Raw genomic sequence first — 144,179 nt, forward strand, 5'->3', positions numbered from 1 at the left:
GGGCCTTGGGGGCCAGACTTTGTTTGTCTGTTGCAGGCAGGGACTGTCCGGATCCATGTTGGTGGCAGACACGTGCCGATCCACGGGGCTTCGTCAGCATGGTGGCAGCAGAAAGAGCAGTGGAGAAGGAACTGCTGCAGCTCGGAAAGCTGCAGCATCTGAGGAGCTGCCTGGTGGTTCGCCACTGCATCAGAGTCCAGAAGGGAAAGATGGCAGAGAACCGAAAGTCCCTCCCTGATGCAGGCAAGGGATTGGACGGAGTGTGTTATGTGCCGGTTGGTTGGAGGCAGGACCAAAGAATGTCTGTCCTGAGCCGGGGAAGGACCCGATTGGGCCATGGAGACGGCCCCACGACACGCAGCAGGCAGGTAGGGCTGAAAGAAAGGTAAGTCCTCCACCGGCTGGCAGCTCTGCATGAGCTGGAGGATTGCCTTCAGCCTGCAGAGTCGCTACTGCAGGTGATACGTGTCCTCCGTGAGTTGTTGGAGAAGCTGGAGAGGGAGGCAATCGCGTCTGTGAAGACGCTACAAGAGTGGGCAGAACGACGCAGCGCAGGATCCTCTGGCCAGAGCGGTGTGATGGTGCAGGTGAGTGGAACCAGCACCAAACAAGAAAATGGAGACCCAACAGAAAAGAACCATGATATTGCTGATCGGATTCAGATAGCAGGGGCTCCAGTAGTGGATGTGACGGTGATGACCAATCGCGTGGTGAGGGCGGAGAGAGCGAGAGGGCAGTCAGGACACTGGCTCATGTGTGCCAGGTTTCCAAGGGCCCTATGCCCTGAGCCAGCATTGGTCTCATGGCGCTCTACAAGCACGCAGACGACACAGGGTCTACTTTCCCTTAGGGAGACCCAAACCATCATGGCGTCCCAGAGAAAGAGGAGGACCCAGAGGAAGAGAGCTGGCTCCTCCAATAAAAAGGGACGTGAGGCTGGGAGCTCACGTCTGGTGATGGGCCACTCTCTGCCGAGACAGAGAGAAGCCCCGAAGTTGGCTGAGAAGATGGGGGAGAGAGCGGTCCCATCTGATGTCCCAATCTGGGGGGCACGGAAACCTCGGAAGGGGTGCCGATCAGAGGGGGAAGCATTGCCTGTGTGCGACACGGACGGATGCCAGGTGGTGGTGTCCAGGCATCGTCTCCACCCCTGTTTCTGCTTTCTGTGTTGCAGGACCAGACCTTGGAGGTACACGAGTAGGACTCGCTTCGTGGGAGACCTGCCATCGCGGGATGGGCCGCTGGCCCCTATGGGTCTCAGCTGGCGAGGGGGCAGTGTGGCGAGCGGCTGGGGGTGGTACCCAGCCGGGACGCCCGGAAGGACTGGGAGAGGGACTACGCCTCCTCTGGACGACTAGAGGGCAGCTGCCCTGGTTGGTATGGGGGACACAGGAACGGAGCATGGAAGCTCAACCCTATAGGGGCCCCTGGTCACTGCCAGGGGGCACTCAAACAGCTGAAAAGCCCTGGACGTCAGCACTTCCGCCACTCCCAGAGGTGCTGGGGGAAGGAAAACCAGGGACACCCGGAGTGCTTCCGGGTGCTCATGCGGCACTTCTGCCACACCAGGAAGTACTGCAGGAAGCTCATCTGGAGGCACCTGGAGCATGTCCGGGTTGACATAAAAGGGGCCACCTCCATCTATTCGGCAGCTAGAGTCGGGTGGAAGAAGATGAAGCCTGGAGGAGAGGAGTGGAGATGGTGAAGAAAGGCATTGTTGAAAGAGGCCTGGACTGAGGGTGCATGGTGCAGAGACACTAGATTGTGTGTAGAACACTTTACTGTAAATAATGTATAATAAACGTGTGTGTGGTTTTGAACCATCGGTGTTTGCCTGTCTTTGTCTGGGTTTACTCTCCACAATATATATATATATATATATATATATATATATATATATAAATATACATATATCTACTCTATATATATAAAATTCTAAGCCTAAAAGTGCAAAGATTTTGTGCAATGATTTTATGTCATGTTTTTTGTCATGCTTTAAATCAGGCTTATTTTAAAACCAATATACAGTATATATATATATATATATACAGTATATATATACAGTATATATATATATATGTATATATATATATATATATGTTTGGTATCATTCTTTTCAAAACTTATCAAACTTTAATGTGATGTTATTAGAGGGGGTTTTGGAGGAACAACAGCGTCTACTTGGAGAGCATTCAGCCCCCCTCTTCACAATATAAGCAGCAGAGACGTGAAGTGGCTTTTGCATCACAGAAAAGGGGGCTTGGCAAGCAAAGCGAGCAGGGGATAACCCCCCTAGTATATATAGTATAGGATGTCCCCTACTCGCTTTGCTTGACCACCCTCCCAACCCCTTTCTCCGGGGGCGCACTTCATGCTCGCCACTTCCAGTATCTGCTGCTCACGTTATGAGGGGGCTAATCTGAACGCACGCAAAGGAGATTCGGACGAATCAGCTGCTGGCTTGCAGCTGCTGCTAACAAGCTGCGTGATCTGCATGTCACGCTGTGCGACAATCATTTAAAAGCCTGTACAGCAGCTACTGTTACCGCGCTGTGTGTTCTGCATGTTGCACTGCATGATGATCATTTAAAAGCCTGTACAGCAGCCGTCCTTTTGTCTCACTTCCTTGTATCCTAGGATGTTAAAGTGTCTCTGAGAAATTGTTTGTAAGTAGGGCGTGATGTGCAAGTAGTCCTGAGGGACTTCAAAGTGTCTCCCCAAGATGATCACATATCGATCCAAATTTTTTTTATATAATAGATAGATATATTTTAGTACAGATTAAGCTTAGGTCAAGTAGAGGACAAACTACTTGGAGAATGAGGCTGGACCTGGCCAGACTCCAAGATCTGGCTGTTTCTAATGAATTTGAATTCCATTTGTGTGAGGAACTTGCAGATTTGGGTGTGGCTGCTATTCCTAATGTGATGTGGGAGACCTTCCGTGACAAGACCATTGCAGACAAGATCTCACTGGGCTTCCTGGATATTATTGACAGGAGGTGTAGTAAACGGCTTGATGGCAACTCCAGTCTGTACCGGGAACTGAGAAGGATGGCTGTGAGGGCAGATAAGGAGGTGTTTGTTAGAGGAATCTGTGAACAAGTGACATACCATGTATGGTCTAGCAAACCAAGTGCACCTTACAGAGGAATTGAAGCATTACGCACATCTAAATCTGTTCCTCAGAGAGCCGCAGTCAGGGTGGCTGATGGAACGGTCTTTACAGATGATTCTCCAATTGTGACCTTCTGGGCTGGCTACTTTGAGCAGCTGTTTAAAGCTGATCCTCCATCTAGGATGCTGGACATTTCTGGGTCCACGGTTCTTGAGGCTGATCCTCCAATTTTCTGTGAAGCACCCAGTCTCGCTGAGATTGCATAGCTGGTGAACCAGATGAGGGTAGGGAAGACTGCAGGTATCTTTGGTATGCAGGCTGGTGGTAAGGCAAACTTTGCTTCTATTTGGAAGACGGGCATCATCCCAACTGACTTGAAAATGGGTCTTCTTGTCCCTATCTGGAAAAGGAAGGGTAATCTCCTGGGGCCTCATGTATAAATGGTGCGTACGCACAGAAATGTTGCGTAAGAACTTTTCCACGTTCAAATCGCGATGTATAAAACCTACACTTGGCATAAAGCCACGCACTTTTCCACGGTACCTCATACACTGACGTACGCAAGTTCTCCGCTTGGTTTTGCGGACTGGCGGCACCCAGCGTCAAAACAATGCTACTGTTCCTGTGTGGTTACTCCTTATTTTCCTGACGCGGCTTTATAAATACACTGCAACTAACCACATATTGTTTATTAGTGTAATGCATCTGATTGTAATTAACCTGTAACAATATAATGGTCCAGGGATTCCAAATACCATAACTGCTTTAGCGTTGTTACTCTCACTGCACCTTCTTCTTCTTCTTTCAGCTCCTCCCGTTAGGAGTTGCCACAGCGAATCATCTTTTTCCATATTACTCTCACTGCACCACTCGGAGTATTTATATCACTGTATCGGAGTGTGAATCACAGCAGCAGCTGATCGGAAAGAGAATTATCGGGATACAGCTTCAAGCACACACTGCCTCAGCCATGGCAAAACGTTTCAAAGCCTTTCCTGTACGGACGCGTATTTGCATAATATGTTGATGTAATTTTTAAGGTGAAATGCAGCAAAATATGTTTATAATATTATACAGATAAAACTTTAACTTCATTTAAATAATCTATATTCTTCACTGGGAGTGTCGTGAAGGATAGAATAATTAAACATGTACTACGAAGATATTTCAATGTTCCTTAAACGTTTTGAAGACTAGGCGCTCTAAGCTTACAGATGGCTTAACTTCTATTACAGAGCTGATTGTGTGGTGATTGGGTATTTGGGGAAAGAAAAGCAAGGACTGCAGTGGCGGCTACGCCAATATATATTAAATATAAAACAGAAAGAGAAAATAACAATACAGCTAAAAACGCAGCGACAAATTTCGGCAAAAGTTAAATGCTTGTGTCATTAGCACGAGGCGGCTATGCAGTGTCTGCAACGGACGTGGCTATCCACCGTGCATAAGCTACCTTACTGACATTGGTGGGCGAAGGAGCCACCGATTCTTCCTGTGCCCAGTGCCACCACAAGCCTAGAGCCGCCCCTGAGTACTGCTGCAATAAATTATTTCATCGAAGGTCGCACACAATCACTGTGCCGTGAAAGCCATGTTTAATAACGTGCTTTAACTCCTATTATCATAAAAATTATATCACGTATACTTCTCAGTATTTTAGTTATTCAGATAGCTGTAATATCACGAATGTAATGGATTCTGTGTCCAGTTGGAGGAAGAGAGCCGGTTTAAGAAGCAAGTAGTAACTCACACACATAGAGTACATAGAAGATCAAATACAAAACAAAGCATTTAATGTGCTACTTTAATTACGATGTGATTTGAGAAACTGATTAATTAAACAATTTTAAGATGAAGTTTATGATGTTCTACTTTAATGACAAAATAAACTACGTGATTAAAGTGGAAATGTCGAGATTGAAGTTGACATTTCGGGCTTTTTCCCCCACTGTGTGCCTTTTTTTCTCTGTATCCTAATAAGCTTTCATATGACACTCAGACAGTGGGCTACAATTCACCTTTTCACGGCGAGTTTGATATGTGACTTCTTTTTTATTTCTGGCACTGTGCAATTTTGTGAACGTGAGCTTTCAAGTTTCTCCAACACGCTATGTCACTCGATCAACTTCCTTTTGTTGATTATACCACGGTTTATTTGAACAAATAATATGTTTTTGCTTTGCCTCCACTTGGTATTCGCTGAAATTCTTATATTTTCCCCCGTGCTTTTCCCATTCACAGAAGGCTGAGCTTAAGGGCGATTTATATTCATTTGCATATTCAAAGAGCTTACATAAAGCGCATGCACAAGCATTTCTTTTCACGCTGATCGGGATTTATGTAGCGGAAGAACGTGGAAGTTGGAGTACGCACAGATTCCTGCATCTGGAGTTTTCTGTGCATAAGCACATTTCGGCTTTTTTCCTTATGCCATGTTATAGTGCGAGTTCTACGCACGGCCTTATACATGAGGCCCCTGGACTGTGGCAACTACAGGGCGATAACAGTGCTCTCAGTGCTGGGTAAGGTCTTTGCTATGGTCATCCTAAATAGGATCCATAATCACTTGCTCACCTATCAGTGACCGGAGCATTCTGGTTTAACACCTAAGAGGTCTACCATCAACTACATCCTGGTATTGAGGGCTCTCATCGAGCACAAATGCAAATATTGGCAGTTTCTTTGCAACCTTTGTTGATTTTCGTAAAGTGTTTGATTTGGTTGATCGAGTTACCCTGTGGGACATCCTGAGACTTCGTAGGATCCCCCTGAAGTTGGTGGATGTTATGGCCAGCCTTTACATTGGTACTGTGATTGCTGTACAGAGTAGAAGCAGAACATCTGTGTTTTCCCAGTTGATTCTGGGGTTCATCAGGGGTGTGCTCTTGTTCCTACCCTGTTCAGTACTTGCATGGACAGAGTGTTTAGTAGGGTTATGAAGTCCAGCAGGTGTGGGGCATCTGTTGGTGAAGAGAGATTCACTGATCTTGACTTCACCGACGATACTGTGATCTTCGCAGAGTTAATGGATGCTCTGATCAAGGCTCCCAAGAGACTGAGTGAGGAATCGGAGTGTCTGTGCTCATGAGTGTCCTGGATAAAAACCAGGATCCAGACCTTTAATGATCTCTTGGGCACAGCCATCAGAAGTTTGTCTGTTTGCAAATAGATTGTCAACCGCCTCGAGAGGTTTATTTACCTCAGCAACAACAATCATGTCTCTGGTGATTCTTTCTATGAAGTCAGAAGACAGATTGGAGGAGCATGGGGAGACATGGGGTTGCTGGAAAGGGGTTTGTGGCACTCCTGATATCTTTACAAGAGGATGAAGGTCCAAGTCTTTAGAGTCCTGGTGCTTCCTGTTTTGCTATATGGTTGGGAGACTTGGACTCTATCCAGAGACCTTAGACAAAGACTGGACTCCTTCGGTACAGTGTCTCTTGCAGAATCCTTTGGGTATCATTGGTTTGACTTTGTATGAAACGAGCCGTTGCTCACAGAGTCCCAAATGAGGCACATTACCTGCATTAAGAGGAAGCATCAGTTATGAATGCCATGTGGCGCAATTCCCTGAGGGCTCACAGGATCCTCATTGTTGAGCACCCAAGTGGCTGCACCAGGCCAAGAGGACACTCACCTAACACCTGGCTGCAGCCGATAGATGGCCATTTCCAGAAGGTGGGACTGGACTGTGCTTGCCTCAGGGGTTGCTAACTGGGAGCCTAAGCTGTTTCGTCGTGTAGTGGGTGTGGCAACACACTGTATCAGTGCATGCTCCCTGAATAGACCTGACCTGACCTGTAATGGTGTATTTTACTTTTGATGTAGTAGGCCATGCACACATTAATGAGTAATGTTGTAACTTCTACTCTAGTTCAATTCCTGTTTAGTGTGCCTAAATGTGGAGTTTTCATGTTGTTTTGGTATTCTTGCAGCTTTTTTAATGACTTTTCTTTCTTCCATTGGCCCTTGGAGAATTAGTCAAGTGGATTGTCAGAATGAGTAAATCTGGGCTTGTGTTTGAAGTGTACACTTTGATGGACTAGGATCTCATCTGAGTTTAGTTCCTGCCTTATGCCCGAGAAAAGAATGAATGAATGCATACACAATTTTAAACAGGAAAAATAAATTGGGATACAGTTTTCCAGAAACATCTTAAAAAACAAGACCCTGTAATTTCAAAATTAGTTAAGTCTAATGAAGTATAACATTCATTGCAAAAAACTTCGAACTAGTAAAAACGTAATAAAATAAGTTATTAAAGTAATGAACAAGACTAAAGAAAACTTTTCACAAGCCAGTGTTTAATCTGAAGATGACCCATGTTATCTGTTGCCAAAAATAAGTCAGTGATTTTGAACATGGGAGATGTTTTTTATTAAATCCTAATTTAAAAAATGCTCTGTAAGCTTACAGAACATTTTCTCTGTTGATCTAAATTGCTTAAAATCAACCTACTGTAACTTTGGGCACAAGAAAAAAAGAATTTACCGGTCTCATGCCTGAGTGTGATGCAGGCAGAAAGCCTCCCTTTTTACATCCACATTTACAGTATGCACATGTTTTATATCACACTTCATAAATCAGATCCTCTTGGATCGACACCTCTAAACATCTGGAAGGGAGCAGGTTTGATTTAATTAACCGAGTAATTATTCTTTTCTTATGGCAAACTGGATTCTCACAGCAGTAAATGGTTTTCTTGTTTTGTATCTATTCTGATTTCTGCTCATTAAAGGTTTGTGTTATTATCTAGATTGTATCATTTGTAGTGTATCGTTAATGAGTAATATAGATATGTACTCTATCTCAGCACCTGCACCACTACAGAGACTACTGTATTCCATCAAATATAACACTGCAAAATCACTTGCAGCAGCTGGATAGAGTAGCTAGTGGTGTTGAGGCAAAGCTGGATGTGTAAAATCAGTGATGTCTTTTAAGGACGAAAAATATCTTGACTGCTTGGGTGTAAAAATAGCACAATGAAGGGTTCCAACCTTTTGAAATGGCTTTCTGTGCAAAGATATGTAATTGAAGGAAAACGGGATGTGCATTCTCTACATTTTATTCATCCTTCAAGCAATACATGATTTAACAATTGCAATTTTTTTTGTAGTTTGGAAAATTCTTAGTTAATGACTTCTTGGTTACAATACAAATAAATTAAGTGTTAATGTTTGTAGATGGGAGATTTGTGGTAGTATTTTAGACACAAACTGTTTTTTAACATTGACATTAAACTCGAAAAGTTGTTTGAAAAATCTATTTTAAAAATACTCATTCTTGTTCACCACAAATACAACACGTTTCTTTACCCACGTACACGCATATTTTCACTATGCTTGTTTGCATTCAACACAGCTGCAGTATATCATTTATCTCACAGTAACAGGCCAGTCCCCAACACAGTTCCTTTAGTCAGCTATCCTGCACTATGACAACGCCACCTTCTCTGAGTGGCCCATTCCTGTATGTTCTGGCTTTAATTAGATGCTGTCTCATCTGGTTCTTTCTCTGCCTTTAATTCACTGGCATGTCTAGGCCGTGTACTGACACAAGCATCTTGAAATAGTCCTTACATTGATTAATGTGTGTGAGAAGTCTTGAAATTTTTTCTCTGCAATTTACAATTGAAACATTACAGACATACAAGTTTAATAGTTAGGGAACAGACTAATACTTCCCACATTGCCATCCGTGGCTGGCAGAAAAATATCACAAAAGCATATATTTTAAAAGTAATAAGGTGTATATTACCAATAATAATTAACTTATTTTTTCAACAAAGGGTGTTCTTTTGTGTTAACAGGATTTAAGCCTTTTGCCTAGACGTTAAAAATAATATTTCATCAAAAGGTGTTGTTGAGAACAATAATAAAATATGAGATCACTTAGCATTTTTTTTCCTTGTTGTATTTATCCACACTCATGGAGGCCACAGATAAATCAATGAACTTCATCAATCCTCTGTTGTTAGGGGACTTTAAGGACCACACCAAGATCACTCCAGGAGTAAGGACACCCTTTATTTGGCTATAGGGATAACAGGTAAGAACTGAATTGGTATGTCGTCACTCTTACATGGCTGAGATTCTAAGCAGTTGTCAGCAGCTCTGTACGTACTTCATACTCAAATACAAATAAAACAAGAGAGTATTCTTTCCTGTTGTGTTAACCTTTTACAGTATAGCCCATATTTACGAAATAATAATTTGTAAAATTTTCAAACAATGATAAACTTATTTCAATCGATATAATAAATTCAAATGTATATATTTACAACAGATACAAATTCATACTTATAATGTATTACCATAAAATGTCTGGGATAATAAACATCATTAGCACAAATGATTGCACATTTCTATGATAAAGGGCTTTCCTATATGCTGACTCTTAATAAAAACTACTGAAGAATAAATCCATCAGTTACTTAAGACTGTTGCGCATAATTATTATTTTTAGGATTTTTTTTTGCACAGGACAATTTTCAAATTAGGAAAGGTGCAACATATAACATGGCTGACAAAACATTTCAGAGTCCAAGGTCAAACTCAAAATTCCATCCATCCTTTCATTTTATTAACTTACTTTGTGCATTGAAATGACATTAGTAAATTAATTTTTGTGGAATTGTATGGTGAAATAGATTGCAGTGTGGAGGGAGGGAATAAACATGATTCCCACACTTCTTGAAGTTTTGTCTGGACCACAGTTACAACTGAAGTTAAACTAATAAACACCCTGATATAGCTGTGATTGAATAACCTGAAATTTCCATAAAAAAAATTACAGTAATTTTATTTATTCTGGGAATATGAAGAAGTTCTGCATCCTATAACTGCAGTTTATGATCTGAAGTATAGGCTGGAGCACTACAGCCTCGCAATAAGGAGATCATGGGTTTGCATCCCAGGTCCTCCCTGCGTGGAGCACTTTGAATAGTGAGAAAAGCACTATATAAATGTGAATAATTATTTATCATTATTAAATGAGAGTCAAAAACTAAACAAAAACAGTTAATGACCCAGTCAGAGTTCCCATTTATTTATGGTATTCTTTAACAAAATAAACCAAACTATGATAGCTCAAAAGCAGTCTGGCGGTCGCCACTGAGACATGATAAACATTCCACTGCAATATATGGCCTGCTTCATTCCTACTCTCGCTCTCTCAATCTCTTTCTAACCCAGGAAGCCTGCCTCTTTCCTTTTTTGGTTAGGTGGCCCCAGAACTCAACATTTACTGCCATAGAGACGATCATGTACAAATGGAATGGAGGGTAGCCTGATGCTGACCGCCTACACTTCTGTTCTGGAACAGAGAATCATTTTAAAAAAAAGTTGAACTGAATCGAATTATCAAGAAATAAAATTTAAAAAAATCATTGTCCTCATGGTTATGTTTTCTTGCATTTGTTCCCCACAAAGGCAATGACTTTTTATATCAAAATGAAGACTTCGCATCAGTTTTAATTTAGTTGGAAGTCAGAGTAAAGGCATAACAACAGATGTGGTATGGTTATATTTCCTACTTTTCTTTATAACCCTTGTTTTAGCATTATTAATAAAGTGAATGCTATAAATATTATAAACATCAGCATCATGCAATATGAAAAAATAGAGAACCACTTAAATCTAACAGACAACAAAAATAAACAGAAGAATTGTGTCTTTGAGATTACAGGGTCCCTAAGTTATTTTCTTACAGTAACAGACATGAGGAAAATGAATACACCAAGAAAGACATCTTAGCCATTAAACAGGCAAGATTAAAATTAAGGAAATTAGAAGCAATGGGAAGTTCTAAAAAAACAGAATGGCTACATTATATATAGAAGGACAATGCAAAAAAATGAACAAACAAACAACACTCAAATCAAGCACTAGAAAAAAAAAAAGATTCCTTCACTAGAAAATTGTAAAGTTTCTTCTCATATTTATATTCAATTCACAGAGAAGCTCATAGGTCCCTTTCTCTAAATGTAAAAACAGTACATGAATATATCTTTCTTTCCCTTATTTTTCCTACATTTTTGGACACACTGGAATTTAGTTATATAACCTTCTTTTTTTCATGGAATACTTTTGCACTGTTCAAAACCATACAGTATATTTACTAATTTATTCAGCTATTTAATCCCCTCATCTTTACTGTTCATAAGGAGTTGATCTGGTTGACTTCTTTTACAAAGAAAAAGAAAAGTGTAAAAGTTAGAAAGTAAGCTAATCTAGATGAAATGTAAAATGTTATGCCCTTTTGTGTAACAAATATAAATACTCAACTGTTGGGTATATTTATGCACTTCTCAGGAGTTATAAGTTATTAGTTAAGATATGTTATCAAAAAATGTAGACAAAATTTAAAAATTAAACAGAAAGCATATCTTTTTCTGTTAATGTTTTTCAGCACTACAAGATGATCATAGAACTTGAAATTCTTTAAAGATGAAATGTCTCTCCCTTTAGCACCCCCGTTGCATTGCATGTGTTTCATATGGACTTAGGCATAATTCAGCTCTTTAAATAACCTCTATCATCACATCCAACTTACTTTAATTTTTGTTTCTATATGTACGGTATCTCTTAAGAAAGACTTATATATTAATAACCAGTTGTACCATATATATGAGGCCTGTATTCAGTGAATTTAACTGATCTGAAATGGATTTATGAGCCACAAAATCCTTGATTGTTCTGCCTGGAACCATTTTTTTTATTTGCAGAAGGGTACTTTTCTATTATCAAATAGCAAATCGGTAGGCTGCCGCTCCGGTTACCTCATTTTTTGATTTTAAATTATTTGACTGGACTACCCCAACCACAAATACTAACCTTAAAAAGTTAGTGGGAGTCGAGCATAGTTACCTATAGGTCCCTAATGTTAATGTCCCCTTCAGGGTGCCTAAGCTTAAAAATGATAATATAATTTGCGTGATGATAATAGAAAAGTACCTACAGAAGAATCATTTGGTAATCCTGAGTAGATGAAATGCATAGCCATATTAAAAATGTGAGAGAACACCAAGTGAGCAGTGCTACTGTGGAACTTTAACTTGACATAGTTTCAGGGAACCCCTTTATTTGGGCAGCAAACAAAGTACAAGGCCAATTAATTTATTCTATGCAGATTCAAAACCTGACAACTAAGACCAAAAATAGAAGCAATTTCTTACACATCAAAGTTCAGTAACAATAAGATGGACATTGAGATTCAAAGAATCAAGCATGCTTGAGGTTTAAAAGCAATGCAAAGTTCAGGGATATTGAAATTTAGAAAAATGAAATGTCACTTAAACTACTTACATGTTTTTATAGCCTTTTCTGCATTTGTTGTACTGTCTTTTCCTTCTTTCCATCTACTGCCTTTTCTTTTACATTTTTGCAGAGTGTCTTGGTCTTTGTGGTACTGTGGGAACAGGCTAAACATTCACTGGCTCTGACACTGCAGCAGTGGTGTGAGCACAAGCTGCTGCCAATTAAACAGAGACTGAGAACATAACATTTAGAACACACAAATACATAGATAAGCACCCTTCCCTAGAAAAATGTCTTTGCACGTTTTATTTATTTATTTTAATCTGCTAACAGAAAGCACTGGAGAACATAGTCAAGGAATGGGGACATTAAGAACATTTTTAATGACACTATGATTTGCTGTTAATCCATACTATGTTGGCAAGCACTGAGACAATCCCCAAAGATAATGGACAAATTTGTGTGGACTTCACCTACAGGCTTGAAAGTTAGCATCCCAAAAAACAAAAGTAATGGTGCTGAGAAAAACAGGCAAGATTAAAACAATAATGTTAATGGCAAAAACGCTCAACAGATCAAACACTTGTACTGTGTGGGAGGTCTAATTGAAAAAGATTCAAAATACGTATACTGTTTTTGTTTTTCAAATCAGCACATTTAACTACAGGACTGTAGAAAACTGACACAAAAAGAAGTCAACCTTTACTGGGATGCCAGGCCACTGCACATTGTACATTTAAACTCTGGGCGTAAGGCCCAATGTCTAAGCCTACCTTTGGGATTTAGTAGGAAAGTCAGAGTTCCCAGGAAAACCACACAAACAATGCAAACTCCAGGCAAACAGGGAATGGTCTAGGATTCACACTTCAGTCACACTGACTGTACCACTGATCAAAACTCAAAACAGAACCAAGAGGTGATGAAGGTTGTGCGCTATTATTTACTCCAAAAAAGTGATCTGAGAAGACAAGTCACAAAATGAAACCATTTAAATGCTAAATTTGATTATGGGATTCTTTAGTAAACCTTAACAACTGACCTGATCTATAAATATCCCGCATGGAATGTTTCCTTTGCAGGATCATAGAAAAAAAAATAAAATAACTTGTGCTCGTTCTTATTGCATCAGCACCAAAATACATAAATATAATTTATCCTTAGAATAATGATGGTTAGTTATAGTTTTCCAATTTATGTACCCTATCGTGGAACTCCACCTGAAGAGGGCATAAGAAATGGAGTTCTCGAATACAAAGAATGCAATACATTTTATGAAGGTTTTTGCGTTTGTAGTGGGACGCCATTTATAGAAAGAGCTGGATTTTTTTTCAATTCGAGAATATAAGCAATGCGATTTTAAATGTAATAAAAAAATAGCAGGAACTAAAAAAATAATCACCAAAAAAACTTAAATATGACTACAGAATTCAGAAAAACAATGTTAACCGTACGTAAATACTGGGCAAGTGCTCTATCGCTATTGCTATCGTCTGTTCCGCCTCTATATGTCGTCTGTCCTGTTTCCGGTCCGTGTATCTAGGAAACACGTGGCACAATTTAAATACTGTGCGCGGGTTTTTAAGTAAGTCCGTTTGGGCGTGCGCGAGTAGGTAGAAACGGGGAGTGGCTCAAATGCAGAAGACGAAGAGAGGAACCTTAACAGAAAGAGTCACATGTTAAATTTAAGAAATCTGTTAGCATCTGGGATGGATTCATAAGACCGGTTTTCATTAAATTATCTCCGCATTCAGTCGTCTACGGTTTTAGCAAGTCCTGTCAAAAACGTGCTCAAAGTGATCCCATAATTTTTCACATGAACAGAGTCATTCGCAACACTTTCCATTGTAAACTGGTATCCTACTGCTTAACAATAAATATATATGCTATAAAAGTGCACTTGCCATTCTTTCGCGGTAGTCAGCAAGTGGTTAATAGAATATATAACGTTTTTCACATTCTAAATGATTTTTTAAAAGTTAGATACTAAGATGCCTTCAGAGGATTAAAGCTCTGAGCTCAGATCCTGGTTCCGGCATTGCTAATTTTCCAGGCTGTTTCTGTGTTTGCATATGGTTACTGCGGTTTGTGTCCCCCAAACACGTATTTTCATATACGATAGTTTAATTTTGAATGATACCTTTGTGGCCTACCATTTAAGTTTTTCAAAATAATGTTAAAATCTTTATTAAATTTTGAACATAGTAAAAGTTTTATTTTAAAATATAGCGCACAGACTGGAGTAGAAAAGCATATTTTTACCTGAGAAACGAAACTACAAATCCCATCGTGCATTGCAAAATGGATGGGGCTTGCGTGAAACTCCGCGCCTGCGTAGAATTTAGCTGATGAAAGATTGTGGCAAGGCCGGCGAACACGAAGAATTTGACTCGTGAATTTACTTGATAATAGGAGTCTCAATCATGTCTGGAGACGAGGTATGTCTAAAATACACCCCAGACTATACTGTCGTGGACTTTCTTTGGTCACTTGGGTTTCATTAGTCTTGTATTACCTTTTAAAGTAAATCGGTCTGGTGGGCCTCAGCGAGTTGAGAGTCATGCTGCCAGAGGTACGCGTGAGATACATCAGCCTAGCTAGGCCTTTACAGTGCAGCTCACTGTGAGTCTGATGTCCGGCCTTGGTTGACGCGTGGCTTGGACATAAGAGCTACGGCGAGGTCTACATATTGATGCCATATAAGTAATGCCAGTAAAGAATGTTAAAATGGCCTGTTGGCGTGAAGCAAGTAGCCCCTGAGAAAGTCTTTCTCGGCCGTTTTATCAATGAGATACTGCATGGCTGGGCCTTCTCGTGGACGAGGTTTCGGAATTTCATGTCAAATTGGCTGGACATATGTTACCCAAAGAGAGAGGCTTTAATGTACTACTGGCCTTCATTTGCTATCGAACGCCATTTAACCTTTTACAGTGCCTGAAGTATAATCGTGAATCCCATTCATTACGAATGACGGAGTGCCAACGCTGCCTGCCGATTTGACCCATGTATCCGTGTTGAATCGGGGGAAAATATAACTGCAATTTAACGGAGGCATTTGTCTTGTCATCATACTGTGAAAAATGAACGTGGTCCGCCATGATGTAACCCATTTGTACCCGTGCAGTTCCAAAATGTGTAACTTTGTCTTTCCTTTAAATCGTGGATCCGTTTTAATGACGCAAATTAATATATATGTTCCAGAATATTTTGTTCTTCTGTTAAGCCGAAAAAGTAACTGGCACAATTTACGCGAATAAGAAACTGACTGCAAGCGAATAAATAGCCAGCAGAACGGGTAGCTATCTAATTTGAGTCTTGTGGTGTAATTTACTGGTTATGCTTTACCGTTCTATGCATATCTTGGAATACCTAGTTAAGCGTTATAACATCTGGGTGTTTTACAATCGCCTTCCTCAATCCAGGGGTGGTGTTTTATAAATACTTTTAAACTTGCTTTATAAATTTATCTGGTTATGTTTGATGGGCAAGATGATATAGAAAAACAAATGTTTTGAAACTCACAGGTGCAATACATTATTAATACACTATGTATAATTTTATATTCTGACATATGTCCACTAAATCTGTTAAATTATATTACGCTGCTCTGGATGTTTGACAAAAAGCCTTTACAATTTTTTTAAGCCGATTAGTTTGTAATGGCCAGTTTCTGCTTAACAGTTGTATTGCTGAAATATGTGGTATAATTAATTGGACAGGTTATTTTAAAGTACAACATTCTCTGATCAGGCTAATTCGTTTCAGGGATGGTGTGGGGATGGAGTTTTATCCCAGCAACACATGGGTGCAGGACAGGAAGCAGCCCAAGAGGGGGCAGTAGTCCATGGCCATGCAGGCACTAATTTAAAATCAAATGTTACCCAGTTTGGCACATTAGTGGACATGAATGGAAAATCCACACAGACCTACATAGAATGTGCAAACTACATGTACAACCACCATGCATTCAAACCCAGGATGCTGTAGGTCATGAATCAGTACCACTAGCTACTTTGCTACCCATTTTGAAATACTTAGTTTGTCTTGATAGCATGTAATCAGGTACATATAGCTAATGTTTAAAATTTGTTGAAGTGATGTAGGCTGCTGTTGTCTGGCCAGTGGTTTTGGAGTGGTAAATGTGCATCAGTCTCACAGAAGTCAGTGCAGGGTATATTTCGTCTCCCTCCTGTAAAAGTTACTTTTTTATTGGATGCCATGCACACTGTTGGTTTTTTCTATACAAACCAGTATAAGTGAGAAGAGTGTAACTGTGGCCACAAAGCAGAAAAGAATACAGCCATCAAAGAAATTTCTTCAGAAACGAGTAAAAAGAAAATAAATTGCAATTAAGCAGTGCCTTTTTAGCAGTTTCATAAGAGTCAAATCAATTTCAATATAGTAATGATATTTGATGGATGTTTCTTTTTATAATTATGTACATCAGGCATAGCACAGAAGACTAACAGCTAGTGTTACTAGTGACTTTTCTGTACACTTTGTAGGAGAGATGGGCATTCTAAATTTTAACAATAATATTAAAGTATTACACCTTCCATTTAATATTCAAGTGACACTTTATTTATTAACAGGTTTTGAAAGATCCATTTACAAGTGTAAAATAATGAAACTTAATTGTTTCATTGAGCTATCTGAAAACCGGTTACAGCTACAGTGCAGTCAAAAAATATTTATAGAAGGTGAAAAAATGGTCAACAATGGCAATTAAATTGAGGATATTGAAGAGCACACTTTAAAAACAGTCTAAAATGTAACAATTACTTGTGTGTTATGTATAGAAATAGGAAAAACTTATTCAAAACATATTCAGGAAATGTTTTCAAATTGTCATTTTTATTGCCTTCAAACAATTATTTGCACACCTGGCCATTCATAAAGTTAAATGAATATGTCACAATGGGAGGAGTTCCCAGTGACAGTTGAGATAATTTAACATAACACAGCAGCAGATGTTCCAAATAGGCAGGTAATTGGGTGCCCTTAGTATCTACATGCAGACTTAGTGGTCATTCTCCAAACAAGCATTTGTAGGGTTGGTTGTGTTTCCCAACATTACTTAAACAGCTGAAAAACCCAATGTTTTGAGGGAAAGACGCATACAATTACACAGAGTCTTTTTGTTCGAAAAATTGCCATCAGACTTAATATGAGGCACACTTCCGTGCATTAAATCATTCAGAATTTTAAGAAGTCTGGTGAAATCGTTAATCTGGAGGGGAAAGGCAGAAAAAGTCCATTTCAAGGATAGACAGGTACAGAAGAGCTTGCCTTGAAAAACGGAACGTTGTCTGCTCCCAAATTGCAAAGCAAGTCAAGGAGGCTACTAGAATTCAGATTTGCACGCAAACAATAAAGAATAGGCTGAACGAATGTAGGTTGCATGGAAGGGTTCCTCTTAAGAAGCTATTTATAAGTAAAAAGAAAAAACTGAAACGTCTTAAATTTTCCAAAGAACATGTTGACAAAGCCTATCTGCTTTTAGAAATCAATTTTATGGTCTGATGATTCCAAATTCAACATGTTTAAATCAGGTAGTTGTCAGAGTGTAGGAGGAGGAGTATAGCCCCCAGTAACTAAATTCAACCCTCAAGCATGGTGGGGTTTCATGCCGACTTCCGGTGTCAGCAATTTGCATTTTGCTGCAGCCAAATTGCTTGGGCGTCGCTACATTTTCCAGCAAGATAACCCTGAGCACACTGAAAAGCATGTGAAAGCCTTCCTTGCCAAAAGGAAAAAAAAACAAAAAAACGGTAAAAGTGCTTGAGTGGCCCCTACAAAGTCCGAATCTCAGTCCTATTGAGCACCTCTGTAATATGATGAAAAGGTAATGCCCAGCAGACCCACCAAGCAATAAACAGAATTTGAAAGACATGCTGAGGTGCACATGGGAGAGCCTTAACCCAGCCTTTTGCAACACCTTTGTTGAAAGCATGCCCAGGTAGCTGCATGCTGTTATTGCTGCCAAAGGATGGCTTTCCAGATGCTGAGCAGGACTTTGAGAAAACTCTAATGGCCAGGTGTAAAAATAATTTTGTCTGAAGGCAAAAATTACATAATTTGAAAACCATTTCAGAAAAAATTTTGAATAAATGATTTTATTCTTTCTTTACATAACACACAAATGTAACATTTGAGACCATTTTTAAGTTTGTTCTTCAATATCCTCAATTTTATTTTATTTTTGACCATTTTTTCACCATGTACAAATAATTTTTGGCTGTACTGTACGGTAGACATAGGCTATGCAAATCTACGTTTTATGCTAACAACATTTTAATAAGACTTTTAACAAATTAGTCTGCATTGCAGATTGTGTGCAGCTGCTGATGAATTTACCTCTTAACCTATAATGAATTTACCTCTAACCTAACCATTTTATTTAGCAAAATAAACATGTCAAGAAGGTCTGGATGAACACAAGAGAGCAGCTAGTATAGGAGACTGGATGTGGATAATTCCCACATAAGGTGCTTAGTTTAGTAAACGGAGACTTTTTCAAAACTCAGGAACTTTTTTTTTTATCACACCCACCACAGGAACTCGGGCCGTTTTGTGCTCCTGGTACTTTTTTTTTTTTAAGCTGTTACTCCCTGGTTGAACAAAAATACATACCCAGAACTATCATGTGTGGGCCTCAAGTAATGAATTGTTGCCGATTGGTTGACCATGAGCACCAACACCATCTATTTTTACATCTGAGTTTCATTGTTGTATTCATGAATGTATTTTTAATGAGTAATATTACCTTTATTTGTTGAATTTTATTTCTGCCTCTGAATTTTACATCTTTGCAATCCAATGTGAAAGTCACCTCCTCTTTTGTTCTCCTTTGTTTTCCTTTGTGTTTTGTGTTTTTTTAGCCCTTTTCCACTAATTCTTGAAGTCAGTTCTCTAAAACAGCATTAAATACATTTATAATAACATGCAGTGCAAGAACTAACAACACTTCCTTCTCCTTTGTCTTGGCAGTTCAGATTCGTATTGAAATTATGCTAATAGTTTAACCTACAACCTTTGCACATCACATTTTGCATAAAGGTTGCAGTTCATATTGTGTGGTGGGATCATAACACATTAAAGTGGCCAGGAACCACAAGCGACCCAGGGTCAACATCATACAGAAACTGTATGAAAAGCAAAGTTCCTGTGGTGGGAAAGCATCTATAGATGGCAGACATACAGCATTTATCCAAGTATGCTCATGCCAGTTGCACCTGCTGTACGCTATATAGTATCATTCATCTTCTCCCAGTGCAGGGGATTCATATGAAGTTGTATTCACTTTGTCTCACAGTAGTAGTGAAATTCTTTTTAAGGTGGTTGTGTTCTTTCTGTGTGGTATCATCAACAAACGGTGACAAACTCTGTCATTTCATGGTTCCTGGTCCACTATGTCAGTTATTTCATTAGCACCACAGGTTAAATTTGAAAGGAAGATGTCACACACTTTCACTTTTCTGCATGTTTAACTACATCTGTCATGAAACCTATGATTAGATGGTGTGAATGTGTAGAACAAGACCTTATTGCTGGCATTGTCTCATATAAATGCTGTGACTTTTGCCATTTAGTCCTCATTACTCAGTGAACGTTCACAGCCTGTTAGGTGTGTTTTCAATGGTATGCCTTTTTGACATTGCTCTTGTTTGTAAAACTGTTCTTCATTTTTAAGTCAAGAATGAATTTGCAAATGATGGTGACAAAGGATCCAGTAGTAGGTGATGTCCATTAATTTGTCGTCCCGCAACTTTTTAAGTATTGAGGTTATTGGCTTCATTAAGGGACCGTAAACTTACTTTGTGTTTTATAAAATGCCAGCTTTACTTGACAAAGTGTGCATTGTCCTTTCATTTATCTTTTAGAAATTTCGCACAGAACTCTCTCAACAGCAGTGTTTCTATTTTTTACTTTATTGATCCAACCTGTCCGGTGCAAGCTGTTAAAGGATCATTTCAATCTTTTTAAAGTCTGTTATTTTTGTCACAATCATTTTATAAATTAATTTTACATCTGTAATTGTGCTATTTAGTGAAGCTTTTTTCATCAATTTAAAAAATAATTATCTGCCTCTTGGCAGTTTACAATGGTGTTATTGGAGCAAAACACAAGCCTTAGAACTTGCCTAAATATGTGCATTACCAGCATGGTCACGTTTATGACCAAGTACATAATTTGTGCTTCTTTCTTGTATATGACATAAGCAGAAGGAAAATGCCTGCAAGGCCATAATTGCAGCAGCAAGAGTCCTATTTCAACTGTTGTGTTTGGTATAGGATTGACATAGAACTTTCAGACATAAGAAAAGAAAAAAAAGTACCCACTAGATACCCAACTCTTAAGTATTGACTCCAGCTCCCTTTCTAATCTTGCTGTGAATTATTTTTCATTTTCACAAAGATAGATCAAAGTGCATTTATTGTATAGAAGGTGTCATTTCTGTGTTGAGGATAAAATGTAATGTATCGCCCTGCTGTTAAAATAGTCGCACTTGTAGCTTTGTGTTTTTTAAAGAAATGCTTCATCCAAAAAAGATTTTATTTTTTCTGTTTCTTACCTTGCTTTGTTGTTTGTAATGATGGCGGGGAAAAACTTACTTATGTTTTCATCGAGAACGAATTCCTGATACGGTACACTGCAATAAAGACCCAGCTTGAACATTTGCAAACAACATCAAAATACCCTTGAAAAAAATCAGATTTCACAATCCAGATATTACTTATCAAGATATATAGACTTTGGCTAAAATACTGTCAAATCACTTACAAAAAATGCAGTCATGTACAAGAGTGAAATGTATTCAAATGGAATTGAGGTTTTGAATTGAAGACTTGCCTCTTCATTTATTCTGTGTTTGTCATGCTATTCAGTTTTTTAACTTTGCCTATCCCTTGTAAGTAATTGCACCCACTATAACTCCCTCATCTTAATAGAACATAATCATTGACAGCTTTTCCCACATTCTGATTCTGAAATGTTAATTTAAAAGTGCTCATCTGAATTAGTGATCTTCCATTATGACAAGGTTAATAACATAGAGATGGTTAAAGTGTTGAAAGAAGCACGCAAATTAGCATTGTTCAGAGTTGTTTTACTTTGGTCAGTTTTGTATTAAAACTTAATTCAAAAGAAAAAATAAATGTGCACAGTGCCTTCCAAGGATCTACCAGTAGACATTTTTTTTCCATAAATAATTCTGTTTTTGCATTACAGATGATATTTGACCCTACAATGACAAAGAAAAAAAAGAAAAAGAAGAAGCCTTTCATGTTGGATGAAGAGGCTGGGGAGCAGCAGAGTGAAGAGACACAGCCACAAGAGCCCAAAGAGGTGGATCATGAAACAGTAGAAGAGAAGGAGTTTGATCTGGATGAAGATGACAGCAGGAAAAAAGGTACAGTAACTGGTTATTTAGGTCCTAACCTAATGAATCCTGCCACATTCACTCATCATGTGCAGTATAAGTTCAGATTTTAAATCTTATTTTTCAGAAGTGCCAGATGATCTGGATGATTTGAACTTTTTCAATCAGAAAAAAAAGAAAAAGAAACCAAAAAAGATATTTGAAGATGATATAGAGGAAGGTTTTAAGGTTAGTAATAACTTTTTCATTCCTAAAAAATGTATTGTGAAATATGATTCCTCCATAACTGAGGTTAGGAGCTGGAATTTTTTTGGTGATGTTAAGAGTGAATTCAACCAATTACAAAATATAAGAGGTTTGTCTAAAAGGAAACATTCAGGTAAACTCTCTTATAGCGCGCCTGCATATGTAAAGCTATTGAAGGTAAACCACTGGATTACCATTGCTTGCTGTGCCTAAACTACAGCCGCTGAAACCAACCCATTTTCACTGAAAGAATCACTTTTCTGAAGCTGGTAGAGATTTACCAATTTCTACTTTGTGTGTGTGTGTGTGTGTGTGTGTGTGTGTATGTACATATATATGTGTGTGTGTGTGTGTTTCTTCACCCAACACACGTTTTATTTACAAATATATTTACAATATTTTAAGTGCACACCCAGTGCCTCCAACACCGATCCCCCAAAGTCCAGGCCTCACAGTCACAAATTGCCTTCCTTTTGGCCGCCTCCACTCCTCTCTCGAGCTCTGTCCTCTTCCACCCGACTCTTGCTGTCGACGGAAGGGAGGCGGCCCCTTAAATAGCAACCTAGATGGGCTCCAGCTGCTTTCCCGGCAATCCCCTGCGGAAACACTCCCGTGTGGCGGAAGTGCCAGCTGCGCATCCGGAAGCCCTCTGAGTGTCTCCAATCTTCTTCCCCCCAGCACTTCCTGGTGTGGTGGAAGTGCTGGGCTCCAGGTTTCTTCAGGCACCTGAGCGCTGCCTGCTGGTGGACTCGGGCCCCTACAGGGTTGGGTTTCCAAGTCCTCCTGGGCGTCCCGGCTGGGCTCCACCCCCAGCCGCATGCAACTATATATATATATATATATATATAAATAAAAAAATGTAAATATGTAAATATTTTGCTGAAAGTGGTGTCAATCCGTACTTGTGCTGGTCCCTAGATGAGGTAAATGTGTATATACAGTGCATCTGGAAAGTATTCATAGTGCATCACTTTTTCCACATTTTGTTATATTACAGTCTTATTCCAAAATGACAACGTGAAAAAAGTTTACTTGAGGTTTTTGCAAATTTTTTTAAAAATAAAAAAACAAGAACAAACTAACTGTGATTGCATTCACTACACTTTTGGCACGCAGACTTATTTTGCTAAACTGGAAGAATCCTAACTCTCCTCTTTTAAGTCCGTGGGAAACCGATGTTTTACACTATTTGAAATTGGAAAAAATCAAATACTCAGTTAGGATCTGTACAGATTTTTTTCAAAACATGGCAGGATCTAATCAGTAATATTTTAGAATAAGCTCTTAAAGCACAGAGGAAGCAATTATTTCTGTATTTCTTTTTCTTCTCCATTCATTCTGTTGGCTTATCAAACTTATCAATTTAGGTATTTTTACAAGCCTTAAGTTTTTTACTCTGTTGGCCATGCTCTCTCTCTCAGGGGTGGGGGTCAACTTGTTCTCAATCCTACTTTTTGTAAAAATTGATTGATTTGTATTAATGATTGCAGTAAAATTAAAAAAATTTCAAAAAAATAAAACTGAGAAATCGCATGTACATAAGTATTCACAGCCTTTGCTCAATACTTTGTCAATGCACCTTTGGCAGCAATTACAACCTCAAGTCTTTTTGAATATGATGCCACAAGCTTGGCACACCTATCCTTGGCCAGTTTCGCCCATTCCTCTTTGCAGCACCTCTCAAGCTCCATCAGGTTGGATGGGAAGCGTCGTTGCACTGCCATTTTAAGATCTCTCCAGAGATGTTCAATCGGATTCAAGTCTGGGCACTGGCTGGGCCACTCAAGGACTTTCTCAGAGTTGTCCTGAAGCCACTCTTTTGATATCTTGGCTGTGTGCTTAGGGTCGTTGCCCTGCTGAAAGATGAACCGTTGCCCCAGTCTAAGGTCAAGAGCGCTCTGGAGCAGGTTTTCATCCAGGATGTCTCTGTACGTTGCTGCAGTCCTCTTTCCCTTTATACTGACTAGACTCCCAGTTCCTGCCGCTGAAAAACATCCCCACAGCATGATGCTGCCACCACCATGCTTCACTGTAGGGATGGTATTGGCCTGGTGATGATCGGTGCCTGGTTTCCTCCAAACGTGACTCCTGGCATTCACACCAAAGAGTTCAACCTTTGTCTCATCAGACCAGAGAATTTTGTTTCTCATGGTCTGAGAGTTCTTCAGGTGCCTTTTGGCAAACTCCAGGCAGGCTGCCATGTGCCTTTTACTAAGGAGTGGCTTCCGTCTGGCCACTCTAACATACAGGTCTGATTGGTGGATTGCTGCAGAGATGGTTGTCCTTCTGGAAGATTCTCCTCTCTCCACAGAGGACCTCTGGAACTCTAACAGAGTGACCATTGAGTTCTTGGTCACCTCCCTGACTGAGGCCCTTCTCCCCCGATCGCTCAGTCTAGATGGCCGGCCAGCTCTAGGAAGAGTCCTGGTGGTTTCGAACTTCTTCCACTTACGGATGATGGAGGCCACTGTGCTCATTGGGACCTTCAAAGCAGCAGAAATTTTTCTGTAACCTTCCCCAGATTTGTTTCTCGAGACAATCCCGTCTTGGAGGTCTACAGACAATTCCTTTGACTTCATGCTTGGTTTGTGCTCTGATATGAACTGTCAACTGTGGGACCTTCTATAGACAGGTGTGTGCCTTTCCAAATCATGTTCAATCAACTGAAGTTTCCACAGGTGGAATCCAATTAAGCTGCAGAAACATCTCAAGGATGATCAGGGGAAACAGGATGCACCTGAGCTCAGTTTTGAGCTTCATGGCAAAGGCTGTGAATACTTATGCACATGTGCTTTCTCAATTTTTTTTATTTTGAATAAATTTGCAAAAACCTCAAGTAAACTTTTCATGTTGTCATTATGGGGTGTTGTGTATAGAATTCTGAGGAAAAAAACGAATTTAATCCATTTTGGAATAAGGCTTTAACATAACAAAATGTGGAAAAAGTAATGCGCTGTGAATACTTTCCGGATGTACTGTATGTGTATGTATATATAATTCTAATATTAAAAAAATGATCATTGATCTTATAATCGATATGGCTTCACTGTAAAATCTCATAAAAACTGGAAACGTTAGTATGCATTCGTCTGTTGTGCCATGCTTTTTTCTTTTTTTTTTCTTTTTTTTTTTTAAACTTTTTTTTTTTTTGTAATGAATCGTTGAAGGCATATAGTAGCTTGTAGGTAAGGTGCATGATAGTAATTGCTGATTGCAGCACTTTATTTTATTTTTTTATTTATTTTATATCTGTACAGACGTACATTTGTGTGTAGAGGTTAGCAACGTGGTCTCCTATGCTGAGATCAGCTTGCATCTTGCGGGTGTGTGTGTGTGTAAATTGCACATATTTAAATGCTTGTGTTCGTGGTACCCATGCCAAACAAGTATCTTATTTATCTATCAGGGTAGTCCATTTTATAAAAGTGGCAAGGATGTAATGAAAACTTGACACATGTTTCATATACCTTGGATCTTTATTTTTTTCCTAATTAAACAATTCAGATGTCATAGTTTATATTCAGTTACTTTGTAAAACGCTTATGGACTTGCGGGGTCCTTGAAGTTAAGATTTTTTTGTTTAAGCTTACATCTGAAAGAGAAATGAAAACTGCCACATGCATTTTAACCTAGGATAAGTCCTCACTCATTTTTAAAAATTATCAGTTTTTTGAAGTTAGGCTAAGTGTGAATATTTTAACCTGTTTTAATCGTGATTGCTTTGAACGGGGTCGCAAAAAGCACCCTTGACACAAGATTGTAGTTCTCGTTAATGTAATGGATGGTAGCAGATATGATTGAGGTTTTCTCAAAGTGTTCGGTCCAAACATCAGTTGTTCCAGCACACCTATAAATTATTGATGGTCTCTAGCATGTCATGTGCAGTATCCCTTCTCAGTTTTTGGCCTTTTTCTGCCACATGCCGCAGTACAAACATCAGATAGGGCAGTATCTCTCGCTCTCTCAACCACTAACGCTAGACACTGTGTCGTAAGGCATCATATCGTTGTAAACAAAATCCTCACATTTATCAAGTGCTTTGCTTTAAGCGGTAGTTTTTACTTTTGACAGGTTTGGCAAGAATGTTAGTTTATTTTGACCCTTCACCACTGCACATGTGTTGTGCTTTAAACCTGTGGTGCTTGACTTGTATCCACTTTAAGATAGCACACTTAACGCAGCAAGCAAATGGCAGTTGGTTGCCATCGGCGTCGATAACAGCTGAAAATTAATGCCAAATGTCAGACTTCCCTTTACTGAGATTTGTAGCTTTGTACATATATAATTAGATATAGAATGACTGTATTGTACGTTCTGTTTTAAGTTTCATTTTAATTTCCCAGGCTCTAGCTCCCACTCTCACAGGTGGCAACCACCCACATTACTGAATATCAGTCCCACGTCGCAGGCAGTTGCATTGACTCCCACGGTAATCTTGTGGGAGTGCAGACCTCTACTGCTGTTGTTGGCATTATCCTGTAACTTTTATTTGTACAGTAAAAAAAATTGTTTTATAAAGTAGCCTGCTAATTTGTAAATTTTGTTACATACAAAAGGAATTGAAAATAGAGGGAGACCAGTCTGAACCTCCTGAGGAAGATGATTTGGACTTGATGCTTCCTACAAAAAAGAAGAAGAACCGAAAAGTGGCATTTACAGATGAAAGTGAAACATTGGACAAAGATGAAGGTAAGTCATTTGATTACACATACGGAGAAGACAGGTTGCATTTTCCCTTTTTTTTTTTTTTTACTGGATTCAAGATTATCAACTTAAAAATGTGCAGCATAAAATGCAGGAACTTTTTTTTTCTCATTTATTTTGATTAACATGAAATATTTTGCATTGCTTCATATTTATAAATTCTATTCTTTGGCAGTACCAGAAGATGAAGACAGTAAAAACAATGATGGGATTACATTCAGTTCACAGACAGGACCAGCATGGGCTGGAACAGAGAGGGACTACACCTATGATGAGGTCAGAGGAATAAGGGTGCAGGTTATTGGTGCCTCATTTGGAGGTATTTAAGATGTATATTGTTTAGTTCAAAGTTGAAACAGTTCTTGGGATGCACATTCTTTAAAAGTAAAATGGGAAGTGCGGGTTAAGATGATTTCTTAAGCTTCTTGTTGATTAAACCTGCTTCTCATTTTTCAGCTACTTGCAAGGGTGTTTAATATCATGAGAGAAAAAAATCCCGACATGGTTGCTGGTGAGAAAAGAAAGTTTGTTATGAAACCCCCCCAGGTGGTCAGAGTGGGAACAAAGAAAACTTCATTTGTCAACTTCACAGATATTTGCAAACTGTAAGTATTTTAACAGCTTGTGCCAAATTATATTTTTTAGCTTCATGACTAAATGAGTATGTCATCATGAAAAATTACATTTATAATTACATTTTTGAGTTCATTACAGCACCACAGTGAATAACTTTACCAGCTTTGTACTAATTGAGATCTAAGTTGGCTTCACAGGATTATTGTACGTGGCACAAGTAATATCAAGAAGCCTAAATGGCATGAAATAGTTTGTGTATGTAGGCTTATTTATGTAAATTATGCATGGTTATGGATAAGAAGCAATATGTTGTGTGTGTGTGTTAATTTTATCTGTGTTGTTAGTTCTTGAAAATCTTTCTGATTTCAGTCAACATCCTAAGCACTGCTGGCACATCTCATGCTGTGTTATAGCAGATAACGTACTGCATGAATAGGGGAAAGTGCAGCTGATGGTAGATAAATCTATTTTCTACAAAGAAGGAACCTTTTTTGTGTTTATGGCATTGCTGTTAATCTGTCCATGGAAAATTTTTCTAGTAGAAAATTGTGGCTGCAGAAGGAATGTATAGTCTTTTTTAGGTGCTTACTGTGCTCTTTGTATATTATTTATTTCAATTTTTGTTTATAATTTAAAACCACGTCGAGCTGATGTACTGTATTTTTAATAACCTCGAAGTGTTGATTAATGCAAACTTCATCAATCAACAATAATGTTACTCATTTCTCAGTGTGGTGGAAACTGATTATGTAAATAATGTGGTGGGTCAAACACCAAAGAACTGAAAAGTGTGGAGTCCTTGGAACTTCACATCTAATAAGAAATCTGTGTCTTGCGGAGTTCATAAATATTAGCTTACTTGAAAAGGGAGCACAACCGTGATGTGGGAGCACCTAAAAACAACACCTATCAGAGTAATGGTGATCTCTCCTTCATTTGTACAGCACTGTCCACATCATTTCCTGTTGTTTTTATTTATGCCAGCTCAAAATCTGTAATCTGACAGGACAGAGTCCTCACAAATATGCAAAACATTTTTGTAGAAAATGTTTTGATGATAGCAATGGCCTGTACTTAATACCATAATGCTAAGAAAAGGAAGGCTTTGGGTATTGGTCTTTGCTGCCATCTTTTGGACAAAGTAAAAACCATGTACTCTAGGAAACTTTGGTTGATGTGTAATAGTTGTTTCAGCCTTCTTCCTCTTGTTGGCGATGGGCTTGAAAATGTTAAGTTGGACCTTTAAAAATTAATAAGAGTTGTTCCGATGGACTTTTGGCAGATGTAAGTTTAGAATCACATTAACTGTTATGAAGGAGGACATTGTGTAAGGAATAAAGCTCTCATGTTGACATAAGTGATTGCAGTTTTACACAATGTATTAAAAAATAAAAAGCTCTGGATATATTGATTGATTAAATAATCAACCAACTAATCAAATAACTAGTAGCTACAGCACTAGCATATAACTGAAATACCTGCTGTGCAGGATCACAGCGCTTAAATTGTACAAAAACTGAAAACATCAAGTTTTGTTTGATGGGACAGTGTATATATTGGAGCAAATCTGGATGTGAGAGTATCTTGCAACTGAACAATTTGTTTCTATACCCAATCCTTCAGCTTTGTAGCTTGGTTAAGTGGTCACATTTTATTAAGTTAATTTGTTTGTTAATGTTTGAGTATATCTTCATATATAAGCAACAAACAAATTAAATGTCATTTGTGTTGTGTGCCTGATTCTACACTAAGATTGTCTTGCCATGACACTAACCTTGAGTGAATGAGAGAAATATATAAAAACATGAATGGATTATCTTCTCAGCTGATTAATTGACCTAGTCATTAACAATTGGAGGTTTTCAGTTAAAAATCAATACAGTAGAGATTTTTTGTTGGCAAGAATTAGAATTTGTTTTGTTTGCTTATTTGCATTTTTAAGCCATGTATTATTAAGGTAACATATGTAACATTGTAGTGCAAAAATAGTGCATTTTATTGTTGCATGCGTAACAATGCATTGTTATAGATAGTGCCTCGGGAATGTTAGCACTGCTGCAGAGATTCCTAGAACCACAAACACTTGTCTGTTTTTAAGTGAAGTGTTTGGAGTCATTTTAGTTTCCATATTGCTACAGTGTATAAAGAGACGAATATGAAACATGCAGTTTGCAAGCCCTAGCATATTATAAGGAGGTCTCTGGCATATATAAAACTATGATGAAGCTGATGGGAGGTTCTTGATAAAGCTGATTTACTTAGAAATTAGAATTCTTGGAGTACACAAACTGACGTTTTCAAAGAGATTGCAGAGAAACAAGGCACTGAAATTATATTCTCCTGAAGTGTTTACAAACTTTTTCGGATGCTTTTTTTGTTCCTAGTTAAATTTATCTTTGTGTGAGGTGCAGTAGAGCTTTATGAGCAAAAGAAAAGGCTAATATCCTTAAAATTTAAAAGAAGGTACACAACATCCCTGGCTGTCTCCCCATTTTGGTAAATTGACATGAAACTTGTTTCTCTGTTTGAAATCTGAATAGACTTTAGCACATATTTGCTTATGTATGAAAACATATAGCCTCATGGTGAAGAACATTTGTTACCCCAAGAAACTGAAGCTCCCATTTGTATATATTAAAACAACAAATATTCTAATCTCCGTTCAGAAATCCACCAGAACTAAATTTAGTCCTTGTGCATGTACAAGTATTATGTGCTATAATTTAGTTTTCTTAGTCTCATTGTAGAAACTCTGAAATAAATTATTTTAATTGTGGTAACATATTACATGTTAGTCTCCTCCATAATTATTGCTTCCCTAGTAAAAATGAATAAAAAAATATTTTGGTCATTTACCTTAATCTCAAAATATTAGAAAAATCCAGTGTTTAATTGAAGTAAACCTATTCTGAGAAAAAGTAATTCCTCATCAAGAAATAATTATTTTTAACAAAACATGCTGCAGTTAGTTGCACCCCCATATTTATTACTTTTTAATACCTTCCTTTTCTAGGTTTCTCCTATAACATCTTATAAGGCTGGAGAATATATAGCAGGGAATCTGAGACCATTTCTCTTTACAGAATTGCTCTAGATCATCCAGGGTCCTAAGTCCATGTGCACTCTCCTTTACAGCTCACCTCGCAGGTTTTCAGTATGTTCTAAGTGCAGGGACTGCGGGCTGCCATCACAGAAGCAGATTCTGTGGCTCTTTAAGCTATTGTGTGCTGACTTGGACATATTGTATGTTTTAGATCAGCAGTTTTCAAACTCCTTTCTGGGGCCCCACTGTGGCTACATGTTTTTGTTATAACCAGCTTCTATTTTCAATTGGAGATAGTTATATGGCAGTAATATATATATTTTTTAACAATATTTTCTTCTTGATTTTCATTTTACTTTTCCAGGTGTTCTAATTGTTTAATCAATTATTTACTAAATGATTCTGACACTAAAGTAGTTGCAGCCTTTCACGATTCAGTGTTGTTTCCCTGGGTGTCTGCTCTGCTAGTTTTTAATTGTCATTATTAATATGCAATGAAGGGAGCAAACTGCACAGAGAAAAGGCATGTGTTACGTGGGCGTCCCCTCGTCTGGTCCAGCCACTCGGGTCCTGAACAATGAGGATCCTGCAAGCCGGATTACCCTTGAGAAATCACGTCACATGGCTATGGTGCCGTAATTGATGATCCCTCACAATGCAAGTAATCTGCCTCATTCGAGACTCCAAGAGCAACCACTCATTCGATTCAAAGTCAAACCAACAGTACCCAAGGATTCTCAGAAGACAGACACTACCAAAGGAGTCCAGTCTTCATCTCAGGTCATTGGATAGCGTCCTTGTCTCGCAATCATATAGCAAGACGGGAAGCACCAGGATGCTAAAGACTTGGACCTTCATCCTTTTGCAAAAATATTAGGAGTGCCACACACCCCTTTCCAGTGACCTCATGACCCCCCATGCTCTCCCAATCCATCTACTGACTTCATAGGAAGAATCACCAGGGACATTAATGTCACTGCTGAGGTAAATAACCTCTCGACAAGGTCAACACTTTCTCCACAGACAAACACAGTGCTGATGGCTGTGCCTAAGTGGTCATTAAAGGTTGTTGTTTGTTTTTCCAGGACACTCATGAGCATAGACACTTGGACTCCTTGCTCAGTCCCTTGAGAGCCCCGATCAAAGCTTCCATTAACTCCATAAAGATGCTGGACCCCATGACCTTGCCCAACACCCAGTCCATGTAAGCATTGAACAGAGTAGGAGCAAGAACACACCCCTGATGAATCCCAGAATCAACTGGGAAAAACACACAGAGATTCTCCCTCCAAACTGGACAGCACTCACAGTAACAGTCTAAAGGTTGACCATGATATCCAGCCACCTTGAGGGGATCCCACGGAGTCGGGGCAGCTTGATCAACCGAGTTGAACGCTTTATGAAATTCAACAAAGGCTGCAAAGAAACTTTGCAGATATTCACATTTGTGTTCCATGAGAACCTTCGGTGCCAGGATGTGGTTGATGGTAGACGACTTAGGTGTAAAACCAGACTGCTTCAGTTGCTGGTAGGTGAGGAAGTGATCATGGATCCTATTGAGGATGACCCTAGCAAGGACCTTACCCAGCACCGAGAGCAGGATTATCCCCCTGTAGTTGGTGCGATCCAGGCGATCACCCTTCCCTTTCCAGATAGGGACGACAAGTCCCATTTTTCAGTCAGTTGGGATGACGTCCATCTCCCAAATGGAAGCAAAGATTGCTTGCAAATCCAGGAGGACAGCCTTACCTCCAGCCTGGAGAACTTAATTCCGGATACCACTGATCCCTGCCTCCTTCCCTCCTTCAGCTGGTTAACCACCTGTGCAATCTCAGTGAGATTGGGTGGTTCACAGCTAATTGGAGGATTAGCCTCAAGAACAGTTGACACAGATATCCAACATCCTAGTCGGTGGATCAGCTTTAAACAGCTGCTTAAAAGTATCCAGCCCAGTGGGTCACAACTGCAGCGTCATCTGTAAGAACTGGTCCATCAGCCGCCCTGACTGCGATTCTTCGAGGAACAGATTTGGATGCGCATAATGCTTCGATTCCTCTTTAAAGCAGGATGTGGGTCACTAGACCATAGATGGTGTGTCACTTGCTCACAGATTCCTCTAACAAATGCCTCCTTATCTGCCCACTGAGCCCTTGCAGACATCCTTCTCATTTCCCAGTACAGACTGGAGATGCCATCAAGCTGTTCACTGTGACTCCTCTTGATGATATCAGAGTACCCTGCAAGATGAAACTGTTCCTTCTGGGAATATCAGTAACACCAACCTAACCCTCAGGAACCTAAAGGGTCTTGTCAAGGAAGGTCTCCCACATCACATTAGGAGTGGCAGTCACACCCAAATCCTTAAGTTCCTCACACAAACTGTGTGCAAACTTGTCAGAAACAGCCTGATCTTGGAGTCTTGTTGGGTCCAGCCTTATTTTCCTAGTAGGTCGTAGCCTACTGGACCGAAGTTGGATCTGCAGAGTAGCAAAAGATCTCTGTCAGAATTCACAAACTTGGCACTTCTGTACACCCTGCAGTTTTATAAGAGCCTCCAGTGTCTGCCCACAAGGAAGTGATCGATCTCCTTCACACCACCCCACCAGTATTGGGAGTACCAAGTTCAACGATGCGGCTCAGGGCGCTGGAACCAGGATCCAGCAATTCGCAGCCCTTGACCTTTTGCAAAGTCAAGGAATGTGAAGTCATTTCTCACCACTGTCACCAGACCCATGGGGATGAGACAATCCTCATAGCCTGCCTTGTAAGTACCAGTGGCTGTATTGAAGTCACCCATAACCAGAGGAGTCTCACCTCGTGGGCAGCCATCAAGCACCGAGCAAAGTTGCAAATAAAATGTCTCCCTCACCAAGACATCGCTCATCGCGGTCAGAGCATATACTGAGTCAACAGACAAGGCACCAAGAGAGTGCCTTAATCTAAGTATCTTATTACTCACGTTGAAAGGAGTGACATCGGACACCATTGGAAGAAGCCAATCCACTTACAGCTACAGCTACTCCCTGAGTATGTCGGCCGTGGGAGCAACCATACCTATAAGAGGTGTACCCACCTACAGAGCTATGGCCAGTCCCAGGTCAGTGCACCTCAGGGAGTGCCGCCATTGATATGCAGAGTTTATGCAGTTTCTCATGTTAGCAGAGGAAGACGATCATTGCTCTGGAGTGACAAGATGTTCCATGCGCCTACCTGGATGGGCCGCCTTAAATTGGGACCCGAGTGCTGCTGTACAGCAGGTGACGCCTCGGTATCGCACCAGTTTTGATCCCGGTTTTGTCTCTTCTAGGATGGGGCTCCCTAGGGCTTTTTCCCCCATCCACTTCATAATGCAAGCAGCCTTCCTATGGGCGGCTGCAGCAGAGCTACTCCCGTGGAGAGCAGGAAAGAGTCCTTTCTGTTGTCTCAGAGCTGTGTGGAGTTTTTTTTTATGATGACTATGAGTGCCAATCTTGTCACCAACCCCCATGATTTCCCAGGAAGTTGGAGGACCGATTGCAGGGATGGATGCAATTTAACATCATACCCAGGACACAATCAATCAATAGTAAAAATAGAAATATTTGTAAAGATCTTTTAAATGTAAAAAAAACATGCTGCTGTGCTTTTCTGAATGTAGAATAAGAGGAAAAATACCAGCTAATTAAACAAGATCAATGTTATCAGTTGTCACTGATTATGAATTTGGCTATATAACCATGCATGTTTAATTACCTGCTTTAATGCATTTCATCATGAAAATGATATCAAGTATTTATCTTAGCATTCTGAATGTTCAAGGAGCAGGAATATCATGGAATTAATGTATTCTGTGTGGTGATCACTGCCTGTGCCTCCTCTTAGTGCCAGAGGAAGTCGGTTTAAGAATCACGTAGCGATTTACATGGCTTGGGGAACACTTAACAACACAAAGAATTTAATGTGCTACATAACTTATGACGGGGTTTGAGAAAAATCTAGTAAATATTCATTTTACGATGAAGCTTAGTTTACGATGTTCTACTTTAATGACCAATTAGGAGAATAGAGTGAACATGTCGACTTTATTCTCGACATTTCTACTTTATTCTCACAGTTTTATGTCGAGATTAAAGTCAACATGTCGACTTTATTCTCATCGTAAGCGCCGAGATTAAAGTGGAAATGTCGAGAATAAATTTAACATCTTGTCACACTATTACACAGTACCCAAGTACATTACACAGTATTGAAAAAAAAATAATAAAACAAGTACAACTTGGCTTGCAGTATTATCCAGTAGTATAGAAACATTATTCACACATTTGAACATAATGGTCCACATCCGACCTTTCAAAACCAAAGTATCTCCAGACTTCAGACATGGCTCCTTTTTTCGGCAAAAGTTCTTCTGTGTCATCATGTTCAACTTTATCGTCTGCTACAGCTTCAGTTTCGGAATGTTCTCTGTCCATTTTCACCATTCAGTACCTGCACTAACGCATGTACTCCGGTGCAGCAGTGATAAAGGTCCCCCCTTAAACAGATTCCTGCTGCGCCACGTTCCAAACATTGTTTAGGCTATTTAAACCGGTGTTGCAGTATAAGAAAAATCCATATCATAACAAAAATAAAAAACGTTTTTTGGTATGAACCGGTATACCGCCCAGCACTAATTGCAAGTTTATAGCCATTCTCTGATTTATGAAGGTCAACACAATTTTCTATCATTTGAATTGTGTTCGGTTATATTTCACATGTTGATAAATGAAGTCATGGATTACTACTTGGAAGTTTTTTTTACATGCTGTGATCAACTTAAAGTCAGATATAAATGGAAACAAGGCTTCATTTATAAATTGTTCATAAGAATTTCTAGTCGTGTAACATATGGTTTTGCTAAAAATCATTTTTTCTTGATGAGGGATTATTTATTTTTTTTAATTCACTTCAGTGAAAGATTGGCTTTCTCATTTTCTGCAGTGTGAGATTAAGGTAGTTCACCAAAGCAATTTTTTTCCCACCAGCTGTTTTTTACTCATCTTTACAGCACAGCCAATAACAATTGGATGCAATTGTATGTGAAATAACTGAGTAAAAAGCTTCTTTTATTGGGCAGCACATTTTGAATATATGGAATAGTGTCGTCAATGTCAGTCAAATAAGAAAGGGATTTGTAAGCTGCAAAATTAAATAACAGTACTTTCCACAGAAAAATCACAATTGTTTCATATTGTGATGCAAGTCTAGGGGTATTTTTGTGTGGTCCCAGGTAATTCCCATTCTTAACAATAAATATGATTTCTTCAGGGTAGTTAATGCCTTACAATTTAAAGATCCAGTTGGTCGTCCATTTTAGTATCCAAGAATTCTACAGTAACATTTTGATACATAGTTTTTGAATATCCTATGAATCGATTCCTGTGCTGAGCCCCTCACTATTGGGTTAGGTTCTGACTTCTGTGACGTTGAATCAAGATGTGTGAGTAAGAACATTCTAGGAACAATGAAGATCAAATGTAGTATCAGCCATTAATTAGAAAGAATACTGTATTTGAAAGTTTTAGTTAGAAATACTGTGTACAGCCTTGCATCCCATCTTTAGCAATAAATATTTGGTACTGCAAATTTGAAAAAAATGTATATCTACCAATAAATCGTTTGGGAAGTAATCAACTTGCTCATAAATGTTTAAATGGTGTCTACGTTTCTCTGCATTTGTAATGTATTTTTTGTTTTTTTTTCACCTTGTTGCTTGATTTTGTTTTTTTTTATATTTTTTTTTTAAGTAAGTCTGTGCTCTTGTTTCTTAACCACAGGTTACATCGTCAGCCAAAACATCTGCTGGCCTTTCTATTGGCAGAGTTGGGTACAAGGTAGGCATCTTGGTGGCATATAAAACTTTCTGAAATAGTTAACATTTAGGGAAAAAATGAGCAGATGATCAGGTTATTTAAAAAAGGAAAGTTTCAGTGTTGTGTGTATTCAACGCCTACGAGCATTACAAAATAACTGAAATATTTTGCATTATATACCCCTTTTCTTGGCCACTCATCACTAAAGCAGTTGGCATTGGTCAAACGGATAATGGAATAGCCTGTCTTTGGCATCTGAGCTCTACCTTATGGAACACTGGTACCATTGTCAACTTATAAGGGGATGGGCACTGAGGCTGCTGGGACCTCATACTGTCAGTTTAGTTTTTATATTTGGCGCTTTTTAAAATGAGGATATGTATAATTCCAGCATAGGCACTGTGCAGTTCTCATTCTTACTGCTAGAGCCTAATGTATTTATTAAAAACACCTATACTTTTTCTTACCACAGTAGTAAAATTTGATTCTGTCCTGCATGTGCTGTTAAGTTGATAATGTGTCCACAGCCTTTGATGAGCAAAATCACTTCTTGTTCACTTTACAGTGCTGTCAAGTGTGGCTATTACAAAGAAAAATTAAAATCCTAAAATAAGCAAAAGGCTACAAGAATAGTCAAAATAAGTGCTAGTGCTTTCAAGTGGACCCTGCTGCGGCTGTTGCCGATTTATTTTTGTAAAATTCCAGCATGTATTGTATTCTACAGATTCCTTAAAGTATAAATATATTCTAAAACCAAATTTACTTCATGAGTTGCTTTATGTGTTTGTGATGGCATCTTCTCCAAAGTTCCTTGCGTAAATGCATTTTGAAAGCCATTATATTGACAGTATGTTTGTTACTGAAATATTACTGGCTATACTGTTTAATGAATATTCATTTATATTTCGGATGAGTTTTGGGTTCTATACAGTCAGTGGCTTCTTGATTCTGTGTTTTAGATTGCTTTCCTCTGTGTAAATGCTTCATTTAAAATGAGGCCCACATTAGGCTTTGGTTTAAGGATGTATAGTCCAGTATTAACACCTCCTCATAAGCAAAAATACCATGGTATAGTTTTGATTCCCTTCATTACAAAAGAAGAAGAAATAGCAAATGCTATCTGCAAAAAAAAAATACCTTCAGAACATTATTTGGTAATTTTTTATTAGTTCAATGCATGGCTGTCTTTTTGATTTAAAAAAAATCTTTGCAGGTAATTGCATAAAAATGTACATTATAATGTTGCCCAATAAAATGCACATTAAACTAACATACAATGTATTATCTTTTGTACTGTACACATTTTAATATCTTAGCAGTTTCAGCTTTCTTTTATGTAACAATGAGTGGCTTATATTCTGCATCTTAAGTTTCTGTTCTTGTGTTCTAACACAGTGGCTCTATTGATGGCAACAACCAGCTTGTTATCAAAGGAAGATTCCAACAGAAACAGATTGAAAATGTCCTGAGGCGATACATAAGTGAGTATTTAATGGGGGGAGCAGTACTGAATGACTTTAATATTGGGCATGCTAGAGCTAGAATGGCCCTTAATGCATGCATACTTGAAAAATGTGGTACCAGAGAAGCTGGATGTGGAAATAGACGTACTGTATAGGAGAAGTGAGCACAACATTTCTAGATATTTGTGATACAAGTGACAGTCTTTGCGTCAGTGTGGACTTGTATTCACCCTGACAGTTGCTTTGGCTCTTTACAGCAGACGTAAGTGTATCAGTTCAGTGGCTGCTGGTTTTCTTTGCAAGCAGCACCTTAAGCAAAGACTTCGTGAATGTTCTCCTCCTTTAGGTGTTGCATTTTGTTCTTGGGTCTGTTTTATGCTACAGTATTCTTGAAAGTACACATTTTTTCTAATTTTCTTTCTGAGAGCAGACAATTTATAAAATCGGGTCCTTGTTATGAATGACAGTGATGCACACCCACTTTTCTCCTCAGAATTGTCTACATTTTAAGAATAATTTGAATAAACAAGCAGGCTGAAGACTCTTGATTCTGCTGTAAAGTAAAAGTGTGTTTGACTTGTCAGATAAGCTACACTTACAGTGTGACATTCAAAGATGAAGGAGAAATGCAATTTGGCAATGTGTACAAGAGCAGGAAGACAACTGCTTTGCAGGCTTGAACTGCAGCTATCCCAGGGTTACCCAGCTCTACATGCTAAGTAGCATTAATTTATTGTAATTTAAAAAACATGTATACTTGTTGGTGTCAGGGTAAATCATGGACTACTTAGCTGTTATAGAACTCGTTTATAGAATCATTCATATCGTAGTTGTGTTCATCATAAAATTTGTTTGAAAAAGATAAGATTTTACTTGCCTATTATTTGCTTTTAGTGATGCAACACCAAATACCCTGGGAAGTACCATTAAAACACTCCTGCATGCAGTACAGGTTGAGCTTCCTTATTTAAACCACAAAAAATTATAAAGGTTGCAGTTTTTATGCCCACACTCTTCTTCTGTATTGTTTCTGTCACGTCTGTTTGTTTTTGTTTTGTTTTTTTTTTTATTAAACTAAACAGCACTGCATTTAACTGTCCAGACCACAGATAATCCGTGTAGTAGCCCTTTTCTCTTTGACTTTTGCCGTCCTGTCATGAGTTAATGAACTTATCATTTGCTAGTGACAGACATGAAAGAATTATTTGAAAATTTTCAAATACTCCTTTTCTGAAAATGTGGTTTGTGGCTTGACATTGTCCCTTTAGCCTGCTACTTTGACTCGGCGTTTTCACTCACCATCCTGTGGAAGCCATAGTATTTAATATGTGGCAGTGGTAGACATTTGGCCTTTAAGCTTTGGCATTTCATTATTTAAAAACCTCGTGCATCGCCATTATTCATATGGTGGGTGCAATTCACCTTCCCTATCTGCATTACTTCTTTTATGTGCTCGTTTAAAGCCTCCCATTTATTTTATAAGTGTTTTCAGTTCTGTTAATATATGAGTAAGTTTGAGTTTAGGTGAGAATGTATACTTTGTCCACCCATATTTTATACTGTAAATTACCAGGCACACACAGTTAGATTTTTATGTGCACACGGTGATCAAGAATCTGTCTGAGCTTCATATTGACAAAGCTGGTTCAGCCCATTGTAACAACATCTTTTGAAATCCCATGTCAGACATCCCTTTTGTCTTCTGCCTGTTTATTATTAGAAGTGGGCTTTAGGAAAGTGTCGACATGTACAACACATAACAGTGACTGCAGGTTTGTAGAGGATCTGTTCAAAAGGGACTGGAAGTGCCCACTTGATTCCCAAGCAGTCTGTCACCTTGCTTCATAAAAGCTTAGTGCCAATATTTAATTTTAACTTTTGTTGATTCCCTTCCTTTATAGGTCCCTGTCATATTTACATTTTACTGTTTATATTCAGTTTGACATAAGATTTGTTTAAAATGATTTCCATTGCTTCCTTGAGCTGCTGACTGTTTTTTAAGTTTGTTTCATTAAGCTGTATTGAACAGTCAGCACTTCTTTGTCAGGTAGGATGCATGATACAGCTTGGCACGTCTAGGTTTTTATTTTCTGTAAATTTTAATATGATACATAACCCTAAAGCTACTCTGATATTCTTTCTGCAGATGTTTGGTGGTTGCCAAAAATCAAAAATAAATGACATTGTTTTACTGTGTGTTTATTTCTGATTTGGTGTCAACCGCTATAGGGACATCTGAACTGTGAATGATGCTGTGTTCAGATAGTGAAACTTTTAATTATCTTAAAGGTGCTGTTTTGCTTTCTTACAGTGTCTTAAGTGCTGGGGCACAGTGCATGTTAGATGATTCCTGTTGAAATAAGCGATTTTAGAGAAGTTGGTGAACTTTATACCAATGCATGTTATCTGCAGTAAGACATTAAGCAAAACAGTCGTACAGCAGACCTACAAGAATGATGGGTTCTGGTCAGTGGCCAGGACGTAAGGCTTACTTTTATAGTTCTCGGTTATTCTATAAGCAGACATTTTTGTATTCCAAAACGGAAATTAAACTAAATGTTGAGTTACCTTGTAAAAAAAAAATTAGCAGAGTGGTCACTGAATATTAACTACTTGTCCAGTCAGCTGTGCATTAAAGAACAGGACTTTGGTTCAACTTCAAAATGTAAAACTGCTTAAATTAGTACAAAGGGATGAGTTTTATTTGAAATTGTTTGCCTGTAGAATGTAGAATTTGGTCTCCTTTTAGGAGGAGAGGATTGTAGTTTTTGTGCACCTAAAAAAATCCTTTGTTTATAAAATACACTGTCCACATGCAGCATTGAGATTAATTTTCCTCTGTACTCTGTCCAGTTGCTAGTGTAATTTCATATAAAGTCCACATTTGGTAGCTGCTCGGTCCTGCTGTTTTGTGTTTTCATCTTTGTATCTCAGATAGCGCTACGCTGTTGTTCTTCAAAGTCAACACTGCTCAAGTCTGTTGTCCATGTCTTGTGTTTCAGAGGAGTATGTGACTTGCCATACCTGCCGATCACCCGACACCATTCTCCAGAAGGACACCCGCCTCTATTTCCTGCAGTGTGAGACATGCCACTCGCGCTGCTCAGTTGCCAGCATCAAGACCGGTTTCCAGGCTGTCACAGGCAAGAGAGCGCAGCTCCGTGCCAAAGCGAACTAGTGCACTGGGCTGCTGGCATCCTGGAAGGAGAGAACTGTGGCAGAATTGGACTTGATTTTTTTTTTTGTTAACATAGCAGCCTTTGGGATAAGAAAATAAAAGGGAGTGATCATCCAAAAGGGTCTTGTAGTGTACAGTAAATGTTATACACAAGCAGGCCTTGCTATTTATTATTGCTGCTTCATTTGCCCTTTTGACTTGTGTGTAACTTAACTGTGTGTGTCCACATGATTTGATTCTGGTTTAAATTGGCTTCTCCTGTCTTATCTGTTGGGAGTCAAATATCACCATTGGAGTAGGGGTGCAGCTTATGCTGGCAAGCTTGTTTTTAGTAATAGTGAAGGTGTGAAAGTATGGACTTGTGGAGCATTCAGAAGGTATGCATAAAACAATGAGAAATACAGTACTTGGCACATCACACAAAATTACTGGTATTCTCTTCTTGGGGGAAACGGCACTGATGCTATCTGAGCTGATTGTACTGATTAGCATGGGGCCAAAAATGTGCTTTACAGTGGTTTATAGGATTGGGCCACCGGGGTTTAATGAAGCTCATTTGAACAAACACTACCAAGAACAGCAACTACAGAGCCAGTTAGGCCACAAACATATCAATTTATTTAAAGATGGTTCAAAGAGAAGTTGCAGCCTAGAAAGTGCAAACTGGAAATGCACACCAGTAGTTAAAAGTAAGAAATGTGTGTCTGTAGAAGATCATTGTATATAAATAAAACATGGCATCAAACAGGGTAACACTTCTGAGACTGAAATGCACTCCTAAAGTTTGCCATCCCGTGGCTAGAAGGTGCACCAGACTTCCACAAATCAGTAAGTATTGTCCTGGAAAGCAGCAGTATGGTTGGAGTCCAGTGGTTCATCAAGGTCTCATTCGGTCAGTGGTTTTCCTGGAGGTGCTCCACCTCATACTCAAGCACAGCATCAGTTCTGCAGCCAACCAATCCCTTCTTCTGTAGTAACAATCGATGGTTTCAGCAGTATTGTAACCTGTATAGGAAAACAGTATATGAGAAATTATTAGTGGGTGCCAAGTTCAGAAGACACAAGCAGATGAGCTAGGACTTCTGCTGCCCAGTTCAGGACTTTGTTTACTCAAGAAGGTGTTCTTTAGAATAATCAGGAAACCTTGTGATATTAGATTAGCAAATTGCATTTGTGTTGTAAACTAGCTAGTCACCTTTATGGATTGCCAGAGGTAAGGCCAGTCCTAGCTCGGGCTGCCAGTTAATTAAACACATCTGGATTACGAGTCGTATTAATTGCTTGGACCAAACCCCTCCACAGACACTGCCCTGGAGGTTTTGATGGTGATTTTTTTCCTTCTCTCTTACTCCTGTGCTATGAGAGTATGCCGTGCTTAAGAGTAAATTACAGTACTATCTACAGACCCAGCTTAAACAGCACAATGTGATCACTCCGTGTGTGCCCACCTTGAATTTTCTCTAAGGAGACAGATGAGATGTTTAATGTAGAAGGGGACAAAGGCTGTTGCACTTCTCCATTTTAATTAGAATACCTTTGGTGATTAATTTTTTTTTTTTCTTAATGGACAATTTTTATTTTAGCGGTTTTTACTAACCAAGACTTAATGCAAAGTTGCATATGAAAAACCACAGCAGAAGTCCATTATGTGACATGAGTTGTAAGTTGTGATCAGGACACTCAGTCTAAGAAGTGGACCCCCAGTTTAGAGGACATGCCACCTAGTGAGCTGTTGGAGCCCAAGTGCGCATTCTGTAGTAGGAGAGTTTCACTGCTGTTAAAACTGTCATCTATTGAGTCGTAAAATCGAGTCCGAACATTTCAGTTTTAATCTGCCAGTCCATAACCTAGTTTGTTGTGCATTTACAAGTGATAAAAGAGTGTAATGTTTTATCATTTGAAACCAAATCAGTTAAATATACTACTTGGAATTAAATGTTTTACTCCTTTATAATAAAAATGTTCTAATTCCTTTATATATCTTGCAGTCTCTTAAAGTTACACTGTAGTTTTTTTTTTTCTTCTTCATTTTTAAGGCAAATTTCAAGATTGGTCACATCATTTACACACAACAACACTCATTTTTAATTTTTTTTTATGCACGTGATTAGGTGTGGGGTGCCAGATGTTATTTTATGTAAGATGATGCACCCTCACCCTGATTTTTATTTTTTTTTAATACAGATGGCTGTCAGGTTACAAACCAGATTCATTCCAAACAACATTCGTAACCAGATTTTCAGGACTTGCATTGAACATGTCTATGCATAATGTTACTTTACAGAAAAGTTCCACATTTATTAATAAAACATTTAAAAACGTATTACATACTGAATGTCAGCCTTCTGCTTAAACGTTTTTGACTCAGTACCTTATAAGATCTGGAAAAAGCATAACAACGGATGGTCCCTCGACAGAGACATGCCGTCGTCGCTGAGGGATTACCAAAGTGTTGGACAGTATGAGTGCAACGCATGCATAGGATGCAGGGAATTACAAACGGCAGGTTGCAGCTGTACTCCACAAAACTGGACAGTTTGCCTACCTATGACAGAGCTTCTTACTGTGTTGCTGCCAGTTATATTTGGGGATGTGTGTGGTCTTTGTAGAGGGATCAAAGATTGTCACCTGACCCTTTTGTAAATACTCCTCAAGGTGACACAGCTGTACTTAGGTCAGTAAGAATTATGTGTCATGGTTCCAACTCTCCGCTAAACAGCCAGTTTCGTTCTGTGAGACATGCACACAAAATGCTGCAGTACTATTATTCTCACCATTAATGATGGATGCCACATAAAATGGAAGTTATTGTTTCATTTTTAGGCTGACAGTAAAATATATTTTTGAATGCCCACAGTTGAGGTAAAGCTGAAGTGTCATATTGAACGTCACAGTATTGCATGGAGCAAAGTTGTCACTCTGGTCATTTAAACACTATAATGTGGCATGCTTATAATAGCAGCTAAGCCGATAAAGTGGTGTTGTAGTGTGGTGGGCTTCAGTCCTTTGCACAGAATCACAAGACACACCTTTCACTGTAGCAGCTCCTCAATCTCTGGCAGGGGCTGGTTTTCCTAGGGGGGGAATACAAAAAAATATATAATTACATATCACACACGTTTACCCAAGAATTAGATGCTGGTACTGCTATTGTTTTTATGCGCTTCCCTCAATAGTCGCCAATAAATATAACAAAAGGCAATAATTTGACGGGCAAAACTATCAGTTTTGCTTTATGTAGGTAGTTGGTTAGCTTCATTTGTCCTCTAAACATTTAGCATTTTTGTAACAACAGGCACCTCTTATGATTCAGCTCATCTCCTTTATAAACTTGCATCCTGGTCTTGAACAGAGTTAATTTAAACCCCATGTCACCAACCCCCAGGGAACACAGAAGGCATTCATCTGAAGGTGAAATTTTTTTTTTCACGATTCAATTATTTTTAGCTCATATTAATAAAAAATTTAACATGGAATGAGTTAATTATATAACCTAATTTTAAACCCCAGAAAGTCACCCATCACCTTCCCTTCCCTTAACCCTCCCTCCACTACACCTAAACTGGTGGATATACTAGCAGGAAAAGCAACAATAGCATCTCATCACACCACCACACCTAGAGACCACACCTACACAAGCAAGTCACTTCACAACAAATTATTGGTCATAGAGGATTTCAACAGAGAAACAGAAAAATGCCAGTTTTGGAGGGCCTCACTGGGTGTAACTCGCCAGGACAGCATCACAGTGATGAGGGTCTTCCATCCGGAAGTTTGGAGTAATTTAGCAGTTACCGTGTTGAAACAGATAATAAACTCACATTGAGCACATTTACACACACGCACAAACACAACTGGGACAAAGTGGGTAAAGGCAGAAATTGGTTTTCTTAAAAACTCGTGTTTACATGCACAAGTCCCCTCCTTTGGAAAAACACCCTGATGTCATAAAGGTACCCAAAAATAAGATTAAACATCAACTGCCACCTTTAATCTAAAAATGAGAGCCTCCCAAGCAGTTTTGGGAATGTATCTATATTATAACTAGCAAAATACCTGTGTTTTGCAGCGGAGAAGTAGTGTGTTAAAGAAGTAATGAAAAAGAACAGGAAACATTTTAGTAACGTAACATGATTGACATTGTCATTGTCATGAATATATATATATATATATATATATATATATATATATATATATATATATATATATACTAGTAAAATACCAGCCAGCGAGAAGTAGTGTGTTAAAGAAGCAATGAAAAAGAAAAGGAAACATTTTGAAAATAACGTAACATGATTGTCAATGTAATTGTTTTGTCACTGTTGTGAGTGATGAGTGTTGTCATATATATATATATATATATATTTACACACACACACAAACATATATATATATACATATCTATACATACATATATATCTACATATATACACATACATATACACACACACAAATATAAACATATATACATATACATACATATCTACATATATACACACAGAGCTATTTCGGATCAGTGCAATACGCTGCATTTGTTAAAACGGATGACTCCTCTTACGTGCAAGTCTGCGTGGATATTATGAACTATCGTATTTGTTCAAGTTCTATTTAAATTTTAAATAGAAGGAATTTTTATTTAGTCGACAGAAATATCTTTGGTAGGAATGGTAAAAACAGACAGGAATATTATTCGTGAATAAATCAACTCAAACCTTAAACAACTTATAATATTTTATTCTCCATAAAAATATATCCTGTCTAAATTATACAAGTTAGAAATAAAGTAAACGTTAAAAGAACAAACATTCAAATTTCTTTACTCTTATGTAATTTTATATAAAAATAAACTTAGATTTTAAATATCCCAAAAGATTTTGCTCTCCATAAAAATATATCCTGTCAAAATTATACAAATTCAAATATGAACATGCTGCATAACAAAACCTGGAAATATAAATAAAATGTGTTCCTTTCAGCAATAACAAATCAAATCATTCAGTTGTCTTTGCTCATATGTCATTTTAGAGCTGGACACCTGGCATCTTTTTTTGGCCACAGGTTCGTTTCTGTTTGCTGTGAGGTTCTGTGTTGTGGAGATTCTCAGGATGGATTGCAGGTGCTCATCAGTGAGGCGACTCCTGTGTGCTGTTTTGTTAGTCTTTATCACTGAGAAGAGCTTCTCACACAGATATGTGCTACCAAACATGCACAAGGTTCGAGCCGCATGTAGACGGACTTTTTTTGTTCTTCAAAGTCACCAAAGCGCCGTGCAAACTCAGTGCGCAGTGTGCTCAGTTTATCAGCAAAGTGCGTATTTGGGAACACCGTAGTGACGACTTGGTTTAACATTACTTGGCAACAGGGAAAGTGGGGCAAGGTGCACTGGTGCATTTGTGTCTCCCATAAAAGCAGCTTCACTTGAAATCACTTTGTGATTGTGCATGGGTTAAAACGTCCGCTGAAGTGTCAGATTCTTATTTAATTATGCTGCTTTCTGTATCTTCTGCATTGCATTCAGGTTACCCTGATGTTTTATCTCATAGTGCCGTCTTAGATTAAATTCTGTAATTACAGCCACATTAGCTCCACAAATGAGACACACGGGTTCAGTAAACATATACTCAGCCTCCCATCGGTTTTTAAAGGCTCTATTTTCAGAATCAACTTTTCTCTTCAGCATCGTGTGAGCTAGCTTCGCAATAACTTGTTCGGCAAGGCGGCTGAAGCGCTGCATTATGGGATCTGTAGTTTATTGTGTTACCAGCGCTTCATATACCGGGCTTTAATAACAATAATACAGTATATAAAATGATCTCGGGCGGATATAATTACATGCCGGGCGGATGTGGCCCGCCCTTGAGTTTGACACATATGGACTAAATAGAACTTGAAAAGATATATTTTTCAAATGTGATCGCGCAATTCAGATAGAGTTGACGCGCACTACAGCCTGCATGCCTCAATGAGTCATCCTCCCTCGCTCTTACTTTTTTACCGTTCATCTAATGAATACACTGAGTATGGCTTTACCAAAACAATCATTGATGGCGAATAAAGTATCCATTATTCGAGTATGTAGATCGGGATATATATATATACATATATATATACCCGCGTATCGCAGCGGAGAAGTAGTGTGTTAAAAAAGCTAGAAAAGAAAAGGGAACATTTTAAAAATAACGTAACATGACTGTCAATATACAGTATTTGTTTTGTGAGTGTTACTGAGTGTTGCTGTCATCAAGGATTTGATTATCATTATTTCTTTCAATCAGGTTCGTATTTGTAGGATGTGTTGTGTTCAAGTTACATTCCGTGTTTGTCAATCGTTGTAAAGATGACAGGTTTCATTCATCGATTCGTTTCTTACTGCATCAATAAACAGCTCGTCTTCTTCTTTATCTGAGACCTGACACACTGCATGCACGGGTTTTTTACACTGTCTTCCTTTAGCGGGACATTGACTTTTTCCACCGTGTGCTTTGTTTCCACAGTAGCTGCATTTATGAATATGCTTATCAGGCGCTTCATATTTTTGCTGCCTTTTCAATTGTGTAATTCGGTTTTGTTCAGCTCTTTGGAACTGTTGCTTTTATCTGTGCACTGCGTCAGTTCACGTGAGCCACTCGGTGTACATGCATCGAAGGTTCCCAGCTGTGCTGGTGCCATCTCGTGCTATGTCCATGGCTGTATTTAATGTTACCTTAGTCCTGGCACTTAAAACTTTCTCTCGCAGTTTCGCTGAGTTTGTGCCAAACACCACCCTGACCATCTCATCTTCCTCTCCATAAGCACAGTCCTTAACCCGTGAATATTTAGTGGAGTTTGCTATTGGATTGCCGCTGACGGACGGCCTTATATGGGCAGGCACTAAATTACAAACGCCAGCGCAGCCTGTCTATGAACTTAATTTAAAGTGTAGGTTTACATCGTGCTTTGTTTCAAGTAGCAGAACTCATGAATATGGTTGTATATGTCACTCGCTTGCTTCTTATTGTTTCGCTGCCTTCTCAATATATATGTTTTCTTCAGCGCTTTTTGAGGTCTTCCTGGTTTTCTATGTACTGCGTGATTACGTGGGAGGCGTGATGATGTCACACGAAACTCCCCCCGGCGTTGAAGCTCATCTCCATTACAGTAAATGGAGAAAAACTGCTTCCAGTTATGACCATTACGCGTAGAATTTCGATATAAAACCTGCCCAACTTTTGTAAGGAAGCTGTAAGGAATGAACCTGCCAAATTTCAGCCTTCCACCCACACGGGAAGTTGGAGAATTAGTGATGAGTCAGTGAGTGAGTGAGTGAGTGAGTGAGGGCTTTGCCTTTTATTAGTATATATATATATATATATATATATATATATATATATATATATATATATATATACACACATATACACACACACATAAACAAACATTTATATACATATACACACATGTATACAGTATACAGTCATGTGAAAACATTAGGACACCCTTTGAAAGCATGTGGTTTTTTGTAACATTTTTAATAAATGGTTATTTCATCTCCGTTTCAACAATACAGAGAGATTAAAGTAATCCAACTAAACAAAGAAAACTGAAGAAAAGTCTTTTCAAGATCTTCTGTAAATGTCATTCTACAAAATGCCTATTCTAACTGAGGAAAAGATAGGACACCCTTGCCCCTAATAGCGAGTGTTACCTCCTTTGGCTGAAATAACTGCAGTGAGGCGGTTCTTGTAGCCATCTACCAGTCTTCGACATCGGTCTGAGGAAATTTTACCCCACTCCTCAATGCAGAACTTTTTCAGCTGTGAGATGTTTGAGGGGTTTCTTGCACGTGCAGCCCTTTTCAAGTCACCCCACAGCATCTCAATGGGATTCAAATCTGGACTTTGACTTGGCCATTCCAGGACTCTCCATTTCTTCTTTTTCAGCCAATCTTTGGTTGATTTACTAGTATGTTTTGGGTCATTGTCATGTTGCATGGTCCAGTTCCGCTTCAGCTTTAATTTTCTAACTGATGGTCTCACATGTTCTTCAAGCACCTTCTGATACACAGTAGAATTCATCGTGGATTCTATGATGGTGAGCTGACCAGGTCCTGCTGCAGCAAAGCAGCCCCAAACCATGACACTTCCACCTCCATGCTTCACAGTTGGTATGAGGTTCTTTTCTTGGAATGCTGTGTTTGGTTTACGCCAAACATGTCCTCTGCTGTTGTGTCCAAATAATTCAATTTTGGACTCATCTGTCCAAAGAACATTATTCCAGAAGTCCTGGTCTTTGTCAACTTTATCTCTGGCAAATGTCAGTCTGGCCTCGATGTTTCTCTTGGAAAGCAAAGGTTTCCTCCTTGCACACCTCCCATGCAAGTTAAACTTGTACAGTCTCTTTCTGATTGTAGAGGCATGTACTTCTACATCAACAGTAGCCAGAGCCTGCTGTAGTTCTCGAGATGACACTTTAGGGTTTTTGGAGACCTCTTTTAGCATCTTGCGGTCTGCTCTTGGGGTGAACTTGCTGGGGCGACCAGTCCTGGGCATGTTGGCAGTTGTTTTGAAAGCCCTCCACTTGTAGACTATCTTCCGGACAGTGGAATGGCTGATTTCAAAATCTTTGAGATCTTTTAAATCCTTCCCAGACTCATAGGCTGCTACAATCTTTTCTGAAGTCCTCTGACAGCTCTTTTGTTCTCACCATGGTGCTCACTCTCACTTCAACAGTCAGGAGCACACCAAACTAAATGTCTGAGGTTTAAATAGGGCAAGCCTCATTCAACATGCAGAGTAACGATCTACTAATTATGTGCACCTGGTGTGATATACCTGTGTGAGATCTGAGCCAATTTAAGAGGGAATACATGTGAGGGTGTCCTATCTTTTCCTCAGTTAGAATAGGCATTTTTGTAGAATGACATTTACAGAAGATCTTGAAAAGACTTTTCTTCAGTTTTCTTTGTTTAGTTGGATTACTTTAATCTCTCTGTATTGTTGAAACGGAGATGAAATAACCATTTATTAAAAATGTTACAAAAAACCACATGCTTTCAAAGGGTGTCCTAATGTTTTCACATGACTGTATATACATATACATCCACATATATATACATATATATAAATGTGCGCAAAACCACGCTTTTATCAAGGCTTCCGTCGGGTAGTCTTTTGAAATGAAATTTTCCTCCAATCAGTCCTAGCTACGCGCTTTCTTCCGACTGTTACAGTTTTGTAGCTCTGATGTGTGCATCAATGTAATTGGTGTACCAGCAAATAATGCATTGACAGAAGTTCCCCTTTGCTTGGAATGCAAAGTGTGATTAAATGCGTTATTTTTTAACGCGTTATGGAGCATATGCATCAAAGCTTCTCAGCTGTGCTTGTGCTAAGAAAAGGAAACATTTTAAAAATAACATAACACGATTGTCAATGTAACCTTTTGTAAGTAGTGCCTGGAGGATTCAGAGTGTGGAGAAACTCTAGAGACAGCATGTGTATTAACTTGTGGATTTTTCTGTGAGTATTTGGTGGCAGCGTCACAAAGTTGCTTCCGCAAGACTGTGTTAGCTGCGGAGCTCAGCTCAGAGCGAAATGAAGTGAATGGGAGGGGAGATGATGACGTGACTCCCCCACCCACCTTAACTGTCAATCCCCCCACAAACACAGTCTCTCGGAATTTGCATAAGCACAGTCCTTCACCAGCAATTTTAACTTAGTAACAAAGTGATCAAAACTCTCGTTTATATCCTGCGTCCTCTCATTAAACGTATCCCGCATTAGCCGTGGGCATGACAAACGCCAGCAGCAGCCTGTCTATGAACTTAATTTAAACTTTAGGTTTACACCGTGCTTTGTTTCCGAAGTAGTTGCACTCATGAATATGCTTGTATGTGTCACTCGTTCGCTTCTTATTGTTTCGCTCTCTTCTCAATTGTGTAATGCATGTTTTCTTCAGCGCTTTTTGGAGCTCTTCATTGTTTTCTACATACTGCGTTGACAGTCAGTTCACCTGATTACGTGGGAGGCGTGATGATGTCACACGAAACTCTGCCCCCCACGGCCATCGAGCTCAACTCCATTGCAGAATAATGGAGAAAATTAGGTTCCAGTTATGACCGCTACGTGTAGAATTTCGAAATGAAACCCGCCCAACTTTTGTAAGTAAGCTGTAAGGAATGAGCCTGCCAAATTTCAGCCTTCCACCTACACAGGAAGTTGGAGAATTAGTGATGAGTGAGTCAGTGAGGGCTTTGCCTTTCATTAGCATAGATAAAAAATCTTGGGAAGAGAGACGAGACGTGACTTTCTCAGAGAGACACTTTCACGTCCTGTAGATGAGACTTTGTGACCAGAGATTTAACCACGCCAGAGGCCAGAAATAAACGACAAAGAGTAGATGACAAAGTAGAACGTCAAAAAGAATTCAAAAATGTTGGTGTGATACACATGCAAAACAGGTTAGAGATAATGGAAGTACGAAAATTTGAAAGTCTCAAAAAAATGACAGTAAAAATCACATTAGCGTAAACAAACGGAAATTATTACTCGGTGAAGTAAAAGAATAACGAAAATAGATCGAATATATTGTTCGGATTTAAACTTTAAGTCGGGACTTGTAGATTGTCTAATTTGTGTTGTCATCACAGAAAAGTAATGTTTCTTCCCAATGAAGAGGCTTATCCATGAGAATTAAAAGATTTGTTGTTTGGTGAAAGTGAAATCCCACGAGAGAAAATTTAAAGCCCCACGACACAAGACTTTATGCAAAGAGATTTGGAAAAGTCCTGCCCACATCTAAATCATTTACAACCACGCACACGGTTCAGTCATTTCTCATTTGTGTGAATGCTATTGTCAGACACAATTCGGGTAGAGAGAAAGAAATTATATTCACTCACCGGCAGTTATATGTTGTGTTGTCACGATGTAATTACAAACACGGAATCAAAATTCAATGTGATACTGACGAAAAGGTAAAAGCAAAAAGAGATTGAATATATGGACATAGACAATATCTGAATACTTCTGTCATATCACCTAAGTCGGAGATTTGTAGATCGTCTAATTCGTGTTGCCATCAGGGAAAAGTAGTGTTTCTTCCCAATGAAGAGGCCTATCCACGAGAATTAAAAGTTTTGTTGTTTGGTGAAAGTGAAATCCACATACGTGAGCATCAGAGACGCAAAGTTGCTGCCGCGTAGCGCAGGCAGGGGGCAAAGCCCCCTAGTTACTTTTAAAAGAAATTTAGTTACATTACTTATTACAAAAAAATAACTAAATACAGTATATGATATAATTAGTATAAAATGTAATGCATTATGATTTGTGCGTTATTTTTGCATTATTTCTTCATCTTTCATATAAAAAACTGCACATTTGAATGGCCATACCCATGAAGGAACCTTCTGCCCATAAAGACCCCTTCATGAAATGAACAGTCAAACACAATCATTTTGTCTTTTTGAAACATGTTTAGTCCTTCATGTGCTCTGAAGTAAAGAGCATCCATCCACTTTTCACATCTCAGCCTGAGCCTCTGGTGATTTGTGGTATGAACACTGGCCGCTGTATCACTCCATCACACTGTTTCATCATGTCGATAGAAAATAGCTAGATTAAAACTAGACTGGCACTTTACTAATATGTTTTTGGTAGTTCACTGCAGACAACATAGTTTTCTGCATGGCTGTATGACTGAGCCCAACAAAGGACTGGCAAACTAGCACTTGTGCGACTTGCTTAACATCCAGTGCTGCTGTGATAATTAAAACACGGGGATTTTTCACTTCACTAAAATAAGTTTTGCATTAGGTTACTCATCACTTTAAAAATTAATCTTAACAACATAACACGTTTCTTTTAATGCATTACCTGTAACACTGTTACAGAGGTCGTGATCCTAAATATAGCACAGCACCGTTATGTTCTTGTTTCGTTTTGTTCCTATCTTCGTGTTTTTTAGGGTTTAATAAATGCATCCTTCATATTATTCTCTGTCAACAGATGTTAAGTGAGTCTTCCTAATGTCTGCCCACATAATGACTTATTAAAATAGGTAAACGTAAATACTTTCATATTAAAGACACATGCATTGATACTTATTCAACCTAAAGATCTTAGTGTAGATTAAATCGGACTATGCTGCCAATTGTGATAAGCAGCAGGCTTGAAACATGAACGTGCAGAATTGTAAAGAAGAAGGGCCCGCAAACCCCTGTAGAGGGCAGCAACTCCTCATTTCAAGAATGACAAAATGGGGTCTGGTTTGGTGCTGGTGCTTTTCAGAAGGAGACTCTTCAGGATATGGACTAACTGGGGATTACCACACCAAATTCCAAAGTTTAATCATTTGTACTTTTCTTCCAACTACTCATTTTCAAAGTGATCTAAAATGAGCTAAAATCCTCAATGATTTAATGCAATATTAACAGTGCATAAAATGTTAAGTGTAACATTTCCAAAAAAATTTTTTAAAAACAAGTCTAAAGATGCAAAAAAAAAACAAACACAAAATATAGCTTAAGTTGATGAAAAAAAAAATCACACTGACAAGTAGATAAAAAGAAAAAATAATAATCACGCTGACCTTGAATAGACCATGGTTACCACAATTATGAAAGGTACAGATGGTAAGCTTGACGGATTTTCACATTAAATACTTTTAGCGAGGAGCAGAAAATTAATTCATTTTATTAAAGTATAGCTCTTTGTACAAGCAATGGATTTAAAACAAACAGTCTACAGTATCAGTTGTGGGCCCAGTGATGTAAAAAGCCAAAATGGGTAAACTCCTCCTACAACACTCCATTAAAATTTAATGAGCTTACCACATCATCTTCATTCTCATCATGCATACCATCCTCTCCATCATCCCCATTCAGTTGTTCTTCTGTGGAGTCTTCTATGTCTGAGGCAGAATCATCATGAGATACTTCACTTCTACAGTCTTCTGACTTTCTGATGGCTGCAGATACAAATTGGAATGTCAGTACCAGGAAGCCAACAGGCTGATAGAGAATTTTAACTTTTTTCTAATGCAGCTTAATCTTGTTACATAATGGATGGAAACTGCAGGCCCTTTAAGAATGGAAGGCGCTCAACTGAGTACAGATGCTGGGTTAATTGTATTCAGCTTGATGAACCAGTATTTAGGATGCTTGGTGTTTGTTGTAAGGGAGTCCTTCATGATCTTAACTGCAGTCAGTAAAGTCCAACAGTGCTGGTGCCCATATCTAGCTCATCTTCATGTATGCCTGAGATAAGAGAGACTGAAGCACAGAGTATCAGCCGGTATTCTGATAATGAGTGGTAATGAGCAGAGAGATGCTAATGGATAGATAAGTGGATCGCTATTTCCTCATCTACTTCATCTCCTAGGTTAAACTATGCTGAATCAATGACAGTATTAAAAAAATGAGAAAATTCTTCTATGCTGTCTCAGCATGTTTTATGCTCTTGTTAGACTAACAGTTACTTACATTGATGGCATTTGAAAAGACTGACACATGTGCTTGGGGAAATTGAAGTATTTGTTTATTGAAGGATGGTCTGTTTCAGTATTTTTATCTTTTCTTCTGTTTAACTTTTCATTTTGGGGAAAATGCAATGAGCTGAGTGGGGCTTTATGTAAATAATGTGTTCAGTACGCTGGAAATAATCTGATTGCTGAAAGGTGTTGAATGCCTTTTGGATAGCTTTGTTCAGTTTCTGTCAAGATCACTCCATTTTGTTTTTCCAGACAAGGGGTTAGGTGCAGAGACTGATTGATTTGGTAGAAAATATCTGCCTATAGCATGTGCTGGAGCAACATAGATTAACTGAGGGGACAGGGGTTTAAAAAGAGAAAAGAGAGGCTACTGAATGATGCAACTGCCTAAATATTTATAAAATACTAGCCAACCCGCGGCGTAGCATACGCCGCCTAATCAGGCCGCTTTTTAAATGATTTTTAAGCACAGAGGAAAAAATAAACATTTGAAAAATCCGTAATTTAATAAACCACCAAGAAAAGTAACATTGCAACAATGCACGCTACGAACCAACATACAATTGTCCGTGACTGAAAACCGGAGGCGCCGTGCGCCTCCTCCTTCAAAGTGAAGGGCGAGGTTGAGCGGCTCGTTCAGTACGCACTGCCCGCTTATGTGCCCGCCCCAACTCCCTACCTGAGTCTTTGTCTGTGTACAGTCCACACGCACCTGTGAGTCACGTTGACTGTTAATTTTCCAAACACCGCCTCAGTCGGTTTCCACGTTGAATTGTCATTGTTCTTTGCGGTTCCGGATGCTTTTTTATATATAATCCACAAAGTCACATGAACATGGGGGTTACAAAGGGTAGCGACGTAATCAGTGCGAGCGTGTGACCCGCACGTACTGGGTATTTCTCGTTCGTGGGGAACAATTGCAAGCCACGGTCTCCATCACGAACGGGGTTCAACGGCTTACCTACGCCTCCCCGCGCCGGGTAGACACCATTCAGTGTAGCGCGCGTGCAGTACCGGACATACAAGTGCATCACAGACCTGTTAATGCTCAATCTCACGTGGCTGAAAGCCACTTGTCCCTCTAAGAATTTGGACGCCGACCGCTGTTGGGTCGTGTAACTATTTGGCAGGCGGGAGTCTCGTTCGTTTTCGGAAATAACCTGCCAAATCACTCCACCAACTAAGAACTGCCATGCACCACCACCCACAGAATCGAGAAGGAGCTATCAATCTGTCAATCCTCTCCGTGTCCGGGCCGGGTGAGGTTTCCTGTGTTGAGTCAAATGAAGCGAAAGTCTTCACACGTGGTGGTGCCCTTCCGTCAATTCCTTTAAGTTTCAGCTTTGTAACCATACTCCCCCCTGAACCCAAAGACTTTGGTTACCCGGTTGGCTGCCCTGTTGCGGGGCCTGCATTGGTGAAGCAGGTGAGACGGTAATGAAACAGAGGCACAGGGCTTATTGGTTTTTAAAGACTGCTTCCTTCATTGGGTTTTAACCAATGCACGGAACGAACCAACACACAATCGTCCGTGTGGCGCAGAGGGTGGAACGGGAGGAGAGCAGAAGGACATCCACTCCGCTCCCTCCGTCATGCTAGTCTGCTGATTTCTCGTTTAGTATGCACTGCCTGCTCATGTGGCCACCTTCAACTCGTCACTCGAGTCGTTGTCGTCTTTGTACAGTTCAAATGCACCTGTGACTCACGTAGACTTTTCATTGCTCTGTGCGGTTTTGGCTGCCTTTCTATATATAATCCACCAAGACACCGGACCACGGTAGTTGCGAGGTGGGAGGAGGGTGTGTACAAAGTGCAGGAGCATCTAAGAAGACGCATGTTTGTCGCGGATGCGAATTGCTGTATGTAGCGTGTAAAACAGTTTGCTATGGTCACGTGGTCGTGCGTCATAACCGAAAACTCGTTTTTTAAAGGCTGCTTACTTCATTGTGTTCTAACCTCAGTTGTAAAGGAATGTTTTAAGGATCCCATGGGATACCCCTCTCAAACCGTTTTATACGTTGCATATGGCAATTCATCTCCGCGAGAAACATGCCTCTATGAACAGTCAGCGTGGGTCAGAGCTGCATGTTGCCTCTACGACAGACGAATATAAATGACACCATTTTTTCTGTGTCGTCGCGTCTGAGTTGGTGGGTGTGGCTCTGCAAGTTGTCGTCGTATCCAATGGTCTTGGAGTTGGTGGGCGTGGCTCCTTCCTGCGTGCGCCATAGGTGTCTCACTTGTCGGCGGCTTAGTGAATCCACGCCCCTTCTGGCCTGCTTTCCATGGTCGTCTTGCCTTAGTGAATTATATATATATATATAGATAGATATAAATATAAAGAATCTACGTGCATGTGCATGAGCCTCAGCAAGTTCTAGTCATTCTGTACAGCTTTACCTATGGCAAGTCAATCAGACTCTTAATTTCAAGCTTTTTAACTAAGAGCATGTCTTCACTACACAAGAACTTTTCTTTGAAGATGCTCCTTTAGTCTTTGAATTAGTAATCTTACCCTACAACCAACTCTTTTCACTCCACAGCCCTAATTTAGGATGCAACTTCTAGTCTAAAAGCACTTACAACAGAGGTGGCCTTAGGCGTACGCGGGGCCTTGGGCGAGTGTCATATGCGGGGCCGAGAGCCATAAAAAAAAAAAACATGGTGCCTTATCCCGAAGAAATCCACCACGTACCGTATTTCAGTCTATAACAGATTTAAATGTCTTGCAGAGGCCCCGCATATTTGTATGATGAGCTGACGGTGACAAAAGAATCTCCTATCGCGGGGCCTGGGGCGATTGCCCTAGTCGCCACTCCCAAAGAACACCTCTACTTACAAATACAGAACGTTTGACAAATGATAGGAGCTCAGGGAATAAAGGAACAGGCCACCCAAAAGTGAGAACTTATCTGTTACTTGTGTTGCCCTGTGTTGTATTAATGGCCGAGAAAAATGTGTAATCTCATGTTTTAAAGGAAAGCAGAGGTAAAGTTCCTGACACAATAAGCTTCTAAGGGGTCCAACACTAAACAAACAGCAAACACTATCAAAACTTCCATGAAAAAGATATTAGTTCACTTGTATTGCATAATGCACATTTAAATCCCTTCAGTCGTATGCTCACAACATTCCCAGTACCTAAAATTTAAATAAAATATTGTGAAATAAATAAACCAATTCCAGACAATCCTCTCATAAACAGCTGGGAAATGCGCTCAAATAAGAGCAAACGTTTGAACTGAAGACCCACCTCACTCATTCATTGGTCAGGAGTCCTGCCCAGTAGCAGCTTATTTATGGTCTTTCTTAGCCCTTAATATTATATCAACACTCCAGAGCATAGTCTGGTAGAGGTGAACAATTATGAAAGAAAAGCGATAGAAAACATTACCAGTCAGAAGTATCCACCATATCTGTGCATATCTGAGGTACTTCAACAAGAATGTGGTCAGCTCAACAGTGTAGCTTAACAAGCTGCCTTGAAAACCCCAGAAATAGTGCTTTGTGGCAGAATGGCAAATGAATGTGGGAGGAAGCAGGTCTTCACTTCAAAAGCTCACTCCCCTTTCAATTTTTCGCACTGCCATTCATGACATGATTTTCCAAAGTGGTCCATTTTACAATATTTTAGCAAAGATGCTCATTTGTGGCATTGTAAGGATACAACTAGATAAGACATTTTAAGACCTCAAGTACATTTTTTTGCTACATGGTTTAACACAGGTGGGTGACACAAAATTAACTCATTATAACCATTAATAAGTTAATGGTTAGAAACAAGTTATTATGAACCAGCAGCACAGGCACAAATGTTTTACTTTTTCTTGTAACTAGACATTTGCTGTAATTTTTTTTTATTAATGCAAATTTATTTTGTAATGAATCAAAAAATGTCTTACTTGGAGTTAAGATGTTAAAATTTCCTGTAATTTTCTAACCCACGTAATTCTGACCAGGACTGCAGGGGGACTACGGCCTATCCCAGCTAGCTTAGGGCACAAAGTAGGAACAAACCCTAGACAGGTCACCAGACGACTGCGGGGTGAATACACCCACACACTACAAATGTTCATTTTAAAGTATATCATCTGATAATGAAGCACATTATACAGGCTTAAGAGGATTAATAAGAGAGCTTACTGACTTTTGAAATATATTGCAGAAAACAAGTACTTAGGTTACAGCCTAACCCAAAGAAAACTGAGCTAGGCCAGGCTGCAATTCTAGTGTGAACGGAGCTCCACTATGCTAGTTCACTTTCAGTTCAACGTCAGTCCCAAGCAGCGCCCCCATGGCCCTCACCCAGCTTACCTTCTGTTGAAGGCTTCTGTTCTGTGATCTGCTCAAGGCGGCCCAAAAGAGCATCAATATTAGACTTGATTTGTGTAAGTTCTGATTTGATGGCTTGCAGCTCATTTGATTTCACTGTAGAGGGGTGAAAAAAAAATAAATCTTTGATTGTTTCAATCTTCAGAATGCATCCCTTTCTCTGTATGTCTGATGTGGCCCTCCAGAATTTTCCCATGCCTACTTTACCTCTCACTTACAACACTGAGCACATGCAGACCACTGCACCCAGAACACTGAGAGATGTCCAGTAGACTCCCAAATGACCTTCTCCTGATCACAGCTACATAATTGTACCCTTTTGGAAGTTGATGTCAACAAGCAACTAAACATTTTCAGCCAATGACGACTTTTGTTAACACTACTGAGTTTATAGGGACTAGGAGTATCTGCGATTTGAAGCTGCTGCATTTGACTGATCAAGATTTGTGCAACTTTACCATTTAATCAAAATTGTAATTGTTTTAATTATCATGCACATTAGATTAAAATGCTATCAGCATCTGTACAACACCAATGAGTTTGCTTAGTCTTTAAATTAAGAAAGACTATCCATTCCAAAAATTAAATCCCATCCAATATATAAATTGCATTATTTTGACAAAACTACTCCAAAATTAACAATAAATCAATCAAATGATTGATTGCAACATGTAATATTTGTGCCAGTATGGAATGAAATACAAAGGCATATTATATTTGAATTCACATCCACTTGATGGCATAGTGAATATACCGTAACTAAAAATAATGCAGACTCATTACATTTAATGGCATGTCCGTCTGGAGTGCAGTGCAGTAAATTTTCACAACCACATTTTATTTGTGACAAAAGTAAATTAATAAATCAAATGAAGGTTCAGTGTCAAGAGGTGTTGCAAGGGGCATCAACAGTAGGGGCAAGAAGCCACTCCAATCATGACTACGTTCACTCACACACACAGTTACCACTACAAGCTTAACTTTAAATATATGACGTGTCTTAATGAAACAGTGAGAGGTAATAATTTGGGTTTCGCTGAAAACATTTTCTCTTAGGTTATGTAGTCTAATGTTTGTAGCTAATTATCAGTGTAGTTCAAAATAGGGATAATTGTTTTAACTATCTAAATATTTGCAAGACAAACATTTGCCAGCTTTATTTTTATCTTTATTTCATTTTTTTCTTCTACTTCATCTGCACTGTGTCAAACATTTGAGACAGGTTGATGCTCAAAGGATAAAATGGCCACAATTTAAGGACATCAGGTTACTTAGGCACACCACAGATGCTGTGGAACAACAAGAAGCTAATGAGAGCACTCCAGCAGCAAATGATACCAGCAGCAGCTTCACCACTGGCCTGTCTAACTAGTGGAGGCAGCAGTCCCACCTTATCAAATGCTTGTCTTTTTGAAAATAATGCAAGACAGGATAAGAGACAGTAGGGTACTGCCACTATTTGACTGACTGTAAGATCTTTAAAAGCACCTCTTAAGTTGAACAGCCTTCTACTGAGCACTATCCAGGGTACCCCATAGTGCAGGTAATCTAAGTAGCAGCCATCCAGCTCTTCTAGGGGCAGCAGAGGAGGAAAGCCTGCATGGGGGTAGGATGGAACATCTCAGTGCTCATTATAATATTTAATCATTGTTAATAAATTAGTCTTTTGATACTGACTGAGAACACGAGGTTGTGTTAGGTGCACCCCTTACTCCCAACTGTTGATTACCTTGCTCCATTTCTTGATACGGATTGGTCTTTTGATTTAATTTAGCTTTGCCAGAAAGGTGGCTGTGGAAAGAATTGCAATGCATTCCATTTGGTGTTATATTGAAAAGTAAATAATTGAATGATAGATTTAATTGTGACAAGCAAATTATGCGAAAATGAAGTGCACAACAGTAAAATACCCGTTAACATTTCAGTATACGTTACACATTAGATTGCATTTCATTTTGGCACAGATAGTCTTCTGTCACACAAGCCATGGAGTAAAAGAAAAAAAAATAATATACCTCTCTTCACAAAGCACTGGCTTAATTATGGTACACATAACCAATAAACGCAAAACCTTTAACCAACTTAAAAATCAAAGAAAGTAGTAAACAAACGGGATTCCTAACTAATCTTCAGTAAATAATGTCATTAAATATTAAAGGCCCATGAAACGCCACATACAGTATAATGTGTGTGCCCACCATGTGCCCGTTTACTTTTTGCTGCTTGTGTGATACTTTGTGTTGTCATGTCTACAGCAGCCTTTATTCGTTAAACCAGGCCTTGACTTGTATTAGCTGTATTTATTCAACAATATTTATTTTAATGTCTTTTCTGACACTTTTCTATGATGATGGATGTTTGCTTAGCAAAATGATTTGTTATTACTCACATTACATAAATAATAATGCATCAGTGTTTATGACACATTTAGAAAATTACTTTCTGTGGTTTACTCTTAACAAACACTGTGCTCGCAGTGTGGCTTTTCTCCCCTGGAATAAGGCCAAGGGAGCCCAAAGACACATCAAAAGCCAAGTGTGCAAGACAGCTTTCTGTTCCCTCGCTTGGGCTATCATCTGCTGGACTGGATGACACAGGCTTTCATCCTGGTCACACTCTCTCTGCGTTTCATTTGAAGTGGTAACTTTGAATTTTAAGGTTCCTAGACGAAAATTTCAACTGGAAGGCCCCCTTAAGTCAGTTTTCCAACTCGGAAACTTGGGGCTGGTCTGTCAAGTGACAGTTTGTCCGACTTCAGATTATGACATCAATCCAAAATGGTGATGTACACTGCCAACTTTAGTGAAAGCTGTAGTATTATACTGTTTATTGGCACTTCTGTGTACTTGTGTCTCATTAAATCAGTCATACGCACAGTACTGTCCAACGTCTATGGATGGCCATATTGCTATGGTGTTTGGATACACAAAATACCATGTAATGCATTGTTATCAACTGCTATTTATTCCAGTGGAGCAACTACAACAAAGGTGTTCTTGGACATGTCTATATTGGCTTTCCAAATGTTTTACTGGAACGTGGTCAACTCGGGTGTGACTTCATTCTGAGCTCCAACATCCGACTTCTGGGGTAAATGGAACGCAGCATTAGTCTGAATTGAGTTACCTGCCTTTAAGCCTACTCAGGAAATATTTCAGACCTTCTCTCAGACAGCCACCTTTTTCATCCCCTTACTGGGCAAACTCTGCCAACAGAAGAGTATGCCACCCTTTAGCAGTTCCTTCTATTCATACTGGCATGCACTGTCGATTTCCAACTGTCCCTCCAAAATCTGTCCTCTGCCCCAGCAACCCTCAGAAGTGGATGAAATTAGGTTTCTATTTTTGACTGTAATTTTCTCTACACAGTAATTATTTTTCAATAATGTGGCATACTATAGATTTGTCCATTTCAATTTTTGTATCACAGAAGAGATGTCCGTTGTAGTCTAATTAAGCAGATAAATGTAAGATATTCACAATTGCTGCCATTTCCTACCATCTTTTGACTAACTTTATAGTCACGGTTTTCTTTGTACATCTACTTGTTATTCTGTCTGCTTTTGGCAATTTACATAGTACTTTAGAAATCACCACCAAACCAGTCAAACCATTTATTGTTTATAGCTCTCAATGAAATCGATACAAACAAGTTGGCACACTGCCCTGGAAGAGACACTCTGCTGGATTCTGCCTCAACAGCTCCCTGCTTTGCAATCTTTCAAAATCTTGAGTTGCAAAACAACAGCTGCACAAAGGCAAATCAGATAAGTGAAAAAAGCTCAGCTAATGAAGAAGTTTTGGCTCAGCACCCCATGAAATTTGAAAGGTAAACAACAAACACTATATATACATATATATATTTTTTTTTCCAAATGCCTTTGACTTGGGATCTTGCTTACATTTTTGTTTGTTGGAGATATTTGCCACGCCTGCAGAGCGGGAGACAAGTTTTACAGGAAGAGACCTGACCCTCCTCACCAAGGGAATAGCCGCTCGTGGACGCTTGACAGCAATCAATCGAGGAGCAGGTGATGCTCTACTCTGGTACTCAAAAAGCCTGCCGAAAACAGAAAATAAAAAACATGCTTCGATTAGTTTAAAGTTGAATGCCAACACTTCATCAGAATAAAGCTGCCAGCTCAAATAAGCATATACTGTAGTTGTATGAAGGAATTATTCTCTTAATTCTTCATGTATTGGGCTCACTATATGTCCGTAAACTGTAAGATCCAAGCCAAACCAAAAAAAAAATAATAATTGTGTAAAATGAAGATGAAGCTGAAGAATACAAAGATGCCCTAAACCTTATCCAACGGAGTCAAACTAGCGTAACAAATCCCAGTATTAAAATCAAAAAAATCAACCACTTATGGAACCGGCTCACAAAGCTTACTGCAACACTTACATATTAGTATGCTATGGAGGGCGTAGCAGTTGCACAATGGACAGTGGTGCTGCCTCACTTCTATTGGACATTTATTTTAAAGGATAAGTTAGGTATTTTTATATTTATACCCAATGTCCCAATTACTGTTAATGAGGAGTCAATTCTCATAATCGAAGGACATTTGGCTAACGCCAAGAGTCCATGATCAAGCAAAACACATTCTGTAAGCAAGCAATGTTTTGTAAGCACACAGAGTACATTTTCAGCAAAGGAAACACATTTTGCAAGTCGTTGTGGCATAGTTTGAATGCAAATGATGCATTTTGCTAATTTTTCTCTTCATGTCATGTTTGATGCCGTTCTTGTGCAATACTACTGGCAAAACAATTCCTGTCTAAAGAATCTATGTTTGATAGCAGAGAAGCAAGGGTGGGACATTGTTCTTCCAACCAACTGGAGTAGTGGCCAGCTCTAAGCCTCCCCTCCTTACCTATCTACAAAGGAAGAGGTACCAAATTAGCTCTTAAGCCAGTGAGTTTTTTGGAAGTAATGCCTTTTTTTCACAAACATATGCTCTATTTTGGAAACAGAGTGCATAATGACACATTTAAATGGTTCAGCTATGCTACAGGTAATCTTCTGCAGTTATCTGTTGCTATATATAGGATCAATGATACAATGTAGAGCTGTGTAATTGTGTACTCATTAAAGTGCTCGGGTAAGTAGACACTCTGAATTATTATTAGTACTGAATTGCTGAAGTCAGTTTTGCTCAGAATACTTATAAGTAACAAGGGAATATTTGAGACTGATGTGTGTTTAGTGGTTTTCTTTTAATGTGGTCATTTTAGATATAGTAGTTTTTGACATACAGTTCATATTTTATTAAAATTAAAGATTACAGGAAATGGGACTTGTCGCAGCAGCAACAAGCCCTGGAGGGAGCACCAGTCCACAGTAAAGCCCATTAATGCACACACCCACATTCACAGATATCAGGCTAATTAAAGAGCTGAGAGTCAATAACACACTGACATATAGTACAACTACTAATCCAAAATAAAAACCTATACCCAGTATACGCAGTTTCTGAGTCAAATTTTAAAGAAATTAGTTGTCATAAAAAGCAATCATAATATACTTTTAAATACTAAATAGTCACGGCTGCATTATACTTTGCTGCGGATACAGACACCACATTTGCTTTAGACGTATTAAAAAACTGGATGGATAGATGTCTTTATCTTTAAAAAATGTTTTGAAATTAAATCCCCCTTGCTTCCTTTTACCAGTTCCAATGAAACGTGGCTTGGTGAAGCAGAGCCTCATTTAGCAGCATGAGGTGGACAACAACAAACTATCTGTGAATGCTAAAAACAGCAAGCTGGTGATGTCTTTACAAACAATGATATACAGTACTTTAGGGAAGATCTTGTGCTGTTGAGTAAATTAGGCATGTTCCCTTTTGGAGGCATAAAAGGATACGTGCCTCGCAACTGATTGGTTAGGAATGCTTACTCCCATTGGCGAGAAGAACGGTGTCCCACCCTTACCTCTTTGCTTTCAGACACTGATTTTTTAAGCATCACGTGAACAGAAAATTTAGCAAAATGCATAATGTATACTCAGAGCTTGAAGTGTATGGAAGATTATTTGTGCTAAAATTAAATGCAATCCGCTGTGTTAACTACATTGAAATGCAATACATATGCAAGTGGGCCATTTAATTTTGGCACGGCTTTATTGTATCATAATTAAAAACATATCAACCAAAGGTGTGATTGCTTTTCACTACAGAAAGCAATTTTTGTGTCAGTTTGAAATGCAAAACAATAGTGCCTTGCATTTTAATTCATGTCCACAGATCGGATGTCATAACTAAAAGCAAAGCAGATGTAATGTGTTTCAATAGTGGCAGATCCACATTTATTGCATTTGGAATCAAGACCAAATTTCAATCGTGCCAAGACTAAAAGCAATCAAATGAACAATCACCATCAAAGGGTAGGGCAAGGGGCATCAAGAGTTGGGTGAATGAAGCAATCTAATCGCAAGTGTGTTCTGCTTGGAAAGAAGGTGAACCAGGAGGTGATGATGGAGGAGATCCGCCATCTCATTAAACGAGTGGAAGCCGGCAATCTGAATGATGATTTAATTCTCTTGCGTGCTGAAAGAAGTTTACAAACCATAGAATAACTGGTTATGACAGAGGGTATGAATAAAAACCTACAAAGAAACCAAGCTTGGTGCTGCTAACAAATGAAATCGATTAACAATCAACCCATCAAAAATTGAACTGCACTGCTTAATTTAACATGTATAAAAAGGAAATAGCTTTGACAACTTGACATATGAGTAAGCTTTTTCAATGTGAGCTAAAACATACTTTTGCTGTTTCAGTTAACCATTCCATAGACCATATTGACTAAACAGAATATAAAAATATGAGTAATAAAACATTTAGTGTTATTAAATGTTCCACTTGCATATGTATTTCATTTCAACACAGTTAACACACTGAATTGCATTTAATTTTAGCACAAATAATCTTCCACAGAAGTGGGCCGGTACTCACCAGTAAGCAGTAATGTCACCTCTTCCAATTTGTACCTTGAGTACTGTTCTCTATACACGCCGCGCTTGAAGCTTCAAGCTGTTTGATCAAATGTAATTGTATCCCAGCACTCAAAGCTTGACAGGGTACCTAACTAGAGTACTGCTACCTTATGTTTAATACTACTAATTTCATGGTGGACCTCCCAGTTCTTAAGAGTGTTTGCTGTTGTATCATGGAGCTTGAGGTTTCACAGGGACATCTCCTTCATCCCCTTTAATCAAATGTTTTTGTATTAGCATAAAAGAAGAGTAACACCACTAATTTGGCTCCACTTCTAGCACTTTGTGCTCTGTGTTCTTGCAAAATGTGCTGCTTATGCACAAAATACAGGCTACTTGCACTTACAAAGTGTGTGATGCTTGCTCATGGACATTTGGAAATACTGTCACACAACGGCACTGCCAAAAGTCAGGTGACCACAAAACATGTCACTTCTTCTTCTTTCAGCTGCTCCCGTTACGGGTTGCCACAGCGGATCATCTTCTTCCATATCTTCCTGTCCTCTACATCTTGCTCTGTCAAGCCCATCACCTGCATGTCCTCTCGCAGCACATCCATAAACCTTCTCTTGGGCCTTCCTGTTTTCCTCTTCCCTGGCAGTTATATCCTTAACATGCTTCTCCCTATATACTCAGCATCTTTCCTCTGCACATGTCCACGCTCAAATACCTGACACACACTTGCAAAATATGTTATGCTCATACACCGAATTTTAATAATAATTTAACTCCACACTTCAGTGTTGGCTTCTGTCTTGTGTCGGTAAAATCTCATACACCCAGTGGATGACTGAATGGCACAATAATGAACATTAAAATCAAACTAAAAATGAGCACAGAACTGTACCAAAATAATAACAAACAAAAAAAAAAAGTACTGGATAGTGACTACAGCCTTTTCTATGAAATTTGGACACCCTGGAAACAGACAGTGTGCTGTCACCATAAACAAGTACAAGTGAACAATGAAGGGCACCTACAGCTACCCTGCACAAACCACAATGAATTTAGAGACATATAGGTTCCTTCATTTACTTCTACTTCTAATCAAAAAGTGTAAAATTTAAATAACACAGAAAGAGTGCAAATATTTCAAACAAGGAAGGCAGTCTACCTACAAATTACCAGTCTGCATGTGTGTGTCTGTCACAGACTCGGTGATTATTGGAAAGATAGTTCAAATTCTCAAGAACCTAACTGCATTTGTAACCTAACTCCATTGTTTTATTTATGTATAATCACTTTTTACTGTACTATGTCTGCAATGAAGACACAAAACCTATGCCAATGAAGCTTTGTTGAAATCTATAGGTAGCCACTTGGCTTTGGGGCTCTTACTTAATGGTTAGGCACAACAGAGCTGCTACTGACTTACTAACATTTGAGGTGCTACACACTTACCTGTCATAGGAGTCATCCCTGTAGTAGTCATAATCATATCCACTGTAAGAAAAGAAAAAAAAATTAGACAAGCCACTTGAAATAAGGAAAGAATCAAGTGTATCAAGGAAAAACCTCTGTGGGTTTGCTGACCTCATGGACACACTTTACTTTACATAGCAATACCTGTAGATGGAGGCTGATGAACGTTTCAGGGTTTTTATTCGGGTTGGTTTTGGCTCTCCAGCCATGTTGATATCTGTAGAAGATGAAAGAATCATGAATTAGGATTTATGATCTCTTACTGTGTGGCTCCAAGATCAGGCACACACATAAAAGATTCAAGGTGACTAACCCAGTTAAGGCATAAATTTTGTTTCTTAAAAACTAAACAGATGCTTTATAATAATGACTTTATTACTGGATTGCATGCAGCATACGCTGTTCTGCTTGGCTGTGTGAATGAGCCCTGCAAAGGACCCCATACATATGCCTCTTGCTTTACACCCAGTGCAGCTGGGATAATAACACAAGTTTTTTTTTTTTTACTTCAGTAAATATTGCATTAGGTTACTTTAAAACGTAATCAAATTACATTAAGCAACTTACTTTTAACATGTTACTGCTCCTGAGATTGAGCTGCTAAACATAGCATTGTACCTTCAGTTCATCAACTTAAGTTTAGAGATTCATGAACTACTGAGACAGATTATTAAACCGGGGAAAGAATAATATGATTGCCTAAGCATTTGCCTCAGGAACTTGATCTTTATGGAGGCCTATAACTTTGGCTGTTAAAAACATGTACGAAGCTAAGCAGGGAACAGAGTGCAACACATATGCACAGACTAAAAAATCCATAATTGTAACCCGTTTTAGGGTTTATATGGCCACATATCCAGGTTATTTGCTGAGAAATCGAAGTCTGTTAATCAGGTTTCTCAAAGACCAATAACCTGGTTTCTCTAACCAGAATAAGTGTTTAAATGGTATTTTAGAAGCCAGGTTTCTGTGAAGGACTACAGACCATGGCACTTGCATCTCACATCATGATGATCTTTGAGAGGCAGGTCCTATACTATATGAGTCCTCTTGTAGTTGACCACATTGACACACTGCAGTTTGCCTATTGACAAAGATTGGAGTGAAGGATGCAATTATCCATCTGCCCCAAAAGGCATATTCTCAGGACAAATCTGAGATTATGTTTTTTAGTTTCTCCAGCCATCCCAGTTAAGGAGTAAATTCCGAGATATGCAGGTGGATGAGCCTGTGGTGTCCTGGATAATGGACTACCTGTTGGGGAGACCACAGTTTCTGAGACTTGAGGACTGTGTCTCTGATACAGATGTGAGCAACACTGGAGAACCACAAGGAACAGTCCTGTCTCCATTTCTCTTCACTCTGTACAACTTAAGACTACAAATATAACACCAGGTCATGTCACTTACAGAATTTCTCAGTTGATTCTGCAATTATGGGTTGTGTTGAAAAGGGGGATGAGATAGAGTTAAGGAGTCAGGTAGAGAACTTTATTTCTTGATGCAAGGAACTGGTTTATTGACTTTCACCACACCAAAGCTGCTCTATTTCTGGTCACTATTCAGGGAGTGGATGCACAGGTGGTACACTCCTACAAGTACTTAAGGGTCCACATCAATGACAGGCTAGACTGCTCTCAGAACACAGAAGAACTATTTAACCATATCTGTGTTCCCTTCACATGATTAGCAACATACTTTATATCTTCTACAACTCTGTGAAGCCAGTACGACTCTCTATGCTGTGGTATGCTGTGGACTAACATCATCATTTTAAAAGAGGCCCACCAGATCAACAAGCTAATTAAAAGGGTAGGTTCAGTTATTGGACACGCTCTGGACACCCTGGAGGAAGATTTGAAGGAGAAAAGTGAAACAAAACAGTGCCATTATGAACAAGGCTGCACATCATCTCCCTGACACACTAACACTGGGGACTTTTAGCCAACAAGTAATTCAATAGAAGTGAGTCAATAAACACTATGAGGGCTCCTTTATACCAACAACAATATATCTGCCTAATGCCTGACTCTAACTATGACAGCCAATCAGAACTTTTCTTTTTTTAAATTTTCTTGTTTTTTTTTAGTCATTGTGGTTAATTCATGCATTTATTTCTAGTAGGATTGACTACTGCAATGCGGTGTTCACTGGATGTCTTTATACAGCCTCCAGTTAATCCAAAATGCTGCTGCAAGAATTATTACAAGAACAAGAAAATACGAACACATAACTCCAGTTCTTAATTCCTTACACGGGCTCCCGATTAAGTTTAGGGCAGATTTCAAAATCCTCCTCTTAACATAAAAAGCATTAAAGTGCCAAGGTCCGGCTTACTTGTCTGAACTTACCATGACTTACAAATCAGAGTGCACATTAAGATCTCAAGATTCCGTTCTGCTTACGATTCCAAGGATTAATAAAATAACAGTGGGAGGTCGAGCTTTTAGTTGCAGGGCCCCTAAACTGTGGAATGGTCTTCCTGCTACTATAAGAGATGCCCCTTCGGTCTCAGCCTTTAAATCCCTGAATGGCTGAAGACTCACTACTTCAGTTTAGCATATCCTGACTAGAGCTGCTGATTAACTGTACAGACAGCATCTCTGTTGTTAGTTATTAGCACTAAAACATAAGTAACATGATAGCTGTAATTCTGTTTCTCTTCTTGGTACTCAAATGTGGCACTCGGTGCCACGGCCCACCTGCCAAGTTGTTTTGCCTGCCTAAGCTAAAGACATCCCTGATGGAGGATCGCAGGAATCATGGGAGAGAGGGGTCCTTTTTATCGGATTAGCACTATTTCAGCTGTGGAATGGCCAAATGGGGGAGGCAGCTTGATGGTTGAGGTCTCCAGGACTCTAAACAAATCCAAATCATATTATGTGATATCATCTACTGTGAAATTCTACTCCGTACTTCTAAAATTTTTGTTTTTTATACTGTATTAAGGATTTGTTCTGTTCTGTGTATTGTACTGTATTGTACTGACCCCCTTCTTTTTGACACCCACTGCACACCCAACCAACCTGGAAAGGAGTCTCTCGTTGAGCTGCCTTTCCCAAGGTTTCTTCCATTTTTTCCTTGTCTTCTTAGAGAATCAAGGCTGGAGGGCTGTCAAGAGGCAGGGCCTGTTAAAGCCCATTGCGGCACTTCTTGTGTGATTTTGGGCTATACAAAAAATAAATTGTTTTGTATTGTGTGTGTTCAGACCATAGTGTGTATGTATTTATCTATATATTTGTGTATTTATTTAAACGTCTTCTGCAAAAAAACAGATTTTCCCCCTGGGGACAAATTAAGTTCTATTGATTTGTCTGTCTATCAAGTTGCATCTAAACACATTCATTGATAAGAACCTGCTTCATGAATGGTAGTAGCTTTCTCTACAGAACAGACCAGTGAGTAATGGTACATAGTGCTGCTTTGATTAGCTCCTCGGAAGGTGTTAGGAATGTTAAACACTTCAAAGACCTGTCCAGTTCAGAGAGTTGTAAAAAGTCAGCCCCCCATATCCTCATATATCCACCCATGACTCTGTTCAAAGCGAACATACCCAATGTCTGCCCTGCCAGTATACGGCCATTCTCGCCCAGAACAGCAGCTCTTGCATGGCGCTCACTTGCATATTGAACAAAGGCATAGCCCTTGTGCACGGAGCAGCCAAGGACCCGGCCATACTTGGAGAAGATGGTCTCCACTTCCGACTTCTTCACCACACCAGTGTTGAGGTTGCCAATAAAGACTCGAGAGTTGATGGACTTGGGGTCATTCTTGTTTGTGATGTTGCTTGTTTGCACTTTCAGAGACATGATGATCCAGCCTGGGTCAGAACAGAAGAAAAAATTATATATATATATATATATATATATATATATATATATATATATATATATATGATGGAACACGTTAGGAAAAAAAAGAAAGAAGCTTGTCTTGTCCCTTCTAACACCATGAACCTGCAAAAGAAATTAACCTGTGATACAGGAGAAGAAAAATCAAGACCATTAAAGCTGATAGCACACCTGTTCCTTAGTCAGCTATCTGTGGTTCCAGGAAAACCCCTGCACAACACTGAAGTTTTCACGCTTACCTGAATGTTTACATATTTCACACATGTTCCATGTCTGCTTACTGTAAAACAAAAGCTGTAGATGCCTCAGATGTGCCCCATACACTCATGGCTCAAATCCTATGCGTGACTCACACCCACCCAGAGCCCAGATGCATTTAACTGTTTATCTGACCACACAGCTCAGATCCATTATTTTAAATAACACTGACACATTCAATGTCTGATTAGAGATGTCCAATAATTATATGAACCTTTATTCAGCTTACTTCATTTTTAACTACACCCTTTGAAATATCCAGAGGTATGACTTAGTTTTTATGTGATGGATTGCAGAGGACTGGTGAGGGGGTCTCTTATTAACTCTCAACATGCACCCTAGTATGGTGGGGGTCATTTTTTGCAAACAGATTGCTAGTGATCATAGCAATTAGCAATACTTTACAACCTCTGTGACAAGATGAGCTTGCTTTCCATCACAGGCTACTCTGGCGGAGATTAATCAATGCAGAGAGGAAGAAAGCCATTGATTGTTATTCTCAGGGAGACAGTGACGAAGTGTTGTTCATGGCACATGGGTAAACAACAGTACATGGACCTGCATCGCCAGTGAAAGTGAAGCAGCTCACCTTTGAAAAGTAGAGGGGCTGTTTAAAAGCTTGTCAGAGAAAGGTGGTAAAGGTTGAGTGCACTAAGCTTTCAAAAATTAAAAACACTTCAAAGCATAGCAAAGCAAGAGGAACTTTAAGACTGGTGTAAAGATCAATTTTTTAAAACAGATTGTGATGCTCAGATCCACCATGATGCATTTGCACTACTTCACCTGATCCACATCCATCGGATGTTGGTGCACAAGTGACACACCACACTTGAATATTTGCAGGGCACATTTGCCGTGAGCTTATTAACTTCCACATTGGAAATGAAAATTTTTGCTAGATGCATTTCTGAATATTAAATGCACATTTAAAGATTACTGGACATGGAAAAAGTGAACCAGTAAGGTTTGATGTGTACATTGTCCACTTTCCATCCAGGGTCCATTTTAAGGCGTTTTCACGGTCATGGTCTACTTCAGGGTTTACCAACTCCAGTCCGGGAGGACCACTGTGGCTGCAGGTTTTTATTCTAACCCATTTCTTAAGGAGTTACCTGTTTTTACTGCTAATTAACTTCTTTTGAACTAATTTTAATTGAATTGCAATTCAAGACTCAGGCCCCTTAATTGTTTCCTTTTTCCTTCATTAGCAGCCAAACAATAATGAGATACAAAATGATCCAAAACAACTGGTGTCCATCACACAACATCTGAAAATAAAGAAAGATGAAGGTCTCAGGAATGTCGATCTTCTCCGGTCCCCAAAACATTTTAACAGAGCTCTTAGAAAAAGAAAATCTACAATTTCAGAAATGTCTGTTAACGCATCACGAGAGCAACAACAAGCCATGAAATTAAAGAATTGGTTTAATTAACAACAAGAATCAGCATCTCATTAAGTAGCTGGTTGGGGTTTGAGTCCCTGACTTAGTTGGTCTTCTGTTGGCTCACTCACGTCACATTTCATTTCTGTTTGGGTGCCATTTAAGGCAAGAAATGAAGTAATTCAGAGGAACAATGAAGAAATTCAGGGGAGCAAATCTTCAAAAAGCAATTCAATTAAAATAAATTCAGAAGCAGTTAATTAGCACAAACAGGGCATTCATTATAAAAAGGGTTAGCATGAAAATCTGCAGCCATGGTGGTCCTTCGGGACTGGAATTAGCGACTCCTAGTCTATTTGCTTTGTTCCGAATCAGAGGAGGTTTCGTTACTTTGTTTCAATTTCTAGCTAATTTGATTGCATTTCACACTGCATACTTTTCTGTAAGCTAAACATACAGTATCAATAAACATCTTGTGGCCATGTTGTGGTCTTCTCCCAGTGGACAGAAACATTCCAACGTTTTTTTTCCCTGGGAAAAAAATATCACAATGGGTATTTTCGCACCACTGCATTTTTCATAATTATCAACTGGAAGACAACTTGAAAATGATGCCTTAAAGGACACATTTAAATATCCAAGTCTACAACTGAAATTTATGCTTCAGATGCTTCAGTTTTATAGCAGTACTCTTGTGTGCATATTTACTTTACCCTTTTATTGTTTTTAAAGCTCCAGTGTTAATCGTCAACTCATTATGCTATGAATGAGAATCCCCAATCACCGACATCAGACGCTTAGCATGACTACCAGAGCACAACATACACAGTATTTCATACAGTTAAATTGGACCCATGGTGGATCACATTCATAGCTCATGTGAACCTCTCCAGGGGTCACGTACTGTAGCACTGAGACCACCCTTTCCAAAGGGTGTCGGTATGGTTGTTTTGGTCCATGCCAGAGTGCAACTGGCATGTGTACATCTACCTAAATGAACCAGATAGGTGTGAAAACACCTTCAGTAAAAAGAAAAGAAAAAGTTATACTTGGTTTCTGCAGTAATGCGCATGAGTGAAGTAGTAAGAACAATGATTAGGACAGCAGCAGGATCTAAATAAACGTTCGAGGTGAAAGTAGATTGTCCACATGGATCTGTATCGATTTCATTGTCATTGGAGACAGTGATATGGTGATGTCTGAAAAGGTACACACAATAATATCTTTGAAGCATCAGTTTGCTAATGCCCCTCCAAAAATGGAAAAAAATGGAAGACCGCTACCGATTTATAGAACCAACAGTTGCACATGTAAGCTTTTTCCTCTTGTACACGATTTCAATGACTCCAGTTCATACAGTACATGAGGTTATTCTAATAAAATGCCACATCTTTTATGTTTTAAAATGCCAAAACACTTTTTTTCCAGATAACAAGAAGGAAAATAAAGAACTTGGAACAGGTCAGGGCAGCTTTACTGGCTAACTCCTACCAAGATCATCTCTCACCCTCAGCCTACATGCTTTTCATTATTTTAAATTGCAATTGATTTTCTTATTGAGAAATTTTACCAAAGTGGCTTTGCTACTTATTTCATTTTTAAGCTATAAAAAAAGAAATTAAACTGCAAGTACTCAAATCTCCAAAGCACAAAATAGATTTTGCCTATCTGCTTGATCTGCATTCATAGAGTTGTTTTAAACAAAAGACAAGCATAGCAAGCAAGGGGGAATACACTGCGGGTTAAGTTACTCGGTAATAGCAAGGACGGCAGAATATCCATTAAAGAGTCCTAACTTAAAGGAAATACCAAAGAAATTGATCAGGAAAATGAAGAAAATGATTTTTCTATTTGAAAAACAACTAGAAGGGGCTGGCATTCTGTCCAGGACTGATTCTCGTCTTACACTCATTGATTCTGGCATAGACTCCTGTTCTCTCAACTCTACATTGGATAAGAAAATATACAACAAAATGGATCTGTAGGTTCTGTTTTGGGGTAAATTTTCTTATAAATTTACAATCAATGTCTTTGGAAAATGTACAAATGTTCATAGCTTTAGCAAATACTGGTAACCAATTCTAATCAGGATTAACAATCATTTACTCAGTTACTGAAAAGCAAATTTATATAACAGCTTTTGTAGCAAATAGACAGCCATTACGTCTTTTAAAAGGTATGATGAAGTTTTAAAAATATATCCTGCAATATTTCAACTTTTTTTTTTGAGAAAGCTATATATATTAAGCACATTTTCTCCTTCAAAAAGTAGCTTTATTTCACTGCAGATTCGAATCCTGTTAGTATGTATTATGACTGTTAAATATAACAGAAATGTTATGTTTTATATTTCTTAATTATTATATTTCTTTCTAATGAAACATGCAGAATATCTACACCAACAATAAATAATTTTATTGTAAAACTAGCTGAAGTACCTAGCAGAAAGCAAATATTTGTGTTTCTTTTAAACCATTTTTGACATTGTTAGCTGAAATACAAGTGTCCCATCCATCATGTACAATATCTCTCCATCAACATTCTTAATCTCCTGAGTTGAGAATTTGTTCTTTTTGTATATAATCGTATTCCAAAATTGCTGTACCTCCTTGTTGGGTTAGAACTAGGAATGCTTCCTCTTTGTATTTCCAAGTTTACTGTGGTTTCGCAAATAGATCTAAAATCCCACATTAATGATGCAAGCTATTTCATTCATAAATATCAGCTGGGCAACACTACCAGTTTTCATGTGGTTCCCTCTGTTGAAACCTTTGAAACTCTATGCGTAAACTCTGCAGATTACATTGGGTTAACTGTAGTTAGTGCTGGAAGATTTGGACTTAAATTGATATTGCGACTAATTAAGACTCAAAATACAAATTTGATATATTGTTGTATGTTCTCAGAACACCTTAAAAGACTGAAGATCGGCACCATATAGATATATAGTATACAGGATATGGCCAAACCTTTGTGGATACCTGGCCATCACACTTATATGAGCTCATTTCACACCCCTTTCCAAAATCATGGGCATTAATATGGAGTTGTGCCCCCTGACAACTCTGTTTGAGGCTATAACAGCCTCCACTCTTCTGAGACGGCTTTCCAAATGATTTTGGAGTGCATCTCTAGGAATTTGTAACCGCTCAATAGGGTTGAACTCAGGGATCTGTGCAGGCCACTCAAGTTCCACCAAACCAAACTCGTCAAACCACATGTTTATGGACCTGGCTTTGTGCACAATTATACCGGAGCACATGAAGACAGTCTCCAAAGTTGCCACAAAGTTGAAAGTGCACAATTGTCTATAATGTCATTAATAGCATTAACTGAAACCGTAAAGAGAAAAAAAAAACAGCCCTAAACACTGCTCCCCCATCCACCAAACTTTATAGCAGACACTATGCAGCGTAGAAGGTAATGTTCCCCTGGCACTCCATGATTGGTCCATCAGACTGCCAGATAGTAGTGAATGGTTCTCCACTTTGGAGAACAAGTTTCCACTAATCCAGAGTCCAATGGTGGCATGCATTACATGCATGACACCACTTCAGCTGATGCTTGCCATTATGCACAGTGATCTTAGGCTTGTGTGCAGCTGCTCAGCCATGCAAGCCCACTTCATGAAGCTCCTGACGCACAGTTCTTGTGCTGATGTTGCTTCCAGCAGCAGTATGTGATGCAACAGAGGATAGGTAATTTTGTGAGTCTGGATGGTCTGCCACCCTTTGTAAGTGTAACCGAGCTACTGTTGCTCCAAAGTGCTTCCACGTCACAATAATAGAACTTATTATATGTGCTTGATGTTATGCACGTGTTAACAATGGGCACTGCTGAAACACCTAAGCTCATTAATTCTGACAGTTTCACATAAGGAAAGACGAAACTCTTGATTCATTACAGCACTAATCACAGACCAAAATGCATGTATTTATATGTTGTATTAGTTTTTATTATTTCAATAATTTATAATGGTTCCAAATTAAATATTTACATATACATGCGCAGCCTGTGTGATGCATGCACATATTTATTTTGTGACATTCACCAGCATACAACATACTGGATTTGTGGGTCGGCAACTTGTGTTTTGTTCTTAATAACTTTTTGAATCTTCTCTATGTTATCGACTGGTACTTTATGGGGTCGGCACCAGGGAAGAATATGCAAGTGGATGCTTGATAGTCTCAGGAGGGTGGTGATATTTCAGCGGACACAGAGCTGTTTAAACTATCCAGCAAAACTTTAAGCACACTTTCAATCTTAATACACAGTGAAGCAGCATCTGCTAAATGAAATTTGGCATTATAAAATCAAGAGATTTTTATTTCATTAATTTATAACTTATTATCCTACAACTAATCTCTACACGCAAAGTAATATGGCTGTATGTTTGTCTTCCTACAATAATCTTAACATTTACAAAGATTACCAGGACAACGTATTTATAAATGTTATGCAACATGATTTATATGGAATATCAACTCTTGTGATTAAGAAGCTCAATTCAATTGTCAAACAAAAACACAAACTCAAAATGAAAACAAATTGATAGTAATGCAGTTTAACCCCCAAACTGAAAAACATACTTTGTATAATTCAACAAAAGATTTTTCTTAAATATTGAACCAAAAGTTTGATACATTGTCCGACTCTAACTGTAATATATTTGCACAACTTCATGAAAAGCCACCCATCTATCTTTTCTGGAGTAATTCATGGGTTGTATAGTTTTGGTCCTCCCATCATGAGTGCCCAAAGAAATTCTTGAAACTCCATGAAGCCTATATTTAAAATTACAAGTAATAAATACACACAAATTTTATGAAAGCAACTACAACAGCTTTTGAGTGAGACATGATTTTTGTGTTGGTACCCCACCACACCAATGTTTCCACTGAAGCACTGACATATAATGTTACCTTCACTGAAAAAAGGGCCACATTGGCGCCAATATGCCAAATTCATTACCACTAGCTGGACTGCTTTGGTGTGATAACACGGTTGTAGTTCCCTCATAAACACCTCAGTTTCTTGATGGAAGTTTTCAAAGGGTTTTATATAGTCTACATTTTCAGCTGTATCAACAGTAATATACATGAAAAATTTCATGACGATGCATTTTTTAGTCCCCCATTATCACCGTCCTTCCCAATGAAATTTTGGAAATGCCATGCAGCCTAGATTTTAAGTTGTTTCAGCTTTACTATACATGCAAAACTTCATTCAGATTGAGTCGGCTGTTTTGGAATAATGTATATTTGTTGAGTAGCTCCCCTTTACACCTCCACTGCTAGATTACATTTTTTATATGTCATATATTTTAACTTGGACCAACAGCAGCCTACGTGGAAACTTTCATGAAAATCAGTTTAACTGTCTTTTGCCTGACTGTTAGACAGACAGATTATAATTTTTATCTATATAGATCAAAAAACGTCAGCACTGTCTGTTTTCATCAAAGTCAAAATAAAAAAAAAAAAAGGAATTGAACTTTAAACAGCTATTACATTACAAAGGAAAGGAATAGAGATTTTGAAGGAGTCATTCTGCTAATTTTTTTGAACCAAAACATAGGGTTACTAAAGTATGGATGTAAACATTACTAATATATTTTTGAAAAACAATTAAGGATGGTAAAATGCAATCAACCACTCCATCAGGATCAAAAGTGTTTGTAATTGCATTTCATACTGGATTAAATTCTATCAGAAATATTCGATTCAGAAGTACATCAGACACGCCTCTGATCTGGAATGTGCTCCTGCTACCTCCTCCCTCATTACCCTAAACAGAGTGATCACGCTGAATGCGGCAGGGCCTAGTTTATCATTGCTAATGTTATAATCACTGCATTAGAATACAGTTGACAATAATGAAGACGCAGGTCAGCACGTTGACTATTGGCTTTGCTCTACAGCACACTAATTAAACTTCACGCTTTCTGCCCTTTGACCCCTGTGATCCCAGGCAAACGGATGAAATGGCAATTAGCGTTACTGGCAGCAGCGCTCAGTCACTTTAAAATTCACTTTGTGCTGTGTAACAAGGGGGACATCCGTACTCAATTCATTATCCTGCCGCTCAAACAGGAGCCAGTTCCCATAGCAACAGGAGGCTTTGGTGCCTTCAAGGTCCCACATTCCCACAGCCTTCTCAGCGCTACCTCCAGCAATTAGCAGCTTCTAAAATTAAAGGCACTCAAGACCAGGAGATCACAGAGGAGCACATCCAAATCAGCTGCTACTCCTGAGGACCACCAGCACCAAGAGAAACATGGCTGTCTGTCCAGAAAAGTATACCCACATACCAGGACTACCAAATTCAAGAATATGGATGCTTTTAAATATTTCATGGTGTATTATTGCAGCACATGACCAGTTCTAAGGCAGATTTCATCCTTAGTCTCCTGGGGTCTCTAGCTCTGCACATAATTAATCAAGCCTGTTTGTGGCGGCCGTTCATCAATGCCTTATATCCACGTGGATATGGCCCAGCCGCCTGCTCAATAAATCCAGCCCTTCATCTTCTTCCCACTGAAGTAAAACTTTGCTGACTCAAACACAACCGATCCATAACAGTCCCCTGGCAGCGGTGCACATATCCACCCCTGAGCTCTAACTGCATTTCTAAAGCCAATTAAGAGGCTCATTTGTAATTCTCAGCAGCCACTAGCAGTTCTCCACTCCTGTCACCACAGGGAGACGCTGCCGATTCTGCACTTAGCTCAAAGGAGGAGGTAGAGGGAAATGCAGGTGGTGTAAAAAGGAGCTAGAGTACCGAGTAGGGGAAGCAAACTGCAGTTTCCCACCTGTTTGTGTCGATCTAAGGGAGCCCGTTGCCAGCTGAATTTCAGCTTCCATCAGAATCTAAAGCATTCAGCCTCCAGCAGAATCTCCAGGTTGGACCAACACAGTAAATTGTTCAGATAAGGGTCTCTCAACAAGACTTGTACTATAGAATGCTAACCTGTCACTACACCTGCTTGGCTCACAACAGGAAATGTTAACATTATGAGACCTCGTGGCAGAAATAACGACTGATCAATTTAATCGCACACATACATAACTTGATCTCACAAAATCTCTGACCTAAACCTGCATGTTCCTACTGCACACCTACACACACAGATGTCTAAATATTAGCCTACAAAGAGGTGTCTAAACAGGAACATCACACTTTGCAGACTACAAAAGATACACAAGTTGCAAGAAAGTGTGTGACTCGTTTCTTAAATAACCAGAAATTGGAGTTTAAAAGTAAAGATTTGCCAAGTCCTACTGATGAATTTTCAAAACATCTTCACCTCAGGTTTTCAGTAATCACCACCAAAGAACAGATTGAGTGATTGTAAACAGTTAAAAAATGTCTAATTGCAAACATATGTTTAATAATTGTAATTTCTGCATGCAGCTACACTGTTTGGTACATAACTAAACCATTGTGAAAAGAGCTACAGACATACATATGTATACAATATGGAATTGAGTAAATGTATTTATAAAATAAAAAATAAAAAAACTATACAGACGTAAAATCATGAAGTGTAAGATCAGGAAAAAAAAGGAAACATTGAAGGTGCCTTGAGAAACAACCAGACAGTAATAACAACAAGGTGCAGGCCTCACCTGTCTACTTCAAACTGCTGTCAAAATCAAAGGCATCAAAGTGTTTTCAGTCTAAAGCAAGTGTCACCTAATAGAAAAGCTAGCATTAAGTTCTTCATTGCACACTTCCCAAACTACAAATTGAGGCATTTAATTCCAACTGTCTACACTGAACATTCAGAAAGAATTGCTTCTAATTAGTTTGCCAGCATTATTATTAATGTTTGGACCTTCTTATGTTTTATTTGTCTTGCATATGTATTTCGTGTTAAAGTGGCACAACCAAATCAATACTTAATGTTAGGTGGTTCTTCATGATGCAACTGCTTAAACAAAAATATATGTGATTGATTCCTCTTTATTTTATAACATCTTAATTCATCTGTAGTGGCTGTATTTCTTTTGTAATATTACATATATTATACATATATATTGACAGACCTGGCCGGAATGCCCCTACTGCATATAATCCGGGGGAATAGTCATGGGCTGCGCAATACTAGATTGCAGCCCCTTGGGTGGCATTGATGCCTCAGATTCCAGCAGGGCTCCATGGAAGATGGAGTCCTCCACAGCCCTGTGGAGACCAGAGGTGGCCACCAGTGGATGCGGCAAGTATTCCTGAGCCCATCTGGGCGGTTCTTTAGTCACACCTGGACGTGCAACCAGAAACGGGTGATCAAGCACCTGGAGCACTTCCGGGTGGACTATAAAAGGAGCCAGCAGCCAAAACTCCGGGAGGCAGAGTTGAGAGGAGGAGGACAAAGCTTGCCGGGAGGAGTGGTGATGAAGAGTGTGTTTTTATTTTGATTTGTGTTTTGTGGGACTGTCCTGTAGCTGAGGGGCACGGAGAAGACGTGTCCCCCAGCTGAAGAAAAAATAAATATTTGTTGTATTTTTACGTGTGCCTCCGTGTCGGGTGCCAATATAGCGCCTTTCTACAAAATATATACAGACATACATACATACATACACACATACATATATACATAAAAATAATAATAATAATATATTTTATTTATATAGAGCCTTTCCCATACTCAAGGCACTTCAATAAATTTAAGAAAGAACGGCAGGTTATACAGTATACAGTATAGCATGGTACAAACCATAATAAAGAAGATTAGGACAGTAAATTCAGAGAAAAAAGCGTAACAGACAACATAATTGATGGTCTAGTACACACACATACACAGGTTACATGAGCATCTTGACATGGAGATAAACTGAGAGAAGGGTAATAAAGTCAAGTAGAGCTAAAAGCCTTCCTGAACAGATGGGGTTTGAGTTGTTTTTTAAAAGAATTCATGGAATCAGCTGACCTGATTAATTTCAGTAGGTCATTCCAGAGTTTGGGCGCTATATACATACATATATCGTCATATGAAAAAGTTTGGGAACCCCTCTTAATTCCTTGGATTTTTGTTTATCATTGCCTGAGCTTTCAAGGTAGCAATTTCCTTTTAATATACGACATGCCTTATGGAAACAGTAGTATTTCAGCAGTAACATTAAGTTTATTGGATTAACAGAAAATATGCAATATGCATCATAACAAAATTAGACAGGTGCATAAATTTGGGCACCCCCAACAGAGATATGACATCAATACTTAGTTGAGCCTCCTTCTGCAAATATAACAGCCTCTAGACGCCTTCTATAGCCTTTGATGAGTGTCTGGATTCTGGATGGAGGTATTTCTGACCATTCTTCCATACAAAATCTCTCTAGTTCAGTTAAATTTAATGGCTGCAGAGCGTGGACAGCCTGCATCAAATCATCCCATAGATTTTCGATGATATTAAAGTCAGGGGACTGTGACGGCCATTCCAGGACATTATACTTTTCCCTCTGCATGAATGCCTTTGTAGATTTCGAACTGTGTTTTGGGTCATTGTCTTGTTGGAATATCCAACCCGTGTAACTTCAACTTTGTGACTGATGCTTGAACGTTATCCTGAGAATTTGTTGATATTGGGTTGAATTCATCCAACCCTCAACTTTAACAAGGGCCCCAGTCCCTGAACTAGCCACACAGCCCCACAGCATGATGGAACCTCCAGCAAATTTGACAATAGGTAGCAGGCGTTTCTCTTGGAATGTGGTGTTCTTCTACTGCCATGCAAAGCGCTTTTTGTTATAACCAAATAACTCAATTTTTGTCTCATTGACAAAAGTCCAAAGCACTTTGTTCCAAAATGAATCTGGCTTGTCTAAATGAGCATTTGCATACAACAAGCGACTCTGTTTGTGGTGCGAGTGCAGAAAGGGCTTCTTTCTCATCACCCTGCCATACAGATGTTCTTTGTGTAAATTGCGCTGAATTGTAGAACGATGCACAGATACATCATCTGCAGCAAGATGTTCTTGTAGGTCTTTGGAGGTGATCTGTGGGTTGTCTTTAACCATTCTCACAATCCTGCGCATATGCCGCTCCTGTATTTTCCTTGGCCTGCCAGACCTGCTGGGTTTAAGAGCAACTGTGCCTGTGGCCTTCCATTTCCTGATTGCATTCCTTACAGTTAAAACTGACAGTTTAAACCTCTGAGGTAGCTTTCTATAGCCTTCTCTTAAACCATGAGACTGAACAATCTTTGTTTTCAGATCGTTTGAGAGTTGCTTTGAGGATCCCATGCTGTCACTCTTCAGAGGAGAGTCAAAGGGAAGCACAACTTGCAATTGACCACCTTAAAAACCACTGTTATCTTTTTAGTTGAAAATAAATAATTATGCAGATTGAGATGGGTTCCCAAACTTTTTCATATGACTGATATATATAGATATATAGATATATATATATATAGATATATAGATATAGATATATATAGATATATATATAGATATATATATTGTGGTCCCCAGCCGGGGCCCAGGAGGACCAGAGGAGGGCTTGTGCCTCCTCCAGACCATGAGGCGTCCGTCCTGGTTATGTGGGGGCCTGGGTACAGGGCTTAGAAGCCCAACCCTGTAGGGACCCGAGGTCACCGCCAGGCGGCCCGATGCGGTTTATCCCATGTGGTTCGGGCGGGATGGAGCCTGGCGGGGCCAGGAAGACCAGAGGAGGGCTTGTGCCTCCTCCAGATGCAAGGCGTGCCCTGGTTGGATAGGGGGCCACGGGTAGATGGCTTGGAAGCCCAATCCTGTAGGGGCCCGTGGCCACCGCCAGGCGACACCCTGGAGCCTGAGGAACCCTGGAGCCCAGCACTTCCGCCACACCAGGAAGTCCTGGGGGGAAGACTTATTGTGGCGACGGAGAGCTGCGGGAGGACAGCGGTACTTCCGCCACGCTGGGCGTGGCCAAGGAGTGGATGCGGAAACACCTGGTGCTCATCCGGGAGCACTATATAAGAGCCACCTCCCTTCAGTCTGGAGCGGAATTCGGGTGGAAGAGGACGGAGCTAGCGGGAGGACTGGAGGTGGCCAGAAAAGAGAGAGAAAAGAGAGAAAGAGGCATTGTAAGGCCTGAGGACTGAAAGAGGCATTGTAAGGCCTGGAATTGATAAAACGGTGCAAGAGGCACTGGGGAGTTGAGCGCGGGACAACCTGTAAATATTGGAAATAAAACGAGTGTGTGGTGAAAACAATGATGTCTGTCTGCATGTGTCCGGGTTCAAGTTCACAATATATATAGATATATATTAGTATATAGTATATAGTATATATACCTGTATATATACAGTGGAACTTCGGTTTGCGAGCATAATTCGTTCCGGAAACGTGCTCGCAATCTAAAGCACTCGTATATCAAAGTGAATTTCCCCATAAGAAATAATGGAAACTCAGATGATTCGTTCCACAACCCAAAACTATTCATATAAAAATGATTAATACAAAATATAAAGTAAAATACATAATACAAATTAACCTGCACTTTACCTTTATAAAGAATCATGGCTGGGGGGAGTTTCTAAACTCATGTGGGATTCCACCAGCGGGCCAACAGGAAGAGCGTCCCAAAGCAATTGCAGTCTCCCAGCGCTGTAGCAGTTCGTCGTATAAGCGCATCCAAAAAGATCGCAGACATGCTATAAGCGCCTGTCGTTAATAGGTCATACAAGGAACATTATAAAGATCCCGGTACAATAAATAACAGCGCTGTTGCTGTTTCAAGCTGAATAAAGCTGGTGTTAAAGTACTAAGACTCAGCTTCGTGTTTTGAGGAGCAAGATGGGGACTCGCACTTCACAGTGCACACACACACAGACGGAGAATAGGAGACGATTGCCAGAGAGAGAGAGAGAGAGAGAGAGAGAGAGATGCGCTGGGCGGGTGAGCGAAATAGATACGGAGAGAGAGAGAGAGAGAGAGAGAGACGCGCTGGGCGAGCAAGATGAGAGAGAGAGAGAGAGAGACACGCTGGGCGAGCAAGATGAGAGAGAAAGAGAGAGACGTGCTGGGCAAGCGAGCGAGATAAGGAGAGAGAGAGAACCATCAGCTCAGTTGTGATCACAGCGCTCAGCAGACAAAGTGTATCCATACTACTCGTATTGCAAGACATCACTCGTTTATCAAGTCAAAATTTATTAAAAATTTTTGATCGTCTTGCAAAACGCTCGTAAACCAAGTTACTCGTAAACCGAGGTTCCACTGTATATGTGTATACTGTATATGTGTATACTGTATATATATATATATATATATATATATATATATATATATATATACACACACAGTATATATACATACAAACCGGATTCCAAAAAAGTTGGGACACTAAACAAATTGTGAATAAAAACTGAATGCAATGATGTGGAGATGGCAAATGTCAATATTTTATTTGTAATAGAACGTAGATGACAGATCAAACGTTTAATCCGAGTAAATGTATCATTTTAAAGGAAAAATATGTTGATTCAAAATTTCACGGTGCCAACAAATCCCAAAAAAGTTGGGACAAGTAGCAATATGAGGCTGGAAAAAGTAAATTTCAGCATAATGAAGAGCTGGAAGACCAATAAACACTAATTAGGTCAATTGGCAACATGATTGGGTATAAAAAGAGCTTCTCAGAGTGTCAGTGTCTCTCAGAAGCCCAGATGGGTAGAGGATCACCAATTCCCACAATGTTGCGCAGAAAGATAGTGGAGCAATATCAGAAAGGTGTTACCCAGCGAAAAATTGCAAAGACTTTGCATCTATCATCATAGGCCCAAGACGATTGAACAGTTAGAGGCCTGTATTAGACAAGAATGGGAGAGCATTTCTATTTCTAAACTTGAGAAACTGGTCTCCTCGGTCCCCAGACGTCTGTTGAGTGTTGTAAGAAGAAGGGGAGATGCCACACAGTGGTGAAAATGGCCTTGTCCCAACTTTTTTGGGATTTGTTGACACCATGAAATTCTGAATCAACATATTTTTCCCTTAAAATGATACATTTTCTCAGTTTAAACTTTTGTTCCGTGATTTATGTTCTATTCTGAATAAAATATTAGAAGTTGGCACCTCGACATCATTGCATTCAGTTTTTATTCACGATTTGTATAGTGTCCCAACTTTTTTGGAATCCGGTTTGTAGTATATGTATATGTGTATATATATATGTGTATATATATATATATATATATATATATATATATATATGTATGTATATATATATATATATATATATATATATATATATATATATATATATATATATATTATAGTATATATTGTGGTCCCCGGCCGGGAGGAGGGCTTGTGCCTCCTCCAGACCGCAAGGGGGCATCCACCATGGTTATGTTGGGGGCCTCGGGGAAGGGCGTGGAACCCCAGCCCTGTAGGGACCGTGGCCACCGCCAGCGGCGCCCAGTGCCTGAATGTCCCGAGAGCCCAGCACTTCCGCCACACCAGGAAGTGCTGGGGGGAAGACGACGGGGGACACCCGGACGGCTTCCGGGTGCGCAGCCGGCACTTCCGCCACACTGGGGCGTGGCTTCGGAGGAATGCCGGGAAGCAGCTGGAGCCCATCCGGGTTCCCATTTAAGGGGCCGCCTCCCTCCAGTCGGCAGAGTCGGGTGGAAGAGGGCGGAGCTGAGAGAGAGGACGGGAGGCGGCCAGGAAGGCATTTTGACTGTGAGGCATGGACATTGGGGGAACGGTGCAAGAGGCACTGGGGAGTGCACTGTAAATAATTGCAGATAAACGTGTGTTGGGTGAAATGCGATGTCCGCCTGACTGTGTCCGGGTTCAAGTTCACAATGGCGCCCAACGTGGGGCCAACCGTCTGGTGCAAGATGGGGACCCCAAATTGATAAATATTTTGTGAACGACCCAGCGCAGCAGCGGACTCCACACACTTGCCGCGGGAGCGGCCCATGCACAACCCTGCAGGAGCCGTTTACCCCAAAAACCCCCGCCAGACCGCAGAATGGCCATCCCCGGGTGCGGAGAAAGAACGGGTGTCGCCAGAATGCAGCGTATTGTGGCAATAGGGGGCGCTAGTGCTCCCTTGAACCCTCAGGGATGACTCCAAACACCAGGTAAAAGTCCAAGACCTTTTGTTTTCCTTTAACACAAATGAGCACCAAGCACCCTCCACACTACTCATACAATAAACTAACACAATAACCACTACTAATAAACTCTCCTCCTCGCCCAGACACTTTGCTCCTCCACCTCCCAGCACAGCTCGTTGTCTGGAGCGAGGCACCGCCCTTTTATAGCCCCTGACCCGGAGGTGTTTCTGTCCCAATAGTCCACAGTTCCTTACTCCTTCCGGGTCAGGGCAATTAGTCCTTTACTTCAACCCGGGAGCACGACATTTCTTCCTGTCACGTGACCGTGACGTACTCCCGGGTCATACGGCATCACAAAGCCTATAAACCCCCGCGACTCCTGGTGGTCCCCAAGGTATCCAGCAGGGCTGTGTATAAACACTACAAAGTCCATAAGGCCCTGCTGGACCTCGGGGCACGATCCTGTTGTCGGGAGAGCTCCTCCTGGCGGCCTGGGGGTGCAGACCGGCATGGGAAGCCGGCAGTCCTCCACAATATTATATATATATATATACATATATATATATACTATAAAAGTTTCTCTAGCAGTTTAGCGAGTTTGTGCCAAACACCACCCTGACCATCTCATCTTCCTCTGCATAAGCACAGTCCTTCACCCGTGAATATTTAGCAGCAGTGTTTCTATTGGATTGCCGCTGACAGACGGCCTTATATGGGCAGGCACTAAATTAGGTGGGAGGCGTAACTTCACCTCCCACGGGCATCGAGCAGAAGTCTATTATAGTATATGGACGAAAAAAATAGGTTCCAGTTATGACCATTACGCGTAGACTTTCGAAATGAAACCTGCCCAACTTTTGTAAGTAAGCCGTAAGGAATGAGCCTGCCAAATTTCAGCCTTCTACCTACACGGGAAGTTGTAGAATTACTGATAAGTCAGTGAGTGAGTGAGTGAGTCTGTCAGTCAGTCAGTCAGTCAGTCAGTCAGTCAGTCAGTGAGGGCTTTGCCTTTTATTAGTATAGATATATATACACATATATACATACACACACACACACATATACTGTATATACAGTTAGGTCCATAAATATTTGGACAGAGACCACTTTTTTCTAATTTTGGTTCTGTACATTACCACAGTGAATTTTAAATGAAACAACTCAGATGCAGTTGAAGTGCAGACTTTCAGCTTTAATTCAGTGGGCTGAACAAAAAGATTACATAAAAATGTGAGGCAACTAAAGTATTTTTTGAACACAATCCCTTTATTTCAGGGGCTCAAAAGTAATTGGACAAATTAAATAACTGGAAATAAAATGTTCATTTCTAATACTTGGTTGAAAACCCTTTGCTGGCAATGACAGCCTGAAGTCTTGAACACATGGAAGTCACCAGATGCTGGGTTTCCTCCTTTTTAATGCTCTGCTAGGCCTTTACTGCAGCGGCTTTACTTTCAGTTGCTGTTTGTTTGTGGGCCTTTCTGTCTGAAGTTTAGTCTTCAACAAGTGAAATGCATGCTCAACTGGGTTAAGATCAGGTGAGTGACTTGGCCATTCAAGAATTTTCCACTTCTTTGCTTTAATAAACTGCTGGGTTGCTTTGGCTGTATGTTTTGGGTCATTGTCCATCTGTATCATGAAACGCCGCCCAATCAAGTTGACGTCATTTAGCTGGATTTGAACAGACAGTATGTCTCTGAACACCTCAGAATTCATTACAGCTGCTTCTGTCCTGTGTCACATCATCAATAAACACTAGTGTCCCAGTGCCACTGGCAGCCATGCACACCTAAGGCATCACACTGCCTGCCTCCACCGTGTTTTGCAGATGATGTGGTGTGCTTTGGATAATGAGCTGTTCCATGCCTTCTCCATACTTTTTTCTTGCCATCATTCTGGTAGAGGTTGATCTTGGTTTCCTCTGTCCAAAGAATGTTTTTCCAGATCTGTGCTGGCTTTTTCAGATGTTCTTTAGCAAAGTCCAATCTAGCCTTTCTATTCTTGAGGCTGATGAGTGGCTTGCACCTTGCACTGCACCCTCTGTATTTACTTTCATGCAGTCTTCTCTTTATGGTAGACTTGGATATCGATACGCCGACCCCCTGGAGAGTTTTGTTCACTTGGTTGGCTGTTGTGAGGGGGTTTCTCTTCACCATGGAAATGATTCTGCGATCATCCACCACTGTTGTCTTCCGTGGACGTCCAGGTCTTTTTGTGTTGCTGAGTTCACCAGTGCTTGCTTTCTTTCTCAGGATGTACCAAACTGGAGATTTTGCAACTCGTAATATTGTAGCAATTTCTCTGATGTTTTTTTTCTGTTTTCGCAGCTTAAGGATGGCTTCTTTCACTTGCATGGAGAGCTCCTTTGACCGCATGTTGTCTGTTCACAGCAAAATCTTCCACATGCAAGCACCAGACCTCAAATCAACTCCATCTGCTTATTTGATAAGGACATAACAACGGACCTGCCCATGAAATAGCCCTTGAGAAAATTGTTCAATTATATACAGTACAATATAATTATATACAGTATATACACACACACAATATTATATATATATATATATATATTGTATATAGACTCACACCGGAGACACGTATAAAAACAAAGAACCTTTTGTTTTTCTTCACCTGTGGGCATGTCTTCCCTGTGTCCTACAGGAACAACACAGTCCCAAAGCAGACAAAAACACCAACACACACAGTCCTCTTTTGCACACACTGCACAGCAAACTTTGATTTTGAATTTAAAATTTGAAACAGACACTACAGACAGATTTAGCAATAATGTGCTGTTTTTAAGTGAATTTTAATGCAAAAAGCACCTACTGTCACGCCTCTCTTTCTGTATTAAACAACTTGGCTCACAGTGGACCAATTTGATTGAAATTTGGTAGACATATTCTTCACATAAATTTGTTAAAAAAATGGAATGTAGGTTACCTTTGGCCCATAGGCGCTCACTAAGAAACGGTTTTAAAAATGTTGTGGTCCAAGCACGTTCTGTCTGTATGTCTGTCCGCTTTTCATGACAGAATTACTTAACGGATTTAGATCTGGTTGTTTTCTATAATTTGCTTGAACTTTCTGGTTGATTTTGCGACTTCTCTCATCGCTCTAAGTACCATAGTTCATTTGCGGTACCGATGTATTTATGCAAATCCAAGAGAGTGGCTGTGGGCCGAGAGCAGGCGGTGGGGCCTTCCTCATTTATTCGCCAGCCTCTGTTTGAGTTGGTGTACGTCTAGCCACATGTTGGAGTGCACTTTAGCCTCCGCTTAGCTAGCGATATTTTGTTCAACAGACATCATCATCTACAGATTGTTAAGGAGTAACGTTTGACGTTTTTGAGAGAGAGAGAGATCAGAGCTCCATGTGTTTTAGAGGGTAGCTGCTGATTGCCAGAGATATCACCATGTGGGGAACTCTCTCCCATCAGAGCTGAACATGATCAGATATAGTGCCAACGTCTATTGATTTTTAAAGTTTGCCCTGTTTCATTACTATGTGGGTGCAGCTACGGGGTAAAGCTAGTTTTTGAATAAGACTCATTATTATAAAATACTTTTGTGAACAAAAATAGAATATCTATTTGATGAAGTCAATTAGTTAACTAAGATCCCAAACACACCCAAATGGTTTGCCATGTGTACATTTCCTAACTTGTTTGTGTACTGTAAACAAGCACATTTACACGACAGCACAGTACTTACTCTCTGCATGTAATGAACAGCAAAACTTTGCTTAGTTACCAGCAAAGCCAATGATAAATAAAACCAGTTAGCACTTGTTCACAATTGTTTTTGCATTTTCAAACCAGAAGACCAATTATAAATGTACAGTGGTGTGAAAAACTATTTGCCCCCTTCCTGATTTCTTATTCTTTTGCATGTTTGTCACACAAAATGTTTCTGATCATCAAACACATTTAACCATTAGTCAAATATAACACAAGTAAACACAAAATGCAGTTTTTAAATGATGGTTTTTATTATTTAGGGAGAAAAAATCCAAACCTACATGGCCCTGTGTGAAAAGTAATTGCCCCTTGTTCAAAAATAACCTAACTGTGGTGTATCACACCTGAGTTCAATTTCGTAGCCACCCCAGGCCTGATTACTGCCACACCTGTTTCAATCAAGAAATCACTTAAATAGGAGCTGCCTGACACAGAGAAGTAGACCAAAAGCACCTCAAAAGCTAGACATCATGCCAAGATCCAAAGAAATTCAGGAACAAATGAGAACAGAAGTCATTGAGATCTATCAGTCTGGTAAAGGTTATAAAGCCATTTCTAAAGCTTTGGGACTCCAGCGAACCACAGTGAGAGCCATTATCCACAAATGGCAAAAACATGGAACAGTGGTGAACCTTCCCAGGAGTGGCGGCTGACCAAAATTACCCCAAGAGTGCAGAGGCGACTCATCCGAGAGGTTACAAAAGACCCCAGGACAACGTCTAAAGAGCTGTAGGCCTCACTTGCCTCAATTAAGGTCAGTGTTCACGACTCCACCATAAGAAAGAGACTGGGCAAAAACGGCCTGCATGGCAGATTTCCAAGGCAAAACCACTGTTAAGCAAAAGAACATTAGGGCTCGTCTCAATTTTGCTAAGAAACATCTCAATGATTGCCAAGACTTTTGGGAAAATACCTTGTGGACTGATGAGACAAAAGTTGAACTTTTGGAAGGCAAATGTCCCGTTACATCTGGCGTAAAAGGAACACAGCATTTCAGAAAAAGAACATCATACCAACAGTAAAATATGGTGGTGGTAGTGTGATGGTCTGGGGTTGTTTTGCTGCTTCAGGACCTGGAAGGCTTGCTGTGATAGATGGAACCATGAATTCTACTGTCTACCAAAAAATCCTGAAGGAGAATGTCCGGCCATCTGTTCGTCAACTCAAGCTGAAGCGATCTTGGGTGCTGCAACAGGACAATGACCCAAAACACACCAGCAAATCCACCTCTGAATGGCTGAAGAAAAACAAAATGAAGACTTTGGAGTGGCCTAGTCAAAGTCCTGACCTGAATCCAATTGAGATGCTATGGCATGACCTTAAAAAGGCGGTTCATGCTAGAAAACCCTCAAATAAAGCTGAATTACAACAATTCTACAAAGATGAGTGGGCCAAAATTCCTCCAGAGCGCTGTAAAAGACTCATTGCAAGTTATCGCAAACGCTTGATTGCAGTTATTGCTGCTAAGGGTGGCCCAACCAGTTATTAGGTTCAGGGGCAATTACTTTTTCACACAGGGCCATGTAGGTTTGGATTTTTTTTTCTCCCTAAATAATAAAAACCATCATTTAAAAACTGCATTTTGTGTTTACTTGTGTTATATTTGACTAATGGTTAAATGTGTTTGATGATCAGAAACATTTTGTGTGACAAACATGGAAAAGAATAAGAAATCAGGAAGGGGGCAAATAGTTTTTCACACCACTGTATACTTATTATTCAGCACAGTGCCATTCAATATCCTTACCGCTTTCAAGTCCAAAACTGAAGTCTACATGACTGCTCTTCTGACAACTCCTGGTTGCCTTCTAAGGGATTACTTTTTTAGTGTGTTGAAAGCTTTTAATGGTTTAGTTTTTTTAGCACCACATAACTGGCAGGGCAATCAGCTGGTGTCATTTACTGCTCAGGTTTGGCAGTATTTTGAACAAAGTCATTAGCTATTTTTATATACATCCAACTTTTAAAGTCCACTAAATGCACTTATTTGTTGCCCTGCCAGGAGTACTAGTTAGTAATGGCTTCCCAAAAATTAAAAAATAAATGGTATTCCTCCAGCATGGAGGAGGCAACAGTGAGCATTCTTATTTAAAAAGCTTATTCCAGATTACATTGTATACTGTAATAAAATGTAATATAAAATTGTCAAGGGGAGAACTGAATAATTAAACCACTGAAGGCTCCCAAAGAGTTTGCTCTGGTTTTTCACATGTATTTAGTCCTGTAAATATTAACCTTAAATTCTGTCCAAAATGTAAACAACATTTGATTTTGTCCAAAGTGGGCACTTCAATTTCTTTACTTTTCATTAGAAATACAAGCATAAAACAAAGCACAGATTTGGCATCTCTGCCAAATAGTTGAAAACGAAAGATTCTCATACAGAACAATCTGCATTTACTTCTCATCCAATTACAGAAAAGAACACTGTGCTGGCAGCTTTATCTCAGCTTTAACAACATTCAAGTCAAACACTGTGCTCTTCAAAATCTCTGCCACCCTTAAAAGGAATACAAGTCAAAAGATAAGGGGCAGATTTCAAGCTCAAGAGTGACAAATGCCTAGCGACACATGTGCAGTCCTGGAGATATGACGTTTCCAGTGGCTTGGTGCTGGCCTTCTAAAAGATGCAAGAGGTCGTTAGGCCACTTTGTAGAGCATAATCTCTCAGACAGAGAGCCGTGAGAGACAGAGAGGCTACAGCCCGGGGCAAACACTCAGACGGAGTAAGCAGTCCTGGTGTCAGACAATAGTTCTAAGTGGCATCTTTCAAATCATGGGGAAGTTAAGTGGCATTCCCATGGCACAGGGTCTGTTCTTTCAGATATAGCAGTACAACCCTTTTGTTTCCATATGTGGAGCAAAAAATAAAAACAGTATTGAGTGATACGAATGAGGTTATGCTTTATAAATATGAACTGTACACCACCTTCAAGTTAAGGTGCAAACTGATATGAGCAGCTGTGATTAAGCAATTACACTCGAGAGGTTCATTTTCCTCCCAAACTGACAAGAATCAAAGAATCTCTAATGCACAGGCTGCCCGGCAGCAGTTTTCAAGGTTGTCAAACCCTGAACAGTCTTCTCTGACAGTGACATTTCAAGCAACTGGAGAAACCCCTACATGTGGCTTTTCCATGGCATGTATTTGTGAGTGGCATGCCTCTGTTGTGCTTCCCTGTAATCTCACTTTGCTAGCAACGTCTAAACCTCGGGGTGGACGGGTTTGAAGTATCAGCACCCTCAAAGCAAAGCAGCTGACATCCCTGCTAATTATTGCATGTAAATGAGAAACAGAGACGGAGATCACCAACGTGTGACAAATCAGACTGTACAACTATTATTTATACAGAGCCTAAATTAGCTAACGCTGCATTCATAATTCAAACCTCAACCTACTGAGTGGCATCACAGATATTAAAGTGAAAGACTTTTAATGGATATGAGCAAAGGAGAACAAAGAAATATTTCCCAAGTCAGGTATTCAAACACCTTCAGATGTCCATACTGAACAGACATGCTTGCCCTATGAAGTAAAGCCATTTCATGCAACTTTCATCTTATTGACATTCAAAACAGAAAGGTAAAATGCCATATCAGTGTGCCACTTTTGTCTTTTGCTGAATACATAGTACTGGGGCTCTCTGCCGAGGTTCTGCCTGTATTGTTATGTTCTGTGGCTAATATTCCACAACTGCCGAGACTCTGCCAGTGTCATTACAGGGCTACTGCCAGTAGTCAATTTCAAAAATGACTCAATAACAATTAACCCCTATATGGGAACTCCAGGGAGATGAAATGTTATTACTGAATGCTTTAACAGACTGGCAGACTCCAAAGTCCTTGCAGGGAGATATCTGCTGGTCTGCCGCTTACTCGTTCAGAAGTGCCCTGAGGTTCAGAGATATTCTAGCAGGAACCAGCAAACAGCTCTCAGTGGTGAGGTTGTTATCTCTCTCTTATACTAAAAAAATATTGGGAAGAGAGATGAGACGCGACTTTCTCAGAGAGACACTTTCACGTCCCACGTGACGAGACTTTGTGCCAAGAGATTTAACCACGCCCAGGCCCAAAAATAAAAGACAAAGTGTAGATGACAAAGTAGAACGTCGTAAAGAATTCAAAAACGTTGGCGTGATACACATGCGGAGCAGGTTAAAGAACAAACGGAAATTATTACTCGGCGAAATAATGGAACAGCGAAAAGAGATCGAATATAATGTTCGGATTTAAACTTTTACATTGTCTAATTTGTGTTGCCATCAGGGAAAAGTAGGGTTTCTTTCCAATGAAGAGGCGTATCCGCGAGAATTAGAAGATTTGTTGTTTGGTGAAAGTGAAATCCCGCAAGAGAAAATGTCAAGCTCCGCGAGACAAAACGTTATGCAAAGAGACTTGGAAAAGTCCTGCCCACATTTAAAAGATTTACAGTCACGCACACGGTTCAATCATTTCTCATTGTTGTGTGAATGCTATTGTCAGACACAGTTCGCGTAAAGAGAAAGTAACGATATTCACTCATTGATAGTTAGACATTGCAATTCCAAACATGGAATCAAAGTTCAATGTGATACTGACAAAAAGTTAAAAGCGAAAAGAGATTGAATATATGGACAAAGGTGATAAAGTATGTAGATATTGTTTGGCTTTAAACTTTAAGTTGGAGACTTGTAGATCGTGACTTGTAATTCGTGCTGCCATCAGGGAAAAGTAGCGTTTCTTCCCAATGAAGAGGCCTATCTACGAGAATTAAAAGATTTGTTGTTTGGTGAAAGTGAAATCCAGCAAGAGAAAATTACAAACCATGAGAGACAAGACCTTATGCAAAGAGATTTGAAAAAGTCCTGCAGCACATAACCACGCACACAGGTCAATCATTTCTCATTTGTGTGAATGCTATTGTCAGACACATTTCTTGTACAGAGAAAGAAATGAAATTCACTCACGAGTAGTTATATGTTGCATTGTCATGTATTCAAAGTTCAATGTGATATTGACGAAAAGAGATCGAATATATGGACACAGATGATATGACAGAAGTATGTAGATATTGTTTGGCTTTACACTTTAAGTTGGAGTCTTGTAGATCGTCTAATTCGTGTTGCCATCAGTGAAAAGTAGTGTTTCTTCCCAATGAAGAGGCCTATCCACGAGAATTAAAAGATTTGTTGTTTGGTGAAAGTGAAATCCACATACGCGAGCGGCAGAGACGCAAAGTTGTTGGTGCATAGCGCAGACAGAGGGGATGGCGAGTGAAGCGAGCAGGGGGCAAAGCCCCTTTGTTTAAAAAAAAAAATCATAAAACAGATTAGGTATTGGAATAATAAGCAGGATAATCACTGCACTGCCAGTTCAACTTGCGCCAAGTTTTTGGTAAGTGCCTTTGCCCCACAAGCTCCACCACGTGGCAACCTAAACTGGTCACCTCTTCACTATTTCTATATTAATATTAACTCTGCACAGGCATTTACTGGTTGGTGTTTTTCAAAGGAGCGGATTAGTTTTCTGTACGTGTCAGATTTCTCTCTTTTCTGAATTATCAAAATAATGTAATACTAAATATTTAAATAAACAATATCTAATAATTTGCAACACAAAGCAACCAAAGTATAATGTGTTTCATTTAACTTATGTTGGTATGCTGCGGACAGTTGTATTCATCTTTTCAAATTTCTTTAAAAAAAATGATCAAGTACAAATACATAAATTAGTGGAAGAAAGGGTGACGCGTTGTGCGTGGGTTGAACATGCAAACAATTTCATTTTACTCTAGTAAAGGCAAAAAGAAAAAGGAGAATGAAAAGCAACAGACATGGGAAGCTTCCAGATGTAGGAAATCCTGGTGAAATTTAAAATGTAGCATCTGAGCCCTCACTGCCCCAAAAACAAAAATAAAACTCAAAGATGGAGGGGACACACAGAGTGTGTCCACTACAAGGACAGAGTGAAGTGGCAGTCAGAATCAGTTCTGAGAGGCAGCACTAACTGGTCCTACTCATGTTTCTTTGTGAACACAAGGCCATTCTCAAAATAAAACCGTATTCATAGTGGTAGATGACGAGGTAGAGGTGGAGCACAGTAAGCGGATTTATCCTTGTCATTTGATCGTCTTACTTCTAATGTCAATTGTATGTTGCTCTCCCTCTGCTGCTTTTAACAACTGCTAGAATAGCCACACCTTTGCTTTCTGTTTTATGCTGTCTTACAGTGCATTTCTCTTTTTACTGACAAATATGTTGTATTTTATACAGAGTTTTGAGAGACTTAAGTGTTACGCAGCCTTTTTTTCTACTGTATATAAGTGTTTAAGCTGTGAATTGTTGTAGACACTAACAAAATGCATTTGTAACGTTTGAATAATAGAGCCATTCTGAATCAAAATATTGTATAGTGGTATACCAAATCGGTTTGCGGCTTTCGGCACACTCTGGCAGTCCTCCTCTCTCATTATACTATTGATACGACCGTCTCCTCCGACGATTACCTAACAGCACTAGGGTTTAATTACAGTTTTCATATGTCTCACCAGGGCTACAGATACCACTGCTAATAAACAACATCTTGAGACACCCAAAACATTATGCACTACTAACTGGACCTTAAACAGCCTGCAGCATTCAGTGTACAAGATCAGAAGCAGCTCTGTCCTTCCAGTAGCTAAGTCAGTTCTCTGCATTCAAATCACCATGTCACCATCCTGTTTTTTAACGTCTGAATTAATCCAACTATACATACCTCTTTTACAAAGGAATAATGCAGTCTAACAGTATGTGAAGAAACATGGGTATCAGCAGATAACAGTTTAGTACCCACAAATGAAATTAGGAAGGTACAAACTACAGTACTTCTGTCCCATCTTCACCTCTGAATTCCTCCTAAACATTGCAAAAAACACACATTTCACTTTACCGTCACCTAAACACCAATAATGTTCCTCCCTCCCTATCTCTGTCCCCATTGCACACACTTTTTAGTACTGCATGTCTCAATTAGCTCTCTTATCTAAGATATTTCTGCATAAAAGCATCTGTCAGACGACAGCAAGTGTAAGAAGCTGCTGCCAATGTCCCAATATGTACCAAGCAGCGTGAGCCTTGGCTCCCTCAGACGGCCCCACTAAGCTTGACGCGGTTAATTTCCAGCTATTTGGAATTCCTGGTGCATTAACTGTCTTTCACCTTGATAGCATCCACTCACAAGAACAGTCTTTACCCCATGTTTATTGGACTGCTCCATGTTCAAACGAGAACATGAAGGAAGGCTTGTTTGTGTTTTGTAGGCAACTGAAAAAATGGAGTTTCATAAGGTGTAAAGGTTATACTTCAGAAATTTTTTTTCAAAGCTAAGAACTTTTATTCATTTTTTTTACTGTTTTATTGCATTCACCAAATAGTATACAGTATTTACACTTAACCTTTTGTCCCCTACCTTAATTTAAATCTTTTTTGTTAAACTTTTTCTGACCTTATATGATTTGTATTGCTGTACTCAAAATCTGTAATTGCATGAATCCAATAGGCAGTAACCGAACATCAAATAAATCAATATCTACTACTATTTCTGTCTGTATCATGCTATCGATATTGCTGACATTATGATATTCCTTAAAAATAAACTTTGTAGAGACTGTGATAGTACTAATGTTCAAAACATCAAGGTTCAATATGGAGATTAAGTACTGGAACTGCAAGTCCAGATGTTTCTTATGCTACTGCTAAGATGGAGCCCCCAGTGGACAAACTGTGCACATCTGTGAAATATGTGCAAAGCTCAAAAACATATAATGAAACATAGTAGATACAATTCAAATTCAGCTACAAGTAACAAAGGCAGCTGCTTCATAAGTTACCTTACTACTAAAGTAATGGGAGCAAAAACACAAAAAATTAATTCTCCTGTTACACAAAAGTATGGATTATTATGGAGACTATATTGTTTAAAAGGTTGCACGTCGCTCACAGCAAGTGATCTTCAAAGTCAGTTATGACTTGTATAGCAGTTTCCGATTGCTTTAGATACAAGAACTTAATTATACTTTAGTCTCTGTCATCGTTTCAAATGATAATAGTGACTCTCTGAAAATTATCATTCAGATGCCCCCTCAATACTAAAGCGAGGTTAAAAGGCTGGATTGTTGTAACAGGCCGTACTATTTAAATGCAGGAGATTACAGAGTATAACTGAGCTGTCATTTGTGCATAAATGGACAAGTGTTTTAAAAAAAGGTTAAACCCAGAAAGAAAAGAAAAAACTGCTTTCAATATTTAAAAGACCAACGTGCAAGTTATTGGGCAAGCAGCAAACACCTGTTAGGTTGTAAATTGCATAGTTCTTAAAGATAACGTATACAGTTTGCCCCCAGTTGTGCAAAAGCTTATTTCTGCAATTACATTTCTGAAAACAAGAAAACTGTGCAGGTACAGGCAAAGACAATGGTGCAGCAGGGAACTGGATACCCTGGCTTTCAAAGTTTTTCAAAACCGACACACTACAAAATCTCCCCAAATGCCTGCTGATAGATGTGTAGGTCACATCTGGCTGCAGAAACAGGTACTGTATGTATAGCACGTGGATGTTTGTGACTTGTTGATTTAAACTAATAAAGGAGGCAGTGTGTGCTCCAGTTAGGCAGACCCCCTCCTGGACATGCACCAACCCTGCCAGACTGAAATGCCCACCCCTCCCTTACAGCCTCCATTGTTAACAATGGCTTAAACCAAAATCTCAACCACAACAGCTATAACACGATTGTGTGGGTCCGATGGTCCAAGGTGAAAGGGAGGTGCCGTATAAAGGGTGCTGAGAGGAGGTCAATGATAGGCACTGCCGGATCCTGCCAAATGGCCATCGAGACAGAATAAGAGATGGCGAACGACCTTCCCTTGCTTGTTCAGCGTCCTGAATAGTTTGAATGTGGGCTACTACCAAACAGCAGTTGGCGGCATGTCCACATTCTTCGATTGTCATAATGCCTGCCATCAGACAGCTTGCTGAAGCTTGCAAGGGTGATAAATTATTAATCTGCTGTGCTTCCTATACCGTGTCCATCTGTAATACGGGCCAGGCGGATCCCAGGGCACTTGCACCACGGCTGACCAAACAATCATTACGATCTCTCGCCTGCCTCTCCAAAATCTGCACCTGTAGTTATAGCCACAAGAAATTGACACCTCAGTGGGCACGAAGTGAGTCTGGGCCGACCGCCTGCTACTACCATGAGGCGACATCAGTCTGTTCTACATAATTCCGTATTTTTAAAACGGCACCACTAAATAATATATCTTAGTTTTACATTAAGGCAGAAAAGCCGAGGTGGCCGCATGCATCGTAATCCACCCGAACTAGCCTCTTAACTTCAAGAATGAAAATGAACATCGGGAACAATAACGGAGCTAAGACACAATAGACCATAGTACACAATAGGAGGAACAGTGAGCGTACCTGACTTGAAGCTATAGCGGTGCCGATGGGGAACACGATCTCAACCCTGCCTTTAATGGGGCTTCGTGGCGGAACAACACCAGAGAACCAGACAACGCGATCTCCGTCTCTCAATGACTCGCAGATAGAAACGGGTTAGAGAAAGCGTGATGGAGAAGAACGCGAAGCAACTTGAAACGTGACACTCCAGGAGCTCTGAGAGCGGAGTCTGTATCACCGCGAGCTGAGCCGAGACGAGATGCCCTGCGCGAAGCGGCCCTTAGACAACCCGCGGGGGCGCGCTCGCAATCTCTCGGCGGCGCGGATCAAACCATCTACACTACATATACGGGAGGTCGGGTAGTGGGAGGATCCACCTGCATGGGATTAATGGGGGGAGGGGAGGGTGTTCGTGGGAACATCTGTTCAGCAGCACGGCGACCCATATCAGTTTTCGATTCTCCGTGAGGAAACTTTCGTCTTTGTTGTTGAATATCAAGCTGACCGGCGCCGGCGCGCTCACGTGACGGACGGGAAGCGACAAGTGCTTAAGGGTCAGTGATTGTGAAGGGCATTCCGTTGTCTACTGCCCTGGGTGCTGCCAAGGTTGGGACATTGAGCGCAGTTCGTCTCTAAAGGGGCAGTGGGAGGTTAGCAGAGGTGAGCTACACTCAAGTTTGACCCATTTCACATTGTTAAGTCAAAACATGGCCTTAAAAGCAGCAGTATACCTAAAGTTCAAATGTATTTTGAAGGGACAGTATGCAAATGTCATTTCATGTATCAGTTGTCCCCACTTTTAAAGTCGCCACGAAATCACTGCAGAACATTGAAAGCTGTGTGTTTTACAAGACAAGAAATGTGCATGTCTTAAAGTAAGAAAACTTAAAATTTTGAAAATAAACTTCAATAAATCATTTTGCATACCCACTTTTCTGTTTGCAGTGGGGTCGTTGGGTGCCCATTCTCATTTCGTGCTCCTACAAAAATATATATTGTACATTTTGAGTACTCGTGTTATATATTCACTAAAGTCCTATACCAAAGAAATAAAAAAATATATCCATCAATTTCTGGATGGGTTTGGAAAATAGATGACTGAATTTCCAAACCTACTGTCTCCATTTCAGAGTTACAAGAGCTGCAGTCTGCAAGGCCTTATTACTTTTCTTCTTCTTCTTCTTTTGGCTGCTTCTGCTAGGGGTTGCCACAGCAGATCTTCTTCTTCCATATCTTCTTGTCCTCTATATCTTGCTCTGTCACACCCATCACCTTCATGTCCTCACTCATCACATCCATAAATCTTCTCTTAGGTCTTCCTCTTCTCCTCTTCCCTATCAGCTCTATCCTTAGCATCCTTCTCCCAATATACCCAGCATCTCTCCTCTGCACATGTCTAAACCAATGCAATCTCGCCTCTCTGACTTTGTCTCTCACCCGTCCTAATCCTGTCCATCCTCATCACACCCAATGCAAATCTTAGCACCTTTAACTATAATATCATTGCATATTCGGCTTATACCTTTATCCAGAGCAATTTACAAGATTGTGATATAGTACAGTTGTTATGTACATTTTAGGTGAATTAGATGACTTGCTTAGAGTTGCAGAGTGAATTGCAGGGAGGATATTACTGGCAATCTCAGCGCTTCAAGTTTAGTGTCTTAACAATTGTTCTGGCTAGAGTTAAACTGGCTGGAGACCTACCTCCACTTTAAACAGATCCAACAGCTTGTATACCAACATGGACCAGGCAAGACTGAACTGCGATTTGTAGTGTCCCAGGAACGCCATACAATTACACAACTTTGAACAAGATAGCACATAACCCAGACAAGTCTTTTCCAAGTTCAGAAGCCACATGTTGATACGGCTGACATCTTACCATCTCTACTGAAGGATGTTTGCTAGAACAAATAGTGGTTCAATGTTTAATGAGCAGTGTAGAGTCTGTATTGGTCCTTCCCGATACCAATTGTCAGCCAAAATCTCTGTTATAGTTCACTGACACATAGACTTTCCAGAACAAGCTGAGAAGAGGTGTCTGTAGATCATTGTAATGTTCCTTTTCACATTAGGTTTTAAAAGCGAAGTGGGGGCTACATCCACACTCTGAGACACTGTCCCTACCTTCCACTCATTACTGGAGAGGCTTCTTAAAAAAGACACTCCTGAAGTATTCCCACCTTTTAGATATTTTGGGTTAGAGCCACTTCTATAGCATTGCCACTACAGAACTTCAGTATTCAGAGTGATTTCAGCCACTGAAATGAGACCAGCTCCGTCAGATACTTGCATCTTCTTTCAAGGAGGGTATACAATCTCTGGTATATTAGTTCCGCAAAATATTTGTCTCATCTGTTAACAATATTTCCAATTGAAGTTAAAATTTTCCATCTTTGTGGGGATCAGCTTGGGGAACATCCCATCTACACTAAGTCATCTAAAGGCTTACCATAAGCCTTCATTCAGGCAGTATCAAAATCATTCTAAGTAACCTAATTGAAATAGGCTTATTATGTACTTCTAACTCATGAAGCAAGTCGTTGCATTCCTTATGAACATCCTGAATTAGGGCTGCTTACACTAATTCAAACATTTTTATTAACTACTAGCTGATTACCCAGTGGCTTTGCTCACTGAGTGCAAGGGAAAAAAATAAAATGTAGCATAGAAATTATTAAACAGTAAAACATTAACATGTAAGAAGTAAAGATACATTGAGCAGTACTGGAGTGCTTTCGGGTAAAGTACATTTTAAAGGCGCTATAACAGCTTAAATGTATTTGGATCATCTCTCGGTAGCACATCCCTTGTGAAAGGCGCTGCACGATCATCCAAAACTTAACATGAGCAGGTCAGTACATCTTCTTAGATGTAAACGCTCTATCGTCTTAAAAGAATTCATTACAAAAGCAACCTTGAATGTGCGGGGTTTTAGTGACCTGAACTCACCTTAAGGGACAGTAATTAGTCATGCAGCGCAATTTACGAATAGAGTTTTGCTTCGATGGCGCCGATCACACTCATTCGCAAAGATTTCCACTCTCCCAGGAGCTGACGGGGCACTCAAAGTGTCACAAACAGCAGGAGAAGAGAGGACGCCGCCTGAAACTGTGAAGCTCTCGACCCGACGGAGCAGCCCGACATTCCGAGCCTGCCAGTGTCCACTTTGTTCTCACGACCCCTCGCCACTGAAGGCGATGTCGTCTTCACATTGAAAGTTAAAAAGTAGAAAGACGCAAAGCGGTTTTCCTCATCTCTTCTACTATCAAGTACTGCCAATTAAAGAAAAAGTTATAATGTGGCAGTTTCCGCGACAGTCACTTGGGCGAATAAGTAGAACTTCTCAGTCAGAACGCGCCTAGTGGCGGACGGCTCAGCACTGGAGTCCAGACAGGATGGCTGGGAGAGGGCGACGTGGGGTGCACTTCTATAGGATAGATCGGCGCGTTTGTTTTAACTTCTTTACAATATCAGTAAAATAACTCTCACACAAATAATAACAATTCATAAAGACGATATAAAATGACGTCCACGAACGAAGTGATTAGTTCCTGTATTATAATATGTTCTGTGGTCATACATAATTTCCGTTTCGCGTGATCATATGTAATTTCCGTTTCAAACACGAAAAGAATTTTATATATATAGATGATGCACCCACTTCCTTCCACCTCCACTACTGAGGTCTTGAATGGAGTCCCTTCAGGTTTTTTTTATCTTCTCTGAGGTCCAGGTAATGAAATTTGAACTTATACCAAAATGATATGTCACTTTCTACCTGACCCACCTGGGAGAGCACATTGGACCTCCACACTGTCTCTTCATGCAAAACCCTAATGCTAGTGTTTTATCTGAGTTAGTCTGTATCATGGATACAAGTTTCTGTCTTATAAAATTCTGTAACACTTCAGTTTAGGCAGATCAAAAAATGCATCTATTATTCATATACTGTGTGGACACCACTGGGCACTCCAGCTCCCCAAACACTCAACACAAACAGGTACAAACACAAGGTAAAAGCACAAAGAGTCTTTATTCATGGGAAACTCTTTAAAGCAAGTGTTTCCCACCACCACCACGGCCACAAGTAATAAGCACAAGGTAGCACACTCTTTGTCATCTGTCTCTCTCATCCACTCCTTCTCGCAAGTGTTGTCCATCTTCCTCCCGACTCTGCCTTGTCCTCATGAGGCAGGCTACTCATTTTACCTCCCATCCAGGAATGCTTTTGGTCTTCCGCACACGCGGTCTGAAAGCACTTCCGAGTGAGACAGAAACCCCATGAAGTAGGGCTCCCCAGTCCCTGCAGCACCCCCTGGCGGCACCGACAAAACCCAACAGGGCTAACTTCATGTCCCATCCTTCCCTGCTGGAATCTCAGGCACTGCTGCAACCCAAGGGGGGCCGTCATCTAGTGCTCCGGGAGAAATAATGCCATGTGAACGCTCTCTCCCCAGGTCCTTCCATTCCAAGGGTGTCCCAGCCAGGTAAGGCTGCTGGCCATCCCTCACAACTATTATGTAAAAAGACCATAACAGAGCTTCTTTTGGCATTATTAACACTTAGAAAGCATCAACATCAATCAGTGTGGCATTATAAGAGCCTTTGACCTGCTGGTAGAATTACTTATGAATATGAATAATTAACAGAACTTGTATTGAAGTGTGCAGTATCAAAAAAAGGTCTCACTTAAGCCACGTCTGACCATTCCAAAGAGAAGGTATTTTATAAGGCCCCACTTTCATCATGTTGTATATGTGTTACTAAGAACAAAAGAAGCCTTTGTTAAGGAGTTGATGCATACAGTAACAATATATGAGTAATAGATGCATTTTTGCAGTCCCTAAACTAAAGTATTACTGAAATTTCATAAAAATATTGTACAGCAAGGAAAAATAATACCTGTATTATGAAATGTGTAGCAGCACTTTCCTATGTCTGTGGCTTACTTAGACAGCTAACTGGCTTTCACTGCAGGGACAAACCTGATCTAATGTACCAGCTCCAGGATGCATTTTCGAAAAGTTAAAAGCTTTCTCTATTAATGGTCAATAAACCTTAGGCTTTGTAATTTTGTCTTAAATAAGACAGACATGGAGGCTGTTTGTTTGATTATAAAATAACAAAGAGAGAGAGAGAGAGATTGAGAGGGGTGGCCGGGAGTATTGGTGCCAGGTTCATTTTTGAGTATGCTTGATACATTTTAGAGAGGAAGCAAAGCGATTAAGCCGTACAATTTTGTGCTGCTTGTTTATTGTCTCTTTCTGCCCTCATATACATTATTTATACACGTATGAGGAGTGATCAAACCATTTTGCACCTTACCTATTAAAAGATATACCAATGAAACCACACAAAGTAGTATTTTTCAATATAACCCCCATAAGTACTAATGCCCTTGTTAAAGTCTTCATGAAGCTCTTTTATATCACTCAAATAAAATGTTTTGTCCTGCTTGTGTAACCACGTTTCTGCAGCTGACTTGACATCTTAATATTTTGCATCCCATGGAGGAAGCCCTTGAGATTGAAGAGGCGATAATCACATAAGGCCAGGTGTGGACAGCAGGGTGGCATCTCTTTAAATTTCATGGGAACTCTTTGAAACTTAAACAATGTCAGCAGCAGTACTGTCCTGAAAAAGAAAAGCTTTCTTTTCTTGAAGTTTCTTTCACCCCTTTTGTGTGGCCTGACTGACTGCTGCCAACGTCAAAGCAAATCTTTTGAATTTTGATGGGTTATGTAATCGGTATGAACAAAACCCTACAGCATCATAAAAAAACTGTGCACATGAGCTAGTTGGCACTGGCTCTGACCATGAATGTCTTTAGTACTGCAGAATCGCTTTCTTTTAGTTGTGACTTCATAGAGGCGTATGCAAGTATGAACCCTTTCTTAAATCTCCATAAGTCCTTTTTCTTGGATCACTGAATGCAGTAATGCTACATTTCAGGAGACAGCCAATATGCACAGGCCGCATCTTATGCATGTTTAAATGTTCATGAAGAAGAGACTTATCTCACTAATACTGTAACGTGTTTGCTATCTCAAGCACCTTCATTTCTGACAGAAGTTTCCAGTCCATTTCTTGACTATGGCATGAAGTGTACTGGCAATGGCACAATCGATTTGGTAAGTTTTCAGACCCCATCCTTTCTGCGCACTTTATTGTGTTGTATATGTAATTTCCAATGGATTAATGCCCATTAAAATACACTTATTAATCCATAATGACAAAATGAAAACTTTTTCTTAGAAAGGTTTGCAATTTTATTAAAAAATAAAATACTGACATTTCTCGTTCCTGTAGTTATTCAGACCCTTTGCTGTAGCAATCCACATGGTGCTCGGGTGCATCCTGTTTGCTTTAATTATACTAGAGATGTGTCTAAAATGTGATTGGAATCCGCCTGTGGCCAATTGAATAACTGGAGATAGTTTAAGGAGGCACACATCTGTGTTTTTAAGGTCATACAACACACACTCCATATCAGGACAAAAGTCATGCCATGAAATCCAAGAAACTCCATAGAATTCTGCAATCATGCATTTTAATTTAATATTGTTTTTTTATCAGTATGCTGTTGCTGGAGTATGTGAATTTCCCCTTGGGATTAATAAAGTATCTATCTATCTATCTATCTATCTATCTATCTATCTATCTATCTATCTATCTATCTATCTATCATATAGTGCCTTTCTTATCTATCTATCTATCTATCTATCAAATTGTGATGAACCATAGATCGGAGCAAGGCTACAAAACCATTACTAAAGCTTTGTGTGTTCTCAGGAGCACAGTAGCCTCAATAATTGTGAAACAGAAGACATTTGGAACCACCAGGACTCTTCCTAGAATTGGTCATCTGATTAAACAGAGCAACCATGCAAGAAGGGCCTTGGTCAAAGAGGTGACCAAGAACCTAATGGTCAATCTAACAGAGCCTCAAATGGGAGAACCTGTCAGGAAGGACCACCAGCTCAGCAGCAATCCATTAAGCAGGTGTTTACAGCAGAGTTTCTACACAGAAGCCATTCCTGAGTCAAAAGCATTTGACAGCCTGTTTAGAGTTTGCCAAAAGACATTTAAAGTTATCAGAGCGTGATGAAAACGATTCACTGGTAATGAAACTCTTTAGGCAGAACTCTGAGGACTTTGTCTGCTGAAGACCAGGCACTGCTCATCTCCTGTCTAATACTATCTGCATGGTGGTGGCAGCATCCCAATATGGGGTTGCTTCTCAGTGGCAGAGTCTGGCCAGAATTGTGGGAAGGATGAATTCAGCCAAAGACAGAAAGGTCCTTGAAGAAAGCCTAATCCTCTTCACCTTTCAGCATGACAATGACACTGAGCACACAGTCAAAACAATACTGGAGTGGCTTCAAGATGGGAGTTTAACCATCCTTGAGTTGCCCAGCCAAAGCCCAGATTTATAGAGCGTGTGTGAAGAGACCTGAAGATGGCAGTCCAATCTAATGGAGTCTGAGAGGATCTGTCAGAAAGAATAGGATATACTGCCCAGATCCAGGGTGCACTTTGTACAGACCTACCCAACAACACCTAAAGCTGTAATTCTTGCCAAAGGGGCTTCTACAAAGTACTGAATGAATACTTACTGTACGCGAGAGATTTCATTTCTTCATTTTTAATTAAGCTGCAACCCTTTCTGAAAATATGTTTTCACTTTATTATGGATTGTGTGTAGATTGTTGGGCAAAAATGGCAAAAGTTTCCATTTAAAATTAAATCTACAGCTCAACAAAGTGTGCATAAAGGTTGGGAGTCTGAATGCTTTCTGAATCTGAAGTTTGATTAGACAAGAATGAAACTCTAAATGTGTGCCCTGTAATGATATTGCTTGGCACATTTTGTGTAATGCAAGCAAACAGATTTCTGGCAATCAGAACTTCACCCACAGCCAATCTAGAAGCATGTACCTGTATTTATCATGGCTAGGACAAAACTGTTCACTGTGTAAAGGAGGACTGACAGCTATGAAAGCCAAAGAGGTAGGCCTGCTGTGGTTATTTAGGAGCTTCTCTCAGTTGCCAATAACTGAAGTTCTTGCTGTTCTTAGTAATGAAGGTCCATATACTCAGTATACTTTGATGGCATATCCCATCCCTGTAGAGGGGCTGAGGAATGGAACCAGGATGGAGGATTAGCTGATTTGGCTTCACAAAATTACGGTGGGTACATTTCATGAATACTGTAATGCTTCGGACCTACTTATTTAGCATAAACTGTACCTGTTTGGTGCATGTTTTGTCTTGGTAATATATTACTGTTCTTTCTCCTTTTGTATTATTAATACTAGGGGGCTAGGCAACAACCCAGCCTGCACTAAGCGATAGCTACTTCGCATCTCTGCCACTCGTGTATGTAGATTTCACTTTCACCAAACAACAAATCGCCTCTTCATGGGAAATAAACACTACTTTTCCCTGATGGCAACACGAATTACATGATCTACAAGTCTCCAACTTAAAGTTTAAATCCGAACAATATATTCGATCTCTTTTCACTGTTCCACTATTTCAACAAGTAACAATTTCCATTGGTTTGCGCTAATGCGATCTTTACTATCATTTTTTCGAGGCTTTCGAATTTTCATACTTCCATTATCTCTAACCGGCTCTGCATGTGTATCACACCAAAGTTTTTCAATTCTTTATGACGTTCTACTTTGTCATCTACTTTTTGTCTTTTATTTCTGGCCCTGGGCCTGGTTAAATCTCTTGGCACAAAGTGTCTCTCTGAAAAAGTCTTGTCTCATCCCAGGATTTTTTTATTATAATAGAGAGATGTAGCCTTTGTCAGAATGCCTCAAATATCACAGACTTTCCACTGTTTTTAAGGTATTGTGCCGTATAACTTCTCCCCACCTTCCCTTCTACATGTATAACCTCTAGAAATTAGGTGTAGTAAAAGACAAGTTAAGTTACAATTTAAATAATGTATTATTGATAATGTTCATAAATAATAACAATATGCAAAGTACATTTGAATATTGGCAACCAGACAACCTGATAAATGCTGATGTGTAGTTTCAGGCCGCACACAGACTTGTAGTTATTTAAAATGTCTCTAGTTCATTTGTTGTCGGCTTTCTTCAGAACAGGCCGCATGCCTGTCTCAATATGGCTGCCGAGCTGTGCTCTTCATTGTGTTGTCCTTTTCAGTTCATGGTGTGTGAGATGCTCTTTAATCAGATGTTTGTAAGAGAGAGAGAGAGGTAAAGCAAGCAAATTTATAGATTTTCTGTCCAACCCCTACAGCCAATAGGACGTCATGGTATTTAAAGGCTTCTGGTACAAGCCAATTCCAAACAGCAATACATCTGACCAATATGGCACAGAATACCTTCACACCTGCCCCCCAAACCATGTGTTAAGGTGAAACTTGCCAACTTAGGTAGTCCGGCTTTCCTGTGGGGGTTGATTGAGAGAGTCCTGCAGAGAATCACTTGCCAAATTTGTTTGAGGCACTTCTCTCAACCCTGTCATAAAATTCACTATCCTGACTTAGTCCTAGGGGGTAAACATGAATGCTTTGTACTAATGAAATATTACTATTACATTGCTTTGCCTAAGTTACAAATAAAGACATACAAAATATTTATCAACTTGTATGCAAAATTTCACACCACAACAGTGCAGTAGAGATAATGTTGAAGAGAAATGATGTGATAGAAGTGTGTCAATTGTCACTTGCTCAATATATTTATGCAGAAAGTTATTGAAAGGGTTCTGTAAACTGTAATCTGTGATAAGAGAGCTACTCTTTTTCCAGTTCAACCACTCAGGATACTTCCCTATGCTTCCCAGTTCTGCACGTAAAGATGAGCCATAGAGAAAAGGCAAAAAGGAAGTTTAACAAGTAAAAGGATCAAAATCCAGGATGTCAAACCATAAATAACCTTAATCTAAACCTGGCCAAGGTCAAATCGGAAAAAGAATCACCAGGACAAAATCAATTTTAACCGGCAGTCAAAGACACGACACATGGAAAGATTCTAAGCCCTATAGTCAAATAGTAAAATCATCTTCCTAACACTTTGAAAGATCTGGTTTAAGAAATGCAGAATCGTAAAAACCAAGAGTTAGACGCCATCTCTTTTATACTTCATGGCTTCTCGTGGCGACAACGATTCTGTAGAGTTATCAACAAAATGTCTGCCAATCCACAAAATGGCCAAAAAAATTCCAAAGCAGACAAAAATTGCCAAAATATTCTCTAAATAATAACACTGTTACTAAACAGAAGGTTTGTCCTCAATGATCAGTTAACTCGGGCAGCAATGGAGCTAAAGTCCTTAGCACTTGCCCACTGCAGAGTACTTTCTGCAACTTTCAGGAGCAGCAGCACACATCCTTAAACCATTACAGTCTGTGTTTGCCATTCCAATTTTTTGATTTCTCTTCTCAATATTTTTTAACAGTTTTGCACCACTGAATTGAACTAATGTGTGCAAACATTTTTGACTTGGAAATGACAAGGTCCTCCTGATAGGTGTAATCAAAATCTACTAAAATGTCAGGCTGGACAGCCCACCATTTCTTATGTTCTATAGTGTAAACTAACTTCTCTAATCTGAAGAAGTTGAAAGTCTGCATGAAAAACGAATAAAGGATGGGGCAACTTAACAGAAACCTTGGTCAAAGAGAGGAGTATGAAGTATTGACCTCAGGTTGTGCTGTGGACACTGAGAACTGATGACCAGTCGAGAGAACTGCGAACCGGATGACAAATAACAGCTAGCTCTTGATATCTAAAAGCTGTTCCGGCCTAGCAGTTTAAAAGAGGTGTTTGTGGATCCTGTAGTATTTAATAGACATTTGCTCTTTAATCCATGAAGGAATGGTTCCATTTTAGCTATAGCTCACATATCCAAACAAATTTGTCTTGTATATTCAAACATCCCACACATCCTGAACTGCATTAAGTGGATTTGAAGACGGATTAAACTAGATATGCAAAGATGTTTTCCACAGTGTTACAGGAAGCACTGGTTTATTCCTCATCTCACAGATGCAGTAGCTTCACTTTAAATAGCACATTCAGAATTTTGTCATTTGAACACATTAGAATCTTTTTGCATGGCATAACATTCAGGTGCTTTTGGAAATTTATTGATCTGATTTGAAAGGTGGAGCATTTTACATTGTTCTAGATTCTGCAAAAAAGTCAGTTATCACAGTCCATTAAATATGCACATTTCACATTACTTTACAACATCACATAGTTACAAATGTAGCCCAAATAGGCTTAAGTGACCACTTCAGGCCAGGATGGAGAGCAGGTCTGGAGCTTTGCTGATAAATTTGTCTTTGAAACACTGAAGCATTGCAATGTACATATAATGCAGCTGTGAGGCTGTTTTTACTATGCCATATTGTAGATGTAGACCACATATTTGGTCACTCTATGCTTACCAGATGTGTCCCAGGTCCACCCTGTGTGGAGTTTGCATGTTATCCCCCTGACTGCATGGGTTTCCTCCCACAGTCCAGTACTACCGGCGATACTAAATTGGCCCTAGTATGTGTGTTTGTGTGTGTGCCCTGTGCTGGCTGGGATTTACTCCAGTATCACCCCACAACCCAGTTCAGGAATACACAGGTTAGAAAATGACTGACTAACTGACATATAAAAAATACAAGTTGAATTGACCCTATCAAAGCTTTTCTGAGAGAGGAAACTAATTGACAATTGTCACACAGAAAGTTTTTCAGTCTTAAAGGGATATTCGACCAAAAATGTATCATTTTGTATGTTGCTTACCCATTGTGTTTTGTAATGATGAATGAGAAAAAATGTAATTTTATGTTTTCAAATAGAGAAAGGAAATAAAAAAGTTTGATACTGTAGGTGTCTATGGTGATATATAGTCACACATGTGCGAGTAGGAGGCAGCTGAAGGGCTTAAGTAATGGCAATACCACATCTGACCAGGGGGCGGTGGGGTGCACTAGCTATCTTTTTCTGTTCCCTGCAGACCGTTCCAGAAAAAACTTGCCAGGTTCCAGCTTCCTCGATGATGTCACTTCCAGGGCCCTCGATGACGTCACTTCCGGGTCCAGCCCCATCGATGAAAACACTTCCAGGTCCAACCCCCTCGATAACATCACTTCCTATATAGGCCTTTAAAGCCGCCATCTTACCACCAAGAAATCAGTTCTGTTTTGGATTCAGTATTGCGAACATCGTTGTCAATTTAAAAAACCTTTTGCAGCCAGGGATATTATACAGGTGGTTGCATCAAACCTTTTTATGATGTCTGGTCTGTGTTTTTATCACAGTGGCGTAGCTGGCAGGATTTTGTCCCAGAAAAGACCGGGACAGGACCTAAACTTCAGTCAGGTAGGAAAGTATCGGGGCTGAGTTTCTGGGTGGGGAGTTCATCCGGTGGTCAGAAAAGGCTCGGTACAAGCTCCGCTCCGTAAGTGTAAACCCAGGCTTGTATCTTACCAGAAGGAGAGTGTAGAGGAGATATAAAAACGTGGGCTGGTTTCTGGAGATGAAACAAAAAGGGCTTATTATGTTCTCTCATACAAGAGAGCTGAGCTTCCCATTGGGACCAAGAACCCAGCTAAAAGTGGGTTAGCCACAGACCAGCAGACAGGGAGAATAAAGGCTTGGAAATTCGATCCTAAGGGATCAGTTCGGGGGCAAGCTATGGCACTCTGGGAACAGGTGTCATTATGGCTAAGGCCATTTGAATTAACCCCCTTCCAAATAGTGTGGTAAATAGCCTGCTTTATTTTTTTACAAGGGCTTCCCCATCACTTTGCCCAGCCGGTCTGGGGAGAATTCCATTCAATGGAAGAGCTGGTACAGCTCATAAAAAAACCTAAATCAGCCTCGAAATTTGGGAGAGCAGAACGGTCCTCTAGTGGATTCCCTAGAGATTACGTCCTACACCATAAGCCACTTCCACATAAACCGGAGCCTGTTCTGAAGTCCCCGAGCTGCTTGGTGGATAACCTATCTGGGAGCAAGGCGGAATGCAGGCGGAGGACCGTGAGCAGTTTATGCGCCCTTACTAATCCCCTGATGGTTTCCCATACAGGACAAGTAGTCATAAATGGTTATAAACTTAACGCATTATTTGACTGACTCCGGCAGCCACATTTCCATTGTTGATTACCGATATGTCTTGCCGCGACAATGGATGAAAGTAAAGACCAGTATTAAATGTATTCACGGAGAAGTCCATACCTATAAATCCGCCCTAGTTTTCATTTCTCAAGGAGGATCGCTAAAAAAATTCCCCGTAGCGGTCCTCCCCGATCCACCTTTTCCAGTAATTCTGGGGCGGGACTGGTCTAATAATAAATGCGGTGAGCTACAGGCTACTCCCAATCTACACTTGGGCCTAGTTATAGATGAGGATGATTCATCTCAAGCTGTCTCCGCTCTGTGTATTCTGCCGGCAGAGAGAGGTATGGAAGCCCGTGAAAAGAACGGAGAGACTCCGGGACCATCGCAGGTGGAAACGTCATTCACACACGCCTCAACAATTTGGGACAAGTCTCCGCCTCTTGAGGTCAATCCGGATCCTCTCTCCCAAATTTATTTTCAATTTAAAGAAATGCTGGCTTCTTTTAAAAGGGAGCAATGGAATAATGACTCATTAATGGCCAACACACGCATCAGTCCATGACACAAGAACCTCACTTCGTAATAGACAATGACTTATTATATCGAGTCACCGAACATGAGGGGGAGGTCTAGAAATTGTTCTTAATCCCACAAACCTTTCGGTGGCAGGTTTGTGAATTGGCACATTCTTACCTCCTTGGAGGTCATTTAGGCACCGGAATAACCTTAGAGCGGATCAAGCTCAGATTTTATCGGCCGGGAATTAACAAGGAGGTTCGCCGTTTTTGTACTTCTTGTCCACAGTGTCAACTACGGCAAATTCCTACGAGGGACCGTGCTCCTCTTGTTCCCTTTCCCCTAATTGATGTTCCTTTTGAAAGAATAGGGGTCGATATAGTAGGACCCTTAGAGCCCTCAGCCTGAGGACACAAATATATATTAGTCCTCGTGGATTATGCGACCCAATACCCAGAAGCTGTTCCTTTGCGCTCAGCTACATCTAAAGCAATCGTGCAGGAATGTATAGGGGTCTTTACATGAGTCAGCATCCCTAAAGAAGTCCTAACGGACCATTGGACGCCTTTTATCTTGGAAACGTTCAGAGAAACAGCCAAGTTAATGAAAATAAAGCACTTAAAGACCGTAGAATATCATCCTCAAACCGATGGTCTAGTAGAGAGGTTTAACCAGACTCTCAAGCAGATGCTTCACAAGGTGGTCTGCGGGGACGGCAGGAATTGGGATCAACTCCTCCCTCTCGTTCTATTTGCATACCGGGAAGTCCCACAAGCCTCTACAGGGTTCTCACCTTTTGAATTGTTATATGGTCGACAACCTCGGGGTATATTAGACATTTTGAAAGAAGGCTGGGAAGGAGAGGCTCTTCCCTCTACAAATATATTAGAATATATCACACAATTACGCAATAGATTTGGAAAAATGTGGCCAATTCTAAAAAGTCATATGGAAAAGGCGCAAGCAGCACAGGCCCATTATTATGACCGTGGCATGACGCTCCGAGAATTCCATCCGGAGGATCGTGTCATGGTGTTGGTTCCCACCTCCCATTCCAAATTACTTGCCCATTGGCAATGCCCTTATGAAATTAAGGAGAGGAAAGTGCTGGTCAACTATTTGATGAAACAAGTGAGCAAATTTATCATGTAAACTTGCTGAATCCGAGGAAGGACAGGGATCCTGATTCCTCCTCTGCTCAGCCACACTCATTCTTTGCTCTAATAGACACCCTTAATTTCAGTGAGGAATTAATTTTCAGACGGAGACAGGAGCTGGAGTCAGCTATCCTGTCTGTTCCAGAGGTGGTGAGTGAGAAATCCAGAAGGACCTCTCTGATTGCGCATGACATATTGATAGAGCCTGGGGTTATCGTCCAAGAGCACCCCTATAGACTCCCGGAGGCAAAGAAAGTAGACGTGGAGCTGGAAATCAAGTGAATGCTGGAACTAGGAGTGAAAGAGGAAAGGTTTAGTCCCTGGTCCAGTCCAATAATCTTGGTTAGTAAACCTGACGGCAGTTGGTGGTTTTGAATTGACTAAAAATATTTTTCAAGTCTCCCAATTTGATGCTTATCCCATGCCTCGTGTGGACGACCTCCTTGAAAGGCTGGGCCAAGCAAGGTTCTTGACCACACTTGACATGACAAAGGGGTACTGGCAGTTTCCTTTAACAGATTCCGCAAAGGTGAAGACGGCGTTTAGCACCCCTAGCGGACACTGACAGTATCGTGTCCTTCCATTCGGGTTACACGGGCTCCTGCGACTTTCCAGCGTCTGGTGGACAAAGTGCTCCATCCCCATAATGCGTATAGTGCTGCCTATCTGGATGACATTGTCATCTATTCCAGCACATGGAAGGAACACGTACAGCAGGTCAGAGTGGTGTTGCGGACACCAGGAGAATCTGGGCTCAGAATCAATGCAAAGAAATGTTTTTTTGGACTGAAAGAAGCTAAATATTTGGGCTACCTGGTGGTTCGGGGCACCATGAAGACACAGATTTTCAAAGATAGATGCCATTTTGAAATGGTCCCGTCCGTGAACCAAGTGGCAAGTCCAAGCATTTCTCAGATTAGCCAGGTATTACTGCTGGTTTTTCTGAGAGAGTGGCACCCTTGACTGATTTGATGAAGAAAAGAACTCCTAACTACGTGGTATGGACTGACAAGAAGGAAGCTGTTTTCTGTGACTTAAAACAGGCTCTTACTTTGGCACCTGTATTAATAGCTCCTAATTTTTCTCTCCCATTCATTCTCCAGATGGACGCGTCGGACACAGGCCTCGGGGCCATGTTGAGCCAAAGTGTCGATGGTGTTGAACACTCCATCATGTACCTGAGCCGGAAACTGCTGGAATGAGAGACCAGGTATGCGGCGGTGGAAAGGGAAGCCCTTGCGATTAAATGGGCGATTACACAGTTGAGGTACCACCTCTTGGGCTGACAGTTCACTCATGTGTCGGATCATGCTCCTTTACAGTGAATGGCCCTTCACAGAGAGTCGAATCCACAGGTCACTAGGTGGTTTCTTGACCTACAACCATACAAGTTTTCGCTCATTCATCGTAAGGGCTCTCTCCATACCAATGTTGATGCTCTCTCTCGTGCTCACGACCTCTCGGTGCAGGTTGGCTGACCCGATGGGTCTGGGCTAAGGTGGGGGCCTTGTCACACACGTGCAAGTAGGAGGCAGCTGAAGGGCTTAAGTAATGGTAATACCACATCTGACCGGGGGTGGCGGGGTGCACTAACTGTCTTTCTCAGTTCCCTGCAGACCGTTCCCGAAAAATCCTGCAAAGGTTCCAGCTTCCTTGATGACGTCACTTCCGGGTCCGGGGCCCTCGATGACGTCACTTCCGGGTCTGGCCCCCTCGATGACATCACTTCCTAAATAGGCCTTTAAAGCCGCCATCTTACCACCAAGAAATCAGTTCTGTTTTGGACTCAGTATTGCGAACATTGTTGTCAATTTAAAAAACCTTTTGCAGCCAGGGATATTGCACCGGTGGCTGCACCAAACCTTTTTATGATGTCTGGTCTGTGTTTTTATCACAGTGACGTAGCCGGCAAAAAAGAATGCCAAAAAGAACAATAATAATCTATGTGCAAATTCTGAAAATAAGGAAAGTAATAATCAGCCTGGACCAAGTGGAATTGAAAACCTCTAGGTCTACTCGTCCCCCACGGCTTTGCCCACATAGAAGTTAAACAGTACAGTGAGGAGGGCCCTGCCTGGCTCCTTACCCCTGACATCACACATCCTCCTCCCCTCGGCACAAAGCCTCTGTCTCTGATTAGTGCGAGTATATCGCTCCTGCAAGCAAACTATGCTTGTTAGCATAAAGATCTAGGTCGCAAAATCAACCAGAATATTTAAGCAAATTATAGAAAAAAAAGATCTAAATCTGTTAAGTAGTTCTCTTGTTCGCTAACTAAGCAGAGGTAAGGATGCCCCAAGACTGGTGCGTGAGTGAGGAGGAAGCCCCACCAATCACTTGGCCCACTGTGTGTCTCTCAGATTCCACCAAATAAATCAGTACTGCAAGCAAACTATGATACTTAGCACAATGAGAGAAGTTGCAAAATCAACTGGAATATTCATGCAAATTATAGATAAAAACCCAATTTAAATTCTTTAAGTATTTATCATGTGAATAGCAGACAGGTAGACAGGCAGATGTTGGATTTTATATATATAGAGATGTATATAGCTCTCACATTACTCACGTCACATAACCCATGTGTCAGTCATCTAGTCATAGGTTCAAAACATTCAAAACAACCCATGCATTTTTTGCTCCAATATCATGAAATAAATACTTCTGTAAAAATCTGCACAGGGTGTAAACATGCATTTAGATAAGGCTGAGTTTTTGAATTGAACACAAGACTCTTGACCAATGAATGAGGTGGATCTTCAATATAAAAATTCAATCCTCATACGCATATACTGTATCAAGTAAACTGCTAAATAGTGAAGGTGACAATAAAGAATGAAGGATACACTTGTAAAAACATTTTCAAATTTAGAAACATTCTAATATATTTTAAGTTCTAACTTATTACTCACTGAGAGAGGAGTGTATGTAAAGTGGTTGGCACACTCTAAGATGTAGCAGCATAAGGTAAAGTGCATTTAATAATCAGGACTGCAATGTGCCCTGGGCTACCAGAGAGGAAACCTATAGAATAGGTGGTATAAATGGCTACCTACGGCAAGGATTTATGTAGTCAGGTGGTCAATTGAGAGACAGATGTCCCTAAACAGGAGGTACAGCTGAAAGAGAACAGAAGGTGTTTTTTTTATTTGAATTGCTTAAAGATTCTACTGGGTAAGAAACGTAACTGCTGTATAATGTGGTCTACAAGGCATAAACAGTGACTTGTTGTATTTGTACAGGCGGTTTCTGGTAACCTTTCTATGTAAATTAATACTTTTTTCCTACAGCCTTTAACAGAAATTAAAGGTGGAAGAGAACTTGGGTTGTGACTGGAACCTGGGTAGCATCTATAGTTGGCAGCATTACAGCAAGCTTTAAATTACAGGATTAAGTTTATAAACCCTGCCTTCCACATGCACCTGCTAGAAAACATTTGAATAGCTTTAAAATCCCAAGAGAAGATGCAGTGCCATGCTCCGTCTCGGATTCATGCTCTCATTAGTTCAACAGTGACCACAACAAGAAAATGTATTTTTCTATAGTATTGTATTAGGGTGAAAAATAATGGCTTTAAACGATTTTTTTTTAAATAAGACTCCTAATATGTAATTTTTGTGAATAGCATACACACACACTGGACCTCCAGTCTTAATTCTTGGATTTCACAAGATTTTGTAAACATTACCTTGAGATTCTCGTCCATGTTGACATGATTGCTTCTCACCATTTTCACAGATAAGTCAGCCGTACATCATGCTATGAATCTCCTGTTCTAGCGCATCCTAAAGGTGGTCTATTGGATTCAGATGCGGGGACTGAGAAGGCCACTGAAGAACACTGAACTCAAGTTTGAGATGACTTTTGTTTTGTGACATGCTGGAATTAGCCATTAGAAAATGGGTAAATGGTGTGTGAAGGGATGCATTAGGTCAGTAACAATAGTCAGGTAGGCCTTGGTAATTAAGCCGTGATTTAATGGTGTTAACGAGCACAAAGTGCACAAAGAAAACATTCCACACACTGTTACACCACCACCACCATGGACTCCTGACACAAGGCAGGTGGAGTGAATGGAGTTGTGCCGTTGGCACCACATGACTCTAGTCAGTGTGCCTCAGCAGAAACCAAGATTCTTCAGGCCAGACTACATTCTTCAACTGCCCAGTTTTGGTGAGCCTGTGCTCACTGCAGACTCCACTTTCTGTTCTTGGCTAACAGGAGTGGAACCTGACATGATCTTCTGCTGTTGTAGCCCATCCACCATAAGGTTCGACATGTTACGTCTTCTGAGATGCTTTTCTGGTCATCGCAGTTATAGAGAGTGGTTATCCAAATTACTGTAGCCTTTCTGTCAGCTGGAACCAGTATGGCCATTCTCCTTTGCCCTTTCATCAACAATGCCACTCACTTGTTATGTTTTTGTTTTTTGCATCACTCCAAGTAAACTCTACTGTTGTGTGTAAAAGTTCCAGAAGATCAGCAGTTACTGAAATGATCAAACCAGCCTGTCTGGCACTAACAGTCATGCCACTGTCACCAATATCACCATCCATCCATCCATCCATTATCCAGCCCGCTATATCCTAACTACAGGGTCACGGGGGTCTGCTGGAGCCAATCCCAGCCAACACAGGGTGCAAGGCAGAAAACAGACCCCGGGCAGGGTGCCAGCCCACCACAGGGAACACACACACACACATACCAAGCACACACTAAGGACAATTTCGGATTGCCAATACACCCACCAATATCACATTTTTCCCTATTCTGGTGTCTAATGTGAACATTAACTGCAGCTCCTGACCTGTATCTGTATGATTTAAAGCACTGCACTGCTGCCATACAAATGGATAATTAGATAACTGAATGGATAAGCAGGTGTACAGGTGATCCAAATAGCTGGTGTGCTTCAACATCTCTGCCAGTTTAGCCACCTGCAGAAGCATCCTGACATTCACAAGCATCACAACAACTCAAAGCTCATCTGATCAGGACGGCTTTTAGCTCTACTTGACTTTATTATCCTTCTCTCAGTTCACTTCTCTGTCAAGATGCTCATATAACCTGTGTATGTGTGTGTGTGTTAGACCATCAATTATGTTGTCTGTTAGGGTTTTCTCTGAATTTACTGTCTTAATCTTCTTTATTTATTTATTTGGTTTGTTCAATGCTATATACTGTATACCCTGCCATTCTTTCTTATATTCTGTAAGTGCCTTGAGCATGGGAAAGGCGCTATATAAATAAAAAATGTATTATTATCACAACTGGCCTAAGAGGAAACCAACAGGGCAAAGCCTTGCCCTTTAAAGGAATACCTTAGCTGGATTAAGTAGATAAAGATGGCAACAGCTAAGACGTCAAATGAACCATCTCACATGAGGCAGGTTGTATGGACCTGTACTTGAATCGTTCAGATGATATGTTTTCTTCTATTTATGCCAGATATTTCTGCAAATAATAAGTTTAGATTGTTAAAAACTTTAGACCTATATTACTGCTACTACCCTTTGTTAAACTGCAACACTAGCAAACAATGAAGGAACAAAGATTCTATAGGATAAGGGCCAAGATACTTATCTAAGTTTTGTAGGATCCACACTCAGGTCATAAGCGTTCAGTATTTCTGTCATATAATGGGGAGCAGTGCCAAACATTTGTAGTCCTTGGCGGAGTGGATAAATTTTGCCCCTCATTGTCTGTAGTGGGTTGTCAGTATTATTAGACTACCTGCCTTGTTGACCTCGGTGCCCAGAGCGCATGCCCCATAACTTTCATAAATGGATAAATGGCGCCCCTCATATAATGGCACCCTAGGCAGCCGTCTGTGTTACCTAAAGGATTGACCATCTCTGAGCAGATGAAGTCCCTTCTTGAATTATTTACAAGTCAGTAATATAATGAGCAGCGCTCATTCAGGTTAGATCCCTTTAGAGGTAGCAAACTCTCAGCGGGCGGTGTTCTGTGATCCCAGCGGGAGAAGGCTTCTGGCCTTTCTCAAGGAATTCAGAGGTTCAGTCCTTACAGCAGAGCAAGATTGGCTTTGGCAGTGTAAAGCCTGCCATTGTTAAGGAGTCCAGAGGTAAGGATTGCTGCGTGCGCATGTAAAACAAGTTTAGTAGGCTCAGGAATATTACTTAGGTATTTCTATGATTAACCTGCCTGCAAATTAAAAACGAACCTTAGGAGGCTAAAATGCCTTTTGTGTACACTTTCACAATAAAACAAATATATTTAACAGAAGACCTACTTAGAGTTCATCATAGACTCCAAATTCCAAACACCAAACAAATTAGAAATTCTATCAAATACTGTATGTCATATGTGGCCATGCTGGAAAGAGTAGTCAAGCAGAGATGAAGCCAATTGCCTTTTCTGTCCATGAGGTAGTAATACATGAAGTGCATCCATCACTTAAACAATCCGCTCACTACAACTTCGAGTTACAGGAACCAGAGACCTCCCAGGCAACCTTGGAGAAAGGGAACCTAGGATGAGGCTCAAGTCCATTACTGGACGTTTACACACACACACCAACACTGGGTCAATTTAAATTTGCCTTTTAGCCTAACACACAGGTTCTTTGGCACATAGCAGAAAGACCAAAGTATTCCAAACTTCACAAAGCCGGCGTCCAAGCTGAAATTCTAACTCAGAATTCTGGAATTGTGATGCAGCAGGGGTAACGACAGTAAACTGACGATGAGTAATTTTGAGGAGCTGAGCTTGAGCAGATATTTCAAAGGGTTCTGTTCTCAGACCTCAGCCTCTGGATGTTGTCTGTGCCAGACGGCCACCTATGCCTTGGGGTCTTACACAGTAAAAACCTTTCCTTTGCCTCACTTGGGGAGGCAAAAAGGGAGGGTGGGGGGTTAAGGGGGAAGAGAACGAGAGCAGGCCTGATCTATACCTAATCAATCCTATTAATCTTTATAATTATAACTACCAACATAATAATAAGCTGCATGGCAACAACTCTAGGGGAAATAGGAAATTAAGGCCGAAGCTGTCTCACTTCCAGTTAAGACTATAAAATGACATCAAAAACTTAGAATCAGTGTCTCCATGATGGGTCAGTTAACTTCGTAAGCTGGAATGTTAAAGGCCTGAATCACGAATTAAAGAGAAAGAAAGTACTCTCTCACCTAACAGGTCTAAATGCTAAAATAGTATTTTTACAGGAGACTCACTTACTAAGCAAGGATCAGTTCCGGCTGCAAAAAGACTGGACTGGCCAAATGTTCCATTCTAGTTTTACAAAGAAAACTAGAGGGGTGAGAATTCTCATACATAGAACAGTACCATTTGTAGCATCAGATGTAGTATTGGATCCTGAAGGGAGATATGTAATGGTCATGGGAGACTTATCTAATTGTAAAATGATTTTGATAAATGTTTATGCACCTAATGTTGATGATAAGGAATTTATACAAAATTTATTTGCATCCATTCCCAATCTGAACACTCATAAAGTTATAATGGCTGGGGACTTTAATTGTGTTCTAAATCGACTTTTAGATAGGACTTCCTCCACAGGGGGAATGGCATCTAACATCGCCAAGATAATTACAAAGTTTATAACTGATCACAACTTATCAGATCCCCGGAGGTTTTTAAACCCAAATTCAAGAACATATTCTTTCTACTCGCCAGTACATCATTGCTACTCAAGGATTGATTACTTCTTTATAGATAATAACTTCTTGCCTAAGATTAAATCTTGCAAATACGATGCTGTTGTTATTTCTGACCATGCACCTATGATCTTGTAGCTAAAATTACTAAGCCCCATACACTCACCCCGCAGATGGCACCTCAACCTGCTTCTATTAGCTGACGAGAATTGTACGGAATTTATATCCATGCAAATCAAATTCTTTCTAGAGACAAATACATCACCCGAGATCTCTGCAGGAATACTCTGGGAAACTCTTAAGGCCTTCTTAAGAGGACAGATTATCTCATATCTTTCCCACAGAAATAAATCCGAAGCCAAGAAAGTAGCAGAGATAAAAAGTGAAATTACTGAAATAGATAAAGAACATGCCAGACTAGCAAGCGAGACTCTACATAAGAGGAGGCAGGCTCCACATTCAGAATTAAACCTCTTGACAACTAAAGAAACGGAACAACTAATCTACAAATCCAGACATCATTATTATGAACATGGAGAGAAAGCTAATAAGCTTTTAGCTCAACAAATTCACAAGCAAGAAGTGCGCAACGCAATCTCGGTAATCACCAACACGAACAGAGATAAAATCGTCGAACACAAAAATATAATGTACACTTTCAGAGACTACTATAAATCCCTATATACTACTGAGTTTAAAGAAGACAACACACAATCTAATGCATTTCTGGAAACATTACAGATACCACAAATACAGTGGTGTGAAAAACTATTTGCCCCCTTCCTGATTCCTTATTCTTTTGCATGTTTGTCACACAAAATGTTTCTGATCATCAAACACATTTAACCATTAGTCAAATATAACACAAGTAAACACAAAATGCAGTTTTTAAATGATGGTTTTATTATTTAGGGAGAAAAAATCCAAACCTATATGGCCCTGTGTGAAAAAGTAATTGCCCCCTGAACCTAATAACTGGTTGGGCCACCCTTAGCAGCAATAACTGCAATCAAGCGTTTGCGATAACTTGCAATGAGTCTTTTACAGCACTCTGGGGGAATTTTGGCCCACTCATCTTTGCAGAATTGTTGTAATTCAGCTTTATTTGAGGGTTTTCTAGCATGAACCGCCTTTTTAAGGTCATGCCATAGCATCTCAATTGGATTCAGGTCAGGACTTTGACTAGGCCACTCCAAAGTCTTCATTTTGTTTTTCTTCAGCCATTCAGAGGTGGATTTGCTGGTGTGTTTTGGGTCATTGTCCTGTTGCAGCACCCAAGATCGCTTCAGCTTGAGTTGACGAACAGATGGCCGGACATTCTCCTTCAGGATTTTTTGGTAGACAGTAGAATTCATGGTTCCATCTATCACAGCAAGCCTTCCAGGTCCTGAAGCAGCAAAACAACCCCAGACCATCACACTACCACCACCATATTTTACTGTTGGTATGATGTTCTTTTTCTGAAATGCTGTGTTCCTTTTACGAGAGGTAACGGACATTTGCCTTCCAAAAGTTCAACTTTTGTCTCATCAGTCCACAAGGTATTTTCCCAAAAGTCTTGGCAATCATTGAGATATTTCCTAGCAAAATTGAGACGAGCCCTAATGTTCTTTTTGCTTAACAGTGGTTTGCGTCTTGGAAATCTGCCATGCAGGCCGTTTTGCCCAGTCTCTTTCTTATGGTGGAGTCGTGAACACTGACCTTAATTGAGGCAAGTGAGGCCTGCAGTTCTTTAGACGTTGTCCTGGGGTCTTTTGTGACCTCTTGGATGAGTCGTCCCTGCGCTCTTGGGGTAATTTTGGTCGGCCGGCCACTCCTGGGAAGGTTCACCACTGTTCCATGTCTTTGCCATTTGTGAATAATGGCTCTCACTGTGGTTCGCTGGAGTCCCAAAGCTTTAGAAATGGCTTTATAACCTTTACCAGACTGATAGATCTCAATTACTTCTGTTCTCATTTGTTCCTGAATTTCTTTGGATCTTGGCATGATGTCTAGCTTTTGAGGTGCTTTTGGTCTACTTCTCTGTGTCAGGCAGCTCCTATTTAAGTGATTTCTTGATTGAAACAGGTGTGGCAGTAATCAGGCCTGGGGGTGGCTACGGAAATTGAACTCAGGTGTGATACACCACAGTTAGGTTACTTTTTAACAAGGGGGCAATTACTTTTCACACAGGGCCATGTAGGTTTGGATTTTTTTTCTCCTTAAATAATAAAAACTATCATTTAAAAACTGCATTTTGTGTTTACTTGTGTTATATTTGACTAATGGTTAAATGTGTTTGATGATCAGAAACATTTTGTGTGACAAACATGCAAAAGAATAAGAAATCAGGAAGGGGGCAAATAGTTTTTCACACCACTGTAGACGCTTTTAGTGCGGAGGAACTTGATAAACCTCTGGCGTTATCAGAATTACTAGATGCTATAAAGTCACTCCAAGGCGGGAAAGCAGCAGGCCCTGATGGCTACCCTGCAGAATTTTACAAGAAATTCTCCGCTCAGCTAGCTCCCCTTCTATTAGCAACATTTACAGAAGCCAGAGAAAAACAATCTCTTCCTCAAACCTTTCGCCAAGCACTAATCACTGTTTTTCCAAAACAAAATAAGGACTTATTACAATCTGCATCATACAGACCAATCTCACTTCTGAATAACAACGTTAAAATACTCTCTAAAATCATAGCTAGAAGAATGGAGAAAGTGCTCTCCTCGGTAATATCACAAGACCAAACTGGATTTATTAGGGGCCAACACTTATCTTCAAATCTTCGACGCCTGTTTAATGTAATATACTCACCAACTAAATCAAACACCCCAGAAATATTATTATCATTGGATGCAGAAAAAGCATTTCGACATGATTGAATGGAAATACCTTTTACTACATTGGAGAAGTTTGGGTTTGGCCTGAACATTTGTGCATGGATTAAATTACTGTATACTAACCCAGAAGCTTCAGTTTGCATCAACAACATTTGCTCAGACTACTTTAAACTAGAACGTGGCACTAGACAAGGATGCCCTTGTCACGCTGCTGTTTGCATTGCCATTGAACCACTGGCAATACATTGTCGAAATACTGATCAGATAAAGGGGATTAGCAGAGAAGGACTGGAACAGAAAATCTCATTATATGCAGATGATATGGTACTATATATATCGGACCCAGAAAATTCTGTGCCTGCAGTCTTAGCAGCACTCACAGAATTTCAAAAGATCTCTGGTCTCAGAATTAATCTGAATAAAAGTGTACTCTTTCCAGTGAATTCTCAAGCATATAATATTAGATTAGATACCCTACCTTTTATCATTGCAGAACAGTTTAAATACCTAGGGTAAACATCACAAGTAAACATAAAACTCTATATCAACAAAATTTCACCGTCTGCATGGAAAAACATTAAACAAGACTTGCATAGATGGTCAACCCTTCATCTCACACTAGCTGGAAGAATTAACACTGTTAAGATGAATATTCTTCCTAAGCTCCTTTTTTATTTCAAAACATCCAATATACATTAATAAATCATTCTTTAAGCAATTAGATTCAACAATAACCTCATTTATTTGGAATTCAAAACATCCACACATCTAAAGAGCGACCCTACAAAGACAAAAGGCAGAAGGCGGCATGGCTCTACCTAACTTCCAGTTTTATTACTGGGCAGCAAATATACAGGCGATAAGAACCTGGACACAAATAGAAGAACATACACAGGCATGGACGCAATAGAAGTAAAATCCTGCAGTACTTCTTTGTATTCCTTGCTCTGTGCTCCAATAAACACACGTTATCGGCAATACACCAATAACCCAATTGTGCTCCACTCACTTAGAATCTGGAACCAATGTAGAAAGCATTTTAAGACGAAAAAGCTTCTATCTGTGGCACCCTGCAAGAGAACCACCTCTTTCAACCTTCACAAACATATGCAGTTTTAATATCTGGAAAAATTTGGAATTAACTTGCTTAGAGATCTTTATATAGACAATGGCTTTGCATCCAATGAACAATTACATTCCAAATTTAACATTCCAGCTACACATTTCTTTCACTATCTTCAAATCAGGAACTTTGTTAAACAGAACCTTCCAGATTTTCCTCATCTTGCACCCTCATCCATGCTGGAAAAAATATTGCTCAATCTCAAGGACTTAGACTGCATCTCTACAATATATAAAATCATTTTACAATCCCTCCCTTTCAAAGATCCAAGAGGACACTGGGAAAAAGATCTCTCAATTAACATATCAGAAAAGGAGTGGAAAGTAGCAATGCAGAGAATTCACTTGAGCTCCATATGCAAAGCATACAATTATACAATTCAAAATTATATATTGAGCACATCTGTCTCGAATAAAACTCTCCAAAATGTTTCCAGGGCATGATCCAACCTGTGAACGTTGCAACCGTCCCAGCCTCACTGGGTCACATGTTCTGGGCCTGCACCAAATTAACATTATTCTGGACCAAAATTTTTAACTACCTCTCAGACAGCCTTGGACTCACAATCCCTCCTAACCCATTAACAGCTGTGTTTGGGGTTCTTCCAGAGGGGCTTAAAGTGGAGAAAGACAAACAAATTGTGATTGCATTCACTACACTTTGGCACGCAGACTTAGTCTGATAAACTGGAAGAACCCAAACTCTCCTCTTTAAGTCAGTGGGAAACCAATGTGTTATAATATTTGAAATTGGAAAAAATCAAATACTCAGTTAGAGGATCTGTGCAGACTTTTTTCAAAACATGGCAGGATCTAATCAGTAATATTTTAAAATAAGTTCATAAAGCACAGAGAATTTATTAATTTAGGTATGTTTACAAGCCTTAAATGTTAAGTTGTTTGGCTTGCTCTCTCTCTCTCTCAGGGGTGGGGATCGATCTGTTCTTAACATAATTCTTCTTTTTGTAAAAACTTGATTGCTTTGTATGGATTGTAATAAAATTAATAAAAAAAAAAAAAAAAACATTTCCTTCTGATTCATCCTTCAGCTACAATTAGCAGCAGTTAGAAAAAGTAACTTCCCTTAGATGTTTCCTGGACATACAACAACACATTCTGTTATTATGTGTAACAGAAACATGTCAATAACCAAATGTCAACATACAGTAAACAATAGGAAAAGTAATGATGCAGATTAGTGTACGTGTTTCATATTTTGAAAGAGTCACCAGCACACAGGCATTGTCTGAACTGACGTCCAAAGATTGTTTTGTAATATTCCAGAGCTTTCTTTGCATAGCATGTAGATCTTGATAGCAAACTGTGCCCATTTGGATGTGATGTACTGTATCCATGACACCCTGTATTTGCAGGCCATGAAACTTTCATCAATGCTTATGTCATGATCAGGAACTTACACCTACTGCATATTTTTGGTGATCACCTGATGTACGTCCCACAGTTTGTACAATTCCAGCACTGGGTAATTGGCTTCATCATAGTAATCATTATTGATAAAATGCAGGTACTTCATAATGTGTGAAAAGGAAAATTCACTCATAATGGGGGTCTTCAACAAACAGTTTGTGGATGAGTACTTTCTCTGGATTAGTTTACCCACTATGCCCTACAGTGTCAAGAGACTGAAAACACCTGCACGTCATCTGCAGTGACAGGCTGCCAGCAACTGTCACAAGCAAATAGTTTGCTGTGACTTTAGGGACACAGCTCAGAGCACATGTTTGTCTCAATGACTATTTTCTCCACCACATTAACATTGATACATCATAAATAGTCTGGATAATGATGATCGACAGCAGAGGCGGCCTTAGGGGTTTGTGGGGCCTAGGGCTGACCATCCCCATGCGGGGCCGGTTACGTCAAACGCTGTTACTGGTATGTGTGGACTGTATAAACTTGGGCGTGAATTTAATAAAAATAATGTTAACATACACTGCATTTTCTCATTACAGTATTCAGCTACATTTTTGCATGATAACATACGGACTTTATCAAAATATAATGATACTAAGGGGTTCCTCCCTGCTCGCTTCGCTTGCCAACCCCCCAGCCTGCACTATGCGCCAGCCACTTCACGTCTCTGTCACTCGTGTTGTGAAGATGGGGGCTGAACTCACCCCAAGGAAAAGTGGTTGTTCCTCTGAAACCCCCCTCTTAAACAATGATACAATGGGAAACAAATAGAGTTTGTTTTACCTTCTCTTTGCTCGATCAGCTGCTGGCTTGCTGCTGCTGCCGTGCCAAGTGATCTGCATTCAGTACGGCGCTTTGAACATTTAAAAGGCTGTACAGCAGCTGTCCTACTCTTTGTCTTTTATTTCCGGCCCTGGGCGTGGTTAAATCTTTTGGCACAAAGTCTCATCTTGCAGGACGTGAGTTCTTGATATTTTTTTGTTTATAATCTGAAAACAGAATAAGAATCTGAAAATCTAACAACATCACATAAAGTTCGATAAATTCTGAAAAGAATGATAGCAAACATATATATTGTGAACTTGGACCCGGACACACACAGACGGACAACATAGTTTCACCCAACACACCGTTTATTTACAATATTTACAAATTTAACGTGCTCACAAACCCCAGTGCCTCTTGCAGCGATTCCCCCAATGTCCAGGCCACACAGTTTCTCTGCCTTTCTCTCGACCGCCTCCCGTCCTCACTCCAGTTCTGTCCTCTTCCACCCGACATCCACTGCTGACTGGAGGGAGGCGGCTACTATAGGAACCGGATGGGCTCCAGCTGCTTCCGGGCAATCTCCGCGGACACACCCCTGTGTGGCGGAAGTGCCGGCTGCGCACCCAGAAGCCGTCCGGGTGTCCCCTGTCGTCTTCCCCCCGGCACTTCCTGGTGTGACGGAAGTGCCGGGCTCCTGGGATAATCAGGCACTGGGGCGCCGCCTGGCGGTGGCCACAGGTCCCTACAGAGCTGGGCTTCCAAGCCCTCTACCCGAGGCCTCCAGTATAACCAGGACGGACGCCCCCTCTCGGTCTGGAGGAGGCACAAGCCCTCCTCTGGTCCTCCTGGGAGCCCGGCCGGGGACCACACGGGATATACCGGCATCGGGGCGCCTCCCGGCGGTGACCATGGGCCCCTACAGGGTGGAGCTTCCATGCCCTGTACCCGTGGCCCCCAGAACAACCCGGAAGGCAACCCCCACGTGATCCATTGTGGGCACAGACCCACATCCGGTCCCTCATGACGTCCTGGCTGGGTCATGGCCCCTGGCATCCCTGACAATATATATAGGTTTTAAAATAAGCCAGATTTAAAGTGTGACAAAAAACATGACAAAAAAAGTGACATAAAATCATTGCACAAAATCGTTGCAATTTTAGGCTTAGGATTTTATATATATAGAATAGATAATCTATTAAAAAAGTGTAATTCATAATTCATGACAATACCACGACAGTGTGAAATGCGATGCAGTGTCATGCGGAAATTAGCAGGACCTCTTCTAGAAAATGACCCAAATTGCAAGAATACTCTGAGTCTCGATATGCAGGATGTCATAGTCATAACTTACGTTGATGACATGTCGCCGGTTATCATTAGCGATACATGTTTTTGTGCATTAATATTTGGACTATGGAATGTTTTCAAAGACACACATGTACGGAATTTGAATTTGAAGATGGATTTTAAAAGGGTTCCTTTTAGGAGCATCTCAAATATATATACTGTATATACTGTACCAGTAACGGTGCACTGCACGACAATGTGCAGTGAATACACTTAATTTGAACATTCCTAGTTTTCCTCCTCTTTTTCTGTACATTTGCTCAGAGGTTGATGCGCTTGCTGCTTCCTAAGCAGCTCTTCTTTTCTCCACCCAAGCAGCCTGCTTCTTCTCTTCTTTCGTCGGAATCTTTTCGCGTTAAAACTGATTAAGTCAGTGTTTGTGTTGCAATTACGTTTTCTTTCATTTTTCACTTAAGCTGGCACAATGTGCCTCAAGAATGATGGTAGGCGAAGTAACGATGAAGGTGGTAGGAATGAGAACGGCGCATGGCTGCCCTGCATACCACTGTCAAGAGTTGATTCTACAATATAATAAAGTAAACATAAAAACAGGAATAACCTTGGAGGTCAATCATCACCCCGAAGCAGATAGTATACGTCACGTAGTATATGTGTACTAAATTTCAGTTCAAAAGGTCAAACGGTTTGCGAGCTACAGGTGATTTAAAATCCTGGACAGACAAATGGACAGCCATGCTAGCGTATTATATGTAAAGATATACTGGAGAGCTGCTGCCTCGCAGTTAGGAGACCTGGGTTCACATCCCGGGTCCTCCCTGTGTGGAGTTTGCATGTTCTCCCCGTGTCTGCATGGGTTTCCTCCAGGTACTCCGGTTTCCTCCCACAGTCCAAAGACATGCAGGTCAAGTATATTGGTGATCCTAAATTGAATTGTCACTAGTGTGTGCTTGGTGTGTGGGTGTGTGCCCTGCGGTGGGCTGGCGCCCTGTGTTGGCTGGGATTGGCTCCAGCAGACCCCCGTGTCTCTGTAGTTAGGATGTAGTGGGTTGGATACTGGATGGATGGATATACTGGAGAATATAACAAATCCGCTCGAATGGGACACATGGACTTTAAAAGCGGGGCCCCCTTAGGCACAGGGCTTGGGGCGATTGCCCCACTTGCCACCTCCAAACACCACTCTTGATCAACAGATATCTTTAGATGAGGGTTCACCCCTAAATGGGCAATGAGGAGGTGCAGGATTGTTAGCAGTAGCATGAAGCCGACACCAAACATGACCATCACTGAAACTTGGCAAGCTGAAATCTACCGAACAGAGTCAGCTTCACAGTCTGTGTCATCCTCTAATGACCAACTCACGTCATCGATAGTATCACTTGATTTGAGCAATGGTTCGGTTTCAGTTTGTTCTAAAAGTGGCTTTACAGCTTTTTGTTTGCCATTGTAGTTTGTGTTGACAGTTGTGCCCCACTGATTAATATTAATGAGTTAACATGGAGTTAATATAAAGTATCAGAATACATAGCAATATTCATGATTTTTTTGCAGCATGATGTTACTTTATCCACTAGACATTTGCAGACTACTGTCCAGAGAGTTACTCAGGCTGTCAAGCAGATCATTACACGTCACACCAAGTCTGATTTAACTGTATTTATATAGAATTCCAAGTCAGAGTCATGCTCAGGGGTAACACCAACAAGGTTAACTAAAAGGTAAAGTAACAGAAGTAGCCCAAAAACTGATAGACATCCACATTTTGTACCTAATACTTGTGTGCAAAATTTGGTTGACCTACTGTAAGTGAAAGCGTACTCAAGTGATTCTGTTTACACACACACACACACAGACATAATTCCAAAAATGGTATTTTCGGATTCAGGGAGGTCTAAAACTTAGAGATTCATCAAATTCTTGACATCAAATCTTTGGACAATTACAATAATTTCCACTATACTTACGAGAAAATGAAAAAAGAAGTAACACATTTTAGGGTGCCTCAAAATATAGGCTTCCATACCCACAGTCAAAAGCTTTAATGGCTTAAACAGTTCCAAAAGTAAATAACTGAGAAAAAAGTGTACAGAATATATCTCATGGTTGGCTTTGAAGCACCGGAGTGCTGGCAATAGTAAGCAGCCTGCTATTCTCGGCTTGATGCCACCACAAACCTCATCTCAGGATGAGAATCAGAAACTAGACGGATAACACAATGGCGGCGCGCACAGACACTTCGGCTTTGTGCTCCCTGAATAGGTGCTCTTTTCTGCTATTATTTTTCTTAATATTGACTTTCATCATTTTACACATGGAAGCGAGCATCAACTACAGTCGTCAAAGGCTTCTACAGATCGGCTCTAATAGCAATGATAATTATTATAACACAGAAGCAATACCACAGGAGATTCTCAGATCACCGAGACTTACGTTGACTCCTACACTTGGAAGACGACGACGCAGACGGCGCAGGGAGAGGAAACAAAAAAGAGGCAAGTGAGCAGGATTACTAACTAGGCTAAAGGCTGCTCCGTATAAAACCACTCTTCCCAGCGTTCTTCTTGCGAATACTAGATCACTCGCAAATAAAATGGACGATATTTCCACACATAAAGCTAAAAGGGACTGTTGCCTTTTGATTTTTTCACAGATGTGGCTGGATCCCAACATACCGGACACAGCAGTTGAACTTACAGGTTGCACGCTCCATCAAGCCGATCGAACCCCCCGATTCCGGTAGGAAAACAGGTGGAGAACTGTGTGTCTATACTAATAATGCTTTGTCTACTAATATAACTACAATCAACAAGTTTTGTTGTCCAAATGTGGAATATCTGATGCTAAGATGTCGACCGTTTTACCTACCAAGAGAACATACCGTCGTTATTGTTACGGCAGTATACATAACTCCTCAGGCTAATGTTAAGTCAGCGCTTGAAAAATTGTTTGACATTATCAGTAAACAACAGAACTCGTACCCTGATGCAGTTTTTATCATTGCTGGGGATTTTAATCAAGCGAATCTTAAGGATGTATTCCCCAGATTTTATCAGCATGTACATTGTAAAACCAGAGGGGAAAACACCTTAGACTACGTCTATACAAACATAAAAGACGCCTATAAGGTCATTTCACGTCCCCACCTTGGCAAGTCTGATCATCTCTCTTTGTTTCTTGTTCCAGCACACAAAGCCCTTATTAACTGTACTAATCCAATTAGCCAGACTGTTAAAGTTTGGCCTGAAGCTGCCATTTGCCAACTCCAGGACTGCTTTGAACAAACAGACTGGAATATATTTTTTCATCAGACAGACTTAGAGACAAATACTTCATCTGTGCTGTCATATATTAATTACTGTGTGGACAATGTCACTGTCAACAAAAGGATTAAGGTCTACCCAAATGAGAAACCATGGATGAATAGTGAAGTCAAACAGCTGCTCAGGGAAAGGGACAAAGCCTTTAAATTAGGAGACACCTCAGCCTATAGAGCTGCCGGAGCTAACATCAAGAAGGGCACCAAGTCTGCTAAACTAATGTACAAACAACAGATTGAGGAGGACTTTGACAGTAACTCAGACTCACAGCGGATGTGGCAAGGCATCCGATTAATCACGGATTACAAAAAGAAACATGACGTACAATACACACTGCCCAATAACAATGCCAACCTAGCAGGGGAACTTAACAGTTTCTTTGCACGGTTTGACAAGATCAATAACCAGCCTCCAGTCAGCTTCAAGCTGACTGGAGACTCACAGCCTTTGGTCTTACACATACATGATGTGCGGCGGGCACTCGAAAACATCAATACAAGGAAGGCAGCAGGTCCTGATAATGTGCTCCAGGGCTGCGCTGGCCAATTAGCGGAGGTATTTACACACACTTTCAACCTCTCTCTCTCCTCAGGTGTAGTCCCCTTATGCCTGAAATCCACAACCATTGTACCTGTTCCCAGAAAACCGAGGATAACCTGCCTTAATGACTATTGACCAGTCGCTCTCACCCCTGTCATCACAAAGTGCTTTGAACGACTGGTAATCACCCACATCAAAGCCTCCATCCCAGCTGATCTAGACCAACACCAGTTTGCCTATCGGTCAAACAGATCAACTGTGTGGCTTTACATGCTGCCCTCTGCCCAACACCTATGTTAGGATGCTCTTCATTGACGACAGCTCTGCGTTTAATACCATCATACCTAACCAGCTGATCCAAAAACTCTATGCACTAGGACTTGCTCCATCCACATCCAACCACCCCCAGTCTGTCAGGATGGGCAAACACACATCCTCCACCCTGAGCACTGGTGTGCCGCAAGGATCTGTACTAAGTCCCCTTCTCTATGCACTCTTCACCCATGACTGTCAACCCATCCACCAATCAAACATTATTGTTAAATTTGCGGATGATACGACTGTCATTGGGCTTGTAACAGACAATAATGAAGCTGCATATAAGGAAGAGGTTCAGAATCTGACAGCATGGTGCAACACCAACAACCTGGTCTTAAGTACCAAAAAGAAATTATTCTGGACTTTAGGACCACTAAAAAGACCAATCACAGTCTGATAACAATCAATGCAGATGCTGTGGACAGAGTTTCCAGCTTTAAGTTTCTAGGAATCACCATCTCAGAGGACGACAACGTCCTGGGCTGACAACAACTTGGCTATAATAGGCAAAGCACAACAACGCCTCTATTTCCTCAAGAAGCTAAGGAGAGCTGACCTCCCCCAGAAGCTGCTGGTTAATTTCTATAGATGCACTATAGAGAGCATCTTAACTAACTGCATGATGGCCTGATACAACAGCTGCACCAAGGCTGCTAAAGAAGCCCTGCAGCGGATCGTAAAAACAGCAGAGGCCATTATTGGGACTGAACTGCCATCACTCGAACTCTTGTATAAGACACGCTATGTGAGAAGGGCCAAAAACATTCTCAAGTACAAAAGTCATCTTGGAAATTCTTTGTTTGAACTCCTCCCGTCAGGAAGACACTTTAGGTCAATCTGTGTGCGCACAAACAGACTAAAAAACAGCTTTTTCCCATCTACCATAAACTTTCTGAACTCTGAATCTCCTCAGTCTGAGATCATTTTTAACTGAACTAGGGGGCTGTGCCCCCTGCTCGCTTTGCTTGCCCACCGCCGTTTTGTTTTATTGGATATACAATTTAAAGAGATTGTTATTTTCATGGGAATTGTTACATATGCATTATTTTCACTTTTATTTTAAAAGCTTTTGTAAAAACTATACTTGTCCTTTATTTCTGGCCCCAGGCATGGTTAGATCTTTCTCGCAGGACGTATAACGCTGCTCGCGCTGTGAAGGGAGGGCGGCTGAACACACAATTAGGAGATTCTGTCGGATCATCTGCTGTCTTTCTGCTGCTGGCGAGCTGCCTGTTCTGCTTGTCGCATGACGTTCTTTTAAGAGCTGGGAGCACATGATGCGTGTCTGCCAAAAGGAATCCACCAACTGCTAGGTTAGATGTCCATGGACTTGTTTTAAATGATGGCTCACTGCCTTGTCTCGTGTGACGTTTTAAAAACAATACTTGTCCTTTATTTCTGGCCCTGGGTGTGGTTAAATCTCTTTCTCGCAGGACGTATAACGCTGCTTGCATTGTGAAAGGGGGGGCAGCTGCATTTTAAAGCCTGTAGAGCCGCTGTCCTTTTTGCCACTTTGTGTCTCTGCTGCTCGCGTTGTGAAAAGGTGAGGTTAGGGGTGCTGAATGCACGCAAGGAGAAGTGGTCGGATCATCTGCTGCGAGCTGCGTGTTTTGCTTGTCGCTTATCATTGTTTTAAGAGCTGGGAGCAAGTTAAAGTGTCTCTCGTGGGACTTCAAATTGTCTTCTGAGAAGATCACATCTCGTCTCCCTGGTCTGCCTCCCCAAGATTTTTTTTTATAATAGAGAGAAATGTGCAATAAGCTATACAGTAATCCCTCCTCGATCGCGGGGGTTGCATTCCAGAACCCCCCGCGATAGATGAAAATCCACGAAGTAGAAACCATATGTTTGTGTAGTTATTTTTATATATTTTAAGCCCTTATAAACTCTCCCACACTGTTAACATTATTAGAGCCCTCTAGACATGAAATAACACCCTTTAGTCAAAAGTTTAAACTGTGCTCCATGACAAGACAGAGATGACAGTTCTTTCTCACAATTAAAAGAATGCAAATAGATCTTCTTCTCTTCAGGAGCAGAGAATGTCAGAGAGAGAGAGAGAGAAAAGCAAACAATCAAAAAATCAATAGGGCTGTTTGGGCTTTTAAGTATGCCGAAGCACCGCTATAAAGCGGCATTTTTTAGAGGTGCGTCCGTATCTTTTAAGCAAACAGCCTCTGTGCAAACAGCCCCTCCGTCAGGCGCAGAGAATGTCAGAGAGAGTGAGAGAGACAGAGAAAAGCAAACAATCAAGCACCGCACGGGAAGCATATCTTATATCATTGAGGAGTTTTAGTTAATATGTACAGTAATCCCTCCTCGATCTCGGGGGTTGCGTTCCAGACCCCTGACTGCGATAGGTTAAAATCCGCGAAGTAGAAACCATATGTTTGTATGGTTATTTTTATATATTTTAAGCCCTTATAAACTCTCCCACACTGTTAACATTATTAGAGCCCTCTAGACATGAAATAACACCCTTTAGTCAAACGTTTAAACTGTGCTCCATGACAAGACAGAGATGACAGTTTCTCACAATTAAAAGAATGCAAATAGATCTTCTCTTTAAAGGAGCGCCGTCAGGAGCAGAGAATGTCAGAGAGAGCGCTTGCTAAGAAAAGCAAACAATCAAAAAATCAATACGTGCTTTTGGGCTTTTAAGTATGCAGCACCCGATAAAGTGGCATTTTGTAGAGGAGCGTCTGTGTCCTCTGTGCAAACAGCCCCTCTGCTCACATCTCCTCCGTCAGGCGCAGAGAATGTCAGAGAGAGAGAAAAGCAAACAATCAAGCACCACGCGGGAAGCACATCGTATATCATTGAGGAGTTTTAGTTAATATGCAATACATGCTCTGATTGGGTAGCTTCTAAACCATCCGCCAAAGCGTCCCTTTTATGAAATCAACTGGGCAAACAAACTGAGAAAGCATGTACCATAAATTAAAAGACCCATTGTCCGCAGAAGGCTGTGAACCAGCGAAAAATCCGTGATATATATTTAGATATGCTTACATTTAAAATCCGCGATGGAGTGAAGCCATGAAAGTCGAAGCGCGATATAGCGAGGGATCACTGTATTGGTAATGTGCAATATACTAATGTATTACAATATAGAATATGTAATGTACTATTCATTAACGGGTGCAATAACAATTTATGCTGTACTTTGAGCAATAATAATTTGCTCTGGTTACTTGATCACTCAACACTGTATACGACATATTTGGAATTATTTGACTTTTCTTTAAATGCACCTTGGGGCTGTCACAAAAAGTAACTTTGTTGTGTTGTACAATGACAATAAAGTGCTTGAACTTGAAGTTGAACTACGTTAAAGTAATGACCCTTGTATGCACTGTATATTTTTAGAGTTGACATGCTCAGCATTAATGAAATTCTACAGTAAATGTATATACCATCTCTCTTCTACATCTCCTCCACGATTCTACAAGAACAGGCTCTCGGCTTCAGAGAGAAAGTGACACACGCCTGAGGTGAGTTGTACCTTTTCTGCTGGCAAACCAGCAAATGCATGAGACACCATACATCTTATCAGCTAGTTCCCTGGACGGCTTATAGTGGCATGAGTGCCTTTGAATGGGTCACGGCTTATTTCTCTTTACTGTACTCGTTCTATCAACATCTGTAATAAACACAGTCACCCTCTTAAGTGACAAGAAGATGCCTAGATCCTCTCCATTTGTAACTTGTCCCAATGTTGTTTCATGTTGTGTTTGCTGTCCTCCAGCAACCAGTGTCTGCATACATTGCATCATTTCTGAAGTGGGTACTTCAGTTGCAACAATGAGAGAACACATGTACAGAACTAAATATAGACAGTCTCCTCCCTTTAGTAAGAACTGGCAGGAATCCAGTAAGGCCCCATCTCTGCCACCCACTAGAGACAGCCTGAGCTGTACTTTGAGATGAAAGACTATCAGCAATGAGACAGAAGGGTTCAAATAAATCAGAGGGTGTCCAATGGCGGGATCTTTTTTACTCACATGAAACTGGATAGAAGACATGCATTAAAGCCTGCCAGCTTCTGTGTGGACAACTCCTGTCTTCAGAAAGTGAAGTCTGCCAACTCGGATTACAAGTCTGCCACCGGGCCAATTAAATAAGAGTTTCTGATCAACATTGTGGTGGCAGCTACACGAAGGTGAGCCCTGCAGTTTGTCTCTGCATATCACTGCTTTCATTTTCATGATGCTTAAATTGTGAAATTGCAACTTTGGCTTCACACCTCCCTATTTCTGACGCATCCAGTTAGTGAACTGCTAGCAGCGATTTCCTCAACTAGACTCACAAAGGCATTGCTTCCTTATTTCACGGACACCAACGTCATTTTTTTTTTAGTGGGTGTTCTCTCCCTCTCCATAGGTGGTGGATTAGGACTCGTTTTGGGGCGCATACTGTGAGATTTCTTTTACTTGTAAATAGGGCTTAGTGGCACTTGAGCACTTTGGAAGTGAAGTGCTGCAAAAATCAGTGGAAACTTCACTATGGATAGTAAGCTACAACGCAAGCAATGCAGTGTTCACTCTACTCTAAATAAATTAAACACACACATTACATGTTTTTCAGACCTTTACATTTTGCAATCAAACTAATACTTTAGAACCATTAATACCAAACTCAGTTCTGGGGACCCCCACTGTGGCTGTAGGCTTTGGTTCCAAACAACTTCTGTTTTTAATTAAACTGGTAGCCTAATGAAATGCCCAGTTTCTGTGTTTTGGTGTCAATGTGGAAATTACAAAACTAAGTTTGATCAATTTTTATTATTATATATGGCGCTATATGATGCTAATGTAGGTTTTTTTTCTGTTGATTTTACTTTTTAACAATATTCTGTCCTGATTTTCATTCTGCTTTTCCTGATGTTCTGGTTATTTAATCCATTGTTTACTAATTAGTGGTTTTGACGCTGAAGTAGTTGCTGCCTTTCATCATTCAGTGTTGTTTGCCCGGATGTCTGCTCTTGTCATTATCTCCTCTTTTGCTTATCCTGTATACAAATGACTGCAGGAGTTTACAACAAGGATAGACGCATCCTGAAATGTGCAGACGACTCTGTCATTGTTAGCCTTCTAAAAGATAAGGATGACAACCATGGGGCCTATTGTTAGTGAATTTGTACAATGGTGTGATTGCTCTAATTTATGACTTAATATTTCCAAGACAAAAGATAGGGTTGTAGATTTCAGTTGCTCTCCACCATCCACTGTCTCAACTTTAATCAAAGGGGAGACAGTGGAGATGGTAGAGCAATACAACTATCTGGGAACAATCATTGAGAACAAACTAAACTTTGATCTTAATAGAGCGCTAATCTGTAAAAAAAAAAAGGGCACTCTCGACTTTTCTTTCTTAGGAAACTCAACTATTTTAAAATAGACAAAACCATAATGACAATTTTTTATAAGTCCTTTATTAAATCCATTGTCCCATTTGTTTTGATCTGTTGGTTTGGAAACTTCAGCAACAAGAATATAAATCATCTTAAAAACATTACAAACATTTGCAGTAAAATAATTGGTTCACAGCAGATATCTGTCACTGAAATGTATTGCAGATGGGTTAGAAAGAAAGCCGACTCAACGCCATCCTCTTTTCTGTAAATTCCAGCTGTTGCCATCAGGCTTCAGATTTAGGTTTCCTAACGTAAAGAGCAACAGGTTTAACGACTCTATTATTCCTAGAGCTATAAGCATTTTAAATTCAATTACTTGTGGGGATGCTGCTAAATGTTAATTTCTGCATTATTAGTTTGTGTACTTTTGAAAGTAATTATTCTTCTTTGTATTGATTTTGAGTGTGTGTTTATACAATAGCATTGGTTCTCAAATGTGGTGCCTTTGTTATATTTATTGGATCTCTGTGACAATGTCTTCTGATTTTGTACTTTACTACTGCAAACAATTTTTCCTCTGGGGTAATAAAATCTACCTAAACCTAAACCTAAACCTAAACCTAAACCTATTAGAATACAATGAAGGGAGCAGAACAAAACAAAAAAGGGAAAAATAACAGGAAAACAACAAATGACAGTTAGGCATTTAAATTGACTAGGAGGCTCCGCCCCTTTGCTCGCCCACCCCCAGGTTTGGTTTACCGGATATACAATTTTAAGAGATTGTTATTTTCATAAGAATTGTTACATATGCATTATTTTCACTTTTACTTTAAAACTTTAGTAAAAACAATATTTGGAATTAAGTTTTCCGCAAGATCGCATTGAATTTTGATTCCGTGTTTGGGCTTACATCGTGGGGGCGGCACGGTGGCACAGTGGTAGCGCTGCTGCCTCGCTGTTAGGAGTCCTGGGTTCACTTCCCAGGTCCTCCCTGTGTGGAGTTTGCATGTTCTCCCCGTGTCCACGTGGGTTTCCTCCCACAGTCCAAAAACATGCAGGTTAGGTGAATTGGCGATCCTAAATGGTCCCTAGTGTGTGTGTGCCCTGCGGTGGGCTGGCACCCTGCCTGGGGTTTGTCTCTTTCCTTGCACCCTGTGTTGGCTGGGATTGGCTCCAGCAGACCTCTGTGACCCTGTGTTAGGATATAGTGGGTTAGATAATGGATTGGGGCGGCACGGTGGCGGAGTGGTAGTGCTGCTGCCTCGCAGTTAGGAGACCCGGGTGTGCTTCCCGGGTCCTCCTTGCGTGGAGTTTGCATGTTCTCCCCGTGTCTGCATGGGTTTCCTCCGGGCGCTCCAGTTTCCTCCCACAGTCCAAAGACATGCAGGTTAATTATATTGGTGATCCTAAATTGAATTGTCCCTAGTGTGTGCTTGGTGTGTGGGTGTGTGTGTGTGCTCTGCGGTGGGCTGGCGCCCTGTGTTGGCTGGGATTGGCTCCAGCAGACCCCCCGTGTCTCTGTAGTTAGGATGTAGTGGGTTGGATACTGGATGGATGGATATACTGGAGAATATCTGACGTGTCATCTAGAACGTATAAAGTTATTGTCCTGATAAAATTTATAAGAGCTGAGAGCGCAAAAGCATTCATAAGACTGAGGATGGATGACTGTGGTCTTGTTTGAAAATAGTTGTAAGTGGGGCGTGACTTGAAAGAATCTCATGTTAAAAGTCTCCATCTCACGGGCATTCATACCACGCCAACATTTTTGGAATCTTTTAATTCTCACTGGCAACACGAATTAGACGATCTACAAGTCTCTGACTTAAAGTTTAAATTCGAATAATATATATTCGCTCTTTTTTCACTGTTCCGTTATTTCACTGAGTAATAATTTCCGTTTGTTTGCGCTAATGTGATCTTTACTATCATTTTTTTGAGACTTTCGAATTTTAGTACTTCCATTATCTCTGACGTGCTCCGCTTGTGTACCGCACCAACATTTTTGAATTCTTTACGATGTTCTACTTTGTCATCTACTCTTTGTCCTTTATTTCCAGCCCCCGGGTGTGGACTCGTCTCGCTGGACGTATAAGTGTCTCTCCGAGAAAATCACGTCTTGTCTCCTTCCAAATTTTTTTTTTATAATAGAGAGATATCAAAAATAGCAATATTTCTAAATGTCTTATAAATGTAAAAATCATACTGCTGCGCTTTTCTGAATGCAGAATAAAGGAAAAAAGAGCCAGCTGATTATGAGACCTATTATCATTGATTATTATTCTTCAAACTTGATCCTACAGCTCTTTCAAACTATAGGTCTATTTCTAACCTCCCATTTATATCCAAAATTATGGAGAAAGTGGTTTCTTTGCAGTTAATTTCATATCTGGAGGATAACAATGTATGTGACGTGTTTCAGACGGGTTTTAAAAAAACTTCATAGTACTGAATCGGCTTTGCTGAAGGTGACAAATGATATTCTATTAACTTTGGACTCGGGCTCTTCTGCAGTCTTAGTCTTACTGGATCTCAGTGTAGCAATTGACACAGTGGACCATGGGGTTCGGTTAAAACAGCTTGAGGATGAAGTAGGCATTCAAGGCCGTGCATTGAAATGGTTCGAGTCCTACCTCTGAGGTTGACGTATGTCTCTTAACACAGACTCTCAGCCAGCTCCTCTCACACAAGGTGTCCCACAAGGTTCTATCCTGGTCCCCTTTTATTTTTCCCTTTATCTGCTCCCCTTGAGGGCCATCTTTTACAAACATGATGTTGCATATCATTGTTATGCTGATGATATGCAGCTGCACCTCAAAGTTAGTTCTGCCATCACTTCACCTGTAAAAAAGCTTTGAGGACATTAAAAATTTCTTACAATTGAATGAAAATTAAACCGAGGTCATTACTTCTTTCCTACCACATCGGCATTTGACATCGTCACTCAGTTAGGCTCCTTGGCAGCAATGATTCATAATGAAGTCAGGAACCAAGGTATCATCTTCGAGTTGTCAGTTACTACGTTTTGAAAAACAAATCTTCATGGTAGTAAAGTCCACTTTTTACCAACTGAGGCAAAATTCTAAACTAAAATCCTTTCTATCACAGAAGGACTTGGAAACAGTCATTCACTCCTTTATTACATCTTGCCTAGGTTATTGTAATTCCTTATATGTGGGTCTGACAAAATCTGCTCTGTTGCGCCTGAAAACGCAGCAGGGAGATTGTTTGGGTCAAGAAAAAAGAATCTGGAACCAATGTAGAAAGCATTTTAAGACGGAGAAGCTTCTTTCTGTGGCACCCCTGCAAGAGAACCACCTCTTTCAACCCTCACAAACATATGCAGTTTTTAATATCTGGAAAAAATTTGGAATTAACTTGCTTAGAGATCTTTATATAGACAACGTCTTTGCATCCTATGAACAATTACATTCCAAATTTAACATTCCAGCTACACATTTCTTTCACTATCTTCAAATCAGAAACTTTGTTAAACAGAACCTTCTAGATTTTCCTCATCTTGTACTCTCATCCATGCTGGAAAAAATATTGCTCAATCTCAAGGACTTAGACTCCATCTCTACAATATATAAAATCATTTTACAATCCCTTCCTTTCAAAGATCCAAGAGGACACTGGGAAAATGACCTCTCAATTAATATATCAGAAAAGGAGTGTGTTGTGATGTGGGATTTTGCATATAACTTGATAAATGTTTTGTATGCCTTTATTTATAATTTAGGCAAACCAATGTAATTTAGAGGTATTCATGTTTGCTCCACTTTTTACGACTGTCTCTTTGTAATTTTATGACAGGATTTGGGGGGATGTGTCTTAAACCAGTTTGATCCCCCACACAAAGCCAGGTTAGCTTAACATATGGTCTTGGGAGGGGTTGCAGGTGTTAAATGTACTATTTCTCCCATTGGTCTGAGGTATGGCTGTTTGGAATTGGCTTGTCTCAGAGACCTTTAAGTACCATGATGTCCTATTGGTTCTAGGAATTGGAGAGAACATCTATAAATTTGCTTGCTCAACCACATTCTCTCTCTCTGACCCACATATGATGAAGAAGCATCTCTTGCTAACCTGTGATGATGAAGACAACACAATGAAGAGCACAGCTCAGCAGCCATATTGAACAGACATGTGGCTGAAAGCTGAGCACCAACGATGCCTTAACTAGAGACATTTTAAGTAACTGCAAGTCTGTGTGCCACCTGAATTACACATCGCCATTTTATCAGGTTGTATGGTTGCCAATATTCAAATGTACTTTGCATTTTGTTATTATTTATGAATATTATCAGTAATACATTATTTTATGTGTAACTTAACTCCTGTTTGTCTTTTTACTACAGGTAATTGCCTGAGGTTATAGATATAGAAGGGAAGGTGGGGATAATTTATATAAAATAATATCTTATAAACAGTGGTAAGTCTGTGAGATTAGGCATTCTAAGGCTACATATTAATAATACAATAGGGGACAGTAGAGCAATATATATTACTCTACCAAGATAAAACAGAGTGGAAAGTAGCAATGCAGAGAATTCACTCGAGCTCCATATGCGCAAAGCATACAATTATACAACTCAAAATTATATATCGAGCACATCTGTCTCGACTAAAACTCTCCAAAATGTTTCCAGGGCATGATCCAACCTGCGAACGTTGCAACCAAGCCCCAGCCTCACTAGGTCACATGTTCTGGGCCTGCTCCAAATTAACATTATTCTGGACAAAAATTTTTAATTACCTCTCAGATAGTCTTGGACTCACAATCCCTCCTAACCCATTAACAGCTGTGTTTGGGGTTCTTCCAGAGGGGGTTAAAGTGGAGAAGGACAAACAAATTGTGATTGCATTCACTACACTGTTGGCACGCAGACTGATAAACTGGAAGAACCCAAACTCTTCTCTTTTAAGTCCGTGGGAAACCGATGTGTTATACTATTTAAAATTGGAAAAAATCAAATACTCAGTTAGAGGATCCGTACAGACTTTTTTCAAAACGTGGCAGGATCTAATCAGTAATATTTTAAAATAAGT

General features: G+C 40.1%; 2 protein-coding genes across 3 annotated transcripts; one reads left to right on the forward strand and one right to left on the reverse strand.

Moving 5' to 3' along the window:
* The first annotated feature begins 14,690 nt into the window (after window positions 1-14,690).
* On the forward strand, window positions 14,691-42,446 carry eif2s2 (eukaryotic translation initiation factor 2, subunit 2 beta). The gene is made up of 9 exons (XM_039735740.1): window positions 14,691-14,812; window positions 21,606-21,786; window positions 21,884-21,984; window positions 26,559-26,691; window positions 26,882-26,982; window positions 27,163-27,311; window positions 36,121-36,177; window positions 37,552-37,637; window positions 40,622-42,446. Exons 1-9 carry the CDS (start codon window positions 14,798-14,800, stop codon window positions 40,795-40,797), a joined length of 999 nt encoding a protein of 332 aa, XP_039591674.1. The 5' UTR covers window positions 14,691-14,797; the 3' UTR covers window positions 40,798-42,446.
* raly (RALY heterogeneous nuclear ribonucleoprotein) lies at window positions 41,393-100,029 on the reverse strand. 2 transcript variants are annotated; one of them, XM_039735743.1, is made up of 9 exons: window positions 99,741-100,029; window positions 70,642-70,842; window positions 67,168-67,240; window positions 67,003-67,044; window positions 62,498-62,655; window positions 58,579-58,692; window positions 53,606-53,742; window positions 43,827-43,871; window positions 41,393-41,802 (listed from the first exon to the last, which is right to left on the reverse strand). In XM_039735743.1, exons 2-8 carry the CDS (start codon window positions 70,829-70,831, stop codon window positions 43,830-43,832), a joined length of 756 nt encoding a protein of 251 aa, XP_039591677.1. In that variant the 5' UTR covers window positions 70,832-70,842; window positions 99,741-100,029; the 3' UTR covers window positions 41,393-41,802; window positions 43,827-43,829. The 2 variants fall into 2 exon arrangements, with proteins under 2 accessions (XP_039591677.1, XP_039591676.1); XM_039735742.1 differs by having other exon boundaries at window positions 70,576-70,842.
* Window positions 100,030-144,179: the final 44,150 nt, after the last annotated feature.

Source organism: Polypterus senegalus, chromosome 14 (assembly GCF_016835505.1).
Source record: "Polypterus senegalus isolate Bchr_013 chromosome 14, ASM1683550v1, whole genome shotgun sequence".
NCBI classification, from domain to species: domain Eukaryota; kingdom Metazoa; phylum Chordata; class Cladistia; order Polypteriformes; family Polypteridae; genus Polypterus; species Polypterus senegalus.

Excerpts from the sequence above, each read along its gene's own strand:
- eif2s2 (XM_039735740.1), top strand. Across the intron at positions 21,787-21,883 it reads AGATGACAGCAGGAAAAAAG|AAGTGCCAGATGATCTGGAT; the intron begins GTACAGTAACTG and ends CTTATTTTTCAG. Across the intron at positions 21,985-26,558 it reads ATATAGAGGAAGGTTTTAAG|GAATTGAAAATAGAGGGAGA; the intron begins GTTAGTAATAAC and ends TACATACAAAAG.
- raly (XM_039735742.1), bottom strand. The coding sequence starts at position 70,831 with ATGTCTCTGAAAGTGCAAACAAGCAACATCACAAACAAGAATGACCCC. Across the intron at positions 53,743-58,578 it reads ACAGAAGCCTTCAACAGAAG|CCATCAGAAAGTCAGAAGAC; the intron begins GTAAGCTGGGTG and ends TTGTATCTGCAG. Across the intron at positions 43,872-53,605 it reads ATGAGAATGAAGATGATGTG|GAAAACCAGCCCCTGCCAGA; the intron begins GTAAGCTCATTA and ends TTCCCCCCCTAG.